At 44.2% G+C, this 144,179-nt stretch overlaps 1 pseudogene across 1 annotated transcript; it reads left to right on the plus strand.

Moving 5' to 3' along the window:
* Positions 1-25,795: 25,795 nt before the first annotated feature.
* On the plus strand, positions 25,796-117,574 carry LOC144753877 (keratin, type I cytoskeletal 12-like; annotated as a pseudogene). Its single transcript, XR_013594585.1, has 8 exons — positions 25,796-26,239; positions 62,686-62,768; positions 83,242-83,398; positions 85,179-85,340; positions 85,466-85,591; positions 87,461-87,678; positions 111,992-112,107; positions 117,243-117,574. The product of XR_013594585.1 is annotated as a keratin, type I cytoskeletal 12-like (transcript).
* The last annotated feature ends 26,605 nt before the right edge of the window (positions 117,575-144,179 follow it).

Below are 144,179 nucleotides of genomic sequence, written 5' to 3' on the forward strand. Positions count from 1 at the left end.
CAAGCAGACTAACATTTCAACTGAAAAAATACTTCAGCTGGATGCCCAATCCTGGAACTCTAGCTGTGAACGCCTTTCTCCAACCCTGGAAACACCTGAGAGCCTATGCCTTTCCCCCCTTTGCCATGATCCAAAGGGTTTTACAGAAAGTGAGGATCGAACAATGCTCCCTTGTTCTAGTAACTTCCTTCTGGCCTTCCCAGGCTTGGTTTCCAATGGCTCTGGAACTGGCATGCGACATCCCCTTCCTAATTCCTTTCTTGGATCATCTCCTAACAGACGTAGATGGCGGAATTCACCCTCTGATCCAGACAGGGAGTTTGAGCCTTCTTGCTTGGAGAGTGTCAGGAGATCAAACGAGATCTCAGGACTTTCGTCTACAGCTTCAACTCTCCTCTCAGAGTCATGGTCTCCTGGCACCCACTACAGATACAACAACATTTGGAGAACCTGGGTTCGTTGGTGCGTGGAAAGGAACCTGGATTCCCTTACGGCACCTATTGTTGACATAGTTAATTTCCTCTGAGAACAATTTGACAGGGGTCTTAGCTATAGAACCATCAATTGCTATAGATCAGCTATATCTGCTGGTCATACACTCATGAATGGTAAGGCGGTAGGTAAAAATGTTATGAAGAGCATCCGCCTAAGAAGACCCCCTAAGCCAAAGTAAGATTCTCTTTGGGATGTTAAATAAATTTTAGACCTTTTCACTAATTGGCCCGATAACACTTTCCTTAGCAGAAAATTCCTCTCAATCAAACTTGCTACTCTTTTATGTCTTTTTTCCTGTCGAAGAGTCTCCGACGTAAAAGCCTTGGAGATTTGTAATAGGTCCTATAACATGTTTGGTGGGAAGTTTGAAATTTATAGCAGGACTAAAACTATGTCCGATTCAATTTTCTATCCTCGATTTGACTCCTGCCCTAAACTTTGTGTTCTTGATTGTTTAAGACAGTACGATCACAGAATGTCTCTTCTTTGACCCCCTGATGTCAAATATTTACTTATTTCCTTTGTGAGACCACATAAAGCTATTTCTTCTACTTCCATCGCTAGATGGGTTAAAACAGCCATGAGTTTAGCAGGTATCGATTTATGTAAATATTAGGCTCACTCTCTTAGAGGTGCCATGGCCAGCAAATCCCTCTGGTGTGGTGGTAAGTTGGATGATATTCTTAAAGCTGCTGATTGGTCAAATGCTAGCACATTTGCTTGACATTACTGTAAGCCTATAGATCATATGTCTGACGTAGTATTACAAAGCTACCAACATGCATAATGTAGCCTCCGTTCTTGTAATGAAATTGTGATTCTCCTATTACTATGACTAGAGAATCTGGATTTCATTAAAGACACGGAGGCTCACATTATCCCACCCATCCCTCCCTGGGATATGTTCCTTTATATTTGCTTACTATGTTTACAGCTTTATCTCTATAGTCTGTATTACTCTTTATTATCTGGCTTACAGTTCTAACATGTTGTTTTATAATTATTGTGATATGAATCTTATTGTCTTGTTTACTTGGTTTGGTTTGCTCCAAATTTATGTCTTCTCTTTTATTCAGATAATCCTTCTTAATTTTGATCTGTTTGGATCCTTCTACAGTTTTATCATCTTGGGATATTCCCTCCTGAAGTTCTTGGAATTTTAGATGTTTTCTCCTGAAAGTTCTTCTGATGCTATTTGGATATTTTGAAGTTTATTGTTTCTTTTACGGACTTCTCTGTACTTCCACATTTAAAAGAGGCAGACTCTTGTTGGCTCATGCCCTTTATTTATTCTGAATGTCCTTTTAACAATGATGTATGAGGCTGCTTAGAGACTGCATTAAAAGTCTATGCATAATGTGAGCCTCCGTGTCTTTAATGAAATCCAGATTCTCTAGTCATGGTAATAGGAGAATCGCAATTCCTGAAGAAAACACAAGGGTTTAAATACAATAGGTCAGACCCAAGATATTTTCAAAGACAGCATCTTGGAATAGTTACAACATACAGTGTAGGGAAGCTCTGCCTTGATTGGCTACACAGATCTACACTTAAGGATGTAAAACAACACTTATCTTTACTTAAAGATGGCGCAGACCTTAGGGAATTCTTGCTAGGACCAAGAAAAGTGCGTCAAAAACTTTTTATATATGACGGTATATATGCTGCTTATAATGAAGCATGGAAGATTACGCAAGCAGAGACTGTAGAAAGAATACGAGAAATTGATCATATTAATTTAGAGAAAACTCTCTCTGTAGTTGATAAAAGGTTAATGTCGTCCAGGATATATTCATTGGACAGCATAGTATCTTCTGCCATAAACATCATGGAACAGGTGTGGTTCTGAAAATCTGGACCCTGTTGTTATCCCGATATCGAGGTCCTTTTCCGTGTCACAAAACATCCACCTACCATGACGAATTTGGTATCGACGAACCGATAATGACTAGGACATCATTCCTGTGCATTTGCATCATAATCGAAGTTTGCCAACACCCCTAAATCGTAGTTTCCGTTCCGACCCCTTAGACTCCATTTTGTAAACGGCATCCATCTTACGTCTTGCCCTCATGATAAGTCAATTAAAGGTCGAGCTTGATCCAAATAGACACGTCCACCTTCCTTGACTTCCCCCTGACCTGTCCCAACTGACTCCACTGTCTTCGGCCAGACCTGTTTGGGCGGGTCCTCACCCAGTGGCCGAATACGATAACATCAGTGCATAACATTCCACAAACCATTCACTACATACAGACCATGCTTTCTGCAAACACGCACCTGTCCACATTCATTGTTTATGGCCAGTTTTATGACTAGGAGGTACCCTTCTTTATTGAGGTTTCATCGATATCTGATGGGAGTTCCAGGCCTAACCGGGTAATCTATCAACGAACTGGACATCTAAAATATGGGCTTGCTTACATGACTTCGCTCTTTGTATTATTGTAGAAATATGTGTATAGCCATATCATAAACTCAAGAATTCTTGCTTGGAGCTATATATTTTGTATATAAGGAGACGGCTGGTTCTGTAAAAACGAACAGTCTCCCGAGAACCTACTCTCCGTGTGGTGTACTTCTGGGACACGTGTTACTTGGTAGCTACCAATAAAACTTGATCTTTGACTGCGACTAGAAGACTCCGTGTTTCTGTGGTCCGGAACAAGGGAGAACTCAGAGGTCTTCGGGTGTTATCCCCCGGCACCCCGGGTTCCTAAAAACCCGGTACCTCAGTTGGCGCCCAACTCGGGGCGATATCAAGCGGCGACGGTCCAAGCCAGATGTTCGTGAGGAGCTTTGTGTGAAAATTCCGGAGGACGGCCAGCCACTTCAGCAACCCCTGTATGTCGACATGGTTCCGAAGGTCTTTGCTGCGAGGTTCCCCGCGTCCCGAAGGCTACGAAGGACTGCTGCCCTGACTATCGCCTTGTTTTGGACCCAGTGATCCTTGGTAGAGCGAAACGATAGACGAGTCTTCTAGCGACGTCACAGATCTTCAAATACTTCAGTTAAGTATAAGTGGAGCGTCTCCCAGTCCTTAGTTTGTCCTTAGTTTTTGGTATCCTTGAGATACGCTTTGATTTGGTACTTGCAAGCCCCAAAGCCGAAGGACTTGTGTATTCACGAGACAATATCGTAATAGATAATCCTTTGAAGTTTGAAGCTAGACTAGTGAGCGAAGATGCCTGGTTTTAGCAGACTTGGAAACTTGTTTTGTCTTGGTTGCAGTATGGACTCCCGATTAGAGGATTCTTGTCCTGTTCCTCCGATTGGAACTCCTATGTATGAGCTCTACGTAAAGCACGGCGTAGGTCCTATCGCATATAACGAAGTATGGATAAAATACACCCACAAGGATGGGGTTTTAAAATGGCCCCAATATGGTAGTTTCGACTCAGAAATATTAGATAACTTAGAGGTCAAATTGTTCAAGAAAAAAGCCCGGCCGGCGATGTTTGACTCTTTCCGCCTATGGCGCAAAGAAGCCAAACAGAAAGAAATAAAATTAGCAAAAAGGAATAAAAGAGGTATGTCGATGGTGCAAGCTGCCGTTGCATACAGAGATAACGAGGAAGAGCAGGAAAGAGAACAAATGCTTAGGAGCAAGAAACTAGCAGTAGATAAATGTTACCCGATGTTACCAAATAAGGGACAGGGTCAAGAGAAAGGATCCGAGAAAGATCCATTAATGTCCCATTTATTAAATTCGCCACCACCCTATGCACAAAATGCCACAGCACCTCCACAACCTTTAGTTGCACCTTTGGTAGCTGTTATACAGGCTCCTTTACAGCACTCACCAGCTGCTCTTCAGCTGGCTCCTGTTTCTCTAGTGCAGCCTCATCAAGGCTCACCGATCACATCTACTTCTCCTACTGTTCCTTCTAAAGTTTCGCCTAGCGCACCTTCTAGTCTCTCTGATATTCGTTCTACGAATGTTTCTGTTTCTGCTCTGCGTGACTCTGTTCTACCACCAGTTATTCCTCCACTTTCACCTTCCGTCTGGCATAAAATGGCCAGCATTGTTACTAACTTTCCTTCACCACTTTTTCGGTCGCCTAAAACGACCCCTAATACGGAACGAAGACAATTACGAAGCCAAATGCCCGATTATCAGGAAAGGGAATCATTGAATAAGCTAGCACGGAATTGGGCTATTGACACAGCAAGATATGATGTAGAGGCTGTCATGAACGTTTTCCGTCAATGGGATGAACCAACGCAAAGATACGTGTTTGAACAGATGTGTGTTTTTCTGTGTGAGGATTTGGAAGATAATGGTCAGAAGAGCAACCAGCAAGAGTTGTGTAGTGTACGATTTAAATTTGGGGAGGGTATGATTGTGGGTCACGAAGTTGAAAAAGCAGTTGAGATATTATTATCACATCGAAGTACGGGCGGTAATTCTGGGTCATCCTCTGAAAGTGGTACATCTAGTAGGAAAAGAGCGAGACAGTACCCCATGAGAGAGGTTCCTCCGGTTTGGAGGGAAGGTGACGCAACTGCAGTTCCACCGGTTCTGCCTCATTTCCAGCGCGTATGGGTACATGTCCCCTGGAAGAGATCCGAAGTTTTAGCACTCAAGCAGACACTACCCGATCCCCGTAAAAACCCGACTGGGTATTATAAGGAGTTGTCCCAAACTGCAAGCTCATGTATAATGAATTTAGCGGATATAGACATGTTGTTTGGGAACGTTGTTCCACATCCTTTATGGAGTAAAATTCGTCATACGGATCATGACCAAGAATTAGGTGACTCGTGGGCGAACATTGCGACTACAGATGCTAGACAAGTCGGTGGTTTCAAGCCTGAGCCGTTAATAGCTGAACTTCCCGGTAGAATTATAGCGTACATGAAGACAATTATGCCTGAAGTACGCGTAAACTGGGACAAGCTATCTGCGTGCAAGCAAAAGAAAGATGAGAATGTGTCTGACTTTTTCACGAGATTCGAGGAAACTTTCACCGATCATAGTGGTCAGGATATGGCTACCGAGGGTGGCCAAAGATTGTTCGTAGACAAATTTGTACATAATTTGCTTCCTGAACTGTGTACTAAACTAAAAGACTCTGAGAGTGCTTGGGCTGTCTCTACGTCAGCGCAGATTTTAGCAACAGCTCAGTACTACGAAAACAGGCGCAAAGACGAGCTCGATAAGGCCGACAAAAAGACGAAAGATTTGAAAACTAAAGTTCTTCTCCAGCAGGCCTATCCGCCTCGTATGGCTAGTCAGCCCAATTATCAGCAACAACCGCAGTATTCAAGAAACGCGCAAGGTAACGAGTTTTCCCATCAGCGTCCTACATTTGGCCCGAATCAATGTGCGTATTGCAAGGAAGAGGGTCATTTTAAAGGTAATTGTCCGGCCCTTGCGCGACGTTTGAACGGCGCTCAAAGAGTAAGGGGAAGAGGTGTTCAGCATGCCCCTAGAGGTAGAGGCCGTGGAAATTTCACTCAGAATACAGCTTCTTTCCCGCCTCAGAAGTCCATGAATAGCTTTGACCAACAGAATAATTCATCATCCAGGTCAGCTCAGTACTATGCTGACGACTATTACACCGAACACGACAATAAGGGCAACGATTGCTAGGACAGCCATGGACAAAGAGAGGGAGTTGTTTCAGTTCCAGTAGATCAGGATGGACCTTATGTCGAGGTAATTGCCTCAGGAGTGTCAGAGCCATTTCTGCTGGATACTGGTGCTACAAAAAGTTCTATTCTGCACTCGAAACTTCCTGGCGCACCTTTGTCTGGCGAAATGAACGTCTCAGTAGGCTTCTCTGGCGCCCCTGTTAAGAACCCGATCTCTAGTCCTATATCCCTTTCTGTTGGCCTCTGTGAATTAGAAGCACCGCTCATTCTTACAACGGGTTGCGGTGAAAATCTGTTAGGATTGGATTTACTAAAGAGGTTGTATGCGACTTTGTACTGTTCTCCCTCGGGAGTACAACTTACTTTAGGGAAAAAAGTCATTTCTCCAATGTATTTGTCGAAAGAAGATATTCCAACTGAATTGTCATCACTTCCTGATATACTGTGGGCTAATGGTTCTAATGATGTAGGTCGTTTGGCGATAGCACCGTACGTTATAACTTTGAAAGCCAACGTTAGGTTGCCACGTATTCCCCAATACAAAATATCCAGCGAATGCGAAAGAGCGTTGTTGACGATTGTTTATGATCTGATTGACAAAGATGTCATCGAAGAAACAACAGGAAATGTTTGTAACAGTCCGGTTTTACCAGTCTTAAAGCGTACTGATCCTTCACAGCCCCCTGTGTACAGGTTTGTGATCCACCTTAGAGAAGTGAACAAGGTAGTTATACCACAGTTTCCAGTTGTCCCCGACATTACTGCTTTATTGACAATGGTTCCAGCTTCAGCAGCTTGGTTCTCGGTGATTGATCTGAAAAACGCTTTCTTCAGCATCCCAATTGCTGAAGAGAGTAGAGATATTTTCGGCTTCAATTTGGGAGGACGAAGTTTCCGCTTCAAATGCGCTCCTCAAGGCTACTGCGAAAGCCCATCAATATTCAGTCAGGCTCTGAAAACACAACTAGACACAATTGTGCTGCCAGATGGGTCAACTTTGATTCAGTACGTAGACGATCTGCTGATCGCTGCGGATACTGAAGAGATTTGCAAAGAAGCCACGTTGTCACTATTGCATCACTTATGTGACATGAAGCACAAAGTCTCCCTTTCCAAACTGCAATTTTGTCGACAAGAAGTGACCTACCTAGGTCACATCTTGTCGAAGGAGGGAAGGAGACTGACACCAGAAAGAATACAGGCAATTGCAGAACTAAGTGCCCCAAGGACACAGAGAGAGGTTCGAGCCTTCTTGGGCATTACATCGTACTGTAGACAGTGGATACCGAATTTCTCACTACTAGCCAAACCTCTGCTGGCACTACTCCGTAAAGATACGCCCAATCCTATGCCTTGGTCTGAAGATTGTCAGACGAGTTTCCACGAGTTGCGTGATGCATTATGTTCGGCACCTGTGTTGGGAAACCCCAACTACAGTAAGCCTTTTACATTATATGTCCACGAAAAAGAAGGTTGTGCATTATCAGTCTTAACGCAATACTTTGGGGACAAACAGCGCCCATGCGCGTATTTTGCGGCAACTCTAGATCCTGTGGCTAAAGCCCTACCAAGTTGTCTGAGAGCAACCGCCGCAGCAGCTGTCTGCATTCGACAATCTGCTGGATTAGTCATGAATAACACTCTGATCGTTATGGTTCCGCATGCAGTAGACATTTTGCTAAATAGGACAAAGACACAGCATCTTACTAGCGCTCGACTATCCAGTTACGAACTTACACTGCTAGCAAGTCACATCCACATAAAGAGGTGTGATACACTCAACCCCGCTACGCTACTTCCCATCCCAACAGAAACAGACACAGACAAGATTGATAACCATGACTGCTGTTTTAGGTCAGAAGAAGAGACAAAAGGCAGAGTAGACCTACAGGACACTCCCCTTCCCGAATGCAATGACACTTTATGGGTTGATGGTTCATGTTTCAAGTTGCCGAATCGTGATACGACCACAGCATATGCCGTAACGACATTACACACCATTATAGAGACTGCGCGTATTTCCCACGATTCTGCACAAGCCGCAGAACTTATAGCGCTTACCAGAGCATGCGTGTTGGCGAAAGGAAAGCGAGTGAACGTGTACACTGACAGCCAATATGCCTTTGGTGTGGCTCACAGTTTTGGGAGATTGTGGCGTGAACGTGGGTTCCTTACGTCCCATGGTGCAAAGATACAACATGGTCAGCTAGTTAATGAGCTCCTTGAGTCACTTACCTTGCCACTACAAGTCGCCATCATAAAATGCAGTGCAACCAAAAAGATTCAGGATGATGTTGGCCGCGGAAATGCATTCGCAGACGAGGTTGCGAAAGAAACTGCAAGGAACACAACGAGTCGGATGTATGTTATGGGTCCCGCTAGATGGATTGCTGGTGTGGGAATGTGTGAGGACACCATTGAAAGCGTGAAATTGATACAAGCCGAGGCCACTGAGAACGAGGTGAATGAATGGAGAGAAAGCACAGGTAGATTAGATGCGAATGGTTGTTGGGTCGAACTATCAGAACACCAGCGATGGCTATTACCTAATGCATACGTACTTGCAGTAGTAACGATGGCTCACGGAATTGCGCACATCAGTTCGAAAGGAATATGTAAACTATTGGCCCCAGTATGGCAGAATAGCAATATCCCAAAATATGCAGAGAATGTGGTCAAAAATTGTATGGTGTGTTTGAAGTACAACCCCGGTAGGGGAACCCCAACTCCAGCTGGTCATTTTGCGCCTCCAACGTACCCGTTCGAGGTCTTGCAGCTCGATTTCATCCACATGGAGAGGTGCAACAACCTAAAGTATGTGCTTGTTGTTGTTTGCGCCTTTTTAAGGTGGGTGGAAGCGTACCCCCTTAAGGACAACACCGCCTTATCGACTGCCAAAGCCCTTGTCAAAGAGTTCTTCCCGAGGTTCGGTATGCCTAGAATTGTCTGGAGTGATAACGGAAGTGAATTCGTAGGATGCGTGATGAAGAGAGTGTGTGAGTGTCTGGGCATCCACCAAAAATTCCACGCTGCAAATCAACCCCAATCAGCTGGATTAGTAGAGTGCTACAATGGCACTCTAAAACTCAAACTAGCCAAGATCCAAGCCAGTACGGGTCTTAAATGGCCCGACGCCTTGCCCCTAGCACTCTTGTCAACCAGAGTGACTGCCCATTCCAGATTAGGACTTAGCCCCCATGAGATAGTGTTTGGCCGCCCAGACCAAGGAAACTCAGTGAGATAGAACACCCCGTGCTGCTTGACTATTTGTGCGAATTGACAACTAAATTGCGTGTTTTACACCAACAGGTTCGCAGTTCCTCTCCGCCAGCCTCTGACGATCCAGGTCACCTCATCGAACCCGGCTCGTGGGTTTTGGTGCGGAATTTCCAGCGCACCAGCAACGGACAGCCGAGGTGGACCGGACCGCACCTGGTGCTGCTTTCAACGAGATCAGCAGTTCGGGTGGAAGGCAAGAAGAACTGGGTACATGGGACCCACTGTAAACGGGTCCCTCTACCCCTTCCATACGACCGATGGGTCAATAAAGGACTTGCCGACTCCGAGACCAAATCCGTACCTCGCTTCATCCCTTTCAGTGATGCATGTTTGAAAGAGACTGGTACCGAGAAGGAGAGTGATCATATTCTACAAGGACTTGTGTCACCATCTATGCAATTGGACACTACCGAACCTGAGACATTGTTTGAAGACCACACCGTACCTGGGAATTGACGGTACAACCTACGGTCTAGACAAAGAGACTAATAAAGCTTGATCTAATGTGATTTCCCTTTTCCCCCAAGAACTATTTTTGATTTTTCAGCTCTCTCGTCCCAGGGAACTTGCTCATTTTTGATTTTCGAACCGCCATCCGGTTCTGCTGCTAGGGTCGCGGTTGAAGTCTAGGGAGTGCAACTGGGAAGTTTTAGGTCCACGGTTCTGGTTGGCCCACGGGAGTTACCCCGGACTGAACAGAGTGCACCCCCTGGGAGAATCAATCAACCACCGCGGGCAGCAACTAGAGGATGGAGTTTCCTAGGGTAGAGAGACCTATCAGACTTACGAACTTTGAAAAAGAGTTATGCACGATACTGTCCAAAAGAAGATTCCTGATAATATGTGTTTTAATGTTATGTAGCATAGCCGTGTTTTTTACTGGTTATACACTATTCTTATTTAAAGTTACCTTCTCGAATAACACCCAGCCACCACCTCCTCCCACTATTTCTCCACACTACTTTCACCCTCTACCTGAACACGAGTCTGCCCGAAGACTCGAATTTGTAAATAACTCTTTCATTCAGCTTCTACACCAACACCAGTCCATAATGAACACATCAAACTGTTGGATATGCGGACTCATGCCACACACAACCGATAAGGGAGTACCATACTTCATTTTGCCATTCAGTTACTATGGTTCTCTGTGGGCTTTCCAGACCATGTTCCTCTTCGCCCTAGAACCATACCCGACCCGCTCCACTGAGAGCGATTCCAGTAACAAGGCACTAATTGCAGGGATAAGAAATATGAGTAGGGATATCGACACATACCTGACAATGCCCAAGGATGAACTCAGTCCTTACACCCGTTGGAACGTGACCAAACATGGGGTTTACCTGGTCAAGAGCCAGGCGGCAAAGAAATCCCGCCCAGTTTGGATAGTGCCCCACCGAGGTCACTTATGTTTACAGGGTATTGGTAGGGACCCCACAGCACAGTTAGGAAAGAGCATTTGCACAGAAACATATGTATTCGCTTCCCGAACTTCCCCTATACTCTTAGCAGCCAAAGGCACGTATTTCGTCTGCCACGACCAAGCCTACACCTGGTTGCCCCCTAACTTCGCAGGTACATGTTTCAACTCATTTCTGCTACCTCCCACCTACACGGCCAGAGCAGATTACCATCGGACAAGGACAGCTAGAGGTGTCGTGAGTAAAGACGACACCGCGGGTCAGGAATTCGCTGACTTCGCAAAGGGTTTTCTGCCGTTTTGGGGGCCTATGGTGAACAGGAGGAATATTCGTCAGTTAGCAAGGATAGTTGAATCCGCCGTGATTACGACGGCCGGAGCCCTTGGCAATTTAACAACCGAGCTTCAGTCGGATAGACTCATGACTCTTCAGAACCGAATTGCCCTAGATATCATACTCGCCGATCGTGGTGGTGTGTGTAGAGTCATCCAATCTAGTTGTTGCATTTTCATCCCTGATAATGCGCCGACGGTAAACCAGGCCATCTCTAAGCTACATGAAATATCTGGTTCCCTTCACGTTGAGAAAGGGGATTGGTCCTTGCTGGGGTGGTTCTGGGAGCTGATCACCGCCTGGGGATGGAAGACCTTGATCTTCATTGGGATGATCTTGGCACTCCTGTTCATGTTTTGCCTATGTATACAGTGCGCTCCTGCACTATGTGGCCTCTGTGCTACTTCGTGTGTACGGAAGCCTGTGTCAAGGGACGAACTGAGTAACAGAATGATGCTACAGCAACATCTCCGCGAATTTCTCCATACCGATTTGAACTCAGATTAACATGAGTTATTGCCTTACATAAGGGCAAAAGGAGGGTCTGTGGTTCTGAAAATCTGGACCCTGTTGTTATCCCGATATCGAGGTCCTTTTCCGTGTCACAAAACATCCACCTACCATGACGAATTTGGTATCGACGAACCGATAATGACTAGGACATCATTCCTGTGCATTTGCATCATAATCGAAGTTTGCCAACACCCCTAAATCGTAGTTTCCGTTCCGACCCCTTAGACTCCATTTTGTAAACGGCATCCATCTTACGTCTTGCCCTCATGATACGTCAATTAAAGGTCGAGCTTGATCCAAATAGACACGTCCACCTTCCTTGACTTCCCCCTGTCCTGTCCCAACTGACTCCACTGTCTTCAGCCAGACCTGTTTGGGCGGCTCCTCGCCCAGTGGCCGAATACGATAACATCAGTGCATAACATTCCACAAACCATTCACTACATACAGACCATGCTTTCTGCAAACACGCACCTGTCCACATTCATTGTTTATGGCCAGTTTTATGACTAGGAGGTACCCTTCTTTATTGAGGTTTCATCGATATCTGATGGGAGTTCCAGGCCTAACCGGGTAATCTATCGGACTGGACATCTAAAATATGGGCTTGCTTAAATGACTTTGCTCTTTGTATTATTGTAGAAATATGTGTATAGCCATATCATAAACTCAAGAATTCTTGCTTGGAGCTATATATTTTGTATATAAGGAGACGGCTGGTTCTGTAAAAACGAACAGTCTCCCGAGAACCTACTCTCCGTGTGGTGTACTTCTGGGACACGTGTTACTTGGTAGCTACCAATAAAACTTGATCTTTGACTGCGACTAGAAGACTCCGTGTTTCTGTGGTCCGGAACAAGGGAGAACTCAGAGGTCTTCGGGTGTTATCCCCTGGCACCCCGGGTTCCTAAAAACCCGGTACCTCACAGGACTTGGTCATGCTGCAACATGGTCAGTCACAACTACGTTCTATCATGCTATTAGGCTGGCTGTTGCAAAACCTTCATTCAGGCTATGTGCCACGGCGTTTAATCAATACCAGGTCACTGTTTTCTGAATACAATCTCACTGATAAACAGATCAAATTGGCACAAAGGGGAGAAGACTATATGGTGCTGAGCATTGAAAAACTGGAAAGATTGCCATTTACGGTAGTAGAGAAACCAGTTACTGAATGCATTATACATGGAACGATCACTCTGCCAGTTACAATTTTCCATTTTCATTATTGCCTAAAACACATACCAGCAGGCACATATGAAAGGTTGGGTAAATAATACATCAAGACATCCTGGGAATTACCATACACACACAGATGTTGGAGGGGGGACGTGAACTGTTTCTTAGTGGTAAAAGCTGTAAAAACACACTAAGCGGTTCTCTCCTTTGTCATGGTATTAATTTACATAGGGCTTGCGATGGTTCCTCTAACAATTTATCCTGCCACCTGCAAGGTTCACCGGCTGCCGTGATTGATCCAATATTTGGGCAACTTTCAAATGGGAGTTACCTCATGTTGAACGATCACAGCTGCTGAGGCTTGTTGCCAGGGATACCATATCTAGTGACTGTCAGCCAGGGTCACCTGCTGTATGCAAGTATTGTTTCCTAAAACCATGACAGCCAGGGAGTCACCTTTATGGCCTTCCTCAGAACAACTTTTCTATAATAATTGATACTCTAAGCAGAATGAAAGCCATTCTTTAAAAAAAAAAACTGTGCCACTGACCTCGACCAAAGAGACCTACGATCTACAAGTCACAAGGACTGCTGCCGGGATACATGCCCTTTTAACTACAAACTGCTCTATACATTTCGCGGAAATGTTAAATCGTATCTTAAACATGTCTGATACGAGCGGTATTGTACATCTATTTAAGAACGTATGTTCCGGACTGTTAGCACCTTTTCAAGCAATCCTAGGAATATTTCCAAACTTCATGCACTCTGTGTTTGGCGGACTGCCCCTCCTTTTGGGTCTCATTGCAGTGATACTATTTTTGCTCCTTCTACTACTATATGTCAAGCCAAATCTCGAGCGCCACTCCAAGCACCATAGAGAGAGCTCTATTGGAGATGAAGTGTAGTGAGTACATCGTCCAAATTTTGGGATTAACTCGTCTACGAGAATTATCTACCACATGGTTTCTGTCATTCAGACCAATCTGGCAAGATTGCATCTTACCTGTTCTACGCTACCTGCTATGCGGAGAAGAATGCGTGCTAGACATCTGTCTAACACTCCCATCAGACTTGCCAATGGATGTTGATACTTTGCTGGACCCCGTAACGGCCGATACTCTGTGTTGTCCCCAGCGGCTACCAATTCTGATGACAGCATTCATTGAGATCTCACAGACGCCAATTGCTGATGCTGAGGTTTGAGAGGAAACTTCAGGCGCACAGGAAACATCCGATTCAAACATTGCTAATGCGACCAATGCTGAAAGCGATGTTTCACATCTATGTGCGGTTAATCTTCTAAACGAGGTAATCCAAGTGTCACCTACAATGATAGACGACTTTTTTACAAACTTAGAAGATTTCATGTTTTCTCCAAGCGCTAACACTGCCTTTTGATTTTGGCACACAGTGTTCTGAGAGACTTTGAATATGACCTTCATTTTATGAAAACAAATAACTTTTTCCTATGGTTAATTTTTTTTCTCCAAATTTGTATTTTTCATTTTTTGTCACAAGTAATCTGCTTATAGTAGAACTATTCATAGAGAACAAGAATTCTTTGAATACTTCCAAGAGACAATATATGACTTTGTCCACAGACAAACAGTTTTATGTAATCTGACATGAAATGGTTTCGGCCTTTTTTCTTCTGTATTTACGAGCCATTTCATAGATGTATATTTTAATGCTTCATTCATTTAGCATTGGAATGTAACTATATGTGTAAAATGAAACATTGCTTTAATGTGTACAACACCTATGCATTTTTTTATGCTTACAACCAATTCCAATGCATTTTTTATCTACTTTTGGAGCGGTTTTAGCACTTCATGTGTACATATGTTTTATTTATGTTTAAACATGTTTAGTAACGTCGTACATAAGAAAGTGGAGTGGGTGTTGTGCATCGGTGTTGTGTATCGGTTTAGATTTCGTATGCATTTTCCAGATTCATTGCCCTTATATAGGCATAGAAATCCAGTCCTTATTTAGGCATAGCCCATGCTACCCAAATACAGGCATGGCTACTTCCATCCATTCATCTACGTCACAACGATTTCTTGGAAAACCAGACTCTTAAGCTGAAGGGACTTCCCCTTGCCTGGACATTGATTTCTCCAGGAACTCATTTATTATGCATGAACATCTATTCCTTATGGGTTCATTAATGACTTTCATATGCCCGACTTTTACGTCAATACTGGCTTTCCTAAACACCTTCAAGGTATAAATATACATTCACTTGCTATGGCAAAGCACGATGTGGTTCGGTGCAGTTCAACTACGACGCAGCTCTCTACAGCAAGTGCCGAAGGAAGCCAACTCTCCAGCTGACACACTGACTAGAAGCTGACATCCTCCTGCCGAAAATCCAGCTCCAGTGTTTCTGACTCCCCTTGCGGGGTGTTGGGAAATCGAGTCCCTTGAAAGAGATACTAACCTCTCTCATTCTAAGATATGGAGCTGATTATAACCTAGAGAAACCTTTGGCAATTCTTGGCAGAACTAAACTAAAGCTAAAGACAGCACCTACTTCTTCCCTGGTACTAGACCTAGGTTAGTTACATTGGGGTAGGTGTATTTTAGAAGCACCAGTTGAGTATTTTAGCCTGTGTTATAAATAACACAGGCTAAAATACTCAACTGGTGCTTCTAAAATACATAAGTATGCATTTTTATATATGTTATAGCAACAGACAATGCTATTACAGTATTATTTTATATTACTGTTTATGCTGTACACATTATACTTCGCATTCTGTCTAACGATTGTAGCAGTTCACATCTCTTGCATGAGAAATAAGACTGTTCAATAAACCCCTTTTATTGAAACGCCTTTCTCTCTATTTCTATGCAACTCTGTAGAAACAAAGCATGCACGATTGACTGAGTGAAATGGTTATCTATTGTTTCCACGACTCTGAAGATATTGTTCCGGTTCTAGGGGAAACAAAGTTGTCATGTTTATGTGGTTGTCAGAGACTAATCCCTTCTTGTTTATTCGAGAAAGTTTCTAGTGACCTCTGAGTTAGCTGCCACTCACACAATTAAGTTTAATGTACTCAATACAGACATACTGACCTCAGTCCTATGTCAAATCTATAGTGTATATTATTCCAATGCGCAGAGCCTATTGGGAATATAGGAACTACACTACAAATGTTCCTTGATTAATAGTAATGTCTACCCTGAACATGCATTGTTGGCACATTTAAACAGAATTGGTCACAAGCAACACACATCTTAGTGACTCAATTAATTGTATTTACATGTGCAGTAACTAAGGTAGTAGATTGGCCCAGTTCTTTGTGCAACAACACCCCATTGTGGGAATGGATGGGGTGCCCAGACAGAGTCCAGGGGGGAACATGTGCAGAGACGTGTTGAGGAAGAGGCAGAGTTCAGTCAGCAGGCTGATTGCAGTGTCATTGGGAACAACACAAAAATTGGCAATCCAAATCAAAGTCAATGGTGAGTTTAGCAGAGTCAATAATGGGACAGTGGAAGCTGATGTTCCGGGGCACGAAGAAACAGTCCATTTGACAGATATGAATGCTACCACTGATTACGTCAGAAGATTGTTGATTCATCTACATCTTCCTCCTCTGATGAGTCATGTGCCTCCTTTGTGTGTGATGGAGGGTTAGCTGAGCATTGTAAGGCTGTAAAACTTCAGGGGGGTTAGATGTGGATGTTGAAGGTGCAGCAGCCTTCATCTGTGCCAAAGTTTGAGGCAGCACTGCAGTGCTGATTAGCAGCAGGGCTTGTAAGACTTTAGCAATGTCTCTGTGGTATGCAGCCATGGCTACCAAGTGTGAGGCCTGCATCCCCTCCATGTTCTCCATGATCATTCTCATGTGACGCAACTCCTTGGTGACATCGCTAGAGTCACCTTGACTGGACAGTTGTTCTTGTCTCTGAATCAGTACTCTAGCGATGTCACCCAATTGAATGCTGGAGAGCCTGGAGTGGACTATGGGAGCTTGTGATGGACGCCCATTTAGTTTTGCCGCCAGGCAGTCAAACACCACTGTACCGGACCAGCCATGCTGGACCTCTACTGCACGGCATTGAAATCCTAGAAGTGGGTCCTCAAGGTTCGGGGAGACAGATGTGGTGGTTGCAGCTGTGTGTTTTGTGCAGGGGGTGGAGCTACCATGACGCTGCTGGATGTCCCTGCTTCCGGAGATGGGCTGCCAATGGAGTTGAACAGCCCTTGGAGGGTGTCCTGGTTGATGGTTGACATTTCTTCATCTTCATCATTGAAGAGTGGGACAGGCTGCTGTACAGGAGGTGATGCTTCTCCCTCTGCAATGTAAAGGTGAGATGCTGTTGTATGTGTGTCTCAAGAACGTAGCACGTTATAACGCGTGCTTTTACCACACGGTAGGTAAAAATGTGATTGTTACAACAACCGGGTTGTTACGACGCGTGTCATTACATCGCAAGTCGTTTTTACGACTTGCGCTAGGTGGCGTGCTGGACTTAGGAGTAGTATAAATGACTATTCATACTCCAGTTAGCGCAACAGCAGGGAAGATGTTGGATTTAAAATCCAACACATTCCCTGGTGTTGCACGCCACATAGCGCAAGTCGTTGAAACGTCTTGCGATGTATTGCAACGTGTGGTACCAACGCAGTTGTTTTAACGGCTGTGTTGTTACCTACCTGCTTAGTATTGACAGCGTTGTAAATGCAGTTTCCAGTGTCTCAAGTATGATCATGCATTTGATGAGTTTACAAGCAGACTGCATGCCAATGTCCATTCCAAAATTTTTAGAGAAGATATCTATTACACTGATGTAACAGAGTTCTCAATTCTTTTCTTACAGTTTACAAGTATGCCAAATGTGAGTGTCCAATTTCTACACACATGCTGCACCAGTTGTGTCCTCTGTATAGTAGTGACAGTGGTGCAGGTTGTACCACATTGTTGTCAATGCCGATTGGTTCAGATGTATGTGTCTCTACACTGCATTGTAGTGGAGTCAACCATACTCATTACACTACAAACTGTTTTCAGATTGTCTAGTTTTGGAGGTGTGGATTACATGCTACCACACTTTGAAGTTGGCAATGCCACATGATTGTTATTGTGGCATGAGGAGGGCTATCATGGAGTTGAGTTCAGGGTTGATGTGATGTGACACATGGTACGGGCAGATAAATATGCTTGATTTGCCGTGATTCAAACTGTGTAGATCCATTTTAATGTTGCCAAATCACATGGACAAAAGACATTCTCATTGAGGCATGTTGATAGGCAGGTATTGTATTGCTTTTGTTTTACTGCCCCTTATTCCTTCCACACATTGAACCTTGCACTTGAGATGTTGCAAGCTGGAGGAAATATGGTTCTTGGTCAAGGTTGGGAGACACTTGTGCATTGTTGGACATCAGATGTCTTTCTTACATCAGGGGGTGTATGGATACGATGAAGTGACAGAGTGAGGCCTTCTCTGTACAAGATTGACTCCACACTCATCCACTTCAGTGACAGAGGCATGCACCATGTCTACAGGTTTATGGTGCAGTTATGCGTTTTATCATGCACTGGCACTTGACTTGTCAGTGTGGCACACAGACAGGCACTTAGCAGGGTAGTGCAAGTGTGTCTGTGTTCAGGGAAAGAATGTTTATGTTGAAGGAGGGACTCCTTCAGGAACATTAGCAATGATCGGCATAATGATATTTCTATGTGTGCTGCACAAATGCAGTACACAAGTAAACAGCAAAATTGTGGTAAATTCAGGATATTTTTAGTTTTACATGTTATGGGTCATAGTTTACCATGCATACATTGCTTAATAGCCTCCTACTGGCTTCAACGTCATGAGTATAGGGCAGTGTGTCTTTCTATTGGTGTTGCAAACAACACCCATTACCCTCACCTTTCACACCACCTGAAGTGTGCAAGTGGGCCTAGATTACATGGCTGTGGATTTACATTGGCTTCTTAGTGGTGCTAAGCCCCTATCACTACTCCAACGTCACATCAAGTGAGATTGGCATGGGGATGTGTGCTTGGGAATGTGCCCCTCTGATGGACACATGAATGATACATGCTGTTCTGCTCATAATGATTGGATGCCTTTGTTTGTGTAAGGATGTTTACAAACATGACTGTATATTTGTTCACTGCCACTGTTGATTTTCCCCAAGGACTTGTTTCCTTGCACGTCAATGTGCAATGGCCATCTCACAACAGGACTGTGAAGACTGTACTCTACTATTATCTTTATGGCACATGTGGAGAGTTTGATGTGGGTGAGTGCATTTTGACATATAGGGTGACGGTGACATGTAGCAATGACAAGTAGCAATTTGACATGCATTGGTGCTACATTATTATTCTTGCTCTGTGTCATACTTCAATTGATATGCACCTTGACAGGGACTGTATGGTTCTGTGAGCAAGGCACACAGACGAGACATTAAGATAATTTTTATAGGACACATTCCTGATATGCAGAGTCCTTACACTGTACTTTTTGAAGCACATCCCTTCTGCTCATAGTTAAACATCACATTGGCCCTCCAGTATGCTAAATGTGGGCATTGTGGAATATGCACTTTTCAGACACAAGAGTGAATATTCACTATGTTGTGGCAATGCATGTGTTGATGGTATTGAGACTCACCTCATGCTTTGTCACTTTGGGAACATAGGACTGCATCTCATGAACAAGCAAAGGGACAGATTGACTGGAGATGTGGCATAGTGTTGCATTAGCCTCCTTGCCTCAACACCACACTCATACAAATTGTCTACACAGGGCAGCATCTCATTGACAATATGATGCAGCCCCGTGAACCAGACTGCTCTGGAACTAAAGACAGCAGGCCACCACCGATGACGGCACACATGCACCATTGTGCAGGGGTGTCTGAGTTGTTTGAAGATTGTACATGTACATAAACGGGGACCTTACTGCACATACACATTCTTCTACAAAAGTGACACTGCGCTGATTAGCGTGTAGTTTCTGGCTGCTGACTGGCCGGCTGCCACTTTTGTCATGTTTATGACAAGATTTTTATAGCTGTGATGCAGGTGTTAACGTTGACAAATCCAGCAGCTATGAGAAACTGTCGCCATGTAGTGACGTATTGTAAATACGTTGGTACCATGGCGATAGTTTTTAGCGATACAAGGTGGTAAAAAGAATTGCTGCTAAAGTTAGCGGTAGCTAGCGCCAATACATATGCCCCCAGTGAAGTCAGGTTGTCAGTGAAGCAGCCATTTACGACACATAGAGTGGTATTATGCGACCGCGTGATGACCAACTCTAAAACGGCTGTAACAAACTATATTGTGTTTGGTGTCAAACATGTTGTAATCATACCCCCACACCGGATACCGGTGTGGGAGGTATGATTCCACCCCTCAGAAGCGATTTTCATGGGTCCCAGGTGTTCCCGGTACCAACCTTCTAGTCCTGCACAGTACAAAATGGCTACTGCAGACCAGAGACACATTTCTGCCCTCCTGCTGCTGAGCCAAGCTCGAGCAGGGGAAGGCAGAACAATAGGCATCCTGTCACAGAGAGGTGTGACCAACTACCAGACAGGATTTCGTGTATTAGGGCTCGGTGGGTGCACTAGCAAGCAATAAAGTATTAATTAGGGGCATATTTGGTGTCCCTGTGCATAGGCCAGTTCAAACCGTTGGCTCCCGCTCTGGTGCAAAACTGGACAACCCTCTCCCGTGTATACTTAAAGGCTTACCTGGCTGTAGGACCCTAGATGCGACGTGGACAAGATTCTGAACCAGAAACCACTGAACTTCGACCGTCTGGACACTTTGGACTTCGCTGGACTTCATTTGGGCCAGACTACGTCTCCCACTCAGTCTGCTGCATCGTCTGTGCTCGTGCACCATACAGGACCCCTGCAAGACCTGTAAAGCTTCAAGGACAACCAAAGATATCTCCCTTGGAGTGAAAGGGTCACTCCACTGCATTCGTGGGCATCTCATCACTGCTGACCAGTCTCCTGATCCCAAGCTCATACCGACTCCGAAGAGTCCAGCAACACAGGAGGTGGGGTTCTACGTCCCTCGAGGCCAGAGCTGTCCTCTCACTAAGTTTGAGGTCAGTGTCCCTCGGGGGGGGGGCTGCAATACTCAAACCCCTGTGCACCGCATACATTTGCAAGTGCAGGTGCTTGTTGGCCGTTCCCAAACAAGTGCATTGGGCTACTGATAAACTCAACCTCTGGCACCATTTCCTACCAAGATCTTTGACCTCCTCACACTTAGTGCTCCGTTGCCTGTTTGGTGAAATCGCTCAAGGTCCACTTGCGAATCCTGTACCTTCGGCCTCTGGGTCCATCTGAGGGTTAACTTTGCTTTTCTTGGGCTCCCCATGTTGCTTTAGGCTACCTTCACTCCCCTGTGTTTGGTGAGTCTCCTGGAACTTGCTGCTCCAAACCGTACACCAAGGCTTATTGGTGCTCCCCCGGACACCGACCCCTCAGCACTCGACATCCTTGACAGGACAGCTTGTATCTGTCTCCTGGTCATCCTTGACATCTCCTGGTCCCCGTAGCTGCAGAGTCAAGGATTCCATCAACCAACCTGAATCATCCAACATTGGTGGGCATTATGCACATAGACAGCTAACGAGGATTGATACTTTACCATCCGTAGTTCTTATTGTCCTTTCCAACTGTAAGTAAGGACTTTTCTTCTCCTTTCTCGACTTGCAGAGATCGGTTGGGGTAGCAAAGTAGTCCCGAGATGGCAAATGATATTTAAAGGAGCCTTATGTCCGGGTCGTTGCCTCCCCCTAGACTCAGAAAAGTCTTGAGGCAACTATGGACATGTAGGCAATGAGGTCTGAAACTATATGTCACTTCGCTGTTTTTCTATGCTAATAGTGGTACTTTGGTTGTACTTATGTAAAGGCATGAATAACACTTAAGACAATTATAGTCCGGAATCATGATACTTGGTTATCTTGATGCCAGTGATTGAGAGTGGCTGTAGAGTTGATAACAGACGAACAGACATCCACTATTTATAGATAACAATCTCTTTTTAGATACATATTTGTGTGAGAGTCAGAGATACCTCATTTGTTTTCAATATTGAGAGGTCTGCTGTTGCATACTGGGTGTTTGGTGATAGACCAGTGGCTGTCTTTGATTAACTACCCTCTGGAAAGTAAGAGTTAGGGAATGGGGTCATTGGTTTATGGTTATATGAAGGGACTGATTAGTACACAGCTCTATATTTCTATATCCTTTAGGTCTCCATTCTATCTAACTTTTTACAGAGCGGGCCTCTATATATCCTGAGCACGGTCCAGGTGAGGTGAGGTCCAGTCCCCGGTCAAGCTGGGTGAGCACTTGAATATTTTCAATTTTTTTTACTTTTCTTACTTTAGGAAACAAACAAGGAATTAATGGGTAGATGCATCATTGTTGCCGTTTGCGATTCCTAAATTGCGAAAATTAAGGAATCACAATTTAGGATTCGCAAACGGCAATGCATGAACAATTCGCATTTATTTTTGCGATTCGGTATTTTTCCTTAATTGCGATTCACAATTTGCGAATCGCAATTAAGGAAAACCCTTCCCATTGATTCCTATGGGCCAAAAGGCCCATAGGAATCAATGGGAAGGCAATCACATTTTGCGAATTTCAAATTGCAATTCGCAAAATCTGAATGCAATTTCAAGGGTGCAGGGGGGGGTCCAAAGAACCCCTCCATGCACCCCTGAAATGTAACTTTAAATGCAATTTACACACACACATGCCCCAAGGGCATGTGTGTGTGTGTAAATTTAAACTTCGAAAAATGCAATTTGTGCATATTTGATAGTTTTCTGTAAAATAGCATGAAGTTCAATTTCATGCTATTTTACCCCTTCCAAATTGCGAATTCGTAATTTAAAAATAATCATGCATTGCATTTAAGAAATCTCAAATTGCGATTTTTTAAATGCAATCGCAATTTTAGAAATCGCAACATGGTTGCGATTCCTAAAATTGCGAAATGCATGATGCATTCCAAATTAGTCAATTGCATTCGCAAACGGCCGAAAATTGCAATTTGCACCATTTGCGAATGCAATTCTGTTTGATGCATCTAGGAATAAACGTTTACAATTGTTTATTTGATTTGTTGTAGATGCCATCTGCATTCCTTGATGCGGAGGATCAGATTTCCACGGGTTGTATTTATTCCAACCTATTTGCGTTATTACATTCATGAATAACAGCAAGTATTTTGTTTCATGTTTGTTACATTTTCACCAATTATCATGTGTGTTTGCAGTAGCAATATAGGAGAGCAGAGGCCCTGAAGAAAGCCTAGGGACTTTTTGCCCGACTGGCTGAAACATGTTGGCCCTTTCTTGGCAGTTATTTGTTTAAACTGCATTTTGCACTGTTCTGTATTTAGTTAGGGGATGTGTCCGCATCGTAAATAAAATGTTCTCTATTTTGGGGCACACTACCCTGTTTTAACTCACCACTTCACAGTTTTTTGTGTTTTGCTCTGCTCTTTATCTTCTCGGTGGTCAGCTATTCAGTTGTTCACTGTGTTTCTCAGAGTGAATGAGGGCGCGATCCAGCCCAGCATCTATGGTATGGTGATCTCTATGATCAAGAGATACACCACTTCCTTAGCTGGTTGACCAAATGATAATACTGATCACAACGAGAAGTTGATGGTTATCCAGACACATTAGGGCGGATCCCTACCACACATCACGTGTAGTGTTTTGTTTTCCCCTTTCATTTAACCAATACTATAAGGTTGCATTGTGGTAAAACAAGCTGCTTAACATTCCTTCCAGACTAAGCCTGAAGGCTGATCTCCACAGCTACCACTTGGATAGCTTTCTAAGGTTATCGTTGACCTCTTAAATAACCATAAGGGTTGTTTGGACTGGTGCAAGATGCCCACTTTAATTAGTGGACAGCATATACCCGGGTAACGTCTCACAATAGGGTTACCCGAGCTGAGGCTAAAGCCTTGTACATATGCTTTTGAATTGGCACACTGCCTCTGAGGTCCTTTACTGTAAAGTGGGAGCGTAGCGAAGTAGGACTTGAGAACTGCCCTTTCTGCCCGAACTCTGTTGAATCCGAGGTTCACTTTTTATTGTTTTATCAAAAAAAGTACAAAGCTCCAAGGCCCTTGTGAATCCTCCCCCTCTGTTGAAACACAGGAGTTAATCAATGCGAGGTAGCCTTACGCATAATGAATACCTGGGCTGAGTGCCTGGTCACTTCTTGCTGGTGTATTAAAGGCTTGGACCTGAGGCGAGTGGTCAAATACTAAGGTTCATGAGTCAATGTTCACAACTGATTAGCAGCTATATTCTGGTAACCTCAAATGTGTACTCTCTCCTCTAGTTCATGATATATTTTATGGTAAGTATTATGCACTTTTGTTTGTGTAGCTATATTCCAGCCCAAGGCTTTTGAGCTAACGTTTACAACTTATTAGCATTCATGTCCTGGTAAACTTGAATATGTACTCTTTCCTATGGATATATGTTTTATGGCAAGCATTATTCACGTTCGTTTGTATAACTATATTCCAGGCAATTGTACTTTTAACCCGCCTCTTTTAGACCCAAGATGATTTTAGATGCTGACTTTGTACCTTGTATTTTATATCTATTTTAACTGGAAGTCATATGTATGGGGTTGTTTTAACTGTGCCATCTGTATGCATGTTTGTACTGTACTTTTATTATCGTTTGGACCAAAATAAAATAATATGATGAGGACTCCTCACACACATTCAATTTAGAAATGAATTAAATAAGAGGAGTATAGGGTGCAGGGTAACCACCACACCCCCAGAACACTAGAGACACTCATTGCAGTCATGGACACTGGTGTGATTACCAAATGCATTCTGTGGTATTGTTTTGCTACCATTCAAGTAACTAGACAAAGGCACTTGAAAACGATTTGTAGGTAAAAGGTTCATGACTGGTGGCAGTGTCTACCTTGACCTGCTGGGAGGTGTTCATCTTACTTGGCAGTAACCATTTTGTGGGATTGTCTTATCATACAGGGGTGTAGCTTCCATTGGAGCAGAAGCTGCAGTCGCACCGGGCCCATGCGCCTGAAGGACCCACTGATGAACCCTGAGTTTTGCTGAAATCTTTCATTCAGACAGCAGCCAGGGGTCCATTTTCTTTCTTGCAGTAGGGATTATGACATACTGGCTATGCCACTGAATTTATGGTGGGAGTTTCTCTGCTCTCGTGTTTAAGGCCCTTACTCCAAAGGCTTTATGGTAAGCCCTGGGTTGCCAATGACTGATGAATGTGCACTGCTGGGGCAGTGGACTGAAGGTGAACACCTTCTGGTGCAAACAAGAGTTTGGACTGTCACCACTCAGGAGAAGCATTTACACAACGAGACCCATCTCATAGTTTCCACCTGAGCTACAAGTGTTACATTTCACTAATGCATAACTTTAAACTATATTTTAAAAAGTGTGCTGCAAAAGCAAAGAAAGGAGTTTCACGTGGGTGGTTGTGATGGAACGCAGCCCTACACCCTATCACTATCAGGTGGGCGATCTGCTGTGGGCGGTCGGGCTTGTTCTACTTGTTTCTTGGCAGATCCCTGCTCCCACAAGCTTACCTCAATCTTGCAGAGAGTGGGCCTTCAGCAGTGTTGATAGGGGCCTGTCAACAGCTCTTGTCTTTTTTCAAAGATAAAAACCATTTTCTTGCAAGGTGAGATGCTTCTAGCTCTACCCTAGAGTTTCCAAGACAAATGGTCAGATCAGCGCAGATTGTGGTAAGTGGCAGATGCCTATCTAGATGGACGGGAATGTGGTCCTGGAGAGCGGGGAGTGTGCAAGGACATATTTCAATACAAACCCCTTTTTGGCTATAAAAGGGACAGTCCGGAATGGCGGTGGTGTACTTCTGAGCTCTCGCCAAAGCAGGTACATCTAAAGCTCGGGGCTATCTCACCAACCACTATTATGTCGAAGAGCTTCGGCAGTCAATCCCTGTATAGTTTGCCAGGCAAGGGCAGTGCATTTGGAGGCGAGTCCTTCAGCATCTCCAGAGGCAGGTATAGCTCCGCGGGGGCTGGCTTTGGGGGGGGCTCCTTCGGTAGTGGTGCTGGGGGTGGCTTTGGAGGGACCTCCTTCGGTGGTGGCTTTGGCGGTGGTGCTGGGGGTGGTAGCTCTAGTTTCAGCACAGGGGGTGGCGATGGCGGCCTCTTGGGTAACAGCGGGGAGAAGCAGGTCATGCAGAACCTCAATGACCGCCTGGCTGCCTACCTGGACAAGGTGAGGGCCCTGGAGGCCGCCAACAGCGATCTGGAGACTAAGATCCGTGGCTGGTGTGAGAAGCACCAGAGCACCAGCAGTGTGAAGGACTACAGCAAGTACTACGCCATCATCGACGACCTGCAGAGCAAGGTAAGAGGGTGAGTGGGTACCAGCATCAGCAGCACTAAAGGTAGTATAGTATATTATTGATGTTATACAATTCTGTATACTTTAATTGACACAACAATGGCCATAAAAGAAACATACCAGAGGACTAAAGTGCATCCTACATAGCACCATGGTGAAAAGCAATCTAACAAGTGCAATAAACAGTAAAGTGCATACAGTAAAGCAGCATTGAGATGGGGCAAACCTATCACAATCCAGCCATCGCTACATTCACTTAGGTACCTTTTCGGTCCCGGACCGTTAGACATGTTGTGACTGCTTAAAAAGATGCTTGCCAAGCCATGCTCTAGTACTACATAATCCTATGTTCTAAAAATATTACTCATGGGTTAAACACCTAAAAGGCCGATCGGACTTGCCAACTCATGCTTCAGTGCGGTAGAATAACATATACTAGGAGCTAGAAACATAGCTTTCACCAAAGGCTTGGCCTTCCATCAATTATCTGTACCTTACTGCTGCTTTAAGAAAGGAACAAACTTTTTTAACAGATATCAGGACTACGTAACAGCAGGAGAGAAAGTAGTGGAACCCTGCACTTATGAAACTGTAAACACTTTAAAATAGGCTTTAAAAAAGAACAGAAACAAAGTCTAAAAAAGTACAAAAATACATAAAGTGCATCAGTATTTGCTCTGACAGCCCTAAGAAAAACAGACCACTAGAGACCCCTCAAAGGGAACTACAAGGCTTTGAAAAAGACAAGGGATGCCACACTGTACCAGCTGTGAAAAGAAAAAGAAGAAATCTCTCCCAGAATGTAAGTTCTAAATTTAAGTACACAGCAGCCAGGTACGTAAAGTAATCTATAATACAGCCATAAAGTCTGCTGTCAAGGTTGGTTGTAAAAGGCCCTGAACCCGAGTTGACGTGGGCCTATAACGAGGAAGAGAGCCTTTAACAACCGGTATAGCCCAAGGCAGAAAGGCTATAAGGCTATTAGAACATTCCACCCACTAAGGATAGAAAGTTCTAAATTGTAAGGGGACAACCATGCAGACAAACATTGGAATGTTGGAGCTCCAGGCTTTATTATTATGCATATTTTGTAAAGCGCATGGCTACCAAAAGAAGGTTTCCCACCACTGAGCTCAATACTGAAAGTGGGTCAAGCCAAAGAACAATCTCAAAAACATTATAGCATTTAGGAATGATCAGAGGATGAGCACAGCCACGTTTTTAACAGTTTGCTAAACAGAGAGAGTAAATCGCATTCTCTAACGGTAAGAGGTAGATCATTCCAATATTTCAGACCCAGAAAGGAGAAAGCTCCGTGTCCTTGTTGGGATTTCCTATTTTTAGGAATTACAGCTAGACTGAGGTGACTGGAATTCAACGAGCAGCCAAGTTTATACCAAGACACCAAAAAATCAAAGGTAACCGGGTCCGGTGTCTGCCAGGCATTTTTGCACGTAGCACAGCACCTTAAATTGCCCCCGCCGTTCAATGGACAGCCAGTGTTAGTTCCTTAGCATAATGGCAGTAGAGGTACATTTTGGAGGGTGGAGGAAGAGGCGTGCATCACCATTTTGTACAGTCTGAAGGTGTTTAAGCACTGTTTTTAACACCCCTGGATAAAGAATAAGTCAATAGTCTAGCAGAGAGATAACCAAAGCTTGGACTACAGTTCACTGGGCAGAAGTAGGGAGGTAGTGAAGGATCTTCCTGAGTCATTTTAAAATCCCAAAACACGTAGCTGCAACCCTATTAATCTGTTGACTCATGATAAGTTTTTCATCCAACCAGACTCCTAAGTTCTTTACAACTGGTACAGAGCTAGAGGAGTGGGAGGAAATAATTGTAGGCTACATGTGAGGACCCCAGGTATTATTCGGAAGATTACCCACCAACAAGACCTTCATCTTGTCTTCGTTCAGTTTCAAGAAGTTAGTACACATCCATACTGAGACTTGAAAGAGACAGGAGTTAAGGGCTTTACATTCTGGTTGTCCTTAGTCGAGAGAAATACCACAATTTGAATATAATTTCCAAACAGAAAAAGAGTGAGGCCACAGTTTTCCACTATCTCAGCTAGTGGTCGTACATATAGGTTGAAGAGTAAAGGACTCGATCCCTGAGGCACGCCTGACACGAAGGGGTGGGTTTTTGACATATGTTCTTTAGTGTGCACCTGGAAGGTGCGGCCATGCAAAAAAATTTTAGCCAGGACAGGGCAACATCTTTTATTCCCAGGCCCTCTAATCTTTGAAGGAGCATGGTGTGATTTACAGTGTCAAATGCTGCATTGAGATCTAATAAAATCAGTACAGCGGCTCCACCATTATCCAGTTGATGCCTCAAGAACTCAGTAACACCGAGAAGAGCTGATTCAGTGCTATGGCCTGCTCGAAACAGAGAATGCAAAGAATGAAGCAGGCTATTGATTTCCAGGTAGACAGTGAGTTGTTGGTTTACATGTTTCTCCAACACTTTAGCAAAAACAGAAAGCAGAAATATAGATCTATATTTAGACCAAATAAGCGGGTCCAGATTATTATTTTTTTTTTTTGAGTGATCAAGGCTATTTTCCACCAGCCATTATAAACCCGGAGCTACTCAATTGTCTTCAATGCAGCTCTCAACACTCCAGTGTTCTAATAGAGCTTTTGGTAAGTTCAATGCGCAGCCTCTGGGATTGACAAAGCTCAAGGAAACTTGAATGGACTTTTGGCTTGTCATTCTTATTTAGACTGGTAGGTACTTTTAAAATGTCTAGCAAACTCAATTCATTTAGAGTTTTTAAAACATAGCCCAACCAGGGGAATAATAAACCCATACCTAATTTGACACTATCTGACATGATTTCTCTGTTTAAGCCTCTGAGTTAGCCCAGATGTTGACCAGAGCCTAGCTTTGTCTGATATATACTCAAGGCTTAGCTCTGAGTGAATAATGAAATGAGAACGTGTAGGGGGAGATGAAGGAGCCACCAGTATATATGGTTTTCCTCTAGCTGTCATGTGGTAACATTATGATAGCCCCATTCTCCAGCACCATACAGTCTGAAGTAAATGGGATAGTACTCCTGCTGCTCTACTGAGCTTCAAGTGAGAACTACACATCTGAGGCTGCCATTCCTCCATGGGGTCAAAAACAACCCGAAGTAACGAAAATTGGCCACGCTGCGTAAAGAGCAACAGCTGATAGTTTGGAAATATTTTTCCTTCCAGGGCCACATGCCATGACATGTGACTCCCCAAAGTTAGGGAGCAAATCCAGATTACTCATAAAATTTACAAAACACTCGACTAACATTCAGAGGGGCACATGCATCATTGGTTTTTGCATTCGCAAACGGTGTGAATCGCAAAAATCGGCCGTTTGCGAATGTAAAAACCATTTTTGGGATGCATCATTTTTTTTTCATTTTTCGCAATTTAAGAAATCGCAATTTATAGCGATTTCTTAAATTGCTATGGCATTTAAGAAATCGCAAATTATGCGATTTCTTAAATGCTATGCATGATTTTTTTTAAATTGCGAATTCGCAATTAGGAAGGGGAAAGTTAACATGAAGTCAACCTTCATGGTAATTTGCAAAAAGTTTCAAAAATGCACAAAAGTGCATTTTTTACACTTCTATTTTATGTTATGTTATGTTATTTATATTTTTATAGCGCACAGATGCCCCAGCAAAGGGGCGTCCTGGCGCTCTAGACAGGTACTATAACATAACACACAAAGGGAAGGAAAAAAAACAAGAGGCAGCTACTTGGAAGCAAGAAACAGGAAAGTTTTAATGGCCCGCCTGAAGGTGAATAAATCATTCAGAGCTCGAATGTGTACCGGGAGCGAGTTCCACAGTCCTGCCGCAAGCACCCGGTACGAGCGGCCACCCATTCTGCTAAGTTTAAAACGGGGGCAGACTGCTAGGTGAAGAGCCTCTGATCTTAGTGATCTCGAAGGGATGTAGGGAATGAGCAAATTGGCAAGTGCCGGCGGCGAAGAGAGTTTCATAATTTTAAAGGACAGGCAGAGCACCTTAAACTTGATCCGCTGTCTGACCGTTAGCCAATGTAGGGCCGAGATGGTACCTGACACAGAACAATGTCTGGGAAGACCCACAATGGCTCGTGCCACGGCATTTTGAACCCTTTGAAGCCTAGATGCCTCGGCCTGATTGACCCCTATCATCAGCGAGCTCCCGTAGTCCAGTCGGGATAAAATTGATGCCTGGACCACGAGCTGCCGGGTCGGGGGGGTCAAAGTATTTCAGGACCGGCTTTATGCCACGCAAGATTCCGTAGCAGGTGGCTGCAACCCTCTTCGTGTGGCCTATGAAGGTGAACGCAGGATCCAACCAGATTCCTAGGTTTTTCACTTCGGAAACTGGGATAGGAATAATGCCCAGCTCTGGAGGCCACCACTGGTTTCCCCATAGCTCAACATGTTTCCCCAAGACCAACACCTCAGTTTTGGTGGCGTTCAACTGAAGGCAATTGGTACGAAGCCAACTCGCTACAGCCACAAGACCCGCTCGGAATCTGGGGGCCTCCACTTCAGGGTCTCCACTAAGTGTCACCGCCAGCTGCGTATCGTCCGCATATGAGGTCATTGTCAGACCCCACTGTTTGACGACTGCAGCTAGCGGTTTCACATAGAGGTTGAACAAGGTGGGGCTCAACGAGGATCCCTGTGGGACCCCCAGATCCAAGGGATAGGTGGTGGATTGGCAAGGTGGTATTGCCACTTTAAAGGTTCGCTCCGAGAGAAAGGATCGAAACCACTGGAGGGCAGTACCTGCTACTCCAGCTTCCTCTAAGCGTTGAATCAGTATCTGGTGGGACACAGTATCGAAGGCAGCGCTCTGATCTAATAGCAGGAGCGCTGCCGTACGTCCGGAGTCAAGCACCAGGCGTAAATGCTCGATGATGTAAAGCAAAGCAGTCTCGGTACTGTGTCCTGGCCGGAAGCCATTCTGGCTGGGGTCCAGTATCTGATTACGAGCCAGATGTTCTGACAAGATCGAGTTAACATGGGCTTCGGTAACTTTAGCCATCCAAGGCAATAAAGATATGGGGCGATAATTTTCTGGCAAGAGTGGGTCGGAATTTGCCTTTTTTAAAATAGGGGTCACTACCGCCTGCTTCCATAAAGCGGGAATCGTTCCAGTTGACAACGACATGTTGATAAGATTTAGAATGGGAACTCGACACAGCGGAGAAAGAGTACTAATAAGAGCTGGCTTCAGCGGGTCCAGAGGAGAGCCTGATTTAATGCTGAGGCTAAGTTTATCAAAAGCCTCAGTGGATAGGTCAGGTAAGAAAGTCAAGGTCTCATACCCCAAAAGATTAGGGTTAACTAACTCTGGATCCGGCCGACACAGATCAAAACCTCGGTAAATTTTCTGTACTTTCTCCAGGAAGAAAGTTGCCAGATTCTCACAATGGGAGTCTGTGCAGATCTCTGCCGAGATAGCTCTTTTCTTCATAAGGTCTTTCAATACCTTAAATATTAATTTAGATGGATTGGTGCTGGCTAGAAATTCCCGAGCATAAAATGCGGCACGTGTTCTGCAAATTGCCCTATGATAGAACTTAAGTTTGGCAAAGTACAGGGTTTTCAAGGCAGGATAATAAGATCTTCTCCAATCCCTTTCCGCTTTCCGGCAAGTTTTTTTGAGCTCGGCAAGGGACTCATTATACCACGGGCTGGGTGCCTTCGAGTAACCTTTCGACCAGCGCAAGGGTATAAGGGAGTCAAGAGCGTCTGAAATCCACGTGCAGAACAGCTGGTACCCATGATCCACATTCAAAGAAGCGCTCAGGGGTTTCTGCTCCAGCAACCTGTAGAACTCTTCAAGTTTGAGCTTGTGCCAGTGCCTTTTCAAAGTCGGCCTATCCACAGGATTAAATGGTTTATCGTGAATGGGGCAAAAGGCTTCCACCAGCAGGTGATCCGTCCATCCCATCAACATCGGGTCGGACACCTTCACCCTCGCAAGAGTGGAAAAAAAGGGATCAAGAATATGGCCTCCAATGTGGGTGGGAAGAGTAACAAGCTGAACCAATTGAAGAGCTTCAAGGTCTGCGAGTAAGGTGTTAACAGCTGTGGATGACCTGTTGTCAAAATGGATGTTGAGGTCACCCATGATGTTAAAATTCGCATAATCAAGCACCAAAGAGCTTACCATATCGGCAAGAGCGGACTTAAAGGCTGAATCATTGCCAGGTGGGCGATAAATGAGCATACCGCTGAACGTAAACTGATGACTGAAAGCAACCTTAAAAAGGGCACTTTCACATGCGGGCAGCCCAAGAGCTTTCCATTCAGCAGGAAAGCAAGATTTAACTGCCATGGCAATGCCACCTCCTCTGGTAGTCCGATTTAACGTAAAGATCGTATAGTTAGGAGGGAACGCAAGATTCAGAACAGCGGCATCCGAATCCTGAAGCCAGGTTTCGGTGAGTAGAAAAAGGTCTGGATCATCTCTTTCAATGAGGTCATATATCAACTGGTGATGTTTGCCCAGTGACCTCACATTTAAACTCCAGATCCGGAGGCCCTGTTCTGAATTGGTATTGCGTTTGATCTGGTTGACGCCTTCCAGAGAGCGGATCATAGTCGGGCTTTCTAGCGACCAACCCGTACATGCACAGACATATGGGCCGGACAAGGGGTCCACAGGATAACATGAGCAGACCCTAACCCTATTCCCAATAGATATCAAATCTGCCCGGGAGTATATAGACATTGATGAGGCGTGTCAGATGGAAGTGACAAAGATGAAAAATGTCGAGCCCTGCCACGTCTCGCGCTTCCTCGTCGCTGACGGGCAGGACTCTGGCACGACTCCGGCTAAGCGAGGGCGACCCACCTGCGCGTCCCGCTGCGCGGGAGAGGAGAGCTTTAAATAGGCCAACCAATCCCAGCGCGAGGACGCTCCAAGATGGCGCCCGTAGCTGGAAAACTGAGCCCAAGGCAAGATGGCGCCCACAGATGTCCACCCTCGGGGCCCGGACCCGCCAAACGGCGGTGAAGCTACCTTTTAAGTGCGGTAAGAGGGAGGGGGGCGAAACCTAACCAAGTCCCGCTAAAAGCAGGGGAAAAGTGCGAAAATAGACACTCGAAATTAAATACAAAATCAGGGCAATTTAAAACCAGAAGTGCCAGCAGCAGCGCGTGCGCAGCAGTGCTAGTACCTGTCAAGGCTGCCTGAAGGGTAGATCCGCCTTAAATAGGCCAACCAATCCCAGCGCGAGCGCGAGGACGCTCCAAGATGGCGCCCGTAGCTGGAAAACTGAGCCCAAGGCAAGATGGCGCCCACAGATGTCCACCCTCGGGGCCCGGACCCGCCAAACGGCGGTGAAGCTACCTTTTAAGTGCGGTAAGAGGGAGGGGGGCGAAACCCAACCAAGTCCCGCTAAAAGCAGGGGAAAAGTGCGAAAATAGACACTCGAAATTAAATACAAAATCAGGGCTTGGGACATGTGTGTGAGTAAAATGTCCTTACGTGACATTTCAGGGGTGCAGGGGGGGTCCTTTGGACACCCCCCATGCACCCTTGAAAATGCATTCTCATTTTGCGATTCCTTAATTGCAAATTCGCAAAATGAGAATGCCTTGCATTACATTGATTCCTATAGGCCTCTAGGCCCATAGGAATCAATGTAATGCGATTCCTTAATTGCGATTCGCAATTAAGGAATCGCAAATACAGAAAATTAAGGAATCGCTGAAACTTTTGAAATATATTGATGCATAGGATTTTGCAATTCCTAAATTGCGATTCCTTAATTTTCGCAATTTAGGAATCGCAAATTCCTACAATGATGCATGTGCCCCAGAGAACCTACGGGGTCTGTCTCAAAAGTACTGCATTGTCTTCATATAATAACACTGGTACAGACAGTTTTGCTATCCTCAGAGTATCCCTAGTAGCATTGATCGAAAAAGGGCTCAGGTTCTTAATATAAATGATAAACAGCAACAGAGCCAGAATACAGCCTTGGCACACCCCGCTAGCTAATAGAAAGATTTTGGACATTTCTCCTGCCTGAGAAGAGAGTGGCTGTTCCTCCTCCTCCTCTAGAGGTGGGAGAGCCAACAAATGAACAGGGAGAGCCTAGTCAGAGCTAAGGCAAGGGACTGGTTCAGCTCTTACAGCCTGTGAACGAGCTGAGTTCTGAAAATGAATGCTACATAAATCATGCCACATACCCTGTGAAAAATACGTATAATTCAAAAAAGTATATTTCTTTAACTCGTGAAAGCCTTAACATTAATAAGTCACATTATAGCACTGACACTGAGAAGTACTTATTAAAATTGATAGTTTTTAAACATGAGCTAAACTAAGAGGCACGATAGTTGTCATGTAAACCTTTTACATGGCCCAGATTATAATAGAGCAACGCGCTATATAAAACTCTGCAAAAAAACCACTATAGTCTACTAAATCAAACACAATAGGTTTTTGTACAACTGGTATTCCGAACTCACATATTTGAAAGTGTTTTCATATGTGATGATGAAGTAAAAAGATTTGGTTAAAAAAGAAAACGTTTACCAAAGATCACACAATTCCAGCAGGGAATCCACGATTTATGTAGGTTTTCTGATTTCTTTTGTACAGATCAGCCAGTAAATGGGTATCTGTCATTCCTTATGTTAAGGTTTTGTGTTTACTTCTTTGTCCATTTTCTGCAGTTTTTCATAATAGGCTTTTCATAAGTGGCAGACAGTTACATTTCACACAGTCACATTCAATATTTATAGGCACCAGAAGATTTATTGATTTGCCCAGAAATCTCAGGATGCTGTTGAGCTGACGCCCAGACTCAGACCTGATTCTCCAGTCCAAAGTCGGCAGCTCTGGCCATAATGCCATAATGGTATCATTTTACTCGGGAGACTGTGAGGAACGCTGTGGGAAAGAACATTTTTGCCGGCACTGTGATTCCACCCAAAAATATGTTGCAAATGTGTTTTTTTAATGAAAATTTGAGGTTTACAGGGGATTCTCAGTAGGGAAACATTGGGGAATCCACGCAAGCCATACCTCATTGCACTCCCCAGGGTGTCAAGTTTTCAGAAATGTGTGGGTTTGGTAGGTTTCCTTAGATGGCGGCGAGCCCGGGCCAAAAAACCAGGTGCCTCCACCCCCCCCAAACCAGGTAGTTTTTTATAGGTAATTTTGAAGTCTAGACAGTACGATTTGGGCCATTTCCTGGTGCAGCCACTATGCCTACCCACGTAAGCCATACCTTGTTGGACTCCCTCAGGGATCTAGTTTTTAGAAATGTGTGGGTTTGGTAGGTTTCTCTAGATGGCCGCTGACCCCAGGGCCAAAAACTCATGGGACCCCGTTGCAAAACCAGGTTGTTCTGTGATAGGTAATTTTGATTTCGCCTCAATAGGTTTTGAGCCCTTGCCGGTCGCGGGTACTTCACCCACCCACACAAGTGAGGTACCATTTTTCTCAGAATACTTTGGAAATACGGGGTGGGTTGAATTTTGTGGATCCACACAGATTCCAGAACTTTCCACCACAAAAATGTGAGGAAAGTGTGTTTTATTTGATACATTTTGAGGTTTGCAAGGGATTCTGAGTCACAGAACCTGGTGAGAGCCAGACAAATCACTCCATCCTGGATTTCCCTGGGTGTCTAGTTTTTAAAAATAAATACGTTTTCTAGGTTTCCCTATGTGCCGGCAGAGCTAGAGTTCAAAATCTATAGCTAGACCCTGTAAAAAAAAAGGTGCCGGCAAAGCTAGGGACTTTGCAAAAAAAGTAAGTTTTCACTGTAAAAATAAAGTGTGTCCATGTTGTGCTTTCATCCGTTTCGTGTTGCGGGCATGAAGTCTACCCACACAAGTGAGGTCCCATTTTTATCGGGAGACTTAGGGTAACACAGAATTATAGAGCAACTGTTATTACCTATGGACTTGCAATACATTTCTGCATTCCAAATGAAAGACAATGTGGAAAAAAGAAGTCATTTTGAAAAATGACCTATAATTCTCATGCTAGTATGGTTACTCACAATTTCAGAATTGTGCAAATATCTACTGTTTCTAAACACTATATTTTGTTCCAATTTCAGAAATACATAGGTGTCTTTCATACCGATTTTTCCATGTATTTATTTTCCCAAATTAATTGCTATATACCCGATACATAATTAAAAACCATTTGAAGACACTGCTCAGTTATTGGGTCCGGGTTGATCGGGTTTTTGATGAACCTACAAGTCCTATATATCTCCACAACCAGAAAGGTCCAGCGGATGTAATGGTATATTGCGTCCAAATAGCTGTCATAATTAGAAGAAGTTATAGATGGAAACGTTGACACAAAGGGCTGTTTTTCTCAACTAATTTAAATTTTTTCCTATATTCATCTTTGATGGATCTACACAAATGACCCCTTGCTGAATTCAGAATGTTGTCAACTTTGGTAAAATTGTAGCTTTCCAGGATCCATTACTGCTTTCATACTCATTTCTACCATTAACTGGAAGGAGGTTAAAAGCACAAAAAATAGCAAAAATAGGCTATGTCCCCGAAAAATGCCAAAACTGTGTAAAAAGTTTTGGTTTTCTGACAAAAGTCTGCTTGTCACTGAAAGCTGGGAAAATGGTGATTTCAACACCACAACCCCTTTGTTGATACCATTTGCAGGGAAAAAGCCAGACGCTTTCATATGAAGCCTTTTTTTCAAAGTTTTCCACACACAAAAAAGAAATTAGCTATATTTTGGCTAATTTCTGGGTCTCCTCCAGGGGAATCCACAAACCCTGGGTACCTTTAGAATCCCCATGATGTTGGAAGAAAAGGACGCACATTTGGCGTGGGTACCTTATGTGGTCAAAACAGTACCGGGGGCCTAAGTGCAAACTACCCCAAATAGCCAAAAAAGGCTTATCACGGGGAGGCCCAGCAGCGAAAGAGTAAAAGTGTGGTCCATAAAAATGAAAATATATGTGGCTATTAGTGGAAGAGATATTTTAAGATGACAAGATCTCGGTAAGCTGTATTTTGCTCAAACCAGGATCAGCAGAACCTATAGTGTTAGGTGATATGCTTGTTATTAGTGTGGAACAAAATGTATAGCTGCAGAAACAAAAGTATTAGAACACATTGTAAAGTGTTTTACTACATATCGGTTGTATAAAAGGATTTAACCACCATATCATGCTAAAAGAAAATGCCATACCAGTGTCCCGTAAGGTTTGGCATGAACCATTATCTGTCAGAAAATAATTAAAAGATTTATTTACTGCGCTTTGTAAAGAGATGGCATTATTGAACCTAATGATTCTTCTGAAGGGGTAGCAGCAGTGGTGATCACAAAAAAAGGGATATATTTGGCTTTGTGCAGTCTTATGGTCCAAAACTTAAGGAACAAAACTATAATAATAGATTGCCACCAACGCCCTAAAATACAGGAAATACTTAATTAGGTCATAGGATCCTCATATTTTTCAATAATCAATTTAAGGTCTGAATATCACCAAGTAAGACTATCTGAAGGTTTAGCTACTATTTTTATTAAGCCTTTTGGAGCCTTCTGATATTTACGATTATCTTTCCGTCTGGCATCAACTGCCAGTGTATTGAAAAAAATAATGGATCACCCTTTTCATTACATGCAAGGTGTCCAGACCTTTCAAGATGACACTATGATTCATGCTAAAACTATGAGAGAACATAATGAAATATGGGATATGGTTTTGCAAATTCTTGAAAACAGAGGTATGAGTTAGTAATCCAAATGCATTTTTTCGCAAACTAAAGTAGAATACTTAGGGCATATGGTGTCTGGTGCAGGTATCACACCAAAAGATGACCCATACCTATTAACAAAGATTCTTTGAAATCATTCCTATGCATGAGTTGGTACTATGCCTGTTTCATTCATAGATATGCTTTGTTGCTTTGCTGGTGGAGCCATTAAGGAGATTGTTGAAAAAGAAAACAATATTTGGAGTATAGACCAAGAAAAACTTTTTCAAAGAATTAAACAAGCCATTCTGAAAGCACCAGCACTTAGGACATATGATCGCAAATGTAGGAATAACATTAGGAAACATCCTTTAGAACAAAGCTGGGATCACGTTGTGCTTTCACAAGGCAGGTAATAGAACAAATGCATTGTAAACATGCATTCATTTAGCGTGCAAGTGGCTACAACAACTTGATTTAAAGGGGTGCATTGGTGGAGTGGTGTTGGATTTTAAATCCAACACCTTCCCTACTGTTGCGCAGACTGGAGTTGGAATAGTAAATGATACTATTCTAAAGTTCAGGACCCACCTAAGGCAAGTCGTTGTAATGACTTGCGTGCTAAAGGAAAGCTTCAGAACAACGGGTTTGTTCTAATGCCGGCTTTGTAAAGGCATGCGTGCTAAAAACATGCAGGATATCGTCATACAACCATATCATCACGGTAGATGCCAGCAGCATAGGATTAGGAGCAGTTTTCAGGCAAATATGTATGTATGTATGTATATAGGATTTATTAAGGGCAACAAACACCCCATGGGTACCCTGGCATTACAGTACGTGATTTAGAGGACCAATATTAGTCCGAGAGACAGGGACAGATAATGAGGAAAAACAGTAATCAAAGGACAGAATCAAATTTCTAGGAAACAGCCACGTCTTAATCCTTTTCCTGAACAGCAGCTGGAAATTACACTGTCTAATATCAGGTAGTAGCTCATTCCACAGCCTTGCTGCAGCAATGCTGACGGCACAGCCACCCACTCTGACCCTCTTGAATCTAGAAATGTGCGCCAACCGGGCCAAAGAAGAGCAAAGATGTTGAGTAGGAATGTACCAGCGTAGTTCTTCTTGCAGAGGTTTTGGTCCAAGGCCATGCAAGGCCTTAAACACAATGCACAATGACTTAAACTGTACTCTTTGCAACACTGGTAGCCAACGTAGCTCAGCCAAGCGGACGAGTCTTGCGGTTTGGCTAGAGCTAATCTTGCCGCCATGTTTTAAACCCGTTGCAGACGTTGGATCAAGTATTTAGGAGATTCCAGCAGCAGGGCATTACAATAGTCTAAACGACTTAAAATTGCGCCCTGCACTACTAGAGCTCTGGCCGAGGTATGCAGCAGTGAAATAATCTTTCTTAAGGCTCTAATCAACCCAAAACAGCAACCTGCTGTTTTATTCACCTGTGCCTCCAGGGTCAGATTAGCACTGAACAGAACCCCCAAGTTACGGACCATATTGGCCGGAGCCAAGGGAACGGAGGTACCTAGTGGCCAGAAGTTGTAGGGGAGAGGTAGAGACACCTTCCCTACTGCGCAATGCACTATCTCGTTTTTTTCGGAATTGAATTGTAAAAAATTAAGCCATTGCCATTGCGCAGTATCACGCATACACGCATGAAAATCATCCAGCGCCGAAGGTTGAGAGCTGTCCAGGGAAAGAATGATCTGGATATCGTCCGCATAGTTTATCAGCTTCACCTTATGGGCCTGAGTTATATCAATGAAAGGTCTAAGATAAACATTAAACATAATCGGACTGATAGCAGACCCTTGTGGGACACCATGACCAATATCGGTGAAGATAGATTGAAACGGCGGAAGGGTCACCGCCTGACGTCTACCCGAAAGATAAGACCAGAACCAAGCCAAAGATGCACCTACCACTCCCGCCTCCTCGAGGCGGGCTAGCAGAATACTATGGTTGACCGTTTCGAAGGCGGCAAACAGCCAAGCAATATTAATAGTGCAGATGGCCCCTTGTCTGCCAACAACCAAAGATCATCCATCACGGTCACCAAAGCAGACTCCGTACCGTGCTCTGGGCGGAAGCCAAATTGGACATCCGCCAACTTGTTGTTACTCTCCAGAAACACAGAGAGGGATCTGCTGACCCAGCGTTCCAGGATCTTCACTAGGTAAGGTAGGAGGGAGACAGGTCAATAGCTTTCTGGGCATGCTGGATTGAGAGTAGCCTTCTTAAGAAGAGGTGTAACCACAGCTTGTTTCCAGCTTGAGGGCACCTCCCCACTGGAGAGTGAATAATTACAAATTTGTCTAAGACTAGGAAACAGATCTGAAGCAAATTCCTTCCAGATTGTATGAGGGAGAGGGTCTAGTGGGGAGCCGGAAGAAACCCCCAAAGCCAACCCAATTCAAAATGGTCCAAAATACCCAGAGTCACAGTCCCGGTTTCCGCCTCTAGACATGACGTCTTTCCCACACCCGGAGAAGAGATGGGGATTGGTCTGCTAGTACAGCCGGCTGCTACTGCTGAAGTAGTTGTAAGTCCATTTATGATGGTATTAATCTTTTCCTCAAAAAAGAGAGCCAGTCTATCACAGACATCCCGAGATAGCACAATCTCATTTTGTAAGCATTTAGGATTGGCAATCTCGTTGACCAAACTAAAGACACATTTAGATTTATTAAAGGATTAGCTTACCCGTCGTGCGTTGCTGCGATCTCCGAAGAAAGGAAATTCAAGGAAACTCGTTATGATAACATTCAATTTACATTGTGTCATTTTTATTGAAACTTATTCATTTTAATATGGAAAAAATGTCAAAGTGTCGTTTTAATTATATTTATTTATTCGAGTGCTTGTGGATACACGATTTTTTGTTTTTCCGTCTGGTGCGTACATCAGTATTCGAAAGATTATAAGGGCCCTGGGGCGGCCGATATTTTTAAAAAAAGTATGCCAGAAACCTTCGCGGTAGTGTACTCAACAACTTCCCAAAGTTTCCTGGCGATCGGATGAATGGTGTTTTAATTCTATTTATTTATTCGAGTGCTTGTGAATAAACGATTTTTTGTTTTCCCGTCTTGTGCATACATCAGTATTCAAAAGATTATGAGGGCCCTGGGGGGCCGATATTTAAAAAAAAGTTATGCCAGAAACCTCAGCGGGAGTGTACTCAAAAACTTCCCAAAGTTTCATGGCGATTGGATGAATGGTGTTTTAATTCTATTTAGTTATTCGAGTGCTTGTGGTTACACGATTTTTTGTTTTTCCATCTGGTGCGTACATCAGTATTCGAAAGATTATGAGGGCCTTGGGGGCCGATATTTAAAAAACGTTTATGCCAGAAAACTTTGCGGGAGTGTACTCAACAACTTCCCAAAGTTTCATGGCGATCGGATGAATGGTGTAGTAAGGCATAAAGGACAAATAAACAGACAGACATACAGACAGACATACTTTTGTTTTTATATATAGATTTCAGAATAGTGTCTGCAAAATATTTTGATTTTGTCGAGAAGATTGCTTTTTTGTAGATGGATATAGCTATTTTCCATGCAATCTTATCCTCATCTACATAGTGCTTTCGCCATTTCCGTTCAGCCTGTTTACATTTCAGTTTTAATTCTTTAAGATTTTCATGAAACCATCTGGCTGAAGTTCTGCCTCTAATTTTGCATACTTTCAGAGGAGCAATTTGATTGACAGTCGCCATGATATCACTACAGAATTCTACATAGTTCGCCTTCAATGATTTGGCGATATCCAAAGCCTTATTAATAGTAAATGTAGGGGAGGACGTTATCTTCATTAATGCCCTCTTCCAGTCCCTGTTTAAAAAAATCCTAACTACCCCATTAGCAGGAGTTTCTTTAATAGAACACATGTCAGAAATTTAACCAAAAAATGGTCAGTCCACTCCATCAGAAGTACCTTTATCTGCCCAATGGCATTTTCCTCACTAAAAACTAAATCCAACATCTGCCCCCCTTTATGTGTAGGCTCCGACACCCCTTGACAGAGTCCAAGATTCTCACAAGATTGGAGAAGAGTCGAAAGCCCAGTGTCCAAATTGCCATTAAACCACATGTTAAATCACCAACTATAAGAACTCTTGAGTGCGTAATAGCCAAGTTATCAATCACAGCAATCAACGCCTGCAGATGGAGCATATTAACAAGGCCAGGAGGTCTGTAACATACTATACCATCTAACAAATGTCCCTTGGTGACTTTTAAGGAGAACCCCAGGAGCTCAAATCCCTCCACCATATCAACCTCCAAAGGGGCAAAATTTCAGCTATCTTTAAACATTATACTGACCCCCCCTCCTCTACCAAACTCTCTAGGTTTGTGAAAGACCTTATATCCAGGAGGGCACGCCTGCCCCAGATCAACCTCCGAATCATGATATGTCCAGGTTTCAGTCATGAATACAACATCTAACTGATGTACCTCAATAAGTAGTTGAATCTCTGTACAGTGTTTGGGGATGGAGCGAACATTCAATAGTACACAACTCAAAGCCTCCCTCCTACTAAACTCAACATTCAAATTTATAATTCCCTCAGCCCTCAGTGCTCCTACCTCTTTGTTCAGAGCTTCACCAATCCTCCGCAAGGTCTCACTAGTGTAGCACTGAATTCCTGCATTACGAGCAGCATGGCTGGCGCTGAGCGCAGGCCGAGCGTGGACGGGCGCAGACGGGCTTGCCTTTGGCGCACCGCTGGCACGCCCGGTGCGCATCCACGCCAGCAGGGCGTTTAAATAGGCGGAGGAAAAAGAAGCTAGAGCGCTGTCCGCGCTAACAGCCGGAGAGCGCCGGGTCTCGTGCATGAAAATGTTCCAGGTGCAAAAAATATCAAATCGGAGCCAATGTCCCCACAGGAAAAAAAACATACAATTTATTTAGTCAGTTTTTAAAACACAAAGCCTAGAGCAATTTTTAAAACAAGTTACTATGTCCCCACAGCAACCAACATTGATATCTCAAACTCACATACAGTGAGTTTGAGATCAAGTGGTGGATAGTAGGGAATACACCATAGCTTTCATCTCAGTTAATTAAGGGAATCGTGAAAGCAATACAGGTTATTGAAAGGGAAATTTTGGCCAGCGTTTGGGCGTTGTAAAAGTTGAAAAGCTATTTGCAGGGGAAAAGCTTTGAAATTGTGACTGATCACAAACTGTTGCTGTTTATGTTGGATGGATGGCTGGCGCTGAGCGCAGGCCGAGCGCGGACGGGGCAGACGGGCTTGCCTTTGGCACGCCTTCAGCATGCTGCCGGCGCACCTGCTGCGCGTCCACGCCAGCATGGCGCTTAAATAGGCGGAGGAAAAAGAAACTAGAGCGCTGACACAGGAATCGGGCGTGTCCGCGCTAACAGCCGGAGAGCGCCGGGTCTAGTGCATGAAAAAGTGCCAGGTGCAAAAAAGATAAATTCAGAGCCAAGGTCCCCACAGGAAAAAAAACCATACAATTTATTTAGTTCGTTTTTAAGACACAAAACCTAGTCCAATTTTTAAAACAAGTTACTATACCCCTACAGCAACCTACATTGATATCTCAAATTCACATATAGTGAGTTTGAGATCAAGTGGTGTATAGTAGGGAATACACCATAGCTTTCATCTCAGTGGATTAAGGGAATCGTGAAAGCAATACAGGTCTATTGAAAGGGAAATTTTGGCCAGCGTTTGGGCGTTGTAAAAGTTGAAAATTTATTTGTAAGGGAAAAGCTTTGAAATTGTGACTCATCACAAACTGTTGCTGTTTATGTTGGATGGATGTGCTAGAGGTACTGCAACTGCATCATCAAGGTTGACCAGGTTAATGTTAAAATTGCAAGAGTAAAATTTTGTAGTTCAATTCACTTCTGGAGTATTGAACATAAGAGCAGATTGGTTATCAAGATCGCTAATTGAGGATTCCGAAGAAAACATAAGTGTTTCTGAATAAGAATGTTTAGTGTCTGTGGTAGATACTATTGATTGTTGTGAGGGATGTATATCTGAAGCTAAGTGGGTAGAATCAATAAGAAAGGATTCTGCGTTGAACCAAATTTAAACATATGTTGTGAATGGATGGCCACCGATTAAAAATTTGGGCAAGACTTTATGAAGTTATCTACAAATAGCAGATGAATTAACTATTGAAGGAGAAATGCTTATGAGGCATGATGTATTTGTACCATCTTTTGTCCCAAGGAGGAAATTAGTGAAACCAGCTCATGGAGGACGTCCAGGAGCAATTACCAATAAGGAATCATTGCTGGTGGCCAGGGATGGATTCATAGGTTGATATGAGTATTGACAAATAAATAGTGTGTAAGGTCAGACAAACATTGGAAGACCTCAAAGGAGGAGATGCATTGGGTTGGTATTCGCAATGGACCCTATGCATTATTTGCTAGTACTGACTGTAGGAAGCTGGGTTTCTTTTGCAGTTTCCACCCCATTTCTTGCCAGACTACTGATGCACTATGACTTGATGTGCCCTGGGTCCCTGCCAACCAGGTTCACAGGGCCTGTGTTCTTTATCAAAACTGTACCTTGTACCCCCAATTGGCAACTCTCTGGCCACATGTCAGTTTCTTGTGAATGGTACCATGGGTACCAAGGGCACTATGGCCAGGGAAGGCCTCTAAGGGCTGCATCACTTATTGTGCCACCCTAGGAGGACCTGTACCTGTACACACACACACACACACACACTGCCATTGCAGGCTGCGTGTTTTGGTGCAGAACAAAGTGAATAGTCGATATGGCACACATGCCTGTGTGCCATGTCTACAACCACTTCCCTGGCGTGGGTCAGCCACCCGTACAGTGTTAAGACCAATTCTTAGACATTGTAAGTGCAGTAATGCACCATGTCACACATTCAGGTTTGGATGAGTTGTAACCATCTGAAACTCAACCCAGGCAAGACTGAATTGGTCTTGCCTGGGCAGAGCGTATTAAGTTGGAGCCAATGCTTTTGGCCATCTAGCATGGGGGCTCCACCTTCTAGATCGTCCTCAGTTAAAAGTCTGGGTGTACTAATTAGTGAGGATCTTTCTTTGAAAAGACAGGTAGGCGCGGTAGTGTCTTCCAGTTTCTTTCAGTTAAAAAAAATAAGAAAAATTGCTTGCTTTCCCTCACAGGCTGCCCTCATCCAGGTCATAATTGCCTTGGTCCTGTCCCGACTGGATTTCTCCAATAGTCTCTATTTGGGGCTCCAAACTGGAGAGTTAAAACGTCTCCAGATGGTCCAGAATCAGGCGGCCAGATTGATTCTGGGACTTTCAAAAAGACAATCTATTAGACCTGGGCTGAAACACTTACATTGGCTGCCTGTTGCGCAGCGAGTTGCATTTAAAACAGGGTGTATCCTTTTTAAATCTTTACAAGACTCTGGCCCTAAATTTATAAAAGATCTGTTCCTCAGATACAAACCATCGCGAAATCTACGTTCCGCTCAAAAATCTTTACTGACTGTTCCATCTTAGAAAAGGAAGCGCCTAGGTGGTTGCTGCTTTGACCATCTTGCAGCCACCTTCTGGAATTCCCTTCCTCTTCAATTGAAACTGAGCGGTAACCTTCTCAACTTCAGACACTCCCTCAAAACCTGGCTATTCTCACAGGCTTATTGCTGAGTTTCTCATTATTACCACTTTTAACTGCTGTGTTGTATTCTCTTCTATAGCGCCATGAAGCCCTTGGGCGTACGAGCGCTTAATAAATGCATATTAACATAACATAACATAACAGTAATGCCATTAAGAGTATATGGTGCTGGGATGGGAGTTTGTCATTACGAACTCCACAGCACTATAATGGCTTTACTCAAAACTGGAAAGTTTGGTATCAAACTTCGCAGCACATTAAACCCACACTGATGCCAGTGTGGTATTTAATGTATAATGCACTCAGAGGGCATCTTAGAGATGCCACCTGAAAAATGTCCAGCCTCTGGTCGGTTCCCTGACTGGTACACACCAGCCTGCCACCATGAGACATGTTTCTGGACTCCTGGGGTGGGAGTCTTTACTCCTTAGGCCCAGAAACAAAGGCTGTCCACCTTTGTAATATGGCCCCCATCCTCTCCTGCAGTTAGTCCCTCATCTAGCTCTAGCCCCACCACATGATCCTATCTCCTTGGAGATTAAATCAACCAGGAAGTCCGACTCGCCATTGCTATTGCGGAGTCGACCGTCAAGATGCACGATTGATTCGGCACCCGGTGAGTTTAGTACCAATGCAACTACCACTGGCGTGTAGATGCGAGGCACACACCCCCGCCTTTTTTGAAACACAGGCACCTCCAGTGCCGGTCAAAATGATGTGTAGATGCAGATTTAGTTTATGCGTCCAGCTAAGCACTCACGTGCTATCTTTTCTTCTTTTTATTATTTCAGTACTTGACGCATACTGCGGTACGTTATTCTACCAACCCAATTACCTCCGAGGTAGGCGTCTCGAACGCCTGATCACGGTGAGTTTCGCTCCCAAACGATTGTTTCTCGCCACTTTTACAACATGCTGCCACATGAATATGTGGATAATACGTGTAGAATCATGTCACGGTGCATTGATGATTTTATTATATTATGCTCCTTTTAGATACCAGAACAAGGAAGTTCCATACAAAGATACCGTATCTATTCACGATACAGGTAATGGGTTCTTGTTTATAGTTGCCCTGCCCACCCAGTCCAACTTGCTGCCAGTTTCTTCGCGCCGCTCCCTGTTTCCAGACTCCTTAAATATTAAATATCAATTTTGATTATATGTATATATCCATAAATAACCTATGATATTCGACTCTGCGATACTTAATATATTCCTAGTCATTGCCACGAATTGGCCTGAGTCAATTGTAATTTGGTCGGATACTTTAATACTCCCTTGCTTTCCACGGTCCATATACGCTAATTAATTGTGTCGCTATTCCTTACAGATGATGTTATTATACACATCCTTTGTTAGTTAACTAACTGAACGCATATATCAAATAGGTACCTGCCCCACCACCCGTCCTGATGAAGACCCCACGGCAAGGACAATAACAATTACCTGCATTTCCTGAGGGGTCGAAACGTCGACAACCCGCCTGTTCTTTATGACAACTCCATGTCCTAACTTTTCATTTATTTGAATCTATGTGGAGTATGTTATGTGTAAATACAATGATTTTGAACTTTTAAGTCTTTTATGTACAGAATATGTAACAGTTCTACAGCTTACTCTCTATTCATTGATTATTCTGTCACGATATTCACTTCCTATCACTTTTTCCTCACTTGCTATCACTCACTCCCCCACCCTCCCTAACCGGGGCACTGTTCAATATATTGATTGATTGTCTAATGTATGATGTGCATCTTTTTTCCCCATTGTGATTAAAACAATGTGGACGCATCCAGTGTTTGTGTAAATCAGTAATTGAAATTCTTTTTACAAATTGTCTCATTAAGCTGGAACCCCTTCCTCTTATCGCTTAGTCTACCCAGGTTCCAGTAACTATTGTTGGGTATAACCCGTACATCCATACACCTCCTTGGGCAGACGCCGGTCTGCGAGGTTCTCACTTCCTTTCCAATTTAGTTGGACTTAGCACACAATGGTCGAAAGGGAGCTCCTCTCATATTCTGAGGATTATATCGACAAACTGTTGGACAATCCTGACAATTTTTTCATTTCTTCCGAAATTCCCACTATCGATTTTTCACTGAAGGATAACATTTCTCGGCTGGAGCGCCTTGAGAAGAAACTGGTACGCACTCGTTGGCATGGACATCTGCTGACAAGGTACCTCAAAGAAAACATAATTCCAATTGGACTGCAAATAAAGATTGAACCAGCTATATTCGTTGAAGTGCCCAAATTCAGAGAGGGCTTCAGTCACGTCGCCAACAATTGCTCCCGGCATTGGATGGTGCTGGGGGTGGAGACGGCTACGGAACAAGTCCACCTAATTGCCGCTGAAATCAAGGCTCTTAAAGCAGAGATAGCAGCCGATTCGAACTTTTCAAGTGCTAAAGAAACTTTGACAAACCTTGAGGCAACACTCAAAGACTTTGATTTGACCACCCAGAACCGTAAGCTAGAAAAATTAGCCCGAGACATACGGTTGTACGACAAAAAAAAGACTTATCCGTACTTACAGGAAGATTATTTTCGTCAAGACACCCAAGGGCGTTTTACGAACCGTGGGCGCGGATCCACCAGGGGAAGACGTTATTATCCAACCTTCTCCGATTCATCCTATAGCTCGGAGGGCGAGCAGGAACAACCCGGCCCTAACTACCAATACAACTATCCAGACTACGGACAATACCCACAACAACAGCAATATAATCCTTTTTTGGGCCAGCGCCAGGCACCATGGCGCCCTTCGCGAGGCAGAGGCAACAACTGGCGACGTGGCCAACAACGGGGTCCACAACCTCACACAAGCGGTTGGGATGCTGCACGTGGCCAAGCACCGAAACAGGTCAGTTTCCAACAAGATCAGCACGGAGAACACACGACCCGCAACAAGACCTACAGATGGTAACACCAACAACTGGCCATTTCGAGCTTAAACTACTGGGAGGCGCACCGCCAACTACCACCAGCCCCGTAGTCAATATATCAAAATATAGATTGAATGAAGACGAGATCAATATACTGGGTAAGGGACTATCATACGTCCCCAGCAATCATCCTGATCTATTCACTATTCGTACTGAACTGTATCAATTCTTCCGGAAAATCAGGTTAAAATATTTTTTCCGAAACTCAACACCAAAAACTGACTTATCAATTACAGGTCTCAGACCCCCATCTACATTTGTCCCGTACTCAGGTAGTATGTCTCACAAGATTCTGGCGTACGAATCTGTAGTATGGAGAGATGTGCAAGAAGTGCTAAACACCAAACCCTTTGTGAAGTACAACACGAGCAAAAATGAAAAGATGGCACTACAGTCTCTGTCCCGGAACGACCAGGTTGTGATTAAACCCGCGGACAAAGGCGGGGCCATTGTGGTACAGGATCTAACCTCGTATGAATCTGAGATTCTTCGCCAACTTAACGATGGAACAAGTTATCAACAGCTTCGCTCGGATCCATCCAAAGCCCTGGCAATTGAAATCCAAGAAATAACTCAAGCTGGGCTAGATCTAGGGTTCCTGTCGCCAAGCGAATTCCAATTTTTGAATCAACAACATCCTCGACTAGCGACAATCTACACGATACCCAAGATCCACAAGGATATGGCAAAGCCCCCAGGCCGACCTATAGTGTCCGGGTGTGGCTCGATCCTTGAGCCCTTGGGTAAATACATCGATTTTTTCTTGAAGCCTTTGGCTGAAGCCACACCGACGTATTTACGGGATACGATGCATACAATCAACATCATAGACAATCTGACCTATGATCCTCAACAACAGAGACTGGCCACTTGTGATGTAGTCTCACTATATACATCTATTCCGCAACAGGAAGCACTTACAGTTATTACACGATGTCTACAACAACGACCAGCACCAGTGCAGGTGCCCACCGAATTCATCGTGGCCCTGCTACGAATAGCGATGACCAAAAACTTCTTCGTCTTCAGGAATAAATTCTATATCCAGACATCGGGAGTGGCGATGGGAGCTCCCTTTGCACCGGATGTGGCCATTCTATATATGGCGGCTTTTGAGGCAGAAACCATTTTGAATCACGTCAATCCATTCAGAGACCATCTCAGTCTCTGGATGAGATATATTGACGACATCCTCATCGTCTGGCATGGACTTCTAGAAGAACTTGATGCTTTCTTCGTCTGGCTGAATGGGCAATCAGAATTTCTTAAATTTACCATCGAATCTGATACCAACATGGTCAACTTTCTGGATCTCAGTATATATGAAGAATCGGGGAAACTATCCACTAAACTTTATCGAAAACCGGCCGAGAGGAATTCGCTCCTTCACTATCAGAGCCACCATCCCAGAGCCCTCCGGGACAATCTGCCGTTCGGGCAGTTCCTGCGGATCCGCAGGAACTGCTCTAACAAGGATGATTACTTCACTGAATCTGAAGAACTTTCCAACCGCCTGACACAAAGAGGCTACCCCAGACGCCTAATCAAGCGATCACGAAAAAGAGCTTGGTTTTACCCACGTGAGGAACTTTTGACTCCAAAAAGCAACAAGGATCCATCCGACAACAGGATAGTATGTGTTACCACGTTTAACACAAAAAGCAACAAAATCAGAAAGATAATTAATCATCATTGTGACTTAATATCTGATGACATTGAACAACCATCCAAACCTTTACACGCATTCAGAAAAGCGAAAAGTGTCAAAGATCAGGTGGTGCGCTCCTTCCTAACCACCCCGGAGGACCCCACTGTAACGACTTTATGGAATCTACCACCCGTAGTTGGACATTTCAGATGTGGCAGCTGCAAGGCTTGCGAAACAACAATCCAAACTAAAGTATTCTCTTTCCACAACAAGCAAATACATCTGAAAACACATACAAACTGTAATTCAACCAATGTTGTGTACGCCATAGTCTGTCCCTGTCAACTCATTTACATAGGACAGACCCAACAAAAAATCAAAACATGAATGTTGCAACATATGAGTAGAATCAGGTGTCAAGTACAAGGGGCTCCCCTGGTTGAGCACTTCATTACAGCATCTCACTTGCCAGACAGTTTCAAATGGGTTGTGATTGAGAGAATAGTCCTAGGTCCACGTGGAGGGAACATTTCGAACATCCTCAACATCCGCGAGTTAAAATGGATGTTTTTCTTTAACTCCATTGAAAGGGGACTTAATGAGTACGACAGTTCCTTCTCGCAACTGGCCACCTTGCATTGAGTAGCCTTCCCCGTAATTTAGACTGATATGACCCATACACTTACGTGAGAGGTACGTCTCATTTAATCAGATGTCAATAGCTCAATTCCAATTCAATGTACATACATGCTCGTTTACTGTATCCCCCTCTGGTAGCCATAATTCCTAAACTTGTGCAATGTGTGGACCCGAGTGCTGTCCAACTACATAGGGGTCCTACGTGAGAGGCCTATACCCTCATGAGAGAGGTACACCCCCACTCACTTCCATCTCCATGCGGTTGAAATTAGCGATGTATTTTATTTTGCCTTGATCATTGCAATCATGCTGGATATCTTAGGCCTATACCCTCTTGTGAGAGGTACGCCTCCACCCGATTCCGCAATTTCTCTAAATGATTGTAATCTTTCTAAACTTATGATACCTATTCATGTAATATGTGTATGCTTCTGCCCTTTTTCCAATGATCACACTTTTCTAGGTGTTTGGACGCCAATATGTGGAATAATGTACTGGGCTCATATATTGTTACTAAAATGATTGTACTTTACTAGGTGGTTGGAACAATGTCCTGGGCAATTTGATAATATATTTTTGCTTGAAAGTTCGTATTTTCCTTTCATGCATCGATAATGTAGAGTGTGAATATGTCTCTTGCTAATTGACAAAATATATATAGAATTCTCTATTGCCAATTGCAAATCAAGCCATCACATAAGTTTTTTTCAGAGTCCATATGTTACTCTACTCTTCCGGTAATAATTGCGTGAATAACCGCTCTGCTACGTGCGTTTCAGTCACCCTGACGTCGCTGAAACGCATGGTCAGTTAGTCCCTCATCTAGCTCTAGCCCCACCACGTGATCCTATCTCCTTGGAGATTAAATCAACCAGGAAATCCGACTCGCCATTGCTATTGCGGAGTCGACCGTCAAGATGCACGATTGATTCGGCACCCGGTGAGTTTAGTACCAATGCAACTACCACTGGCGTGTAGATGCGAGGCACACACCCCCGCCTTTTTTGAAACACAGGCACCTCCAGTGCCGGTCAAAATGATGTGTAGATGCAGATTTAGTTTATGCGTCCAGCTAAGCACTCACGTGCTATCTTTTCTTCTTTTTATTATTTCAGTACTTGACGCATACTGCGGTACGTTATTCTACCAACCCAATTACCTCCGAGGTAGGCGTCTCGAACGCCTGATCACGGTGAGTTTCGCTCCCAAACGATTGTTTCTCGCCACTTTTACAACATGCTGCCACATGAATATGTGGATAATACGTGTAGAATCATGTCACGGTGCATTGATGATTTTATTATATTATACTCCTTTTAGATACCAGAACAAGGAAGTTCCATACAAAGATACCGTATCTATTCACGATACAGGTAATGGGTTCTTGTTTATAGTTGCCCTGCCCACCCAGTCCAACTTGCTGCCAGTTTCTTCGCGCCGCTCCCTGTTTCCAGACTCCTTAAATATTAAATATCAATTTTGATTATATGTATATATCCATAAATAACCTATGATATTCGACTCTGCGATACTTAATATATTCCTAGTCATTGCCACGAATTGGCCTGAGTCAATTGTAATTTGGTTGGATACTTTAATACTCCCTTGCTTTCCACGGTCCATATACGCTAATTAATTGTGTCGCTATTCCTTACAGATGATGTTATTATACACATCCTTTGTTAGTTAACTAACTGAACGCATATATCAAATAGGTACCTGCCCCACCACCCGTCCTGATGAAGACCCCACGGCAAGGACAATAACAATTACCTGCATTTCCTGAGGGGTCGAAACGTCGACAACCCGCCTGTTCTTTATGACAACTCCATGTCCTAACTTTTCATTTATTTGAATCTATGTGGAGTATGTTATGTGTAAATACAATGATTTTGAACTTTTAAGTCTTTTATGTACAGAATATGTAACAGTTCTACAGCTTACTCTCTATTCATTGATTATTCTGTCACGATATTCACTTCCTATCACTTTTTCCTCACTTGCTATCACTCACTCCCCCACCCTCCCTAACCGGGGCACTGTTCAATATATTGATTGATTGTCTAATGTATGATGTGCATCTTTTTTCCCCATTGTGATTAAAACAATGTGGACGCATCCAGTGTTTGTGTAAATCAGTAATTGAAATTCTTTTTACAAATTGTCTCATTAAGCTGGAACCCCTTCCTCTTATCGCTTAGTCTACCCAGGTTCCAGTAACTATTGTTGGGTATAACCCGTACATCCATACACCTCCTGCTATGAGGAGCAGGCCCCCCTCCTGTCTCCCCCCTCCTTTTCAGTGGGAAAACAGGTAGGAAAAACAAGAGCAGCCCAGAAGGTGTGCCCACCCCTGCCAACCCCACCCCTCAGATGGGGGAGGCGAGGTGAAGCCCACTCTTCAGTACCCGCCATCTTGCAGATGGCAGGTACTCTACAATCAGGATTAGGGATTGTGCCCACTTTCCCACATGGGGTGAGCATACCAAGGGTGTAGTCACCCAAAGGTCAGTAGCCAACACCTCGACACCCCTAAAATGCCCCTAAATACAGTATTTAGGGTCCAGCCCTGACCCAAAAAGACATATCCCTGCAACCTACAAAGAAGAAGGACAAAAGAAGACACCCAGCAAAGGAGACTGCAGAGAAGAACTGACCTGGCCCCAACCCTACCGGCCCGTCTGCAGTATCCAGACATCATGCGCCAAAAGTCGCCTTGCCCTGCAGCCAGTGACTTCCAGAACCCCTGGGAGGACTGACTGCCTTCAACAAAGACTTGATCAAACAATCAGATATTTGTAGAGCACGCTACTCACCCGTTAGGGTCTCAAGGCGCTGGGGGTGCGGGGAGCTGCTACTGCTCGAAGAGCCAGGTCTTGAGGTGCCTCCTGAAGCTGAGGTGGTCCTGGGACAGTCGTAGGTGGGTGGGGATAGAGGTCCAGGTCTTAGCCGCCAGGTAGGAGAACGACCTTCCTCCGGTGGTGGCTCTGCGGATCCGTGGGATGGTGGCGAGGGCGATGTTGGATGAGCGAAGCTGGCGGGCGGGGGTGTAGAATGTGAGTCGTTTGTTGAGGTATTCCGGGCCCAGGTTGTGGATTGCTTTGTGAGCGTGGGTGAGCAGTCTGAACGTGATTCTCTTGCTGACGGGGAGCCAGTGGAGATTTCTCAGGTGGGATGAGATGTGGCTGTGTTGGGGGATGTTGAGGATTAGTCGTGTGGAGGTGTTCTGTATGCGCTGGAGACAGTTCTGGAGTTTGGTGGTTGTCCCAGCGTAGAGGGCGTTCCCGTAGTTCAGTCGGCTGGTGACGAGGGCCTGGGTGGCTGTTCTTCTGGTTTCGGTGGGGATCCATCGGAAGATCTTCCGGAGCATGGGCAGGGTGTTGAAGCATGAGGAAGAGACGGCGTTGACTTGTTTGGTCATTGTGAGCGAGGAGTCCCGGATGAAGCCCGGGTTGCGTGCGTTGTCTGTGGGTGTCGGTGCGGTGCCCAGTGCCGAGGGCCACCAGGAATCGTCCCATGCTGAGGGGGTTTGTCTGAGTATGAGGACCTCTGTCTTATCTGAGTTGAGTTTGAGACGGCTGTGCTTCATCCAGTCTGCTACCTCTTTCATTCCTTCCTGGAAGTTCGGTTTGGCGGTTGCTAGGTCCTTGGTGAGGGAGAGTATCAGCTGGGTGTCGTCGGCGTAGGAGATGATGTTGATGTTGTATTTTCGTGTGATGGTGGCGAGGGGGCTCATGTAGAAGTTGAAGAGTGTTGGGCTGAGAGAGGATCCTTGGGGTACGCCGCAGATGATTTTGGTTGCCGAGGATCGGAAGGGGGGGCGGACTCTCTGGGTTCTGCCGGTGAGGAACGAGGTGATCCATTCCAGGGCCTTCCCCTGGATGCCCTTGTTGTAGAGGCGGTGTGCTAGGGTGCGGTGGCATAGGGTGTCAAAGGCTGCGGAGAGGTCCAGGAGGATGAGGGCGGCTGTTTCTTTGTTGTCCGTCAAGGTTCTGATGTCGTCAGTGGCTGCGATGAGGGTGGTCTCGGTGCTGTGATTTGCTCGATATCCGGACTGGGAGGGGTTGAGCAAGTTGTTGTCCTCAAGGAAGGCGGTCAGCTGTTTGTTGAAGGTCTTATCGATGACTTTGGCTGGGAAGGGGAGGAGCGAGATGGGCCGGAAGTTCTTGAGGTCCCTGGGGTCTGTGGTGGGTTTTTTCAGTAGTGCATTGATCTCAGCGTGCTTCCAGCTCTCCAGGAAGGTGGCTGACGTGAAGGAGCTGTTAATGACGTTCCGTAGGTGGGGTGCGATGATGGTGTCGGCTTTGTTGAAGATGTGATGGGGGCACGGGTCTGCGGGGGAGCCGGAGTGGATGGTGTTCATGATGTGGATGGTGTCTTCACTGCTGATGGGGGTCCAGGAGTTGATGATGGTGGTGGGGATCGTTGGACTGTTATCTGGGGGTGGCGGTTGGGATCTGAAGCTGTCGTGTATGTCTGTGATCTTGCGGTGGAAGAACGTGGCGAGGGAGTTGCAGAGGTCTTGCGAAGGGGTGATGTCGTTGCTGCTGGCGTCAGGGTTCGAAAACTCTTTGATGATGCAGAAGAGTTCCTTGCTGTTGTGGGTGTAGTTGTCTAGTCGTTCCTTGAGCGATGTCCTCTTGGTGTTCCGTATCTGCTGGTGGTATTTGCGGATGGCGGTTTTGAGGGCTGTCCTGTTCTCCGCTGTCCGTTCTTTGCGCCAGGTCTTTTCGAGGGTGTGGCAGGATTTCTTTGCGACTTTGAGGGCGTCTGTGAACCATGAGGGTTTTCTGGTGGTGGTCTTGCTGTGGGTGTTTTTTAGTGGAGCGAGGACGTCGGCGCAGTTGGTGATCCAGTGTGCGAGGTTGAGTGCTGCGGTGTTGGCGTCAGGTGTGTTGGTGTCGGCGGGTGGGTTCTGGCCCAGCGATGTGGTAAGCTGGTCCGTGGTGACTTTGCTCCAGCATCTGTGGGGACTCCGAAGCGTGTGGTGGTGAGATGTGGTCCTTTTGAATGTGAAGTGTACGCAACTGTGGTCGGTCCAGTGCAGTCCTGTGGCGTGGTTGAAAGCGATGAGATTGCTGGCGAGAAGATGGCGTCGAGGGTGTGGCCGGCGAGGTGAGTGGGGGAATCCACTAGTTGCTTGAGTTTGAGGCAGGCGAGGTTGTCGAGCAGTGTGGCGGTGGTGTTGTCGTTGTTGTTTTCTAGGCGAAAGTTCAGGTCTCCGAGGAGGATGTAGTCTGGTGAAGCTAGGGCGTGACGGTTTCAATGAATTGTGTGCACGGGCCCGGGGGTCTGTAGATGAGTGTTCCTCTGAGGGTGGTCTGGGGGTCGGTGTGGATCTGGAAGTGTGGGTGTTCGGCGGTGGACATGGTGTCTTCGGTGTTGGTTGTGACGCTGATGGTGTTCTTGTAGATGATGGCGATTCCTCCTCCGGTTATGTTGATGCGGTCCCTCCTGGTGCTTTTGTAGCCGTCCGGGATGGCGATGGCGAAGTCGGGGGCTGAGGAGGCGTTCATCCAGGTTTCGGTGAGGAAGGCGACGTCAGGAGCTGTTGTGTCGAGGAGGTCCCAGAGGTCGATGGCGTGCTTGTGTACGGAGCGGGTGTTGGTGAGGAGGATGCACTTGAGGTGGTTGTTGGTGCTGGGTTTGGCGAGAGTGGAGCGGTTATGGAGGCAGGTAAATTTGCAGGCTTGGCAGGTGAAGGGTCCGTGGGTGCGCCTGGGGGTGGCTTGGTAGGAGGCGGGCGGTCGTCCGGTGTTGAGTGCGGTGAGGGCAGCAGCGTCGTATCTTAGTCGGTTGGTCTGGGTCCGGCGGGGACCAGGGGTTCTTGCACTGGGCGCGGTCCAGGCGTGGACGGGCGTAGATGGGCTTGCCTTTGGCGCGGCTTCGGCGCGCAATCGGCGCGCCCGCTCTGCGTGACAGCTGCGCGTTCGTGTGGTCTCCGCTATAAATGGCGAGGAGGGAGGTAGGAGCAGCTGGGAGGCAGGAGCGGGGCGGCGAATGGGAAGGGGAGAGGGTACAGAAGAGAAAAGGGCGGGCCGCAGGGGGAGCAGCGGTGGGGCGTGGGGGGGAGCGAAGAGGGGGAAACGGTCCCGAGAACGGGCGGCAGGGGGCAAAAACACAATCAGGAAACCAGTGGCACAGAACAAAAACACAGTCTAAAAATAACAGAGGCACAGGAACAAATCACAGGGCACAGTATACAGTGAAGTGCAGGATACTTAGCAGCAGGGGCAGCGGCTAACTCGTGGCAGCAACGGTGGAAGGCTGGGCACACCTACAGGGAGCCGTGCGGTGCGTGGAGCGACCGGCCCTGAACCAGGGTCAGAGGTCGCTGCTCACCACAGCGCGGAATCGCCCTAAATGTCCAAGAGGGAGGGAGGAGCAGCTGGGAGGCGGGAGCGGGGCGGCGAATGGGAAGGGTAGAAGGTACAGAAGAGAAAAGGGCAGGGCCGCAGGGGGAGCAGTGGCGGGGGGAGGAGGGGAGCGAAGAGCGGGAAAACGGTCCAGAGAACGGGCGGCAGGGGGCAAAAACACAATCAGGAAACCAGTGGCACAGAACAAAAACACAGTCTAAAAATAACAGAGGCACAGGAACAAATCACAGGGCACAGTATACAGTGAAGTGTAGGGATACTTAGCAGCAGGGGCAGCGGCTAACTCGCGGCAGCAACGGTGGAAGGCTGGGCACACCTACGGGGAGCCGTGCGGTGTGTGGAGCGACCGGCCCTGAACCAGGGTCAGAGGTCTCCTGTGAACAGCAGCTCTTTTCAAAAGAAACTCCCAAGAGAGACTCTGAGCCTGCTGAGGAAAAAGATACCCCATGCCTGGAATCACCACTGCATAAAGGGCCAGATGCATCAAGCTAAAAACCGGTCGCAAAGGGTCAGATTCTCAGAATCCGCCCCTTTGCTACCGGTATTTTTGCATTTGGGATGCATCATCCCAAATGCAAAAATCGCAAATAGAGAATTCGCTAAATTGCGATTGTTTACATTTAAGGAATCTCAAATTGAGATTCCTTAAATGCAATGCATGAAAGTTTCAAAGATAGCGAATTCGCTAATAGGGCACGCAAATTACCACAAAGTACAACTTCATGGTAATTTGCAAAAACTTAGAAAAATGCACTTTTGTGCATATTTCAAAGTTTCATGTTGCGCACACACATGCCCCGAGGGCATGTGTGTGCGCAACATATGTGCACAGATCAAAATCAGGGATGCAACAGGGTGTCCTTTGGACACCCCTGCACCCTTGAACTCGCAATCTCAATTTGCGAATCGCTAATTGCGATTCGCAAATTGAGATTGTCTTCCCATTCATTCCTATGGGCCTCTGGGGCCATAGGAATGAATGGGGAGGTATTCATTAATTGCGACTCGCAATTTGCGAGTCGCAATTAAGGAATTCTAAGGAATCGCTATTTTTGTAGTGATTGCCTAATGCATTCCATTTTGCTATTCCTTATTAGCGATTCCTTATTTTTCGCTAATAAGGAATCGCAAAATGGATGCTTGATGCATCTGGCCCCAGATGCCTACGGCCCGAATACAGGTGGCCCACCGGTCCCAGCAAGGTCCCCAGCACTCCAGAGTCCAAATCCACTGTGGGTTGACCCCTTCAGGACTCCCCAATGTCACCTGCAGCCTCTGCACGGAGACCCCCCGCAACCATGAGTGGCCCGGTAAGGTGAAATCCGACCTCAAACATCTCCCCTGCATCCAGTTGCAGCTGCGCCCTGGAGAAGAGAACCTGAGGTGCACCTGAGGTGCACCTTTGCCTCGAGCCCTCTAAAAACTTACCTGCCCAGCTGTTTGGAAGTCATCCTGGACTGAGCCTGCAGCCAAAATCCAAACCGGCAACTCCCATTGAAAACAACACCCATATCCCCCATTGAATAACAATAGGCCTTAGCACTCTGCACCCAGCCGCCCTTGTGCCGCTGAGGATGTTCTGAGAGTGTATCCTTGACTCTGGAGTGACCCTGGTTTTAGCCCCAGAATACCAACTCCCACAAAGAGTACTTACCTGCAAAACGTTAACTTACTTTCCTTCTATAAGACTGCATTGACTGTTTTCCCTGAAAATTCTTCTAAGTGTTGTGTTGGTTTGTATGAAACATTCAAAAACTGCAAATGTACTAAAAGTTAATTACTTACCTTTTGTCTAAGAAATGTCTTAATGTGATATCTAGGCATCTCACACTGATTAGCAAAAGCAACAGGCACATTATTCTGTAAAGTAACTAAAAAGTAATTTTGAACTGTTGACTTACCTGTAATTCAACCAACTGCATTTGAACCTACATTCAACTGTAAATCATTGCTTTAGATTTTGCAGAGCATTTATTTCACTTACCTGCACCAGGCTTGGCTTGGTTCTAGAAACAGAATAACTTAATAATATTTTTGATACAAACAAATTGGTCTGAGTTCAGTCTTTGAGCGAGTGGCATCATTTATTGCCTAAGTATGTACAACAAATGCTTAACACTGCCCTATGATAAAGCCTTACTGCTCACCCACACTACCACAAATAGAGAGTAAGGTGCTGTCTACTTTTACCTCTGCCTACCTTTGGGTTTCCACTGGACTCTGTGCACACTATACCTCATTTTGATATAGCCTATACAGAGCCAGCTTCCTACACTGACTGATTACTACTCAAATTGTGCATACTATGTGTTCAATGCTAACATCACCACAGATGTGATTAATGATTCTTTACCGAAAATCGTTTTTTGTGGAAGGTATTCAATGCATCTTAGTATCTGAAAATGGTCCACAATTAACTTCAAGAACAAATGTTAGGTTTTCTGGACAAATGTGGCATACAGCAAGTAAAAATACACTTGCACAGTCCTTCCTCTAATAGTTTAGCAGAAAGAGTCAATACATATTTAAAGACGGGAGTTTAAATGGCACTGGCATCTGATTTGCCTGTCTCTAATGTTTTAAGACAAAAGATTGCTAGTTATAACAATGCTCCGCAATCAATTACAGGATTTTCACAATTTTTTATTGGAGTGAGAGATGGTCCTACTTTGTTCACACCACAAATGGAAGATTGTGATAAACAAACTAATGTATCTGAGATAAGGGATGACAAACTACAAGTTAAGGGTAAAATAGTGCAACAACAACTTAAGGACAAATGTTATCATGACAAGATACATAGAAACAAATGTAAACAATTTTCGTTAGAAGATTGGGTTTAGTTAGGAATGAGGGTTCAAAAAGAGAAATCTGTATATTCTATCCCAAAGCAGATGTTGCAAGTGTCCGATAGTGCATTCTTATTGAAGGAAAGAGGGTGGTGGAATAAAAGTGCTCTGGTATTACTTAAACCTGAGCAAGAAAAGCTTTTTTCATGATTTGGAAAATGATTTTGTGAAAGTACGTGATGAACAAGGAAAGAGTTGAATTGAAAATGATTTTGTTGTTGAAAGTACTAATGTTGATGATACATTTCATTCATTCATTCTTAACTTTATTTCGACTTTTTGAGTCATAAAAGTACATAATTTAAAATACAACAATTTAAGTTAAACGCCCGTGCTTTGGTTTACGATTGTGGCAATAAAGAACAACAAAGAACAGCAGAGTCCAAAACATTCAGAGCATTCGTACAGAGTAGCATTGAGGCCCAATTATTTAAAAAAATAAATTAATATAAAAGTCATTAAAAAATCTATTAAACATTTATGTTGGGGCCGATTAAGAACGAGCACAACTTCAGATGAAAAATACAAAATAATCCTAATATCTATACATCAATTTCTAAAAGTCGCCCTCTCTTTATCCACATTTCCTGCAAAAATGTGGACACTGCAATAACAAATAGTGGTTTCATATCAGATTTTAAGATTCTAAGTGTAACTGAATAGTTCCTTATGCCTAGGCTCCTACATACTTGTGTGATCCATTTTTTCCTAGCCTTCTCATAGGCCGGGCAAAAAAAGACCACATGGACCTCTGTTTCTTCTTCCATGTGACACCCGGGGAAAAGATAGCAGGAATCATCTGACCACTTGTTTGTTAGTGAAAATAGCGGAAGGTTGCCATATCTGAATTGAAGGTAGAGCCTCCTTGTCGACAAAGGATATATAATATCCAGGGCTCGTTCAAAGGAATAGCTAAGTTTATGATTCAGGAACACCCAAGTCAAGCGTGTGGTTGAGTAAGCTTGGCATAAAGATGACAAATTGTGATCTTTCAGGAGTTTGGATAAAAAAAAAATTGAAGTAATTGCACATGCTTCTTCCGGGGTTGCCCAAAGATCCTCTCTCCCAATTGCCTTGCAGGAGTCCCTTACAAAGGACAGCCAAGATATACATCTGACTGCTCCTGGTGACTGTAGGAGCGACCTGAGCTCCTCCCTGTAGTGGCTTAGCCCCTCAGTACTCAAAGCCGACGCCAATATAACAATGGTCGGCTTGAGATAAGATCCGCCACAGGAGAGACACCCAGGTCCATCCTTAGTGGTACCAATGGGGTATTAATTGGCAATGCTGTGATACTTCAGAGGAATTTGTTTTCAGTTATCGTTAGTATTTTAGTTTTACTGTGCCCCCAAAGTTCCGCCCCATACAAAGCTGCGGAGCGGGCTTGCACTTTGTAAATCTCCAATAGCGAGCTTATTGCCTTTGATGAACAACCATTGTTAATTTTCCTTATCCCACCATTCCTTATATCATCTGTGTAAGCCTCAAATGTGCCTTTTCGATTTGGAGGGTCCAGGCCATTTTGTCGTTCAGAGTCAGTCCAAGATATTCAAAGACCCTGACGCGCTCCAATGGGATCATTCATGGTTGGTTCCGGGTAGGAAGACGGTTTGGCGCTAAACACCATATATTTCGTTTTGTTGATATTAACTTGGAGTTTCCTCTTTTTACAAAAGTCAGTAAATTCCCTTAATACTCTCTGTATCCCCATAGGTGACTTTGATAGGAGCAGGGTATCATCCGCAAACATTAATGCAGGAAGTTTGCCGGACCCCAATTTTGGGGAATCCAGATCTTTAGCTTGGTATAGATCTTCCATTAGACCATTGAGGAAAAGCGAGAAAAGGGTTGGCGCCAATACACAGCCCTGGCGGTCCCCCTTATTAACCCAAAATGGGGCCGTCAGCTGTGCATCTTTTCCATACCTCACTCTGGCAAAAGTGCCTTCATTAAGAAACATTTTAGTACGACAAACACATACATACAGACGAACAAACACAGAGTATGATAATTCACAAAATGAAATTATAACCGGAAAAAAAAATATTGTTATTCCTGCAAAACTGTTTGACTTAAATCTATATTGAAATGGTAAAAAAGAGGTCATAATTGTATATTTGCTTCAAGGTAGAACGTCTATATACATGTGTGTGTGTGTGTGTGTGTGTGTGTGTCCCTGGGACCTTGTTCACGGGATATATCTTGTGTAAAGAAAAGGTGTTGCATTGGTAATTCAAGTATTGTAAAAGTAATAGAACTTAATAGTACAGAACTAATAGAATATGTAATGCCTTAGGTTTGGAATGTTAATGAGGTATTAATTGAGAGTGGTAGAATGTTCATGTCCACTATGCTGTTGGAGACAACTTTATTGCAATTGCCTGTATCTGTCTTGTGGGCCTATTTGATATTGGAGTATGAATTATAGGAAGGCTTTATTGGATCCTGATTGATTGTTTCTTCAATAAAACAAATTGGATGTGCACACGATGTCTTTTGTGATACGTTGCACTTGTAAGTGCATGACGTCACGAGGCACTTCCTGCATCCTCTGTACTACTATTTGTTGCTAGTAAAGGAACCTCCGTTCAAAAGGCGTTAGTGTATACATATCAATTATTGATCTAAACCTGTCTTCCCTTCCAGATCGCTGCCGCCACCAAGAACAAAGGCAGCTTTTTCCTTGAGGTCGAAAACTCCAATTTGGCAGCGGATGACTTCAAGCTGAAGTGAGTCTAAGCTCTGTGTGAGGTCTGGGAATAATAGTGGCCTTCCTCTAGGACTTTCTACTATTCCTGAACGTACTACTCCTGCTGAGAGCACCACCTCCAAAACAGCTCACTCGAAAGTTTCACACAGCCAGGGTTACAATTTGTCACTCTCTCCCCAAACCTGGTAATTATAGACATTGTTTCCAGTCCTGGACCATTATGTCCCAATAGCCTAATGCAATCTAGGGGTTTTAGTCTTGTTTTGTTACCATTTAACTAGTTAGGCGAGAAGCCCTGAGATCACTGACTTTTTGGTACCTGGAGACAGTTTGTGAACTGACTTGAGTGAGGTCACGCTACACACAACTGGCACCTCACAGCACAGACTCTTATTGAGTCTCTGGGACGGATAGTATTTATTTTATTTGGACACACTAGAGATTCAGCAAGTAGTCATAGTTTTAACAGTACGATTTGCTCCATCCTTAGCACCCGTTTCCATAAACGAGTGTAAAATTAGCCTCACCCCTATGTTAGATAATATACACCCTTGAAAAAACCTGCAGAGCTGGCCCGTTGATGCAAAATAATAATGCAATGCATTATATTTATAAAGGTCAACATGCCTACACACGTATATTTGTGTGTGTGTACACATGTACATGGTATCCTTGTGTACCCTTTTAATCAGATTCTAACTTTCGTTAAGTGTAATAGATCTTCCTTACATACAGTGGCGGCCAGGGCCAGACTGAGAACCAAAACCGGCCCTGGCAAAGTGCTCGGCCGGCCCCCTGGGGGTGCGATCGAGCTCTTTGCCAGGGCCGGTTTTCAGCTATGCTGCAAAAACGGACCTGTAACAAAAACGGCCCCTAGGGCCCAAAACAGGCCCCTACCCTTGCGGCACACCGGGGGATTGCCCGGTGCCGGCAACGGCTGCCACAAATTGGGGGTGGGAAGGCAGGGGGCAGCAAAAAAAGAGAAAATTAAACTTATCTCCTCACTGCGCCTCTCCTCGTCCTCCCTCCTCATCATCCCTCTGCTCGGTCCGGAAGCACCCAGGCTCCCCTTGGTCTGAGCGCCGTGGTTCAGTGCTCAGACGGGGACTATGGGTCTTGGCATTACAGCCACCCTGGCTGTAATGCTGCCTGGGTGGAGAACCTGCAAAGTGCGCAAGACTGTTTGGCCGGCCCGAGACGGTAGGCAAAACATTCATGCACACTAACAGAGTGCCTACAACTCCTCCCCCTGCTCTGAGACCAGAGTAGCCCCGCCCCACCGCAAAGCTGCCACATCAGGAACAAGGATAATAAAATTTAGTTATTATGATCTTATTTTTCCTTTATTTACACTGCAAAACGCAGTGAGGTGATGCTCCTCCGTCTTAGCGGAGGAGCCACCCTTACTTATATGACATCTACGACCGACTAGTGCCACTTACAGCTATTACAGAGGTGGTAAATGTAAATCTGTGGAAAAAATATTCCTAAAAAGCTATCTATAAAAAAACGTAAAACATTGCTAGTTTTTGTCTATATATTTATTTCCCTTGTTTCACTGTCATCTAAGGAGACAGAGGGCACCATGTCATTAGCATAATACATAATTCAGATCAACAAATTATTTGTAAATCGATTTGTAAAAATATATTTGCAGGAACCCAAAGAGTTTCTTAGAAGCCAACAAATGGTGCTGTTGAGTGCCATAGTCACCAAACACAAAGGCTGCCTAGTCTTGATTGTAACACATTTACACAGCCTTTACTTGCTATCTCACTTTTTCAGATTCTTTTTCATCCCTACTCTCTCCGTTTGTCACTTATTCTCTACCTTTCTCTTCCTTCCATTTCTCATTTCTGCCTTCTTTCTCTTGCTCTGGATCAAATTCTGATGATAGAAATTAAGTCCAAGGCCCCAAAAATGAGTACCGGTACCCACCACTGGCACAAATTAAGCAATTATTACTATTATTATTATTACAGATATGTATATAAAGCACATGGCTATCCAAAAAGGGTTTCGCAGCTCTATGCTCCTCGCAGTACTAAAAGTCATGCTAGGCCTACACGCGGAATCAGAAGAACCTAGGGGCATATTATCAAGACAGACGATAAAATTATTGCTGTTTTAGCGGTAGAAAACTGCCGCTAAAACGGCGATGATGGGCTTGATAATATGCTCTATGGAATTCCAATTGAAGCCCATGTTAGATGTTGTAGTGATCTGTTAGGTTTGCTGTCTAGTCTTTCTAGAATCATCTATTCTCTGTGTTCTTCCCCTTCCATCCCTGTATTCGATTTAGAATATAGTTTAAACGACCAACTGTTTATTGATGATCTGCTGGCTGTGTGAGCTGCTGCGCAGCACTTGTTCCAATAAATATACTTAACAATCAACCCACCTACGAGCTGATTACTACAAAAAACGTGGCGACGATATCTGAACAAGTGTCTGCTCTCCACGCGTGCAACCCCGGAGTGAGATTCGGCGAATTCGTGAAGACCAGAAGACGTTGTGTACTTTGGAGAACCAGTTCAACCCTCGAGAAGACGTCGAGGACATTGGAGAACCGGTATACCCACCCTGCTTTTCCTCAACCTCACAGGAAAAAGCAAAAAGGTACTGTACCTAATTTTTGGTCTTCCAACTGGAAGCGGCAGCAGTCTCCCTTCACCGCGGGCAACGGCCTGCTCACCTACGAAAGATGCGCTCCAAGCGTATCTGAACTGCGTTATTAGCGTACAGAATAACGCTCAGCCATAGGTGCCTATCGTTTCCTAACGCAACCAGCGTAATTTGCGTAATGTAGTGAAACGTCACTGGAACACACCGTCCTGACGTTGAAACGCAACGTTGGGAACCATTTTGCGTATCGTTTTCGTTTTTTTTTTCAATATCTCTTTATTATCGCACTACTAACGTACAATAGGAGAAAAGTAAATTTTCGACGCACTATTCATTGCGCTTTTCAGTTACCTGCGAAGCTGTTCACGAAGTCACCAGAATTACGAGGTGAGTGGCGAAAAAAAAAAAGTCACTTTGTCTGGAGGTTCTTGTTATCACGAAGCAAGAGACAGTTTTTGTTTCTCCAACTGAGTCACTTTGTCTGAAGGTTCTTGTTATCACGAAGCAGGAGGCAGTGTTTATTTCTCCAACGTTTACCAGCAATAACTCTGTTATATTCCTTGACTGTGCAACCCTCCAACATTTTGGGTAAAATCTTAACATCTCTACAAATATGAGTCTACAAGCTGTTTCTCCCCCACCACCATTCCTTGATCTTCCTGGCGAACCTCCCATCGTCTGGAAAAAGTGTTTTGACGCTTTTACCACTTATTTGGGGGCTATTGGCGCATCCAGGTACAGGGCAGAAAGGAAGAAATACCTCCTGTTGAACAGTCTGGGATTTGAAGGACGTTCAATTTTTAAACATTTACCCCCCCTGGTACTTGCTCCTGAACAAGAAGATTTAGATGACTACAATCAAACTGTAAAACTTCTTGAACTACGTTTTGATGTTAAACCTAGTTTAGTTGTCGTCAGGCATAAATTCTTCAAATCTGAACAGAAACTTGGAGAAAAAGTAGAAGATTTTATTTCTACTCTCAGAATATTGAGTGCAGAGTGCGAGTTTGAAAATTTTAGGGACCAAATGATAAGAGATCAGTACATTTGCAAATGTTTAGATAAAAATATCCAACAGAAGTTGCTTTCACTAGATAATCCCTCTCTCGAAGAGACTGTGCGAGTAGCAAAAAGTATTGAATTTTCCAAACTTTCTGTCAAGGAATTAGATATTAGACCTTCCTCATCTATTACTAAAGATGAAACAGTAGTCAGTTCTGTAAAGATTGTTGATAATAAGATGAGTATTTTGGGTCGTACTGACAACAAATTCTTCAAACAAACCAATGTATGTTTTAAATGTGGCAATTTTCCTCATTCAAAGTCTGGTCGTCCTTGCCCAGCCAGAAGTGTCACATGTAGACTCTGTGGCAGAGTGGGCCATTTTGCAAAAGTGTGCCAAAGTGTAAAAAGGAACTCCTCTTTCTCTCAGTCTGGCAAACCGTGGAACAGTAATTATACTCCCACCTCAGTTGCTTATGTGTCTGATTTCCCTCAGGACGACAATAGCATACAGGATGATCTGAGAGACATGGTTGCTGTGGTTAGCATTGAAGATCCTGAGTCAGAGTGTGTGGATCCTTACTCCGATTTTGGTATCGGAGATAAGATTGTTTGCCTGTTAGTAGATTCCGGGGCCAGGATAACTATGCTAACTCAGGAACTTTTCGAGGAGGTTCTCTGTGTTCTTCCCCTTCCATCCCTGTATTCGATTTAGAATATAGTTTAAACGACCAACTGTTTATTGATGATCTGCTGGCTGTGTGAGCTGCTGCGCAGCACTTGTTCCAATAAATATACTTAACAATCAACCCACCTACGAGCTGATTACTACAGATGTCCTTCACATTTAACATGGGCTTCAATTGGAATTCCATAGAGCTTATTATCAAGCCCATTATCGCCATTGTAGCGGCAGTTTTCTGCCGCTAAAACGGCGATAATTTTATGGCCTTTCTTGATAATATGCCCCCACATTTTTAACAGTTTGAGAAAGACTGAGAGAGCGCAACAAGGGGCCTTATTTTGAGTTTAGCAGTGCGGAACCGCTCAGTTCCTGCACCGCCAAACCAGTGTAGGTAACACCCGGCAGAATAGGAGTTTTCTCCTGCTTTGATGGGTGGTTCTTTGGCATTTCCAGGGCGAATGCTATGAAATAGGCACCACAATGGGAACCTCAAAGGCATGGGTACCTGCATGGCATGGATTGCTGCAGTCCATGCTGTGCTGAGACTGGTGTGCATGCACACGGGGGCACATGTTGTGCCCCCATGTGTGCATCCACATGGCGTAAGGCATTAGGGGGGCCCTGTAGAGCCCCCATTGTTTCCTCAATGCCACACATTCCAAGGTGGTCACACTGCTCTGAAAGGTGTGGTGGTGAAGAAACTCGCAATATGCTTGGTGGGACAGCAGCAGCCCAGCCAATCATATTGCGGCCTTATGACCGCCGCTCCACAGCAAGGGAATGGTGGTTCCCTGGCGGTTGCAGTGGTCCCAGAGCGGCCCGACTGCCCTAGTCGTAATAGGACAGTCGGGAGGCCGCATCGGGAGTCTGGCAGTCCATGGACCGCCGGACTCCTAATAAGGACCAACATCTCTTTGAAGATGATAAGGAGTTCCACTGCTTAGGGTATGAGAAACCCCAACCCCTTGCTGGATCTCCTCGCTCAGGGAACTGCGACAAGATTGGAGCTGCTGGAACGAAGAGATCGATTTGGCTTGAAGGGCGACACCAAAGATTTGAGATAGTGGGGACCAGTGTCTGACATACATGTAGGCAAGTAACGCAGTGCTCTAATTTGAATTAGCCCCTCAATAGATAGCCAGTGAAGAAGTCTGACTGTAGACGTAAATTTAGGGGCATGCAGTGAAAAAGTCTTGTGGCTGCATTTTGCACTATCTGAAGCTGCTGGAGCATGACATTAGGGACGCCTAAGTAAAGAATATTGCAATAGTCCAGCCTGGTAATAATTAAGGGCTGAATCACTATTATGGTGTTTCAATGTGACAGCTGAAACGAAGGTCTAGGGGCCAGATGTATAAACATTGTATTTTGCGAGTGCTTAATAGCAGATTTGACTGATTCGCTATTATGGAAAATGCAATGTATGTAGGATTCGCAAATAAAATTGCGATTCCTACAAATTCCTTATTTGCGACTCACAAATAAGGAATTGTATTGTATTGTATTGTATTGTGATTTGTAAAGCGCGATTGCTGCCCAATGGGCGTCCAAGCGCTAAAGCATAAAAACAGGGCTGATGAGTGATGGAGAACGAGCTTTAGGTGGGCCTAGAAAACAAGTAAGTTTTCAGCTGCTTGCGAAATGAGAGTAGGTTGGGATTGGACCTGATTTGTAACGGGAGTGTGTTCCACATCTTCGCGACGTTTAAGGAGAACATCCTTCCTCCGGTCCTGGCTCTCCGCACTCTTGGGACCACGGCCAGGAAGGCTTCCGTAGATCGGAGGGTTCTGTTAGGATGGTATTGAGTGACCAGATTGTTAAGGATCCTTGGACCAGACCCCCAGAAAGCTCGATGGGCGATGCATAGTGCCTTAAATGCCACTCTCTGCTTTACTGGGAGCCAGTGTAGGGTGACCAGGGCGGGTTTTGCAGATTGCGTCCTCGGAATTTGCAGCAACGCGCGGGCTGCGCAGTTCTGGACGACCTGAAGTTTTCGCATGGACAGCTCTGGGGCCCCCACATACAGAGCGTTATTTGAGTCCAGCCGGGACTGGATCAGGCCCTGAACTGCCACTTGTTTGGCTTCCATTGGGAGGAGGGGGAGGACCTTCCTTAATGTTCTAAGTAAGCCAAAACAGATGGCAGATAGTTTAGTGGCCTGGGTGGAAAAGGAGAGGTTTTTATCCAGCCAAACTCCCAGGCTTTTTACACTCTCTTTTGGGGTGGGTGGTGTGCCCAAACATCCAGGCCACATGGAGGGGGGTAAAGTGGGTGGAGCAGAGCCTAGGAGCATGAGCTCCGTTTTGTCTCCATTCAGTTTTAATGAAGAGCCTGTCATCCAGTCAGTCAGCCTGACTTCCCATTCATTTCTAAGGGCCTAGATGGGAATTGCATGCGCAATTTGCGAGTACCCAATAGGTACTCGCAAATTGCGCATTCAATTTCAATTGTGCTATGGGGCCAAAAGGACACTCTGTTGCACCCCTGAAATATGCATGTGTGCACATGTGGCACACATACATGCCTTAAGGGCATGTATGTACGCCGGATGACACTTAGAATTTTTTTTTTTTAAGTGCATTTTCCTAGGAATTTGCTAATTACCACCAACTCCAAGTTGGTGGTAATTTGTGATTCCTTAAAGTCAGGTTGCAATATTTTTTTTTGCTTCCAGCATTGTATTTAAGGAATTGCAAATCGCGATTCCCTAAAGGCATTCGGAAAATAGGTAATTGCAAAAATTGCGAGGCCCTATTTTGCGAAGGCTTTTTGAGATGATACACCCCAAAAGGCTTTTTACTGTTCGCAAATGGGCCAATGATGCGAATTGGCCCGTTTGCGAACGATAAAACGCTTGATGCATCTGGCCCCAGGCCTCTTGTTCTGCCTCATTGGCTAGACTTGCAATGCTCTTAAAAGCCTTAACTTGACTTGTGGGACCCATCCAAGTACCAACTAGGCACCACCCTGCTTAGTTTCAGAGACTGGACGAGGGGAAGTATGGCCATACATACATTTCTGAGCAGTAGGTTCCACATACAGATGAGACTGCTGTAAGAAAAATATTCTAATCGACACATGGAGATTATTCAACCTGAATGGTAGGGATTACACATTTTATTCCCCAACACATCACACCTTCACAAGAATTGATTATGGGGCAGATGTATCAATCATTTTACCGTTCGCAAACGGGCCAATTCACAGAATTGGCCCGTTTGCGAACGGTAAAAAGCCTTTTGGGATGTATCATCTCAAAAAGCCTTCTCAAAACAGGGAATCTCAATTTTTGCGATTAGCTATTTTGCGATTTTCACGTTTCCACCGAAAGACGAGAATGCAAAAATCCGCAAACTCTACCAGCGTAGCAGGGATCATGGCCCAGGGTTGGAAATAACTTGGGCTACACAGTAACCTCCCCTCATGAGATCCTGGACTTGTTCCACAACTTCTACTCCAACCATTACACCCCAAACAACAAAATTAACCTACATAACTACATATTGTCTTTGAACTCATGCTCTCCCCCTTCAGCCTCAGCAGAAGACAGATCCCTACTCAATGCCATGATCACCACTTAGAAATCCAATCAGCGATCAGATCCTTAACCCAAGCAAGGCCCTTGGCCCTGATGGGTACACTGTGTCCTTCTACAAAACATGCCCTGATATCCTTACTGAACCCTTTCTTGCCTTGTTCCAATCATTTGCCTCTGCTGGCGTACCTCTGGCTCAGCTTCTGAGGCCACAATAGAGATCATCCCAAAAGAAGGGAAAGATACACTAGAGGTAAAAAACTACAGGCCAATATTGCTAATTAACACTGACTGTAAAATATATGCCAAAACACTGGCACAAAGATTGGAGAAAGTACTACAAAAACTCATTGCCCCAACTCAAATGGGAATTTTTAAAGGCAGGCTATCTGCCGACAACATATGTGTCTTCTGCAAAGCCCTTTAAACATCACAATCAACATCCTCACCCACCATGGTGATGGCAGTGGAGGCTGAAAAAGCCTTTGATGGGGTCTCTTGGATCTTCTTATATGAGACACTATGCAACTAGGTGAGTACTTCATCCGATTGGCAATGGCAATCAATGCTGCCCCAATAGTGAATGTCAGGATAAACAGCAGATTATCCAACTCACAAGGCACAAGGCAAGGCTTTCCTCTCTCCCCCTCCTATTCTTATTAGCTATCGAACCACTCTTATGCTGCCTTAAAGCAAATAACAACATTGGTGGCATTCAATTCCTATCAGGCAGACAACTTGTTGCAACCAACGCTGACGACGTTCTGATATTCACTGAAGATGTAGACAAAGCCATACCACACATCGTGACCAAAATTAACAGCTAATCAAAAGTATCTGGCTACACCCTCAGCCGCTCTAAAACAGAAATCGTTCCCCTGGCTACATATTGAATCACACCTAATCCTCCCTATCTCACTAAAATCCATCCTAACGATCTGCACTCTTACCCCTTAATAACAGACACGATTGCAGCACTCCTACGCACTAACAAAACACTGTCTAAATGGCTCATTGACTCTCTCTTAGCTTCCTTATGGTATAATTATAAATTCAAGCTAGATGGCAGATCCCTATTTTGGAAAGTATGGTCAGAAAAAGGTATTAACTGAACGGGCGATCTGGGCTCTATGCTAAATCCTATCACCGTTGACTAACTTGAGCTTATGTTACACCTCCCCCAATCGAAATTTTACAATTTATTAAAACTTAAAATATCAATCAGGACTCTTCCAAAACCTCACAAGCCAGACCTACCTGACCTTTCTGGGGAAAAGAACAGATCTTGCTGCATCTCACATCTATAAACGTTTAGAACCTCAAAGACCACACCTCATCAAAAAACTAAAGAAGAAATGGTTAGCCCAAATTCCAGAAACTCTGACCTCACATTTCTCAGAATCTACTTGGCAAAGATACTGGCAATTCCCCTTCCAAGCAACAATTGCCCCAACGTTTGCATAATCTAGATTTGGGTTGATTCACAGATCAAAACATGGCTAAATGATTATTCGGCACCGGATATTTTAGGTGCGGTCGGGTAAGGTTATGGGATATGAAGACAGGACCAACCAGTAAAAAGAGGAGATGGGGTAGCAATAATTCATTAACTGTCCCTGAAATGTATCATTAAGGCTGCTAACCTTGAAAATTGCGAGGCCATTTCTGTCTCCCTCGCCTTACTAGAAGACTACTCCCTAGCGGGCTATTTAATTTACCGTCTGCAGGGGCCTACAACACTTTTCATATCGAGTCTTGTAGAGAACATTGTTCAGCCAGCACTACACTATAATAACATGATAATTCTAGAGGACCTTAATATACAGTTTGACAATAACTCCAATTTAGAGGCACAATGTTTATGTAAGGAGCTCAAAATCCTAAATCTAATCCATAAAGTGAGCGCTCCCACCCATCAATTAGGACATATTTTAGTCCCGATATTTGCCAATTTCTCTAGGATTAAGGTTGATGCTCTGTTAATAGTTCCCTGGTCAGACCACCACCTAGTGGCTTTCACTGTGCCTTTTCACAGGTCTCTTACCGTTACCAAGTCTAATCAGATGATTACCAGAAGGAAATGTTTAATTCTGAAACCTTTTCTAATACCCTCTCGAGCACTGATCTTCAGTTTGGGGAGGACTGTAATCTGGTAAACATGAAAGTTGAAAAATAGATATCAGAAGCCCCAGATGAGATAGCTCTTTGGACTACTAAGAATACATCTAGGTTACAAAATATCGGCACCGTGTTTTAATAGTGGCATAACTACAGACAAAAAAACTTGTTAACGCCTAGAGCGAATCTGGAGGAAGGACTATTGCCCAATTAGTAGAGCCAGATATAAAAATGAGCTTAAACAGTAACATGCATTCCTTAGGAAAAAGCGGTGCAATTCCTAAACTGAAAAAATAGAAAAGCGAATATTTCTTCAAATAAACTTTTCTCCATTCTTAAATCTTTGTCCTCGCTGGAACGCACAACAGCCTCAGCAACATCGTTTCATGAGAACTGCATTAAGATTGCCTATTTCTTAGCTTCTAAAGTAGCTAAGATTTATGACACCTTCCCATTAGAACCTCGTAGCTGTGTCAATCTAGATACCTCTTTTGAAGAAACCTTTAGGGAGAATGGTCTTGAATGAATTTAGGACCCCTGTGTTGGAAGATCTATAGGGCCTGACTATGGGCATCAAGTCAGGAATCAACCTTTTATCTAGCTCCGCCTAAAATCTTGATGTAAGGAATGGAGATCATTTTCCCTTACGTATAACAGCTAATAGTTCTATCCTTTTGCCTACACGAAATTCCATAGAAATGAAAGCAAGCAATGGTACTTCCTTTGCAGAGAAAACCTTCTGCTGACCCTATGCTACTAGAAAAGTTATGTCCTATCTCACTGTAATCATTCTTCGCTAAAATTGCGGGGAAAGGTGTGAATAAAAAAAAATGACTTACATATACACTGTGGTTCTCCAGTACTGATATCTTTTATAGATTCACATGCTTGAATTTTCCCTGTCGCCATGGTGGTAGTCCCACTGTAACAGAAGAAATAGCAGTCGAAAGACATCACCCATAGACCTCGATAGAACAGAAAACTCACTTAAGTAACCTTGAAGCCTCATTTGATAACATCCAAATTTCAGCCAATCACAGTAGAGACCTCAGAGTTTCCTTCTCCTACAGACCCACCATACCTCGGATTTCAAGCTCAAGTGTATAGGTATACAAAACTCTGAGGTACCCGGTGAGCCTAATCGGGGAGGAGAGAGGGTTGCATGTGAATCTATAAAATATATCAATACTGGAGAACCACAGTGTATAGGTTAGTAACTTGTTTTTTTCTCTAGTATTGTATCTTTTATAGATTCACATGGTTGAATCCGACTAGTAAGCAGTATAAGCACAATAAGAAAAAAGAAATGTGGTGGGTAGGCAAACCATCCCACCATGACATAAACTTGTAGCATCAGAAATCAAGAAGAAGAGAAATAATATGCATACAAATTTATAACCAGTATTAAAGGAACAAAGAAGGCTACAAACCGCCTACCTTAGGCAAAGAGACGTTGAAGTGCAGCTTGTTCAACAGCAATATCTGCCTTCTTCCAACCATCAAAGCAGTAATGATTTGTGAATGTGTGAGCGTTCGCCCACGTTGCTGCACTGCATATGTCAGGAAGAGGAAATTGACACTTTCCTAGTTGAGTGAGCTTGCGTTTTCACAGGAAGCGGGCAACCAGCCTTTTAATGACAGAAGGTAATTGTTGAGGTGACCCAACGAGCAATGCTGGCCCATGTCAAGGCTTGTCCTTTCCTAGGAGCCGATAAAGATATCAAAAGCTTTCCACTGCTGCGGATAGATTAGGAAAGAATGTTAGTAAGATAATCGTCTCAATGAGGTGGTAAGTCGAAGGCACCTTAGATATAAAAGAAGGGTTAGTGCGAAGGATGACCCTGTCTGGCAAAAATTGAAGACATGGTTCTTTTATAGTGAAAGCTTGGATTTCACTAATAACTTTGTCTGACAAATGGGCAAGAGAAAAGCCACTTTCCAAGAAAGGAACTTTAATTCGCATTTGTGTACTGGCTCAAAGTGAGAATGCATTAGCTGTGACAGGACAGTATTTAGTTACCACAGAACTAGAAGAGGTTTAACAGGCAGAAAAGCTCTAAAAAGTCCCTTAACAAATTCCTTGATGGGACGATTAGACCACAGGGAAGTTTGATCTGAGCGTCTTCTATACCTAGAAATTGAAGCCAGGTGAACTCTTATGGAAGAGTGAGAAAGTCCTGATTTAGCTAAGTAAAAGAGATGAGGAAGCACCTTCTCCGGGGATGATGAGAACGAATGCAATGCTTGTGAGACACACCAAGCACAGAATATCTTCCATTTAAATGTTTAACATTTTAATGTGGAAGGAGCAAGAGGCTTTTGTAGTATCGTAGAACAGTCCTCAGACAGCCTTAAATCCCCAAATATAGAGTGATGAGGAGCCAAGCCCAGAAATGAAGAGAGGGAATTTGTGGATGAACCACTTGGCCCTGGTTCATGTAGAGAACATCCTCCCTTGGAGAGAAGAGAATCGGAGCCCACGCTGATAGGCGATGCAGCTCGGTGTACCACAATTGTTGCACACAACCTGGAGGAATGAGATTGAGCAGGCATGGCTCTTGCTTCATTTTCTGAAGTACTCGCGGAATGAGTGGAAACGGGGGAATACGTAGGCGAACAACCCCATCCAATGAAACTGTAAGGCATCTCCCCACAATTTTGTATGAGGAATCCTGCTTGCGAAAAGAGGACACTTTTTGTTGAGGAACGTAGCGAACAGATCTAATGTTGGATAACCAAAAAAATTTCCCTGTGTTTGGTAGCAGCCTTAGATTACTGAGAGAAATAGTTCCTGAGGGGTTTCTATGGGGAATGTTATTAAGGGGCAAAATCATCAATAAACCAATCAACCACTAAAGCAATAATAGTAAGCAACAACATTTCACTGTGTTAAAATAATAAGCATGTACAAGTAAGTAAAAAAATCAATTCGTGATTTATTTCAACCTCCCAAATGGGTTACAATCTAGAAAAAACTAAAATTATGTTAAAAAAACCTTTTGTGAAAAAAAGGTAACCATACAATATATATTACACTGTAAAATTATCAAAACAAATCCATATGCAAAACAAGTCGACGCGGCGTTTCGGTGTCTACTCAATCCTTACACCTTCATCAGGACAAACATATGAAATTCACAGTATCTGTAGTTTGATTACAGAATTGAGTTTAGTCACTCTCTTCAAGGTTTAATGGCTTGGCGTAGACTGGCTTATGACGATTTAGTCACGCTTGGGAGCTTTTAAATATGCCTCCACGTTTTCACCTTGCACGGAGGAACCACCGACACGAAGGCGAACGCACGGAGGAACAGGGAGGCCGGTCTGTAACTCACAGATATCCTTGAACTGAAATTACCAAGCGGAGGTGCAATAAATCAAAAAGCACACCGGCAAATCCAACCATTTTAAGTTGGACATCTATCATATCACCAGACCTAGGAGATCCTAATTATACACGGTGGTTCCTCCGTGCAAGGTGAAAACGTGGAGGCATATTTAAAAGCTCCCAAGCGTGACTAAATCGTCATAAGCCAGTCTACGCCAAGCCATTAAAACTTGAAGAGAGTGACTAAACTCAATTCTGTAATCAAACTACAGATACTGTGAATTTCATATGTTTGTCCTGATGAAGGTGTAAGGATTGAGTAGACACCGAAACGCCGCGTCGACTTGTTTTGCATATGGATTTGTTTTGATAATTTTACAGTGTAATATATATTGTATGGTTACCTTTTTTTCACAAAAAGGTTTTTTTAACATAATTTTAATTTTTTCTAGATTGTAACCCATTTGGGAGGTTGAAATAAATCACGAATTGATTTTTTTACTTACTTGTACATGCTTATTATTTTAACACAGTGAAATTTTGTTGCTTACTATTATTGCTTTAGTGGTTGATTGGTTTATTGATGATTTTGCCCCTTAATAACATTCCCCATAGAAACCCCTCAGGAACTATTTCTCTCAGTAATCTAAGGCTGCTACCAAACACAGGGAAATTTTTGGGGTAATTCTAAATCCCCCTCCCTGACATCCGTCACTAGGGGACCCTCCATTTGTTTGAGCATGCTAATGTTGGATAACCCCAGGACTGAAAAAACACCTTCAAGTGTTAATCGTTGAGCTCCCATTCATCGCATTGTTTGGATACACTGCCAAGAAAGTCGGCCTTCTCGTTGTGAACATCAGGCACGTACTCCACTCGCAAGGAGATGTGGTTGACAAGGAGCCATTCCCATATATTTTGAGCAAGAAAGGAAAGCGCTGGAGATCTCTTGCCGTCTTGCTTTTGGAGGTAAAATATTGTTGTTGTATTATCGGTCCTGACTAGCACCGACGTACCCTTGATATGAGGCAGGAAGGCTTTCAGACCCAGGAATAAGTGGTCCTGTTTGGACCACTTGTTGTGCACCCGTAATTCTTGAAGGTGAGCCCCACCATTTGTCAATTGACACATCCATGGTTTTCACCAGCTGTATCACAGTGTAAATGAAAGAGAGGCCTTGCGAAAGGTTTTCCTTGACCATCCACCATCCTATTGCGGCTCTCATTGCAGCTGAAATGTGAACTTTATCATTGAATGAAGCTTAAGACAGAGTCCATTGTGCATCGAGCTGCTTCTACAGCGGTCGCATGCGGTATGAGCGGGATGCAAGAAGACATCATCCCCAGCATGGACTTGTACTGCCTCACAGAAACAAACTTTTTTGTTGAAAGAAGCTTTGTTGTACCCAGAATACCCAATATCCTTTCTTGAGTGGAAAAGGCCTTGCCGAGATTTGTGTTGAGACGTGAACTGAGAAAGATCAACGATGTGGCTGGAAAAATTGACGATTGTTCCAGGTTGATGCGGAGACCTAGAGACTGGAAGAGAACTAGACAGGCTCTTGTTGATATTTCTGCCACTTGAAAAGACTGAGCCTTTAGGAGCCAATCCTCCAGGTATGGGAACACCTGGTGACCTGATTGTCTTAAAAAGGCTGCTATCTGTGCCATGCACTTGGTGAACACCCTGGGAGCGGATTTCAAACTGAATGGAAGCACTTTGAATTGGTAATGGTGCCCTGCCACCTCGAACCCTAGAAATTGTAGATGCTTTTTGCGGTAGAACATTTGGACGATCCTCAATGAATTCCAGAGTGTGGCCATGCTGGAAATTGTCTTGAACCCATTTGTCTGAAGAACTGTAGTTCCATTTCAGAAAGGATGCAGAGAAGAAAATATCGTGGTGTGGGACTCTGGTGGCAGGGGCCTGATGAACTTCACTGCCTCCTATTGGAGTCTTGGGACTTTCCAGCAGATTGTTACCACTTGCGTTCTGCCAGACTCAAGTAATACTGAGCCGTGCTGGATTGAAAAGACTGGTCGTACGGCTGCTAGGTACTCTGCAGATATGGCTGGTACTTCTATTGTAATTGTGGCTGGGATAAGAATTGCACTTGCAATCTAACCCGAAAGGACGGAAAGCGACACTGCTGGAGACTGCCTAAGGCTTTGGCCGTGTCCTTGTCTGTCTTTATGGATTGAAGCGCCTCGTCTATGTGCTTACTAAACAAGCACTCTCCATCGAAAGGCAAGAAATTGGCTTGGACCTCTGAATGAAAAGTCTTTAGCCACCTTGGCGAGCAGAACCACCCCTCCTGCCATCTTGCGAAACGCAGTGGATGAAACTTCCACGGCTATTTCAATGAGCTCCAAAGACACACTTTCTCCCTCCAATAGAATGCCCTTAGACTCTTTCTTTTATCTTCCGGGAGATACTCAAACAGAACAGAGATGCCAGACCACATCTGCGGGTCAGTTCTCCCAAGAAAGGCCATGGCATTAGAGGCTCGAATGCATGTGGCTGCCAATGCCGAGAACCTCTTTCCAATATTGTCGAGGCGATGCCCCTCCTTGTTTGGTGGGGCTGTACATGCAGACGCTGGATTCTTGCCTCTTCTCTGCACTGCCTACATGACAGTCTGGCCTTGGGTGACCAATGAGGCTTGCAGACGATTCGTCAGGGGCCAGGTATTTTTTATTCAACTTTGGAATGACAGATGGAATGGAGGCTGGTGTTTTCATTAGCTTCAGTCCTTCTTGCCATAGAAAGTCAACGTTGAGTGCCTGGTTTAAAATCATATAGAAAACATTCAGTATGATTAGCTAGCATTGGAAAGTCAAAATGCTTAGAAGCACACTCCAGAAGATCAGGAAATCCCCCAATAACTGCAGGAGGGGTATCCGCATCAGTAGGGATGGGAGATGGTGGCATAGAGGCTATGTAGTCATCCCATTCATCATGGGTGTCTATGTTGTTTGTATCTGAGTATCCTCTGTAATGACTATGGGGCCGATTCACAGAACTAATCAGGGACAAAATCCTAAACTCACTACTTTTGGTATTCACAGAAGACATTTAGTAGTAGCAAAGTTAGGATTTTGTCTTAAGTTAGGATATTGTCTTAAGTTAGGATTTTGCCTTAAGTTAGGATTTTGTCTTCAGTTAAACTTAAGTTTGTCTTAGGTTTTGGTCTTAACCTGTTGCCTGCGTGTGTCAGCCAACGGCTGTCGTGAGCACTACCTCGGTAGTGCTGCACACATCCGTTGGCCGACGACGCAATGGAACGCCCGCACTGCAGCGTATTTTGCGCCGCATTTAAAGAGTTAAGACAAAATCCTAACTTAAGACAAAATTCTAACTTTACTACTACTAAACGCCTTCTGTGAATACCAAAAGTAGTAAGTTTAGGATTTTGTTTAAGATTAGTTCTGTGAAGAGGCCCCTATAGGAGGAGGGATGGACTTTTCTCTGGTGACTTTGAGAGTGCTTTGTCTCAGATGAATAGTGGGAACTTCTTGAGGAGGTAAAGGCCTTCGATGAGCATTTCTGTCCTGAAAACGTTAACAGTGGTCAATCATTTGACAGAGATCAGATACCAGAGACACACGAACGTTCATTGACAGTTCCCTAAAATGATGACACTCCTCCTCCCTATCATCATAAGGGTACCTTACCTGGAAGGAATCTGGCCGCTGCATAGCAGACGTGTCTCCCTTCGCAAAAGGACTGTGATGGACTGTATGTGGGGGCAAGCATGCTCTGATTCTTGGAAGTCTAAAAGGTGAGCAGGAGGTAAAGGGGATATCTTGGAGAAATCCTGAATCTGTCTGGGTTGAAGAAGACAGATTTTTCCTCCGTTGACGGGCTTGATGATGGTGCAACAGCCGATGTGATCATCTACGACACAGTCGACGGTGCGTGGATGGCTTTTATCTGCGTGGCTGTCATCGTTGGAGTCGTCAGAGGACCGGTGGTTGACTCTGAAATTCTCAATGGCGGTGAAGGCCTCTTCGCCGACATCGTTATCGGCGTCAATGCTCCTGCCACCTTAGCTGCCGTCGATGTCTTGACTGTTGTCATCGTAGTCGTCAATGAGGAAGATGTTGATGGTGCCGGAACCTCAGATTTTCTTGAGAAGAGTGGAATCTTCGACAACGAGGCCGTCGACGGTCGAGAAGACAGGTCTCTGAGAGGAGTCAGAGAAGCAGAAGCTGGAGTTGAGAAAGGCCTTGAAGCCTCTGTCTGAGGTTTCTTGTGGTGTTTCCCTTCAGATGTGTCCTGGAACTTGGATCTCTTAGAGTACCCATGATGCAAGGAGCAACTGTCCTCCTTTCTTTTCCTTGAAGAAGAAGGGGCCTTTTCCTCAGGTTCCGACTCTGAGTCTGAAGCAGCCTTCCTTTTCTGAAGCCTGAATAGCAGCCTACCCTCCCTGTCTTTTAGAGTTTTAGCTGAAACAATGCAGCAATATTTGCCTTCCCTGGGATCGTGACTAGGCACTGTTTTTGGGGGTCTTCAGAGAATAGTCTACATTTCCCACAGGTCTTACAAGGCCTAAACAGACCTTTTTTAGGCTCTGTAATCTCAACAATAAGGAAGGGCAAAAGTATATAGTCCAAAATACCGTGAGAGTTCCAGAGGCTGACACTGGGGGTCAAAAATTGAAGATGAAATACTGTAACTGAGCAGAGCTGAGGGAGACTCCCTATCACATGATATGCAGTAAGAAATCTGAGGTATGGTGGCTCTGTAGGGGAAGGGAACTCTGAGGTCCCTACTGTGATTGGCTGACATTTGGATGATATAAATGAGGCTGAATGGTTACATAAGTGAGTTTTCTGTTCTATGGAGGTCTATGGTGATGTTTTATAACTGCTAATTCTTCTATTACCGTGGGACTCCCACCATGACAACAGGGATGATTCAATCATGTGAATCTATAACAGATACAATACTGGAGAACCAACTTATCAATCGTGTCAACTCAAATGATATACTCCACCCCACGCAATTGGGCTTTAGAGCCCTCTATGGAGTCAGCCCTACTTCTTGCAACTGAAATCTTGATAAGGCGTGCTAATGAAGGACAAACAGCTGCTTTGGTGTTACTTGAACTAAGCACAGCTTTTGACACAGTATTGTATAACCTATAACCTACTTCTTCAGAGGTTAAGTCCATGCGGAATTAGGGGTACAGCTTTATGCTGGATGCCCTCTTTCCTTCTATCGCGTAGCTTTCAAGTAGCCCAGCACCTGCATATGTCAGATAGCATTCCTCTCATGCAAGGGCCTATATTTAGCCCTACCCTATTCAATCTATATATTGGCCCTTGCAAAAATTGTGGTAAAACACAATGTAACAATTTTGTCCTATGTTTTTGATACACAGCTCATTGTCCCTCTAACTCAGGACACTGAGGTGGCTGCCACTCAATTTTCTTTATGCCTAGAGGAGCCTCCTGGATGTCCAACAATTGCCTAAAACTTAATGGCAATAGAACAGAAGTAACGATAATCGGGAAAGCGCCTTCTATCTGGTCATCGGCCTGGTGGCCTGAGGCCCTGGGAGAAACCTCTGTCCTAAACAACAGAAATGAAAATCTAGGGGTGTGGTCGGATCCTAAACTCTTGTTTGAGAGGCAAATTAGGAAGGTAACTGTAAGTGCTTAGGGACTCCCAAAGTCCTAAGGAAACTCCTCGACCTACTACCTATAGCGGCCGAAAAACTATTGTTCCTGCCCTAGTTACATCTCAAATAGACTATGGTATTATCCTCTATCTGGGAGCTTCTAAAGGAAGTTTATTCAAACTCCAACGCATCCAAAACGCTGCTGCGCGGTTGGTCCTTAATCTCTCTAAAGCTCAGTCGGCTCTTCACTGGTTGCCAGTGGAGAACAGAATAACCTACAGACCTTGTGCTACTGCCACCAAAATTTGTGGAACAAAGGCCCGAGCTACCCGCAATCTATGTTAACAGCCTACATACCTGCATGCAATCTAAGATCTGTAGGGTCTCATTTGGTCACATGCCAAGAGTGCAAAGGGCCAGATGGGAGCCCGGTCCTTCAGTTATCTTTCAGCCAAAAGGTGGAACACTTTGCCACTGAATTGGAGAACTGAACCTACGGAAAGGACCTTCCACAAGGGACTAAAACGTGGCTGTTTCTCCCTCAAATATACAGAATATCTAGTGGTCTTCCTTTAGTGCTCCTGCTCTTGTTAGCTTAGGCATAGTTCTTCTTCTACCCTTCTCTTTCCTTCCTCATAGGGGGTTAGAATCCTAGCGCGGGTACACAATGTTGTGTGTAACCAGGCGCTTTACAAATGGTAAATAAATAAATGCTAGCCCTTGGCACTAAAACAATCCTAGTGGACTAGAATCAACTACAGAAACTCCCTACAAGAGGAGGTGGACCATTTAATGTAATACTAGGGGTGCCAACAATATAATGTACGAAAAAGCACACAACACCTCTTTCTCACCGAGCTTATGGGACTCACTTGACCTTTACCTCCAAAGAGTGGACCCGCCATAGCCTTCACATATCAGGGCAAATACCACAAACACACATCCTAGGCCTTGCAGACCTGTGGCCACCAAAACCCCTATAGTTCTGACTACAAATCAAGTGATCAAAGCTCCCCTCCCCCTTTCTTTCGCCACTCTCATCCCCTCTCTTCTCTCACTCTCCTCTAGCTCTTCTTCTCTTGCACACTTTGACAATTTATCCTACATCTAATTAGTGTATGCCAGTTTTCGCTCAGCTCTTGCATACGGACCACTCATTCTTGTTGTTACTCCATGTTCTACCTATAGTAAGCCCGTAACCACCACCTCTATAATTATTAAAGCGACCTGTAATGTAATGTCATTCCACGATGAACGAATGTAATGTACAGTGGCACTAATTAATGTAAGGAACTGGAATGTATTGTCGTCCTACAATGAAATTGTATATTGCTATATATCTTACCTTGTAGTGTGCTAGCATATTTCACTATGTATCTGCCCTTTGCTTATCTGCTTCTCTCTTATATATATACCTTGATAATAAAATGTTTGAACCCAAGAAAGTTGACTTGTGTGACTGGGAGTTTGTCGGTGCTCCACAGAGAAGGCACAGTAGTGTTCTGGGGTAATGCCTGTGGCATGCATGCTCTTGTAACCTAATCCACCTCCTCCTTTATCTGGCCTTCTTCAGATATGAAAATGAGCTGGCCATGCGCCAGAATGTGGAGGCTGACAACCATGGGCTGCGCAGAATTCTAGATGACCTGACCATGTCCAGATCTGAAATGGAGATGCAATTCGAGAACCTGACAGAGGAGTTGGCCTACCTCAAGAAGAATCACCAAGAGGTAGAGGTCTAATCATGACCCATTAATGATAGCTTTCACTTGGATGGTGCCTGCTTCTCATTTTGGAAGTGTGAATGGCCTTCAGTTCTGTTTTTAGGATTCCTGAATCTATTTTACAACTGCAACTTTTCTCCAAAAGGCTAGTAATGAAGGTATAGTGTCTGCGCAGGGGTGATTTACTGGGGAAATAGGTGACCTTCTAGAGGGGAGTGAGCTAATGAGAAAAGCCTGATCTGGTTGTTAGAGGGTGTGGGGTCTGTTCGGCACTACGTTCTAAAGGGAGGGAGAGTTGCCATATGTGTGTGGTTTAAGAGATAATATGTTATTTTTTAAGCAGTATGCTCTCCTGGCTGAGGCACCATTTTTGGGAAACGGCATTTAGTGGGTGAGAATGTGATCAGATATGAAGATGTTCTCTATTGCAACATGGCTTCTAGAGGCCAAGGCAGCTGTCTATGTAGTTGTCTCTTGCAATGGCTGGGGTGCAGTAGTTTATGATAGTGTGTTCTATTGGCATACAGTGTGATTTTAATGTGTAATATGTTTTGGTGGCAAAAGCTTGATCCAATCTGCCATGGAATTTCACAGGCTACCATGTTGTCTATTTAAGTTTTCAATTATACTTACCTAGTGAATTGCCTATTGAGGTCTATATTCTCCTGGATGAGGGTGTGATCTACACATTTATAAGTTCTTCTGGCGCATGATGTGATCTTTTGGGTGTTGTACAACACCAGCTAAGGGCATGGTGTCTTGGTAACTAGTTGTACCAGAAGCAAGTTCCGGGTATTGAATTGCACTGGAATAGTGTCTAACCCATAAGCTTATAATATGCTCTGTTGGACTCAATTTTGATAAACAGGGCACACATTTGTGTTATTTAGTGTTTTACCTTGTGAAGTTCATGTAGTATGAATACAAGAATGAGGTGTAAACAGGAGGCTGCTGGAATGGTGTGAGCGTTGTATAGTTGTACCTCTATGGTCTGTTAAGCTGAAGAGTTAGTAGCAGGATCAGGATTCTGCAGGTGGCATGTGGTCTGGTGGGAAGATGCTTGTTATAAAGATAAAGTATGTGGTTTTATTTAAGGGGAGTGGTATTTATTAAATAGTAAGGTGAAGTGCAAGGGGTTATAATGTGGGTTGGATCTAGGTGAAGGTGGGTCTAATGAAAGGGGGTCTTATGTAGGATGCAGTGTTATAGGGAGAGAAGGTGTGAGCCAATGAAGGGCGTGTTGTAGAGTGTACAGTGACGGGTTGTAGTCTCTTCGCAGGGGTGTGCACTTGTGGGAGATGGTGTTATTTAATAGGAGAGGTGTGGCGCAGAGGCCAGAGCAACGTACTCCGGAGCGCGGGGCTCACAGTTCAATCCCCAAAGCCTATGGAAGCTCAACATCAGGTGACTATGGGCAATAGCTCACTTAATCTCCTCAATGGCCCCCCAATGCCTTGATACCCTTAGGGTGATCATTTGCGCTATACAAATGTGGAATTATTATTTTATTATTAGGACGAGCTGTGAGGTCACGGATGTCGACTTGTGAGAGGAGGCATGATCTAACGAAAGGCAGTGTCTTCAAAGATCTGAGACAGTGTTCCCCAGGGTTTAATTATGAATTTCTTAAGGGTGGATTTAGGTTTTCAATAGATTTATGATCCCAATGCCCTCTAGTCAATTCCCACGGCATTCATTTGAAATCTAGTGTTCCCCAAATCTTTTACATGTATATTTATTCCTGTTCATATGATCTGCAAGCCAATGGTCTTCTTGCTCTGCACAGGAAATGCTGAATGTGTCTGGAAATGTGTGTGGCCAAGTAAATGTCGAGATGGACGCTGCTCCTGGACAAGACCTCACCGAAGTCCTGAATAGAATGAGAGGCGACTATGAGGCGCTGGCGGAGAAGAACCGCAGGGAAGCCCAGGCCCAGTTCTTGAAGGCGGTAAGAAGCTTGTTACAAAGGCACATTGTGCAATGTAATATGGTGAGCAGCCAAATATGCAGGCGTATTTCACACTTGTTGGAACCTAACAATGCTCTCCTCTCTCTTTCAATCTGTTGTCTCAGTCTGAAGAATTGAAAGTACAGCTCACTGAGAACGTGCAGGCGGTGCAGTCATCGAAGAGCGAGGTGTCAGATTCTCGTCGCACTCTCCAGAGCTTGCAGATCGAGCTTCAGTCTCAGTTGGCCATGGTACGTATGTCTCAGATACCGTGTGATTAATAAGCATGGGCGTAAAATCCATTCCGCTTGCGGATTTTCGGCAAATTCGCAATCCGCGAACTCTCGCGAACTTGCCAAAAATTCGTAAATCCGTGCGAAGCGGATTTTTTGCTTGGTCGCACTTGCCAACTAGAATACTATACAATTTCGCGGGAGTAAACACTTGCGAACACGTAGATGCGGCGGGCAGCGACAATCTCGCAATTGCGAGATTGCAAAATTTACAATTTCGCACAAGAAATCCACCAGCAGGCAGCATAAACCTTGAAAATTATGATTTTTATCAGAATAACTCCTCAGGTTGACATTTGCCTGCACTTTTTTTTTGCAAGGAGTTCATTTTGGGGGGGGGGGGAGGAAGGAAGTGCCCCGCAGTCTCCAACTTCCTGTTCCTGTCCAGCAGGCTCCTCCCAGTGCTTTCTTCATGTGCTGGTCACTTTGATTTGGATCTTGACCTGGAAGGATTACTTTTTGTGGATGCTGCTGGATATTTGGATTTTTGCAAAACTGAAAGCACTCAGCAGGTGCAAAAGTTAAATCTTATCATTAGTAACCATTCCCTGTAGTGCCTGGAAGGATTACTTTTTGTGGATGCTGCTGGATATTTGGATTTTTGCAAAACTGAAAGCACTCAGCAGGTGCAAAAGTTCAATCTTATCATTAGTAACCATTCCCTGTAGTGCTTCCTGAGGGGCCCCTTCAGAGTTCAGTTGCCTACTTGCAACTATTCTATGACCCTGCTCTGACCCTCACAGCAGGCTCAGAGAATGGCTACAAGTATACAACAAAGGTCCTGTTAAAAAAATTACACTGCAACAGAAAGAAATTACAGATAAGGAAGCAGGTGCCAGCCAGGAAGTTCAAATTCAGTGACACATTAATCAGCCCCTAATTCATTCATGTCAGTTGAGGCAGGGCAGGTGTGCTTTTCCCCCCATAATCTACAGTGATGAACTAGAGGGTGGCATGGGTGAGCCAGAGGGTGGCATGGGTGAGCCAGAGGGTGCCAGTGGTGAAACAAAGGGTGGCAGTGGTGAAACAGAGGGTGCTGTGATGAACCAGACGTAGAAACAACATGGTCGCGACCGTTGCTACCCGACAAGTAAGTTTGCGTTTGCGAACTGGTAAAAAACCCTTGCGAAATGGCAGAAACACTTGCGAACACAAAAAAAAAAGGAATCCGCAAAATTTGCGAGAGTTCGCGGATTTTGCGGATTGCGAATCCGTAAATACGCAATTTTGCGAATTGCCAATTCGCAAAATCCGCCCATTCTTAGTGATTATCAGAAGTAGAGGAATACACTTTTACTCACGTGAGTGTATACTTTTTTTAAAAATTCTCTGTTGATACCTAGATGTAGGCTTTTTAAGTAATCTAGACATATTTGCAAAAATATTCTTCAAATATCAGTAGAATTACATAGAATGAATAAACCTCATGTCAGCAGCAGCTTCTCCCAAAATATAAACCTGCCTATTTAAAATTCTTAAAAATAGACAATGCATGATATAGTGATATGTTAATGGACAGCATACGGATGGCCACCTTCAAAAATTGCAACATCTTGAGTTTTCATTTCTTTACTGACATTACAGCCTACCCCACTAAGTGGCACAAGAAATGGGGCAGCTTTGTGGGCATAGTGTTTCACAGTGAGAGGTGAAGGGTGTTCAGCCATTAGTATAGTGCATATAAACCAAACACAAAAGGATGCTCTCAACATGAGGTGCCAATAAACATGCACTTTATCAAACTGCTCTTGGTTCTCTGCCAGCCTACTTGACATGTTTGTAGTGCTCCTGTCTGTTCTGTAACATGCTGGGGTCATCTCTTGACAGAAAAGCTCCTTTGAAGCAACCTTGGCAGAGACAGAAGGAAGGTACGTGGACCAGCTCACGCAGATGCAGCAGAGGATCAGCGGCCTGGAGCAGCAGCTGATGCAGCTCCGCAGCGACATGGAGCAGCAGAGCTTCGAGTACCAGCAGCTCCTGGACATCAAGGCCCGGCTAGAGATGGAGATCGAGACCTTCCGGCACCTGCTGGAGGGAGGGTTTGTGTAAGGAAAGCTTTCATAGCTATCTCAACTCTCTTATAAGGGGCAAGAATTGTCTACTGGAAGGATATCATTCATAGTTAACAATGTCCCCTTAGACCTTAATAGAGTGACGTTGATACACATTCTTGCGTTGACCCCATGGATAGTAACTCATAATCCTTTCCCAAAAACTCTATAGGTTTAATGGGCTATATGTCAGACTAGCGAGGATAAAAATATAGACCTGTCAAAATACTGTGGCCAAAATATGGAATAGCAGAATATTTTGAGGCCCAGCACAAAAACAATATGGGAAGGGGGACTGCACAGCCCCCTTCCAGGCCGATTTTGTCCCCAGGGATCCCATTCCCGTGGCCAAGCCATTAAAAAACAAGGGGAAGTGGGTTGCGTGCCTCCCCCTCCCCAGACAGTGCTCAGCCTCGGGACCCCATACCCCTGGACCTAGCTGTGCAATCCAAAGGAAGGGGGGTGCGCAGCCCCTCTTTTGGAGCCAATAATGGCCCTGGGAACCCCATCCCCGTGGGCTGGGCTACTGCTCTGTCCAGGGGTGCCTACCCTTGGGACCTAGCGTGTTTGTTCTTGCTTGGCTGGAGTATTTGTAACGATGCCAGCTGTCAAATTGGCCTGGGGAGGGGGTCACATGTCCCCCTCCCCCTAATTTTTTATGGCCAGACCCAGGGAGATGGGGTCCTAGGGCCGTCACCAGCCCGGGGAGGGAGTCCCTTTCCTTTCACCGTAATCAGCCCGGGGAGGGGGGCTGTGTGCCCCCTCCCGCATTATCTGACTGTGGGAGGCTGGCCGCAGGCAGGCGCTGCGGGAAACACATGCGTGGTGGGGGTTGGATTAACATAAGGTAATTAAATATTACTTAATGTTAAAAAAGCCCTAGAAATTCAATGAAAAAAACAAAGGTTACTGTGATGTTATAGTTAGAAAACAGAATTAAAAAAAAAACTTTAGATATTCATCACTAAAAACCAAAGGTTACAAGGACATTATAGTTAGGTTCAGATTTTACGAGCACAAAACCATAGAAATTCCGCAGTTCTAGTTATACTTATTTGAAGGAACCATAACTTGTACCGTAAGGTAACTATAACTTGCGCCCTTGCCATGCACTGCTAATTACGCCACAAATTATGTCAGTCCTGACATCTTTAATAACATCATTGATTATATCAGTGCAACGTTTGCTGTGAAATTACAGAGGAGAAAAATATGCCTTGTGATGGCGCAAGTTATAGTTATCTTAGGGCAAGAGTTATAGTTTTTTTAAGAAAAGATCATCGTCGTTGTCATTCTATGTGTTAGCCAAAGTGCACAAAAGTGTTACCAATACCCCGGGAAGACCATTTGTCTCCTCGAATTATGGCTTTCTTGGGAATACAGTGATCTATATAGACGTCTTCCTTTCCCCCTTTGAGAAGGCTTTACCAGCATATTGTAGGGGTAGTGAGGATTTCCTGACTAAGGGCTTATTAAGAGCGCTGGTGACCGCCAAGAAAAGTGTGGCAGTGAGGAAACAAAGGGAGCCCTACAGGGCCCCTTTGTGCCTTACGCCATGTGGATCCAAACAGGGGCGCAAAACATGTGCCCCCATGTGTGCATGCACACCAGTACCTGCACGACATGGACTGCAGCAGTGCAGGCCGTGCAGGTAATGCCTTTGACGTTCCCATTGCAGTGTCTATTCCATAGGCACCACCATGGGAATGCCAAAGAACCACCCACCAGACAGGAGAAAACCACTGATCTGGCAGGCAGTTAATACATGGGTCTGGTGGTACAGGAGCAGGGCGATCACATTCCCACACCGCCAAAATCTTAATAAGGCCTTAAAATACATAATGTGGAATGCGATGAATCCTTCCTTAGGATCACAATGGACATTACGTCTTTGTACACTTGTATTGATCCTTCATTCAGGGTGCATGCTCTATCTCAGGACTAGATCTTTATGTTTTCTTGAACATAACAAAATCAGCTCCGTATGATTCAATAGCGTTTGAGAGAAAATATTTTCCTGCATGATCAGGTCTTTTATCATCAGAAGACGGGAACTGCAATGGGCACCTGCTTCCCCCCCTGCTTCACGAATCTTGAGATGGCCTGGTGGGAGGAGTAGGTGGCCTTGGCGGAGGGTTATCATGAGGATATGCAGCATGTGTTCATATGGACTCGCTATATTGATGATTTATTTTTTCTTTGGAATGGCCCCATGTATATAAGCATGTATTTATACTATAGATATGTACCTATACATGTGCATTGCTTTGTATAGGGAGAGCCAGGCACTTCCGCTTTGACCAGTTAGCGGTCTAGATGCAGGGATCTCTCACTCATAAAGGGCGCAAGGCTTGCGGTGCGGTGAGTTGGGCAGTGGCAGTGTCCTCGAACCGCTTGGCGCTGCAGAGTGTGTAGGCAACTTGTTTTAAAAATCTCTTTTAATGTTTAATTTCCGTTGGCCTCTGGTTTTCTTTTAACAGTGTACAACATTTGTTTGCGGCGGAGTGCTAGGGGCGTTTGTTATCCTCACCTCAGCGGAAGCCTGGGCTCAGTCTCCACTCCTTCCCGCCTCGGTCCGACGCGGTTACTAGTACCGTTGCACGGAGGGCGGGGAAGGGAGAGCCAGGCACCTCCGCTTCGACCAGTTAGCGGTCTAGCTGCAGGGATCTCTGACTCATAAAGGGCGCAGGGCTCGCGGCTGCAGTGCGGTGAGTTGGGCAGTGGCAGTGTCCTCGAACCGCTTGGCGCTGCAAAGTGTGTAGGCAACTTGTTTTAAAAATCTCTTTTAATGTTTAATTTCTGTTGGCCTCAGGTTTTCTTTTAACAGTGTACAACATTTGTTTGCGGGGGAGTGCTAGGGGCGTTTGTTATCCTCACCTCAGCGGAAGCCTGGGCTCAGTCTCCACTCCTTCCCGCCTCGGTCGGACGCGGTAACTAGTACCGTTGCACCTAGGGCGGGGAAGAAAGAGCCAGGCACTACAGCTTCGACCGGTTAGCGGTCTAGCTGCAGGGATCTCTCACTCATAAAAGCCACATGCCTCAGCGACCGCGCAGTGTGGGCGCGCCACCGACGCGCCGAAGGCACGCCAAAGACAAGCCTGTCTGCGCCCGTTCGTGGCAGTCCGGGGCCTGGGGCCAGAACCCCTGGTGGTTTCGGAGTAGGATTAGAGTATAGCTCCCTAGAACTTCATGCACTCTTCCCCGCTATTGATGACTCATGTAGGCACAGTATTGAGGGAGGGAGCAAGAGTTGGGAGTGTAGGTATTATTCTTTCAGGTTGAGCGCCTGGAGGGAGGTTCAGGAGGCGAGCTCGTCTTTGAACCTCTGCCTACTGAACTGTAGATCACTTAGAAAACACAGGATGGAGATCTATGACCTTCTTTTAGATGGTCAGGTAGTTTGATGTTCCTTAGCGAGACTTGGCTGGATGAGGATTCAGTGCCTGAAATCCTCAAGGCATTGCCTAGCGGCTATGCGATCACCAGTGTAGATAGGCTTTCCTGCAGAGGAGGGGCGGTGGTGATCATTTTTAAGCACATCATCCATTGCTCTATCGAGACAGTCGTTATAGCAGATAGTGAGGCTGGTCTTTTTACGATCAGGGCTGCCTCGAACTACATCCTGAAAGGGCGCCTGGTCTATAGACCCCCTGGACCTCTCACTCGCTTTTCATCTCGCTTGATAGAATGCCTCATACAACCAGCACTTCGATAAGAGAAACTCTTATTGCTCAGTGATCTAAATTTGCACTTTGATGACGCAACGAATACTGGGGCTTGAGAGTGATGTCAGGAATTGGCTACTACACAACTTACGTTAAAATCTGATTTCCCCACTCATCAACTGGGTCATTTACTTGACCCTATTTTTGCCAACTGGGGTGCTATAGTTGTGAGGTCACTGCTTCCTGTTTTATGGTCTGATCACTTCTTGGTTCCTTTAGCGGTGAGGTTGCCCGGGTTAAAGATACAGGAGAAATCCAAGATGAAAATAGCACACCGGAAGTGGGCCGGCTTCTCTCAAAAGAAGTTTAACAATGCCCTCGCTCAGGGTGGGCTGCCGGGGGGATTAGATGCTGAAGGTGCATGCAAATCCTTGGATAGGCGCATTACGGAGGCACTGGACAGCACCACTCCCTGTACACTAAAAATGCCGGGAAGAGTACAAAAATCATCTCCCTGGTATAACACCGCCTTGAGAACTGCTAAAGCAGATTGTAAACACCTAGAAAGGTGGTGGAGGAAAGACTTCTCTGCCCAGGTGAAGAGGGAGTATAAAGTCACCCTGAAGAGATATCATGTGCTCATCAGAAGGGCTAAGGCATCCTATTATCAGGATAGAATTGGGGCGGCTGAAAATTCAGCGAAGGAACTGTTTAGGGTCTATAAAGAAATATCCTCCCTAGCGGAAACGGTAGCACCAGTGGTTGACTCAGAGGAGTCATGCAATTGTGTGTCGGATTTTTTTGCAGATAAGGTGGAGAAGATTTACTCCACCTTCCCTGCCTCGGCTCGAGTAGGCCACGGGACCTCTGGGGAAGCTGGTCACATTCTAGAGATAGATAGTATTAATAAATTAATTGTTCCCACCCCCCAGAGATTTTAACAAAAGTTAGCATCAGTAATAAGTCAGGTTCTCCCAGACCCTGCCTCCCCCAAGCTGCTTAGAGGGGGTATTGAAACTCTTGAGCCTTGTATCAGACACCTCTTGGAGTTATCCTTTAAGTCAGGAACGGTGCCGTTAAGATGGAAGGAAGCAGTGGTCCTTCCACTACCTAAGAAACCCCACATTAGTCTAGACCAACTTGATAATTTGCATTAAATTTCCTTGCTTCCTTACTTCGCAAAAGTTGTGGAGAAGGTTGTACGCCACAAGACCGTAGCGTGAGTCTTGTGGCGTGTTTATCTGGAGACAAGCATGTATTGTTTGTTTTTAACTGAGGCAACATTTTTCAAATAGATACTTCGTAATTTGCTTACTTTGCACTATCGTACCTCCTTCGTATTGTTTCCTGGGGCCTTTGTATCTAGAGTGCTAACGCAGTGCCAGGAACGTTATCCTGACCCGCCTGAAGATTAGCGCTCTAGTGGTTAGGGTGGTTGGTAATTTCTGGCTCCCCCTCCACTTCCTGTCCCTTATTTAATCCAGAATGTAGCGACCGCGCAGATCGTAGCGTGAGTCTTGTGGCGTGTTTATAACTTTTTAACTGGAGACAAGCATAGCTGAGCGTTTAAATTGTATTGTTTGTTTTTAACTGAGGCAACATTTTTTAAATAGATACTTCGTAATTTGCTTACTTTGCACTATCGTACCTCCTTCGTATTGGTTCCTGGGGCCTTTGTGTCTAGAGTGCTAACGCGGTGCCAGGAACGTTATCCTGACCCGCCTGAAGATTAGCTCTCTAGTGGTTAGGGTGGTTGGTGATTTCTGGCTCCCCCCCTCCACTTCCTGTCCCTTATTTATTCCAGAATGTGGCGACCGCGCAGATCGTAGCGTGAGTCTTGTGGCATGTTTGTAACTTTTTAACTGGAGACAAGCAGCTGAGCGTTTAAATTGTATTGTTTGTTTTTAACTGAGGCAACATTTTTTAAATAGATACTTCATAATTTGCTTACTTTGCACTATCGTACCTCCTTCATATTGTTTCCTGGGGCCTTTGTATCTAGAGCGCTAACGCGGTGCCAGGAACGTTATCCTGATCCGCCTGAAGATTAGCGCTCTAGTGGTTAGGGTGGTTGGTGATTTCTGGCTCCCCCGCTCCACTTCTTGTCCCTTATTTAATCCAGAATGTGGCGACTGCGCAGCGGGCGAGTGCAGCGGGCGCACCGGCGGCACGCCAAAGGCAAGCCCGTCTGCACCCGTCCGCGCCAAGACCGCGACAGGCGCAGGCCTTCCTGGCCTTAATCTCCCTCACATTGTCTACCAAACCAATGACCTTAGAAAGCTTGACTTCCAAAACAAGTGTACCTGTCAAATCCCTATGGAGCATATTTGGGGTCCTATTTCTTGTCGAACCTGCTCCTGGACTATGTCCATGCTTTCATCTGACGCCTCGACACAGATATCTATCACCCCTATCATTCAATCTAGCCTCAAAGGAGGGCTTATTAATGAGCGGTCAATGTGCAGTCATAGCCAGGATATTAAGGAACTAATTCTTGAATTCAAATTAGATTTCCTTTTTATAACCGAAACTTGGCTAAATGACTGGAGCAACCCTGATCTGTCGATCGCTCTGTCACCTGACTATATCATATTCAGGGTGGACAGGTTGAGTGGCAGAGGAGGAGGTGTTGCTATAATTATAAGAAACACTCTGAAGTGCCACACGTTTAGTCTTAGCCACCTTAAATGTGCTGAAAGCATTGGCTTTTCCATCATGCTTAATGCCTCGCTGTCTTTCACAGGAGGCTTAATATACCGTCCCCCAGGTAGCTCTACCGTGTTTCTTGAATCTCTGGGCGAATCCCTAGGTCAGCTGCTACTTTGTTATCCTCATTTCACGCTACTTGGAGACTTCAATTTACAGCTGGAATCGATTCATAAACTTTTATTCGATTGACATAACATTCAATCATAAAAAGTACAATTTAACAATCAAAATAAATTTTCATGGATACACAATTAAAACTGTAAAAAAAAAAAAAAAAAATACAAATTAAGTGCAACACTAAAGGAAAAACAATAGTTACGATAGAGTAAACAAAGTGTGAAGAATGTCAATTCATGTAATAGAAGACCCAATCATAAAACGTGTTTTTAAACAGGATTTCAGGAAAAGTGCCACACATTTAGCAGCATGGGGGGTGTCCAGCATCTGGAGAGCCAGAAAAGCTGGCCGACACGTTCTCAACCCCATGCTACGTAAGAGGGGAATTATCCATTTTTTACGTTGTTGAACAAAGAAAAAGCAGAAAAAAATGGTGTGTATGTTTGATTGAACCGAAACACCATCGCACGGACAGCAAGCCATTTCGTGCGACCAATTATGCACATTAGGGAAAGTAACAAGACGAAAAAATAAATTAAAACGAAATCTTGTTAACACATACTTTTCAAAATTAGATAGGAAAAAGGATAAATAGGGCTGGGTACCATGGGTAGATTGTATGGATAAAATGTGCACATTACTTGGCTTCAGTATCTCTGTATAGAGGCGGAGATGCCTCAGATGGTTCATACAGAGAATTTTCAGGGCCTTTTTACTGATGTCAGACAAAGACAGTGGGTCAGAAAAATAGGTATCACAATTCATATCCCTAAAAAAGTTTGAGACATACAGTAACCAGGGAATTTTTTGCCAATTTGCTAAGGTAAGGCAATCCTGGAGAAGGGAGCGGGTAAGATGACATTGAGGTGTTGTCCAAATACGGCGCCATAAAAGAATCGGCTGGCATCTGATGGAATCTATTATATAATCGATGCCCAGCTCGATATGGGAGCCGTATATTGGAGCGCTCCTGGGTAGAGCCAGGATATATTTAATAAACTTAGTGTGGACTAATTGTAGGCTATCAACCTGGACATGGCCCCAAACGGGAGCGCCGTAGGTGGCTACGCTGTGGCATTTTGCTTGATAGATCTTAAGCAGCTCTTTAGGAGCAGGTTTACCCAATTTTCGAGAAAAGGAAACCAAGGCTGAAGTTGCTCTTTGGAAGTGCATTTTTCTGCAAGCCACAGCCTGTTTCCAGGCTAATTGGTCGTCCATTAGGATGCCTAGGTAAGGATATTCCCTGGCACGCTCCAGTCTAACCTGTTCTAGGTAGATAGATTTGGGGTGTTTTACTTTGGGACCAAAGTGCATTACGAAAGTCTTGCTCTTGTTGACTTTTAGTCCCAAGGAGGACATGAACTGGTTATACTTGTCTACTTGTTTCTGCAACTGGATGAGGGTCCTAGCTAGAATGACGGAATCGTCAGCGTACAGTAAGGCAGGGATTGAACGGTGGTCGATAGTAGGAAGGTCCTGGCTACCCTTTAACAAAGCCTTTTCAACCCCGTTGGTATAGAGGTTGAAAAGGAAAGGGGCCAGGACACAGACCTGCCTTACTCCTCTCGTAACAGGAAAAGAAGGTGTTAGTTCTCCGGCTAGCCCAAAGCTCACACACGCGGTAGCGTCGGAGTAGAGCTCGCGCAGGAAGTTAACGAGAGGGGGATCCACTCCAAGGTCGCTCAGAATAGACCAGAGCCTGGAGTGGATCACACAGTCGAAGGCGGAACTGAGGTCAATATAAACTGCGTACAAGTTACCGCGCTTCGCTCCTACATACTTGCCGATCAGTAAGGTTAGGTTTAATGCCTGCTCTATCGTACCAAGGCCCTCCTGGAACCCATACTGGAGATCGGTTAAGATGTTATTTTCCGTCGCCCAGTCCTGGAGTCGTTCCAGGAGAAGGCGCCCAGCGACTTTCCCCAATGAGTCCAGGAGGGAAATTGGTCTGTAACAGGCAGGGTTGCTGCAGTCTCCCTTTTTAAAGATCGGCAATAGTATGGAGGAGGACCAGGAATCCAAGAGGCCATTTGATGAGACTGCCGCCATCACCTGGGTGACAACTGGGGCCCACAATTCTAAGTTGCTAGAGAAGATGTCCAGGGGAACACCGTCTGGGCCGGGCGCTTTTCCTGTTTTTGAACGCGCTAAGGCATGCAAAACCTCACCCAAGCTAAAGTGCAAGTCAATGGGGTAAGTTGAAACACCAGCGGGATCAACGAGTGGGGAGTCTACTGATAGAGCAGGGTCAGAGGGTCCCCCAAATATTTTCGAAAAATGAGACACCCAAAGCTCTGCAGAAATTGCCACCTCTAAGTGCTGCGGTCTATTATCCTCAGCTAAAAAGGGTGATTTAATGACACGCCAAAACTGGGCGCTATCTTTGGATAGACAGCACTCGTGTAATTGGTCCCAAAGGTTTTTCCTTAGAGCCTTTTTACGGATCTGTTGGGCCACCTTATAGTCCTTTCTTAATTTAGCTATCAGAGAAGGAATTCTGTTGGTGCTATTTGTGGCCTGTTTTAAGGCTGATAAGGCTTTGCGACATGTTTTGTCGAACCATCCCATAGAACCTTTCATAGGGGGATTATGTTTGCGAGATAGCACTGAACGCATTACTGAAAGGATCTCTTGAAAACTAGTTAAAATGAACTGGGGTGAAGAATCTACAGCAAGACAGTTGTTTATCCATGGGAGGGAATTGGATATAACTTTGGCAGAGGTAACTAGAGGGTCAATTTTTGACCATTTAACAGAAAAGCCATTCACTTTGTCCATGGCCAATGACTGTTGGATTAGGTGGCTAATCTTATTAGGTTGGGAGCCGCCGCATGGGATGGACAGGATGATACTGTTGGGGTAGTGATCGCTTGAGATGTCAGAACCCGTGCTAAACCGTTGGAGATTACCTTTTAGCAATGATGAACATAGAATAAAATCAATGGTGGACAGCCTACCCCTACCATGAAAGGTAGGCTTAAAATCAATAGGGGGATCTACCAAAACGTTAGCAAAGTCAAGTTCCATTTCAGCCAGGCTATCATTCAAAGCGTTACCAGCACAGGAATGAATAAAATGAGTTAATGGACAGTCATTTTCGTCCTGTCAACCACAAATTCCTTAGCTATAATTAGGGCACAATGAAACATTAAAATCACCCCCCCAAATTGTGTGACATAGAAATGTTGGGTGATTATTACGATAGTCGTTAATTAGAAAAGAAATTTCTTTCACACATTTAATACAATCAGATACACTAAAGTTGTTATAAAAATTAATACAAAGATAAACAGTACTTTTGCTAAATTCAAGCGAAATAATTTGGAAATTCGGGGTGTTATGTAAGACAGATGATTTCAGCAAAGGTAAGGTATTACACAGATAAACAACTAAACCCCCCTTGGATCTGCCATGAGTGGTAGGGCTGGCAGGTGAGTGGAACGTAATATAGCCCTGCAGATGTATCGGAGCTATAGCCCACGTTTCCTGGAGGCAGACTATTTTAAAAGACGAAACGAGGTCCAGCCATGATTTAATTTTTAGTTTAGAGCGGAGACCCGCTATGTTCCAAAATAAGACGGGGAGATGGAACGGTGAAGGAGAGCTCCTGGTGGTAATCGGTTTAGGTGAGGTGACGTGTGTGGAATGACAGTGTTTTAAAGGGAGAAGAGAAGCAAGTGAATTGGTGGGTAGGAGATCGAAAGTAGTAGGTACATGTTTGATAAGGAATGAAGACCGAGAAGGGATGGATGGGGCAATTGACAGATCTGGGATAGGTGCATCTGAGTTGGGTGTAGCAGAGAGAGATGTTGTGCTCGGCAGCAAGACCGAGGTCTGCACCGTAACGCAGTGACCGGGGGAAGGAGATGGAAAATTAGCATAAAGGCTAACAGATGATGGTCAATCAACCATTTCCAAACAGTCATATCTGTTGGACAATGGGATTCCGCCCCAGCCAAATGAGGGAGCTACATCACTCTCCCCATACCTTGACCTGCTGTTCCAGTCCCGTCTAGGATTCCAGTTTCCGACTTGGGTCCAGTTCCACTCTGGCCCGGTGTTATAGTGCTGGACTGGAGGATAAAAGAAGGAAAGTCTTCTAGTACTAATGCCATCGGATGTGTATTGAGGACCCCAGGAGCAAATATGCTCTACTGTGTGCGGATCTTCGAAGTTCACAATTACACAATCTCCCTGGAGTGTTTTATGTGCTTTACCTAACCAGGGAACTCGCCGTACTGAAGTAACTTTATTATTTGCGTAAGGGGGAAGGGGCCTATTACTAGATAACCAATGTAGAACCTTATTTCTAAGGGACCAACTAGGTTCGTCCGAGCTTGGGTTCAGCTCTGGAACCCCCGTCATAATAACGACGAAGGGAGCTGCTTCGGGAGGAAGATGGATTGGAGGGGTCCCCTTCCTCCTAGTCCTATGAGTGGTGATATGTTGGTCACGTGTATTAGAATGTTTGGAGAGTGGAATAGTCGGCTGAACTGGCAAAAGGACAGGGGTAGGAAGAGAAGTAACTGCTGGGGTGGGAACATTTACTATCTTTGGTGGAGGGGGATTGGATCTAGTTAATGTTGCTGTAGTAGAACTATTAACTGCTGTGGCCGGGCGACTGTTTGCCGGGGCCCTATTACTAGAATTTTTCAGAGTAGGTTTGGTGACTAGGGTTTGGGCAGTTGGAAGCGCTGGGGTAGATTTTAGTGAAGACGATAGCACGTCTAACTGCTTCGCTATGTTGGTAAGAATATGTTCGAACGGCTGGAGATAGGATTTAAATAGTGCCCCAATGCTATCGAGAAGTTCATTATTAAACTCAGAGGGACAACTACTTGAATCTGCAATAGAACTGGTACTTGGATGGGGGCTAAAAATGAGTGGTGAAGGGGAAGTATTTTGGGTGACAATAGGGGTACGGGCCCCTGGACTGCTTGATTAAGAGAGTGGGGAACAGAAATTAGATGTGGATTAGGATGCGGAGTTATTGGAGACCCGATTTGAGAGTGGTTATTGAGCTGCGGACTCCTAATATGGCGGGGGATCTTTTTCGTCTTTTTATTCTTGGGAATCGCGCCCTCCCTAATTCCCCGTATGACAGTGGAGATAGGGTCAGCCCTGCTCGGACTATTAAAAAGAGCCGGAGTTTGCTCCAGTGACGGGGATAATTGGGATTGCTGGAGGGCTGAAAATTCAAGAGAGACTGATAAGTCCACTGTAGCTGGAACTAAAAAAGGATCGGCGTGCTTAGCTAAAAGTGTAACTGGAGCTGGAGGGTTACCCGGGGATTTGACCGTCGCCAATAAGCCCAGTGAGGAACGCTTAGCAGCGTTCAAATCCTGAGAAACCCTTTGCTCCAAAAGAAGTACGCCCTGATTAATGGCATCATTTGCCTTGGCGATAAATTGGTCAATTGGGCCGGTGGTTTGGGCCGTTCGGAGGGCTTTGTTACTTCTGGTGCCCCTCGGGGACATACTTCAACTAAAAAGCAGTACAATATAGAGAGTCGATTGAGTAATTAAAACCAAAAACCAAATAGGGTGGCCCAGTCCAGTCTTGCCCAGTCTTGAACGAGCTTAAACGGGCCCGCCCTTGGCCCGGGCTTCGCCCCGTGCTCCGACCCGCGCGCGTCCCGCGTCGCGGAGACGAGCCTGACACTAATAACCGTGAAGGTGGTGGGCGTGGCCGCCGGGGGAAGAGGCACCAGCTGCGCTAGTTCAGGGATTGCTGGTCCTCGCAGTCCCCCGGACGGAGTAGTTCCAATTATTACCCCCTCAAGCCTCAACCCACAGCGCACTCCGCTGGGAGCAGTGTGTGCTTCTGCCGACTGCAGAGAGTGCTCCCACCAGCGAGTGCGAGCGAGTGGGGAGGCGAGCTGGTCCGGTGAGCAAGGGGGAGAATAAAACGACAGATCCACAGGTCAGTTCAAGAATGCTATGTGAGCGGCACCCACGGAGCGGGTGTCGCGAAAAGTAAATAGGCTGGAAGTGAGGGGCGTGGCCGCCGGGGGAAGAGGCACCAGCTGCGCTAGTTCAGGGATTGCTGGTCCTCGCAGTCCCCCGGACGGAGTAGTTCCAATTATTACCCCCTCAACCCTCAACCCACAGCGCACTCCGCTGGGAGCAGTGTGTGCTTCTGCCGACTGCAGAGAGCGCTCCCACCAGCGAGTGCGAGCGAGTGGGGAGGCAAGCTGGTCCGGTGAGCAAGGGGGAGAATAAAACGACAGATCCACAGGTCAGTTCAAGAATGCTATGTGAGCGGCACCTGCGGAGCGGGTGTCGCGAAAAGTAAATAGGCTGGAAGTGAGGGGCGTGGCCGCCGGGGGAAGAGGCACCAGCTGCGCTAGTTCAGGGATTGCTGGTCCTCGCAGTCCCCCGGACGGAGTAGTTCCAATTATTACCCCCTCAAGCCTCAACCCACAGCGCACTCCGCTGGGAGCAGTGTGTGCTTCTGCCGACTGCAGAGAGCGCTCCCACCAGCGAGTGCGAGCGAGTGGGGAGGCGAGCTGGTCCGGTGAGCAAGGGGGAGAATAAAACGACAGATCCACAGGTCAGTTCAAGAATGCTATGTGAGCGGCACCCGCGGAGCGGGTGTCGCGAAAAGTAAATAGGCTGGAAGTGAGGGGCGTGGCCGCCGGGGGAAGAGGCACCAGCTGCGCTAGTTCAGGGATTGCTGGTCCTCGCAGTCCCCTGGACGGAGTAGTTCCAATTATTACCCCCTCAAGCCTCAACCCACAGCGCACTTCGCTGGGAGCAGTGTGTGCTTCTGCCGACTGCAGAGAGCGCTCCCACCAGCGAGTGCGAGCGAGTGGGGAGGCGAGCTGGTCCGGTGATCAAGGGGGAGAATAAAACGACAGATCCACAGGTCAGTTCAAGAATGCTATGTGAGCGGCACCCGCGGAGCGGGTGTCGCGAAAAGTAAATAGGCTGGAAGTGAGGGGCGTGGCCGCCGGGGGAAGAGGCACCAGCTGCGCTAGTTCAGGGATTGCTGGTCCTCGCAGTCCCCCGGACGGAGTAGTTCCAATTATTACCCCCTCAAGCCTCAACCCACAGCGCACTCCGCTGGGAGCAGTGTGTGCTTCTGCCGACTGCAGAGAGCGCTCCCACCAGCGAGTGCGAGCGAGTGGGAAGGCGAGCTGGTCCGGTGAGCAAGGGGGAGAATAAAATGACAGATCCACAGGTCAGTTCAAGAATGCTATGTGAGCGGCACCCGCGGAGCGGGTGTCGCGAAAAGTAAATAGGCTGGAAGTGAGGGGCGTGGCCGCCGGGGGAAGAGGCACCAGCTGCGCTAGTTCAGGGATTGCTGGTCCTCGCAGTCCCCCGGACGGAGTAGTTCCAATTATTACCCCCTCAAGCCTCAACCCACAGCGCACTCCGCTGGGAGCAGTGTGTGCTTCTGCCGACTGCAGAGAGCGCTCCCACCAGCGAGTGCGAGCGAGTGGGGAGGCGAGCTGGTCCGGAGAGCAAGGGGGAGAATAAAACGACAGATCCACAGGTCAGTTCAAGAATGCTATGTGAGCGGCCAATCAAATCAGCTGGAATCAAAAACAGACTCACTGGTCTCTAATTTTTAACAGACACTTGAAATATTTGGTCTCTCTCAAAAAGTAACAAATGTAACTCATCAAACGGGACATACACTTGATAGGATCTGCTCCAACTTTCCCCTTCTAGTGACCCATTTGCCGATCCCTAAAATATGGATGGTTCACTGTTTCATCCTATTTAGTGTAAATATGCATCGCTCCCCCAAAATGGCAAAATCTACTTTGCAATCCTCCTCCAGTCAAAACTGGGCACTTATTGCTCTCAGCCCAGTCACAGGTTCCTAGCCTCTCCGGCGATGTCGAACAAGATTCCAACATTTTTCACACTTGGATGCAGCCAGTAAATAATGACCTTGCCCCTTTTAAACGTGCTGCAAAAAATAACAAAACTAAAAGGATAAGTGCCCCTTGGTATATGCAGTCTTTAGCCGAAGCTCATCTTCAGTGTAAAAAAGGCAAAAGAAAATGGAGGAAAGATTATGACCCGTCTGCGAAAGTCCTTTTCATAAAATACAGGAATATATACTTTGCAAATATTAAAACTGCCAAAAAGGATTACTATACAAAAATAATTAAGGAAGCCCAACAAAGACAAAAAGCTGTCTTTTCCATATTAAAATCCTTCACCCACCCGAAAATCCTGCAACGAGTTATCCCTTCGTCCCAAAGTTTCTGAGACCAAATCGCTGACTACTTTGATGACAAAATAAAACGTATACCAAACGAATTTCCACCCATTGTTCAATTCACCACAAAGGACACAAATGATTCCGCTTCATTTGCACCAAATACTCTCAGAATGTTCAAGCATGTAACCCTTGTACAAACCCGTGAAGTCATTATATCCTGTAAATCAGGATGCCCCTCTGATGCCTGTACCCCTCTCATCCTTCATCAGATAATAGATATCGTGAATCCCATTATAAACCAAATAGTCAATGAATCACTCAGCTCTGGCATTGTCCCTGTGGACTGGAAAAAAGCTATAGTGAAACCTCTGATGAAAAAGCAAAATAAAAATACCACAGACCTTTCTAACTTACACCCCATATCTCTTCTCCCAGTCCTTGGGAAAATAACCGAACACATGGTTCATCAAGAGCTGACAAACTTCGTGGAAACACACAATATCTTACATTCCCAACAATCAGGTTTTCGCCCTAAACATTCCACCGAAACAGCTCTCATCAAACTAACTGATGCTATCAAACATTTACAGGATGAGGCGAAAAACGCCGTCCTGATATTACTCGATTTATCGGCGGCGTTCGATACTATCTCCCACAAAATTATTATTGATAGACTGAGAACAAGCGGAATAACAGATGGGGCCCTTGACTGGATAAGCTTTTTCCTGTCAGAGAGAACTCAAATTATATCACTGGGGCCTTTTCTCTCGAAGGAGAAAAGCATTACCTCAGGAGTACCCCAAGGCTCCATCCTGAGACCCCTACTCTTCAATATTTATATGGCGCCCCTTATTTATCTTATCGAATCCTATGGGATACTGGTAACATCATATGCTGATGATACCCAACTGATTGTATCACTCGACAAAAATTCCACAATGGGCAAACAAAATTTTCAGAATTGCCTTACTGATGTCTTCCAATGGATGAATAACAACCATCCTAAATGCAATTCAAGTAAAACTGAAATACTGCCCATTGGGAAAAATGTTACTTTCAGCCCCAGCAAATGGTGGCCAAAGGGTGCCACTCCGCCACCCAGTTCGGTAGAGGTGGCCAGAAATCTGGGAATTCTCTTCGACTCGTCATTGTCCTTTGAACACAATGTTAGGAGTGTTGCAGGAAGTTGTTTTAACATCATAAAATCATTGAAGAAATTCTTTGACTTTCTCCCCACTGAACCAAGAAAATATGTGGCGGTTGCCCTCATACTTTCCCGCCTCTATTATTGCAATGGCCTGATGGCAAGGATAAAAAAGCAGACGCTAAAAAAACTACAAAGCGTTCAACACGCAGCTGCACGACTGGTATTAAAACTGCCCAGAAAATCCTCAGCCTCTGCGGCCCTCAGGACATTGCATTGGCTCCCTCTCCATAAAATAATTCTCTTTAAAATCTTATTGACCTCCTTCAGAGCACTAAACAACGTTGGCCCTAAATATCTCTCAAAAAGATATACGCGTTACAATCCCACCAGAGTTTTGAGATCAGCAGGCTCTAACTTAATCAATACTCCCACCTTTCACTATAAAACCAAAGGTGGTAAAACTCTCAGTGTCCTGGATTCCAGGGCATGGAATGCTATGCCAAAGGAGCTAAGACTATTAGATCGAGAAGCCCCTTTTCGAAAACAACTTAAAACTTGGCTATTCAACTTGTCAGATGCATTTGTATTGGCCGCCATCTAGTTCCCTCCTTCATTGACTTCCTCGCTTTTTAGCGCCAGGATGATCCTTTCGGAGCGACAGTTCGCGCTTTATAAATACCGAATAACAATAACAATGACATCGCATATCGGAAAACACAATCTCCTTCACCCTACTCAGTCCGGTTTTCGGGCCCTCCATTCTACGGAATCGGCCCTGCTACTTTCCACTGAAACCATTAGAGAATATGTGGATGTGGGACAGACAGAGGCCTTAATTCTGTTAGATTTAAGTGCCGCTTTTGACACTGTTGCCCATCATACTCTGCTGCACTGTTTGAGGAAAGGAGGTGTGTCCTGCAGTGCTATGAGCTGGAGGGAGTCTTTCTTGTCGGAGCGCAGTTTTCAGGTGACGCAGGGCTCCTACTATTCCAAAGTTATCAAACTTAAACAGGGGGCGCCTCAGGGATCCACGCTGAGCCCGACTCTGTTAAATCTCTATGTCACTCCTTTAGCAGAGATTGCAGAAAAATTCAGAATTATGGTTGTGTCCGATGCCGATGACACTCAACTGGTGGTTTCCCTTACTCAGACACAGGACACGGCAACTTCCAACTTTGTGGCATGCATGGAAAAACTAGCACTGTGGATGGCTAATAACTGCCTGAAATTGAATGGCAATAAGACCGAGGTGCTTGTGATAGGGAAAGCTCTGTCAGTGTGGTCATCGGTATGGTGGCCCCAGAGTTTTGGGCCCACCCCCACGCCCTGCGCTCAGGCTAAGAACCTGGGTGTATGGCTGGATACCAAGCTCTCCTTCGAGTACCATACCTGCGGGTGGCAGGCGCATGTTTTGGAGTCCTACGGGCCTTCGGAAAACCTTGGATGTGTTTCCTACTGCAGCCAGGAAGACCATGGTGCATGCCCTGGTGACATCGTGCTTTGTTTATGGTAATATACCTGGGTGCTTCCGCTACATGCGTGCATAGACTCCAAGGCATCCAGAACGCAGCAGCTCATTTGGTTCCTATGCTTCCGAGTCCTGTTCAAGGCTCTGAGCATCTGCCATCGGATCATTCAAAGGACAGGCCCCTCCTATTTGTTTGATCTACTCACTCTCCATTCACCAATCCGGCAACTTAGATCTAGCGGGACGGGTAAGGTGTGTGTCCTTCCATGAAGAGAGCAAGGATGGGTGGCCGATCCTTTTGCTGGGGTAAACAAGGATGAGGAATTTGAAGTGCATGTGGGGTAATTAATATGTGCATGTGGGGTAATTAATATGTATCTTGATTTGTCCTCTCCTTTTATGTCCTTGTTCACTCTATCCTATATCCACCAATGGCCTCCGATGTTCCCTGCTTCTTTTACTATCTATATACCTTTGACATTGCAGAAAAATGGAAATTAACATTGTACTCTGATTCTGCATTTACTTTTGCTGCTGGTTATGCTATTATGGGTTGATATGCCTGATTTTAATGATAATCTGCTGACTATGCCAACAGTTGGCACCTGTAAATGGTATAAGAACTATATTGTATTGTAATTGCATTTATATAGCGCTTATTAACCCTGACGAGGCGTTTACGTTTTTTTTTCAGCAAGTAGCACGTACTCCAGAACCCATAAAGGATTAGTATTGAATTAGATAGTGAAATATGAAAGTCATTTGAGTGGTGGATAGGTTAGTCAGGTATTTGGATTCGGAAGGATAGCGGAGGGATAGAAGAGGGAAAAAGGTTTGCATTTATATAGCGCTTGTTACTCCTGATGGGGTGTTGAAGCACTTTTTTGGCAAGTAGCACGCTACTCTGGACCCCATAAGGATTAGTGGTGAATTAGTATAGTGAAATATGAAAATTGATATGTTAGTCTGTTATTTTGATTGAAAGGATAGTGGAGGGATAGAAGAGTGAAGGGTTTAGACTTTTTTTGGCGGAGGTCTGAGCAGCAGTAGGAGGCTTGGGATGAGTGAAAAGGGATGTGGAGGGGAAGAGTCAGAGGGAAGAGTTTAGAAAGCCTTGTTTTGGGGGATCAGTATAGTAAAACAGGTGTCAGATGGTGCAAGGAGGGGTAGAGTAGGGGAGAGTCTAGAAAGGGCTATTTTGGGGGTCATACTTGTGGTATCAGGTTTGAGATGAATGAGAGAGTGGATGTAGAGGATATATTGATCGAGGCATAGGGTGAGAAATAGGGTAGTGCATTGGAAAGAGTAGTAGAAAGAGGTTTGAGATGAGTCAGAGAGTTGAGGTAGAAGATATATTGAGGGAGGTATAGGGTTAGAAATAGGGTAGTGCATTGATATGCTGAATTGGAAGAAAGTAATAAATATATAGATCCATACATACATGGAACGTTTACAGATGTATAAAGGAAGGAAGTATATGTATATTAAAGATATTGATAGAGGTATAGGGTGAGAAATAGGGTAGTGCACTGGATATGCTGAATTAGAAGAAAGAAATATATAGATCCAAGTATACGGAAGGTATATAGATGCATAAAGGAAATAAGTATATGTAAATTAAAGATGCATTCGATAAACTCTGGTTTTCAAGTGTTGTACTTAAAAAAATATTTTATTTATTTATTTTTAAAAACATAATTATTCTACATGTTTATACAAAGCAACACATATATATGGGTACATATCTATAGTACAAATAAATGCTTATATACAGAGGGATATGCTATATATTTCTGGGGAAGAGCCAATTCTTGAATACTTTTCTGAAGCTAAGGTGGTTGTCGGTGAATCTTATGTTGGGGGGGTAAAGAGCTCCGTATTTTGGCTGCTTGAGCAGCGAAGGATGTGCCACCCATGTTTTTTTTCTTGTATCTTGGGATTTTGAGGCGAGGTGCCACTCTAGAGCGGATGTTTCTATGTTGAATGTGTTTGGTGATTTTATTCCTGTTGAAGAGCGCTTCCATTCCATGTATCGCTTTGCGGGTGATACAAAGCAGCTTGAACGTGGATCTTCTGGCAACTGGTAACCAGTGCAGGGCTTTCAAGGCAGGGGAGATGTGGTCTCATGGTTTGATATGCAAGAGTAGTCTGGCAGCCGAGTTCTGAATACGTTGTAGTCTTTTTATAGTCGTTTAAGGTGATCCGTGGTAGAGGCTATTGGCGTAATCGAGTTCGGACAGAACAAGGGAGATGGTAGCTTGGACCCTGTGTGGAAATCCCAAATGGGGGAAGATTCGTCACATAGTTTTTATAGTAACAAAGCTTGATCTTGCTAGTTTGTTCACTTGCTTTACAAAAAGAAAGACCCACACTTTACGGTATTTCAAGAAGTCTTATTCTGAATGAAATGATAAACAAAACCTAATATGTTTATCTCGGCAATTAATTGCGCCTTTTATTCATACTTTTTTTGGAAAGAGAAATACTATTTTTAGCAAGAGAAGACAATTGTTCTTCACATACATGGCCAAACAATCTTGTTGCCTTTGTTATACAAAAACATAAATCAAACATACACGAAAAGTGAAAACATAAAATTATTACAAGTCATTATATTCAAAAAGAAAAAGGTGAAAGATGTCAAATTATTTCAAATAACATCATCAAAATATTCAAGGATAAATACAATTCATTCCTAGATTCTAAAATGTCATCAATAAGTGTAAATACTTGATATGGGAATAAATGCCAAAAAGCGTTTTCAAAGAATAGGACTTAATCCCCTTTGCCGACGCGTTTCGAGTGTGGGTTCCTTGTCCCCAAACTCTCATCAGGGCCAAATAAATCCTTTTCCCAACCTTTATCCTAATAATAAAAGACAAAACAAATTGTACAAGCTCGTTAAAACCACTTCCCTCAACCTTCTCAGGCTCTGTGTTTTGTACATACTTAGCAAAAAAGTGCCGTACCTCAAAGGTGTTGAGGTGAAGGTCACTCTCCCAACTTGTGAATAAAGCTGTGTGCACGCTTCTGGAACAAGAAGTGTTTTTTGTTTGTTAGCTAAGAAAATTCCACGTTCGTGTCTGTTTTAATATTGACAAATAACGGGACATTCATACCTATAGCTGAGTCTCATAAAAACCGGCTACGTGGGCTGTTCCTCGCATCGATTTTAAAACGGGAGCACTCGTGTTTTCAAGTCTCCTTCTTTCTGCAAAAAGAGTAACCAAGCCGCCCTGATATGGCTATTTTTACATGTTTACTGGTTAATGAACATTTGTTTCAAGAGTCCGCAGCCGCACTACTCACTGTGAACTTCTTCGCATTAGTCACGGTGTCTCGCACAGTCGGGGCTTCCGCTGCCCGATCACTATCGCTACGAATCTGCAATGTGAATTAAACCTGTTAGGGCCGCTCCGCCGATAGCAAGGAATCTGAGCGTTCGAATCCATAACAAGGGATCGACGCTTACCTCTATCTTTTTCTGAAGCTCCTCTCAGTGCACTCCTTGATTTGGTTCACCAGTCTTGGTCAAACAGGCAGCCGCCTGTTAGTTATTTCAAACTTTCTTGACCAATCCAAATCAAGTATTTTGATGAAACCCAGGTAGTGCATTCTGGGGGTTGTAGTGAAACTAGGCAACTCGTAATGACCTAGCCTTAGAGTTTATTCAATTCACTCATAGAGTTGAGTCCTTTATTGATGCTGTCAAATCTCATTATTAGATACGCTTCCTTGCGCAGCAGAGCTTGTTCCACATTGGGTGATCTGTGTTTGGGATCTATACTCGCCAGCACAGTCTATGTAAACTCAGTTTCATTATGATTTAAAGCCACAAAATGGTCGACCATTGGTGCATTGGGTACTCTTTTCTTTAATCTCGACCGATGTTGTGAAATTGGAATGTTCACCTGCTGGCATGTTTTGCCGATGTATATTTTATTGCATGCACACAGCACTGCATAGATAACATTCTTACTTTTGCAATTAGTATGCATATCATGCCTCCATTTAATGCCATTATGGCTGAATTTATTTCCCTCTACAGCACTGTTGCAGGCTACACACATACCACATTTGTGGTGTCCAGTGATGGGTTTAAGTTTCCACTTCGATATAAGATCACTCTTAGGTTTTGGAACATGACTGTCTGCCCGAATGATTTGCTGACCAATGCTGGGATTTTTCTTCATAGCGAAAATTGGTCTTTGCAAAGGGTACTCAAGCCCTTCTAGCAAATGCCAATTTCGCAAGATAATCTGCCTGAACTTGTTAGTATGGACCCCATAGGTGGTCACACAGACCAGTTTGTTTAGCTCCCTTTTTGGTTTAATTTTTAACAGTTCCTCTCTAGGAGTGAATCTCGCTCTTTTCTTTGAGTGCTTCAAAAGCTTTTTGGGATATCCTCTCATGTCCATTTCTTCACAGAATGAATTTGCATGTGTGTCAAAGTCTTTTATTTCAGAACAGTTTCTTCTTATTCTCAGTAACTGACTGTTAAAAATTAATGTAATGACTTGTAATAATTTTATGTTTTCACTTTTCGTGTATGTTTGATTTATGTTTTTGTATAACAAAGGCAACAAGATTGTTTGGCCATGTATGTGAAGAACAATTGTCTTCTCTTGCTAAAAATAGTATTTCTCTTTCCAAAAAAAGTATGAATAAAAGGCGCAATTAATTGCCGAGATAATCATATTAGGTTTTGTTTATCATTTCATTTAGAATAAGACTTCTTGAAATACCGTGAAGTGTGGGTCTTTCTTTTTGTAAAGCATTTCTGGGCCCTACCCCCACTTCTGTCCACAGGGCCACACTCCTCTGTTTTTGAGAAAGTTTGTTCACTTGGGCATTCATCAATAGCTTGGAGTCCATGGTCATTCCAAGGTTTCTTACTTCCTTCGATACTTTAGGCAGTGATCCCAGTTCATCAAGCCATGTGGCAAGTGGGTCATAATGTTTCCAATCACCACACGTGAGGATTTATATGATGTATATGAAATGGAAACAATGCTTGAGTGTGCCTTCCCCACTATTCCACGCCATCATATCTTAATCCTGATATACAAATGCATCAATGAAGCATGTAAGTGAGGATATAAGGGCACTTGGGGACATTGACATCTGTTCATGGTTAGAACATAAAGATGGATTTATGTATTATACTATGCTATGTAATCAAGATGCATTATCGATGCTCGCAAGTGAGTCAGGACACTTGATCAGTACTCTGAAATCTGTTTATGATTAGAACATATGAATTAATTTTAGTATTGGAGAGCATTTGAGCCTCGGAACAAGATACATTAATATTGAGATGTTTTCCATAGTTAAAACTTGTTTGACTGTGCTGACGGTGAATATGAAAGATGAGCTTGTTATTTTTTAAAATAAGCTGTCATGGGCCATTACCATTAAGCCCTTTTATGTGGAAGGCTAATTAATGAAGATTTTGTTCTATGCTCATGATTCACTCTTTTGGAAACAAAGTCAATATTATGATATTTTATTGGGAATATTGAATTGATGCACTGAAATTATGTTTGCTTGATTTTTGGATTACACAAAATGAACTGTAGTGGGTTACTGCTTGTTGATGCACTGAGGTTGATGAAGCTGTATCGACTTGTGGGAACACATAGTTATTTCCTCAGTGCTCATTACCTCGGTTTACTTATTTTCTACGGGAAATGGGGCTTGGAATGGCTGAGTTCCGTGTAACTAATCAATTCGTATTTTTGCACACGCATTCTGGGGTGCCTGCTTTTTTTCGGTGTCGGCTGGACTTGGAGAGAAATTTATGTATAGTGTATATATATATACATATATACACACACATGAACATAGATACATACAAATACATACATAAACATAAATGAAACATACATATACCTGGAGTTAAAAATATTAAACCTATATACACATACCTTGACAATTTTCTGGTAGTCGATTTTTTAAACCTGACTATTCTGTTAGCAAACCCTTTGAGTGCCACTCATGCGGACTTCCGATTCCATCAACTCTAATGACACTCATTCTTAATTCAAATGTACCTCTAGACTTTAAAGCAATGCACCCCATACACATTCTCAGTAACTGCACAGATGTTATTTGAGCTTACCTCTCAGCCAGCAGCTGTGGTCCGCTATATTTTGATAGATTTGTACCCATAGGGAAAGTCCTTTGAGTATTTCTCAAAAGTATCTTCAATGGCCCATAGACTTTACTGAAGTGGAACGTATGCTAACATAACATAACATGTGTATTTGTAAAGCGCATGATTACTCGAAGGTGTCCTGGCGCTGAATAACAGATGTTTATTGTTACCCAACTCAATGGTACTCATTTTATCGACCTCAAACCGATGAAAGGCTGAGTGGAACCGCTGGGATTTGAACCTGTTACCATGAGGTCGAACACAGGCCCCTGCAGTGGCTGCTTTAGTCCACTGAGCCACCAGATCCAGCTATGCATCAATATCCTGTACCTCGTGTGATGGTTTAAACATGGCAGCATGAAAACCCTGTACCCTTTGTGGTGTTTTAATCATAGCAGCAACAATTTATCTTAGCTTTTAGTGAAGTCTTGTCTATAAGATGTATTTCAGGTCTAGGACGCTGCATTCATTCTGCTCATATTCAGCATAAAGGAAATTTCCCTCAGCAAAATCATGTTCCTCAATAAAAGCATGATGCAATGGAGTCTTACTCATCCTCATGTATCCCATACTTATAATTATATCTCAGCAGTAGCCTAACTCCTATAGAGGTATGTTTTAGAAAATAGATGGACTGTGCTCTTTGCATGAGCTCTTTCATGATTTCTTTAATACTGCCATCTTACGAGCCATTCAGCCACTTGGGGTAAAACATGTTTTCCCTATAATTGGTTCACAAACTCTGATTGTGTCTTAAAATGGTAATGTATAGCATGCTAGCAGCAGGAAACCATGACATCTGCTAACTTGCCATTTTGTAAAGAAGGTTCACAGTTACTAAAACAAAATCTATGTTTTTTCAACAGCAGCACGAGCAAATCATCTTTTCAGATGGCGTCTAGTAAAAGTTCTACAGTAGCCTCGTCCCAAAGCACCAACACAGAAGTGAAATCATAGATCTCGTCGGTGGATTCCAAGAAAGGTGTGCAAGCATTTCCACATCACTAGGTTGCTTTGTTTCTCCATGTTCAGCTATGAACGCAGTCATAGCTTAGTTGACATGAGCTGTGGATGGCAGTTCATGCCTTCATATGAAGGCAGAACTATGGGAATGTCATAGCAAGCACTTTCTTCAATCTAAAGTGTTGATTGTAAATCCTATTTGATGCTTGGTGCAGGTATGTGTTAAAAGAAAGTGCGCCTCCCTATCAAATGGGGACCAGTACAGAGTAAACCTGATAATATATAAGAACAGGTTTGAAGTAGTATGTTTTTCTATTTTAATACACACAACAACGTAGCGTAAATCTAGGAAAGGGGGAAACAGTTGGTAAGAAGAAACTGGACAGGTTGGGGAGGACAGAGTACAGAAGATCCGATGTCAAAGGAAAGTGCACCCTTTCCTAAATAAAAGGATGAGGGGAAAACAGAGGTGTCAGTGTGTTAGAAATAAAGGTGCAGAGTACAGGGTGAGAAAGTCCCTGCCAACAAATGAGAAAGAAACCCAAAAACAAGAAATTACACTAGGAGCTCCATCAAATAAAAAAACTTGTGGAAATATTTTAAAAAGCCATGTAGCAAGTTTGAATGCATCAACCCACTGAATGCAATTCCTTTTTGTGGAGAAGGGTACCCGGATAGAGGTTCATCAGAACAGGCATCTTCAAGTGTGTTATTCCTCAAGACGACACAGAACTTGAGTCTGCACAACCTATGAGTGAAAAGGAGATGCCAAATGTTAGCGTCATCTCCATTAGACATTTCACTAGTCTTCAGGCAGCCCCTTCTTGTCTCTTCTCTGCTGCACAATGTGACCCTCTTCAGCTTTGCATGGTCACCATAGGAGAGATTAATTATCTGCGTCATCTAGGTGGTCAAAGTCAATGCAGACTGCTAATCTATCCAGTAATATTTTAGGATATGCTTTAGTGTAAGCAGGTCCATATAACTGGCAGATTATTCTTCCACAGTGCTGACTTTAAAAATATCAATTCAGGAAAGGACTCTCCTTGAGCGCCTTGAGACCCTACGGGTATGTAGCGCGCTTTATAAGTGTCACTGATTGAAAGGACTCCCCAGACTGTCTTATACTTCATACCTGAAAGAAATTAATGCAGTGTTATCTTGTACATAGCAGGTAGTGTCACTTTGGTCCAAATCCCATGGGCCTTCCTCAGGTACCAGGAAGATTCCCCAAAATCTATTATTACGACAATGTTTAGAAGGGGTAAGTAAGGTCATGATGGAAGAGGAGTCTCAAAGGGTAAAATGAGGTACATTTTAACGATAGGCTCAAGCACATCTATTGGTAGAGTTAGGCATGCTTCAAGTCCTCACATGCATTTTTGTACTTTCATTTGTAGGAGTACAAGAAGAATGTACCTCTAAACCAATGGACCAACATTCCATTATATCTGCTTCCCATGTTGTTCAACTTTTGACTCAAATCTGTCAGTAGACGGGATAAGTGCTTTGTAGATTGTGGAGGCTTTGGGGTTACTAATTAGTAAGGAAATTAGTGAACCTGATTCTGTGAGGGGAGAAGGTAGTCGAGACATTAGAGATGAGATGTATTAAGGATTTGTAAAGGAGCTCATAGTGTTTCTTAAATAAGGAAGGTAGGGAGAAAATATTTCTAAGCTCTGAGAAGGATAAAGTTTGACAATTAGTAAAAAGTTGATTCACCCAGCCTTTGTTTCTCCAAGATTTCCAATAGATGGACCGATTATTAATTTGGATATTATGATTGTGCCAAATAGATTGCTGAAGAAGTTGGGGAAGAGATGTGTGATTGACAGAATGTAGGGATGAACAATGTGAGTGAGTGACGGCAGGCGTGAGCAATCGAGGATTGCGAGTAGTAAACAACAATATTTCTTGAAAATTAAAAGGTTCTATAAGAGGTTTTTCCAACAGAAGCCTTCATGGAGTATAGGAGGAGTAAGTAGGATTAAGCCAATGAGCAGATTATTTTAAGGAGAAGGCATAATGATAGTGTTTAAAATTAGGGGAATTGAGGTCTCCTTGAGATTTGATTTTCTTTAAGTAAATAAAGGTATCTGAGATTTCTTAGCTTTCCATATTAATTTGGAGAGTATCGAATCTATTTTTTAAAAATATGAAATTAGGATTTGAGTTGGAATCACTAAGATGGTGTAAAAAATAATAGGAGATAACATAAACTAAACAGAAATCAATCTACCTCACCAAGAGAGAAATAACGGACTGTCGTGTGTTTCCTGCATGGCCAATGGTCGTTTTCCCCATGTTAGCCTAATTGCGTACATTGTAGGCTGCATTTCGTTTTGCACATGTTACTGTATAAGCATGCCCACTTTTGTGCCACATTGTATTTTCACATAGAACCTGCATATGTTTTTGTGTTCTGCTCTTTTCCTGTGATATAGTCTGAACACCACAGACACGGTCAAACAACAAGGCCTCTTTTTATAGTCTCTCTAGTCAGGCACTAGCACCTAGACACAACACAAGAATGCAGCTGCTGTTTGTGAGTAAGCATGTCTTGTCATATAACTGAGGAAAGGAGTTCTAAAAACACACACAGAGTGAAGATCCTGAGGCAAGATTACTGCATCAGCTGAGATGTAGAACGTCCATCTGTGGGTCTGATTACGATGGGAGTTGGACAATTGTCCAAATGCCATCAACGCAAGAATGGAACAGCCTGACATGTAGTCAGCAGTTCCACCTGCCAAATTACTATCAAACCACCATGTAGGTGGTCGGAAAAAAAGCTTTTTCCATTGCGGCATGTGCTGCGGCCTGGAAAAGGACAGCAGCACAAGCTGCAATGGAAAAAGTAACTTTGTAACCATCCATGCACCGTGTGCCAGGCACCATGTGATGCCTAGCACTCAGTGCATGAATGTTTGAGGGGATTCCACATATGCCCCATAGCGGAAGCCCACGAGGGACGGGGGCCCTGTTAGGGGCACCCAAAGTCCCTTACTGTTTGTCTTTACATGGCAGTTGGACCGCCAGGTAAAGGCAGAGGGAAGGAGACATCATAATCCCTACTGCGGTGCCTCTGCAGCCACCACCCCTGTTGTAGGATATTATGGTCCCACTGACGCCCCGCAGGCTCCTTTAGCCTGTCGGAAGTATTGGCCGGTCTCTCTGACCACTGCGCTCTGACCGACCGCATCATAATGCGGCGCTTGGACTGCTATGCTGGTTGTCGGGCAGGCCACCACCGATGGCCTGTTGGTGGCAGTCCACCCGACATTTGAATTGAGCCCTAAGTTTGCTAAGGTACAGGGTCCGCCACCAATCCCAAAGATCTTCGATACATAATCATTTAGCGTCAGTAGGATGGGGGTTTTAGGCTACTCTGTTATATAACATGACAAGTCTTTTATGGCATATGGTTTGTTAACAATGCTAACGTTATTTTTGGCATGCATTTGCTTTCTAATTGTGGCGCAAATACTGCATCTTGGAGCACGATAGTTTATACAAATATTCTAAACTTCCCTTGTGTGTCTTGTTTTTCTTATTATGGACAAGTACGAGTGAGAGAGCCAAAGAGTGTGTTCTGTTACCGTGATTGAATGTTGTGTTCTGGGTGCCAATTCATCTGTTTCTCTGGAGAGGTTAGGAGGGCAAGTGAGGCACTATAGCTAATCGGACTCTGGCACATAGATAGTGGAGTAGTATGCTGACTCAGTCTCTACATGCAGATGTTCTATGGTCCCAGGCATAGTTCTATTCCTGAGCAGAATCCCTGCCACAGGAGTCCATCTGGTAATAGGGTTGTTTAAAGTTTTAGTGATGCGTTCAACATTTAATTTAATATTGTATTCTATGCTAATTGTGAACCATAATCCCAAATACTTTATTTTTAAAGACTGCCATGTGAAATTAACAGAATCAAATTGATGTTTGGTACAATAGATATTAAAGGAAGTATTTCCGATTGGTCAGTATTTAACTTGTAACCTGACACATTAGAGAAAGCTGAAACCTGTTCCATAACAGAGGAAATAGAGAAAGATGGGTTGGAGCAATGCAAAAGAATGTTGTCTGCGTTTACAGAGCTGAACGCCAAAAATGTTGGGGTACAGTTAAATTTAGGTGAGGAATAGTTCCAGTGCTTTGATGAATAAAAGGGGATAAGGGGCAACATTGACGTACTCCTCTAAATAAAGGGAAATAATAAGAGGTTTATACCACTAGCAAAAATGACAGCTTTAGAACTTGTGTAGAGTAAGGAAATTAAGCGACATAATTCCGGGGGGAAACTAATCCATTTTAAAGCTGCAAACAAGAAGTACCATCCAATCCTGTTGAGAGTTTTCTCTCCGTCCAAGGTAATAGCAGCCAAAGGAAAATCTAATGTAGATGCATGACCAAGGACATTAAAGAAGAGACAGGCATTATCAGAAAGTACTCTGTCTTTCATAAAGCCAGATTGTTCCGGGCCAATAAGGTCTGGGAATATCGGGTCGATATGCATGGCTAATATTTTCGCAAGAATCTTAAAATCAGAGTTAACTAAGGTAATGGGTCGCTTGTTTTTGCAATATTTATGATATCTGTTTTCTTTGAGAATTAAACAAATCTTTGCTTCTTGAAAGGTACCTTGAGATGAATTTTGTGTGATGAAAAAGTTAAATAAAAGGAGAAGAGTCTTTCCAAAATGGACATAGAATTCAATAGTGAAACCACCTTTTTTTATGAGAGTTACTGCGTTAATGATGTCAGTTAAAGTGGTATCACTCTCTAAAGATTTGATGCTATGGGGAGATGCTTGTGGAGAATAAATCATTTGAAAAAAGTCAAAATGTCTGTTGGAGAGGGATTTAGGTCTGGGATAGATGTATCCCAGACATATATGCATGTATATGGGGAAAGCGAGTAAAGGTTTAGTACTCTTTAATACTCTGGTATTTAAAATACACACATCTAGTGCCAGAGAAGAAGAGATGGCTTGAGAAGGGATCCACTTGGCACTGTTGGTCTACATCCTCTCAAAGGGATACCTGTAATGTGCTTTTGATTGCCACGAAAATGTTAGTGATCAGTACCGTTTATCACATTCCTACATTGTACAGTGTAGTTCTAATGTGCATTTATTGTTTCTTGCCAATCCTTCAGACCCCAACAAAACCAGGAAGGAGAAGACCATCGGTGAGGAAGTTGTTGATGACATAGTTGTGTCTTCCAGCATTGAGAAAATCCAGCAGGACGTGACAAATAAAAAATAAGCACATATTACAGAAGAGCAGCCTTTCTAAAGGAAACCGAACAGCACTACAGAGAGAAAGGAACCAAAGGAGATTTTTCTTGACATGCCGCTATGATAAATATGGGGCAATGCAGCAGACTAAAGGAGTAGCAATGTGCACAAATATGTTGCCTCCCAGCAGAGGTTAATAACATTTCCACAGCTGTAATGCCTGTACCACAGATTTTACAAGAACATTTTGAAAATAGGAAAAAGGATAAAACTCTAGGAGCAATGTCACTTTCCCTCGATTAGAGCCAAATGGAAAGCAAGATAACACGGATTATTTTTGTAGTTGTAGATTAAATACTTGTTGTAAATAGTCGAAGTGACAGTGAAACCAAGGGAAAGCACTGTATTTGAATGCATTGGTTACAAAGTGAAAAAGGAGTTATACCTGTATGTGGATTCACATGGTAGGGAAGCAGAAGATTGGAATGATTTGAGTCCCTTGATTCATGAATAAACTTCTTTCTATAAATAAGCGACTCAATTGCAAATAAAATAAGAAAGAAATAAGGGTAAATGTGAACTTTTTACATTTTATTAGATGAAAAAAGTTCTACTTTGAAGTCCTTACTTTATAAAATTTTTGAGAGCTACAAGAAAGAAATATTATCAGCTTCCAGAACTACACACCTGTTCTTAACTGTAATATTGTGCCCAGGATTTCTTTCTCCCTTAAGACATAGTGCATTGCATCTAAACTGTTCAAGATCACATGTCTCAGAAGTAAATCCCACCTTTAAATACCTAAATATGTAATGTTTTTTTAACATTTCGGCATAGAAGGTGACCCTCAGAGCCCTTCTGGTTCAATTTAAAATCCCTGTTTCTCTTTGTGATTGAATAAATGCTCTTTCAAGTAGCACACGCTGTTCTTATGCCTCTTTTGTGTGTCGGGAAGTTAGCACAACCATCTGCCTGCACTCCTATTAGGAATGACATCCAGTTGTCAGAGAGTATCTCCTGCTGCTATGCCTCTGTAACATAGGAATCCCCATTGCTGCTATACATCTCATACAGGAATCACTTCTGCTGCTGTGCCTCTCATACAGAAATCCAGTCTGCTGCTATACAACTTCTGTTGCTATGCCGCTCTCATAAAGGAATCACCTCCGCAGCTATACCACTTCTGCTGCGATGCCTCTCTCACACAGGAATCCCTTCTGCTGCTATGCCTCTCTCATAAAGGACTCACCTCTGCTGCCATACCACTTCTGCTGCTATGCCTCTCTCATGCAGAAATCCCCTCTGCTGCTATACCTCAGTCATACGGGAATCACTTATGCTGCTAAACCTTGCTCGTACAGGAATTCCCTCTTCTGCTATACCTCCATCATACAGGAATCACTTCTGCTGCTATCCCCTCTCATATAGGAATCCCCTCTGATGCTATACCTCTGTCATACGGGAGTCACTTATGCTGCTAAACCTTTCTCATACAGGGATACCCTCTGATGCTATACCTCTGTTATATATAAATCACTTATGCTGCTATACATCTCATATACAGAAATCACTTCTGCTGCTGTAAATCTCTCATATAGGAATCCCATCTGCTGCTAAGGATATGTCAAAAAGCAATCAATTCTGCTGCTATACCGGTCATACAGTACAGGAATCCCCATCTGCCTCTATACCTCTCTCCTACAGGAATCACTTGTGATGCTATACCTCTCTCATATAGGAATCACCTCTGCTGCTATACCCCTTTCATACAGGAATCCCCTCTGCTGCTATACCTCTGTCACAAAGGAATACATTCGGATGCTATATCTCCGTCATAAGGGAATCCCCGCTGCTGTTATGCTTCTCTCGTACAGGAATCACTTCTGCTGCTGTACCTCTTATAAAGGAACCCACGCTGCTGCTATACATTTATCATACAGGAATAACTTCTGCTGCTATACCTCTCATGCAGAAATAATTTCTGCTGCCATATATCTCTCATACAGGATTCACCTCTAATGTTATAACTCTGTCATATAGGAATCACTTCTGCTGGCATATCAAATACAGGAAGTACTTCCGCTGCTATACATCTCTTATGCCAGATTTATCTCTTCTTCTATACCTTTCTCATACAAGAATAACTTATGCCACTATGGCTCTCGCCTACAGGAATCAGGTCTGCTGATATGCTTACCTCATCCTCGAATCCACACGAATCCCCACTGCTGCTATACCTATGTCATACAGGAATCATTTCTGCTGCTATACGCCTCTAACACAGTTGTCACCTCTTATGCGATACCTCCCTCATACAAGAAACATTTCTGCTGCTATGCCTCTTTCATACAGGAATACATTCTGCTGCTATGCCTGTCTCATACAGGATTTCACTTCTACTGCTATACCTTTCTCATATAGGAATCACCTCTGCTACTATACATCTCTCATACAGTTATCATAGGTTGCCCTCTGCTGCTATATCTCTGTCATACAAAAATACTGGTGTGTTCTGTGCTGCTATACCTCTATCACATATGGATTCCAGTGTGTTCTGAGCTGCTATATGTCCCCCATACAGGAAATACTTCTGCTGCTATATCCCATACAGGGATCACCTCTGCTCCTATACCTTACTCATAGTGTCCTCAGCTGTTATACATCCATCACAAAATGTTCTCTGCTGCTATACCTCTCCCATACAAGTATTTCAGAGTGGTCTCTGCTGCTACTCCGGTCTTATGCAATTACTACATCAGCTTATCACAGTGCATTCTCTGCAGCTGTACCTCTCATGTACAGGATTCACACCTAGTTTCAGAGTGGGTTCTTTACGGGTATACTTCTCACACACAGAAATCCTGATGTGTCCTCTGTTGTTTTACCTCTCTCATTGAGGAAACACAGTGTATCCTGGTCTATCATACCTCTGTCAAAAGGAATGACATTTAGGGCCCGATTCACAGAACTAACTTAAGACAAAATCCTCAACTTACTACCATTTTGGTATTCACAGACGGCACTTACTCATTTTGGTATTCACAGAGGTTAGGAGTCTAAACTTTAGGACTCCTAAATGCCTTCTGTGATTACTGAAAGTCTTAAAGTTAGGATTTTTCTCAGTTTAAGAGTAGTAAAGTTAGGATTCCTAACTTTAGGACTCCTAAACTGAGAACAATCCTAACTTTAAGGCTTTGGGTATTCACAGAAGGCATTTAGGAGTCCTAAAATTAGGAGTCCTAACTTTACTACTCCTAAACTGAGCAAAATCCTAACTTTAAGACTTTCGGTATTCACAGAAGGCATTTAGGAGTCCTAAAGTTAGGAGAAGCCTGCTGAACAGGAACAGGAGGTGGTTGAAGACTTTGGGACACTTCCTTCCTGTTGGAAAAACAAGTTTTTTTTTAAACGACCCCTCGCACAAAACACCAACTTGAACGGTCCATTTGAGAAGGTTTTTTACTGCAAATTGTAATTCGAGAAATTTAGATGCTTCTCGAGGAGAGAATCTTCCCCATGTTGGAGCCACTGTAGATGGTGCGCATTTGTCACAAAACACCCGCCAGAAGTCGCTTGTGGGGCCTAAAAACGTGTTAGCGGACGCAAAATCTCACGGAAACTTGCGGGCACCTAGCAAATCTAAGGCCTAAAGAAGAGCAATGCTATCAAGAACTAAGAATGGAGTAATCTCTTAGTCGGAGTGGCCCAAAACTTTGCAAACACATCAAAAGAATGAACAACATACTACAATTTAAAGTTAAACTACCCATAAATAACAAAAGACTATGGGGTAGATGTACAAACCGTTACCGAATTGGTAACCAGGTGCGAACTGGTTACTGAACGCAAAAAAATTATTTTTGTACAAACCAAAAGCATTTGTTGCACTATTTTTCGGAACCGACAAATTATCGAATAGATATTGTAGTGATCAGAGTTTGCAAGCTGCTGTTACCGATTCCCAAAAACAAATAGTATGTATCAACCATTCGCAAATACAGACTAGTAGCAACGCCTGGATTTTGCACAGGCAAATTACCATAAAATCGGATCAGGTGGTAACCAGGTGCAACTTATATAACAAGGCCCAAAATGCATCAGGGTGTCCCACAATGGCAGAGCTGTACGTGATAGTGAGGAGGATGAGGATTCTCAATGACCTTCAGACAGAAAACGATATTCAGAGTGAGGGTGACACTCTTCCAACAAACAGAGGAGGAAATATTTGTTTTAAAGTACAGGCTGAGTAGTCCAGTTATTTTAGACCTAATAGCAGAAATAAGGCCTCAGCTTGAGAGAAACACTCTCAGAAGCAATACCCATGCCCACCCATGTTACAATCCTATGCTCACGCCAAAGTTTGGCCTCTGGGAGTGACCAAGTTGTCATTGCTGCTGCAGGTGGGGTATCACAGAGTTCCCTTTTTGGGGTTTTAAGGATTTGGTGGATGTGACGATACAGAGAATACATCACATAACTTTCCCCAGTGCAGCACAGGTGTTGCAGTTAGCAAAATTGAGCTTTTACTGCATCGCTTAATTTCTGCATGTAATTGGATGCATTGATTGCACCCATGTTCCCATATGTCCTCCGTCATACAATGAGTACATATTTAGAAACAGAAAAAACTGTCATTCACTCAATATACAAGCGGTATGTGATGCAAAATATATCATAACATATCTCATATCAAAGCACCCTGGTGGAAGCACACATGACTTTAATGTTCAGGCATAGCAGCATTTGCTCACATCCTAAATGTTTAGATTGTATATATTGTAACCTAATTCCCCAAATGTTTGTAGGTGACACTCTATATGCCGAGATCATGTATATTAACACCAAATCTACATCCATGAAACCAAAGTGAAACAGTCTGTCATTTAGAGGGCATTTGGTCTACTGAAGAGTAGATTTCTCTGTCTCAACAAAAGTGAGGATGCCCTACAATATTCTCCAGAGACAAGGTGCAAGATAATTGCTTCTTGTGCAATTCTCCATAATGTTGCAATGCGGAAAGCATAGCCAGAAATCATGTCTGATCCAGAATCTGATGAAGATGAACCTCAAAACCCACCAGAACAGGCAACACAGGAAGGTACATTAGCAGCAAAATGAAGAGCCAGACGTACAGCCATGCCAATTAATTACTTTTAAGGTCTGTAAATGATGCTGTGTGTTACATTTTGCATAGAGATAAGAACAAGGAGTGCAGTGTTTTAAATAAATTAACCTTTATTTCCAGGTTGTAAAGGGAGTTGTAAAACCCTTTTCACTCCCAGAATGTTCAAATTAAAGTCAAACTTCAGTCCACATTTTACTGAAAGAGCAAAAATTATAAAACAATATGTGGTAAGATTATTACTCTTTGGGTCGACGACAAACTGAACTGTCGCACAAGTGTAGAGGAGCCTTCTGTACCAACATCATCACCTCATGATCTACTGGGAATCAGATTTACTGCCTCATTCACAGAGGTACTGCTAATACTAGAAAGGTCCTCACTTTCAGCATGCACAGCTGCTCCACTTTATGCTATTTGAGTGGTCTGTAAGTTTTCTACTGCAGTGGTTACTTGCATAAGGCCCCAGGTGAAATTGCCACCACACAACTATATCAGCCCCCTGAGCATCAGGCCAGAAGGGAGAGGTATCATTGGAAAGGGGAGAATCTCTTCTTTCCAATGGTACCCTCTCCCCTTGCCAGCACAACTTTCCTACCATTCAGCGTTCTCCTTGTAAAATTATACCTCACTTGTTCGGGTGGGCCAAGGCCCTACGACTGAGAAGGGTAAAAAAAGTAGAGATTGAGGGGATAGCATAGCGAGCTCTAAGCGCTATATATTTTGTAATATACATTTTAAGCTGGGTCTGCATTGGACAGCCACACAAGTGAGGCATAAGTTTTATCGGTAGACCGAGGGGAACGCTGGATGGTAGGAAATGTGTGCCGGTGTGGTGATGCCGCACAGAAAGGTGACAAAAAATGTGATTTGTTTTTTGTCACTAAATTTGAGGTTGCAGGGGATTCTGAGTAGGAAAATGTTGGGAGATCCACACCTCCCTGGTGCCTAGCTTTCAGAAATGTTTGGGTTTGGTAGGTTTCCCTAGATAGCCACTGAGCCTGGGACCAAAAACGCAGATGACTCCCTCACAAAACCAGGTAGATTTACGATCGATAATTTTGATGACAGTACGTTTTTTGATGTTTCCTGTAGCGGGCACACGGCCTACCCACACCAGTGAGGTACCATTTTTATCAAGAGACTTGATGGAATGGTGGAAGTGTGGAAGTTTGTGGCTTCCCGCAGTTTCCAGAACTTTCCGTCACAGAAAAGTGAGGAATGTTTGTTTTTTTTTTACAAAGTTTAAGGTTTGCAAGGGATTCTGAGTAACATAACCTGGTGAGAGCCATACAAGTCACCCCATCCTGGATTCCCCTGGGTGTCTAGTTTAAAACAATGTACAGGTTTCCCTAGGTGCCGGCTGAGCGTGGGTCCAAAATCCATAGCTAGGCACATTGCGAAAAAAGTGTTTTTTTCACTAGAAAAATATGTTATGTCCATGTTGCTTTTCAGGCCGTTCCCAGTTGCAGGCACTAGGCCTACCCACACAAGTGAGGTACCATTTGTATCGGGAGACTAAGGGGAATACAGAATTTTAGAACAACTGTTATTACCTATTGCTTTTCTATGCATTTCTGCCTTCCAAATGTAAAACAATGTGTAAAAAAGAAGTGACTGTGAAAAATGCCCTCTAATCCACATGCTAGTATGGGTACCCACAATTTCAGAGATGTTCAAATAACTACTGCTTCTAAACTCTATATTTTGTTCTGATTTCAGAAATACATAGGTGTCATTGATACCTATTTTTCACTCCTTATATTTTACCAAATGAATTGCTATATACCCGGTACACAATGAACACCCATTGCAAGGCGCAGCTCAGTTATTGGCTCTGGGTACCTCATGTTCTTGGTAAACCTACAAGTCCTATACATCACCACAACCAGAAGGGTGCAGTGAACTTAACAGTATATTGTTTTAAAAAATCTGCCATAGTTAGAAGTTACAGGTGAAAATGTTGGCACAAATGGTTGTTTTTTTCAACTCAATTTCAATGTTTTTTTATTTCAACTGTAAGTGTCTATAGGAGCTTTGAAGGGTCTACACAAATGACCCCTTGCTAAATTTAGAATGTTGTCTACTATTCTGTAATGTATAGATTTCCGGGATGCATTATTGTTTTCACACCCATTTCTACCACCAACTGGAAGGAGGTTTAAAGCACACACAAAAATAAACAAATAGGCATTGTCCCAGTAAAATGCCAAAACTGTGTGGAAAATGTTCGTTTTATGACAAAAGTCTGCCTGTCTGTGACAGCTGGGAAGATGGAGATTTCAGCACCACAAACCCTTTGTTGATACCTTTGCAGGCAAAACAACAGACACTCTCTTCTGCAGCACTTTTTCCCAATTTTCCCCCAAAACAAAATGTTTCTGTTTGGTGGTTAATTTCTGTGTCCTCTCCAAGGGAATCGACAAACCCTGGGTACTTTTAAAATCCTCCGAATAATGGAAGAAAAGGATGCAAATGTGGTGTGGATATCTTATGCGGACAAAAAGTTACAGGGGCATAAGCGCGCACTACCCCAATAGCCCAAAAATGGCTTCGCCCGGGGGAAAGACCTAGCAGCTAAAGGGTTAACATGGAGGCTTCAAGACCACCAAACACAAGAGGTATCACCCATATCTTCTGTGGACCTTGATCTGGGATTAGGCTCCCAGACAACACTGACATGTCAGACAAGAGTACCCCTGTGCAGTTGTTTGCGGCTCCCTGCAGGTTCTTCTGTGACATTTGCACTCCCTGCATCATCCCCTTCATCAATGGGCAGTATCTGACTGCCATATTCAGGACTGCTACTTTAACTCAGTGGTGATGTATGTGTCATAATGGAGGTATTGCCTTCTTGACTGTACATCTGTGTATCTTCCAGACCCTCTGCTTCGGACTCATGTTCTGTTTGTGCTAACAGCTGTATAGAGATGCAATGTGTAAATATTTGTAAATAAATGTTATGTACACTTTTGGTTTTATCATTTACAGTATGATAGGTTTGGTTTGTGCTGTAGGTGTTCATAAAAGAGTATGACATATCCCATAATGTACTACTAGGGTAAGCCTAACATTTCTAATGCTGTTTTCTTGTATTCTATTGTAGCTAAACATTTCCTAGCTTAAAATGGTTACATTGTTGCCTCACACATTTCTGCAAACTTGTTATTGTGACACTAAGTGCATGTAACACTCTTACCTTTTGAAATACATGGAGCCTCTGAAGTGTCGTTGTTGCTGAGTCCAGATAGTTTCTGGCTCCAGGGTGGACTTGATCATTTCCTCAAGGGAGTTGATAGTGGCTTGGTTGGAGGTCCTCCTCTTGTTGCACGGGCCTCAGTTCTATGGGTTGCAAACTTCTCTTTGGTCCTGGCTCAGAGGCTGTACCACATTTTGCAAATTTGTTCTATGGATCTCTGTGTGGAAATGGGGTGTGTGGGAAAATCCTGCACCATGTCGCAGGCACCCCATGGTGCCTGCCACACAGTGCAGGGTCTTACGGGGGGGTCCCTTAGGTACCCCCTCGGTCACCAACCGTAGGCCGTAGTGGCTAGGGAGCCCTGCCAGGGGCCCCAAAAGTCACTTTCCGACAACCTTTCTATGTCGGACAGGCGGAGGTGGAAATTTTGTTGTAAATCGACATCGTAAACCTGACGGCGGAAACGCTGTCCATAGGGGTGTACAATGCGGTTCCGACCGACATGAATACTCCGCGAGTCGGCCGGTTCGCGTTCCGACCACGAACATTGCTATTGGGCTGCCAGACTGCAAACCGACCGAGTCAGTCGGAAGAGCTTCGACGTGGTCAGGAAGATTCCGACTGTCGGGCGGAGGCTTTCTTCCCGACATCGCATTGAGCCTCTACATACTATTTAATACTTACAAACAATAGTACATACAATGATATTTCAATTCGATATTTTTTACAACACTAATAAAAATAATATGTTTACCTTCGATATTCCGGTAGACAATATTGTTGATCTCCCGATATTCTTGACACAATATTTATGTATCACAATATTTTTCTTCGATATTCCCTCCAAACACCCCAGATATTACAACATCTTCTTAACAATCCTTCCAAATTCATAAAAACGGCAACCTCTTGATCTAGCTAGTTTCCAGTGCCGCTGAGAGAGAGATAGTATACATAATGGGTAACCATACATTATAGCCCAGCATTACATTGCCATAGATTTATTCTGGTTATATAATAAAGCATGAGGCCAAAAGCAATATCAAAACATATTCCACAACCTGTGTATTTTACCATTGATTTAGAAATTGCACAAGGTAGAGATAGATATCCACTTATTTCAGAAAGTCTGTATCCATACCGCACAGAACCAATCCAAATGTAGAAACAGTCTGCGTTTGAAGTTCCTACAAACTCTATGAGGTCAGGCTTCACAACATCTTCACTTCTTGTGGAGGATTCTGTGATATGAGTGTGAGGAGAGAGCTAACAACCCAGCGGGGGCCGAAGGGACTTCAAATCCCGGCAGCCAAAGCGGGCGAGTGCTGCCAACGAAGTGTTCCTGTGCCCGGAGGTGCACAAAAAGCCAGAAAGACTCCCCCAGCTCGGGAGGGAGCTAACAACTTAGCGGGGCGGGAGTGATTTCAAATCCCGGCAGCCAAAGCGGCCGAGTACCGCCAACAACGTGTTCCTGCGCCCGAAAGCACACAAAAGGCCCGACAGACTCCCACAGCGCGGGAGAGAGCTAACAACTCAGCGGGGGCCGGAGGGACTTTAAATCCCAGCAGCCAAAGAGACCGAATGCCGCCAACAACGTGTTCCTGTGCCCAGAGGCGCACAAAAGCCACGACCGACTCCTGTAGCGCAGGACGGGCGTGGGCATGCCCGGGCCACACCCTGGCAAAGCCATGGCAAAGGGTGTGCCTGTGTGGGCCAGTCCCCGACCGACCGAGGCAAGGCCGGCCCACCTCCCTTTCTTCTCCAAACTCAGGTACATTTAAGGTTTTTCTTCCGTAAAAGTCCAGGAAATTTTTATAGGCAACAACAAGGAGAGGGCCATATGTGATCAGCCGGAAAAAGCAGAGAAGGAAAAAACTACATTTAAGTAAGCCTGAATTACTACCTCCAAAATACATGTTACTGCATGAGCATTAAGGAGGCCTTGGACTGAACAGGATTTGCACTTTTTAATCTGAGTTTTTAACCAGTTTTTTTTATAGAAATCTGCTTAAATAACGGTATTATACTGTGTAAAAACTCGTAAGGATTAATATAATTCATTTATTTTAATACTGTGTTGTATTTACATTGATCTCGATTTACTCCATTTTTTTACTAGCATTTACTTAGTATTTAGCACTTTGCACCTTGTATCCAGCGCCTTGTATTTATGCACTTTGCACTCTAAAGTTAAATTCCATATACCTTGCACTTGCTATTCTATATCTCCGTCCCTCCTAACTTTATTCTGAATAATTTACCTGGAATAATTTACCTGGTTATTACCCTATTCTAAGATACATCTGGGCTAGACCATATATATCTATAAAGGGGTGAAAATGGTTAAGTGCAAAATGCAAAAATCTGATACCAACACCCCATGCACCTCACGCACTAACATTGACTGTTTTTTAGTAAGAGCGGTTAGTGCAATTACAGAGGAAATAGAACAGAACACCGTCTATCTCGGGGGCCCAGGCATGGTGGCTGAAGGGGTAATTTGTGAGGCTAGTGGATTTGTGCTGGAAGGTGGTGCACAGCCACAGTAAAGGGAAAAAGCAACTCATACTGAGCAACAAGGCACTTCTAGGATTACTGACACTATATTAGAACCTTACCTAGAATTGAATATTCCAACTGACACCCCCTCGCATGCATTCACCTAGTGGATCACCCTCCCCGAAAATGAAGAGAATATGCAAAACGAGCCAAGTTAAGGTGGGGAGTAATAAAAGCAGTATTAGCGCAAGAAAAGGACCTACACAGATTTCAATAGATCAAATCTGTGTTAGCCAAAATGAACAAGGCAATGTATAGCTAATTCACACACTACAGAAATTGTAGATCATATAGTAAGTAAGGTTGAAGAGTTATTAAAACCACTTTGTGATAAATTTGATAATTTGGCGAGCGAGGTGTCCAGGATTAGCGGTTTGTTAGTGAACACAAACGCCGGCAACGAAGCAAGGATGGATGCTGTAATGAGAGGCCCAATTGAACGCCAGCCCTAGGCAACAACCACCCTAGATAAGGCAAATAGCAAGGAGCCAGATAGAGCTCTACTTAGGGGAACCAATTATGTAGCAAATATAGGGGGTATAAATGGAAGCAGCGAGCCAGTAAACTCTATCCCCCTAGACAACAACCTTGCTAAATCAACTCCACCAAACTAGAGGGAAGGGGCTTGAGACAGGCCAATTGACTGCTAAGCATATTAAACCAAGAGCCAACGTGGTAAAAGAGGAAAAAGATGATGTAATGATAAACTTGCCACATGAATGTGCCAGTATGTTGCAGTCCTAGCTAATGTACATGTGCCTTGGAGCAGGGGTGATTTGGCAGCGTTTATGAACAACTTTCCTCAGCTGAGGGAGAAACCTGCTGAATGGTACAAACAAGTTGATTGTTTTGTGAAGATGTTTAAGGTGTTGTGGATTGATTTGAACACTCTATTTGACATAGTTACCTATGTTATTTGGGGTCTGTTTGTAAAGAGACTGTGGATTGGCCGACTGCGGAACCAGAACGAGACCCTATATAACACGGTCCAAGGTTTGAGCAAGTAATCACATGGTTGCAGTCTAAGATCTCGACACAAGATATTGATTGGGTTAAAGTAGATCAAACCACTCAAGACCCCGAGGAAACCGTACATGCTTACTATAAAAGGTTCATGCAAGCCTTCAAGCAGTACAGCAGGTTGGATACTCTAGATTACAAAGATATGGAACCATTTGTTTTCAAGTTTGTTCTGGGTTTGAGACCAGAAATTAGCTTTATGATCTAGCAACATTTGATTTGTTGGCAGAATGTGACATAGCTTCAGGATGACCATTGTAGCCGGACTGCTGCAGTTTAAACCTGTAGTGCACCCAGTTAATAAAGGCTTTTTGGAAGGTAAAAACCTCCCTTCATAACTTTAGTATGTCTCTATGTAGGCTTTGCAGCCCACAAGGCTGGGTGCATGGTATTTAAATTAGAAACATGTAGAAAATTAATGCACTCACGAAATGTATACAACTTTGCTTGAAAACACTTCGCACAGACCTGCCAGAACCCAACAATGAGGCAAAACCAAACCTGCTAGTGAGTTAGAAATGAAGGGGGGCAGTGACGAGGAGGACAGACTCAGTAAAGTATAAGGTGAGACAAGTAGAGGGAGTGGGGCTTTCAACTGGCACAGAAAATCTTCAAGATGAAAAAGGACCATACAGAGAGTTAGGAAAAGGGAGTGAAAAATCAAGGGTGCAGCAATGAGAACAGGGACCTGCATAAACTTAAATTTCAAAAACAGAAACAACAAGTTGATGGATGAAATGCTTGGATTAATACACAGCCACTGCCCATTGCTCAGGCCGCTTCCCAGCCATTGTTTATCGTCCACCACGCCACCTCACTATGGAACCAGCCATTTGTAAATCAGTCTTGACCCTGCTCCTCTTGGGAATAGTCTGCCCCAAACTTCCAGCCAACGTCCTCCCTGAACCAAAAAACAAGCAACCCAGGACTGGTGTCCCCCTTATTAGGGCTTTTCAGTCAGGTACAGCTTGGTTCCAGTGGCACAATGAGTCTTGATCCCAAGTCCGGTCATCTCTGGTGAGCTTTGATTATCAAATGCAAAAAAAAAAGAAGATGGATGGAATGCATGAATTAATCACAGCCACTGTCAATCGCTCTAGAATTCATTGTTTCTCACGTTCCAGACCACCCTAGTTTGTACCCAGCCGTATGCAAATCAGTCTTGACCCTGCTCCTCATGGAAACCCATAAACCGGTTTCACCCTTCTTAGGGCTCTTCAGACAGGTATAGCTTAGTTCCAGTGGCACACTGTGCCTGGTACCCAAGTCTGAGCACACACCGCACACCTCAAAGTACTTTGCACCTATTAAAAATGTATATTTTCACCAGTGAGTTACAGTTACCTTGCAAACCATTTTGAGAATTGAGCCCTAACCACGGAGTATATATTATGCAGAACTATTTTGTTAATGTGAGGGATGTATGCCAACAAATTATAGCAAAAGTAACCATTTTCACTCAAATGTAGCAAAGGAAATAAATTAACAACCTGGATAAAGCTCTCCATTTTTTCTAGACCTTCATGAAAGTTCTCAACTTCACACTCCACTAAGCAGAATAAGTATTATGTGTCACAGTGTGTAAGTGAGAGATGGTCTGAGATCAGTCATTCTGTTATGTTATGTTAAAAGTTACTTGGGGTGGAAGTAATGCAGCATCAGAGGGAAAGCCTAATCGTTATATGCCTGGGAGAGCAGCCATGTCTTCAGTTGGTCCTGAAAAGTACATAGGAGGTGAGCGACCTCAGCTCTGCAGGGAGCGAGTTCCAGAACTGAGGAGCCAAGACAGCAAAACGGGAGCCACCATGTTTTTTGCGTTTAAAAGTAGGAGTGACTAATAGGTTCAGTTGGGAAGATCATATATTACGAGTAGGGACATAGCATAGAATCTTGGACTAGATAGAAGCTGGGCTGTTGCAGTGAAGAGCCTTGAAAATCGTGCAACCCATCTTAAACAAACCACGCTTAGCCACAGGGAGCTAATGAAGGCTTTTCATCAATGGTCTAACCCGGTGCCATTTTGGTTGATAAAAGATTAATCTAGCTGCCTGATTCTGGACTAGCTGGAGGCGTCTCAGTTGATAAGCCGGGGATGCCTACATAGAGTGAATTAGCATAGTCCAGCCGGGAACTAACCAAGGCCAAGATCACCAAGATCAGAGCATTCTGGGACAGGAATATACTGATCTTCTTGAATGTACGCAATTGGAAAAACGCAGCAGAAACCACCAAACTAATCTGGGCCTTCATTGATAGGTCATTGCTAACCACTATACCCAAACTCTTGGCTGAGCTGACAGGAAGAGGAGGATTGCCCAGAGTAGAAGGCCAAAAGTTGGAGTTCTAAGGATTAGCGAGTCCTCCAGTGAGGATAAGCTCGGTTTTATCAGGGTTGAGCTTCAATTGATTTTTGTTCATCCACTCACTGATAAAGGTCGTAGTGTCTTGAAAATGACACACAGAAGATGGAAGGAGATCAATTCTGGGGTACTCAATCTCTTTTTTTCCACCAAGAAGTTGATCGACTAAATAACAGGATGCTCCGACCAAAAAATGATTCGCCTTCTTAAATATAACCAGTGAACTCAATATGTACTCTTGAAGTTTGGATAAGAAGCTTCAATGTCCATCTTGAGATCCTAAATTTTAAATCAATATAAAGTTCTCAGAAATATACCCATCTATGAATCAAATCTCGATTGAGACTCAGGGCTGTAATTATCACATAGCAGCTTCTACAGGTCACCCCCATGGTAAGTGAAGGTGCTTTTTATGTTCCACTTCTTGGAAGGGCTCACATTACCTGTAGTAGAAAGTTAGGAGTCTGCAGTGCCGCTGGGGGGCTTCATGTTCCCGCCTCCCTCATTGAGAGTGCTTAAGCATTGGGTGAAACTGTCACGCTAGAGTGAATTAAAGAAGAAGGAGTGGTAAAACTGGCACATGTTTGTGTGACAGGTGAGCTGTAATGCTTTGTCAAAGCCTTATGTTGTAGAAACTCTGTGGGAACAAAGGAGTCATGTTTGAGAACCGAGGGCAGAAAAAACTGCCTTGTGTGCAGAAGGTCTAAGTTTTATATCCAATGCAGACTCTGATGAGGAGGGGGTTGGCTGGAAGAAGAGGGTTGGGAAACTTCAACTTCCTGTGTGAACAGGAGCTGATTATGTCAATAGACAGTGAAACACTGCACATTCGATTTTCAAAGTAAACAAAGAACAGAAATTCTCAAGTAGTCACCAAGGTTGCGATGCCTATAAACCTTCATCCGCGTTTGTAAATTAACAGGTCAGCCAATCAAAGGTGTGATTTTAAAAGGGGATGTGGCGTAGCGGCCAGAGCAACTGACGTTGGACGCTGGGGATCACCGTTCGATCACAGGCGGCAGGACGGCAGGACAGCCCAGAACCATGTGACTCTGGACAATAGTTTGCTTAATCTTTCCGAAGGCCCCCAGCGCCGGGATGCCTACGGGTAGCTGTGCGCTTTACAAATACTGGATTTACATTTACATTTGATTGAAATAAAATGTGAAATAGACATATTAAAAGGATTCTCAAGGTTCAATAGTATACTCTTTTGCCAATGAAGGCAGGAAAGCCCACTAGCACAGGGGGCAAAGACCACCAACTACGCCTGACTTCTCCAAGGTGAAGTTTAACTTGCCCGACCCCTTACACTAAACTGATTCGCAGCCATCTTGCAAATGGAATAACCATGAAAGCTTTAGTGGGGGTCGGGCGGTACTGATGTACTGGAAACGAAAATCAGCCGAGTTAAAAATAATCAAACCAGCATCACGCTGCGGGAGACAGTGACTAGAATTCGGAGACCGGTAAGACTGTGTTATGGAAGTTTATCCTACTTTGGAAGGAGCCACGACTTGCTACCCTAACAGGAAAATGCCATAAAGGGCCTGCCCAGCTCTAGGGATGGTGCAGTGGCTGAAGGCTGAGAGGTAGCTTGAGCTTTAGGGACCAGTGCATGGGTTCAGATAACAGGACGTTCTGAAAGATCTTTTGCCTTCACAAGACACTTCTTGAAATAATATCACTTTATACATTTTAGATTGAAGCATAAAAAGTGAGTGAACATCAGATGCAATGAGGATGTAACCTCTTTTGTACCCAGGGTAATTTTTGCATTGCTATTGGGGCTTCCCCTTGTCCCGTGTAAGTCTGGGTACTCTAATGGGACCTGCAGAGCTGATCAAATCTGCCAGCTTACTGAAAACCATAAACTATGCGTCTATCTCTCACACTTCATCATCCAGCGGACTGCATCCCATACCACGATAACCGCACCATGGTGATCACATTCGACATGGAAAGACTTCTGACAAAGAATTAAATTAAGACAACACACTACAAAACACACATCCTACACGGTGTACTATGCTACCCATGTAGGCAAGGGACTCCGCACCCTACATAGAGGTAGTAAGTGCTTTAGAAATGTTACAATACAGTATTCTTTCAAGATAGCCCCAAAGGACCACTTTGTACAATGGCCTCTATCACACAAATGTATCCTCAGGATGCAAGTCACTGAATGACAGATTTGATGGGTTGCTTTCGTTTAAGGTGAGCATTGTTCTACTTACATTGTATCTTTTTCTCTTCCTGTGATACCCAAGAAACAACCCCTTCACCTTTCACTGAGATATGTTCACAGAAGTCAGAGGTTCCTGCTGCAGTTCTGTTATAGGCACAATAGTGCAGCCTATTGGGTTGCATGGCTAGCAACATGGATGAATAAAACGTACTTGCTATAAGCTCGGACACCAGAGTTAAATCCGTACAAAATCATGCCCTTCCAGAGGCAATCTGCACGCCAACTTCTGCTACATTGCTGCTGACCTGACCTTGCTACCTGGTAGGCATCCTCTAGGAGCCTGCGGCGTCTATAATGGTGTATAGGAGTTTGGGAGGCGGGACTCCAGAGATGGGGTGGTGAGTGGCTGCCCCTCGCTGCTGTCACCCTGGTGCCAAGGGCTTTAGACACTACTGACCAGGTTGTTCCCTTCCCCCGTACCGACCATGGGTCCTCAGGCCATTGGCTGCAGTTGCACGGAGCAGCAGAGAGATGCCGATCTTTGGGCTTTGTCTTTTCCCCAGGCGGCCGTTAATTGATCTCGGAGGCCCACAGTAGAGGGCGCGACTGTGCTGCACCCCAGGGGGGCTGTGAGACCTGCAGGGGATGCCCTGGCAACCATTCATGGGGCTGAGTGTGAGGCGGCTCTCCCCTGCTGAATCTTTCCAGCCAGAAGACCTCCTGAGTGGCCTACCTCCCTGCTGAGGGCCGGCACAGTGATCCCCGCAGGGTCAAGGCTGCTGCCGGGAAGACCCAAGGAGCTGCACACTTGAGGTGGGTGACCGTGATTCAGGGGGGTCATTGGGCTCATGTTCTTGGATCCAGTGCTCTGCACCCTCCCCACCCTGCACGCGAACTTAGGCCTCTTGAGGTGGGCTGTATCGCCTTGTTCCTCCATCCCCTGCCTGCGGCCTCCAGCCCTGGGGGACTGGTCAATCTCGGCTCCTGGGGAGGATAGTTCATGGCGCCAGCGGTCATATCCCACAGGAGCAGCCGCTACCAACAAAGAGACTATTCAGCACCCCGGCCTTGCCCCGTGGGAGATGTCCTCTGCCCGGTACTCTTATTAATGGGGCCTGTACAACAAATGACTGTCAGCCGGGATCCCACGGCCTTCTTTCTGCCAGAACTGAGAAGCCCATTGCACCTTTATGAAAAGATCCCATCTGCCCAGCGGACAAAATCGCTGGTGGGTGGCACTGACAACACTGATCGAACAGGAGATCGGTGGTGGGCGGTTGCTACGGCTCCCTGAACTTGGCACCCAGTATCATTTGACCATGAACACCTTTGGCCTGTCTTGCTGAAGTAGCTAGGGGCTAGAGTTCACATATGATCTCACTCATCGAAGACATTGAACTGAGAGTCGGCCCACATTAGCCGAAGAGGAGACCCTTTACCGTCCCCCCCTTCATCTGCTACATAATTACAATGGATAGGGCATGCCTCCACTTTGACAGAAGAGGATCCCCATTTACCCGATTGAAAGTATAGGGGACTTGCAGCAAACATGGTAAAAGATAAAGAACCCAAACAATCACGGCAGGGCAAACTAGACCATTATGCGAGAATAGTTACACCTACGGCGTACCAAGAAGAGGGCAATGCCCCTGGCCCAAGCAACGCAGACCTACTGTAAGCCATTAAATCCTCCAAAATGGCCCTGCAATGAGAGAAGTATGTTCTGAAGTATCCCTTCTACGACAGAATCTCCATGACGTTTCTGACAGAGTAACGGCAGCGAAGACGAGACTCTTAAGAAAGGAGCTGAGGAGCAATGGAAGCTCAACCCATGAGGAGGTCCAAAATGCCATCCTCCGCTTAAACCCCAGAAAGACCCACAGCCCCAATGGCCTCCCAGCAAAAATTTTCAAGAGACAAATCAATATACTAGTGCCCCACGTACTCCACTTCTATCACAAAGCATGGGAAGATGGCATCATACCGCCAGATGTCCGTAGGGCCACAATAATAGTCATACATAATCCAGGGAAACCTACCACGTCCTGAGGCTCCTACTGCCCTATTTCCTTGGTCCTGGCTACCATCTTAGCCACTAGACTTCTAAAAGTGATCACCTCTGTCTACAGTGATCAATCCAGAATTATGCCAAAATGATCCACCAGAAGAAACTTGCGTAGAATCCATATTTGGATTGCACAGGCTTAACATAGACAAGACCCCCACCTTTTCATCTCACTCGGCGCGGAGTAGGCCTATGATGCGACTGACTCACCTTTCGTTAATCAAACTCTGCAGAAACTGGGCTTTGGACCACATTTCCAAGAGTGGATAAACTGATGGCCATAGTCAGGTTAATAATATGATGTCTCCCAAATTCCCCATCATGAGAGGTACCTGGCAGGGCTGACCACTTTCCCCGTTACTCTTTGCCCTAACTTTGGAAACTCTGGCTTGTCTGATTCACACTCACCCAGACATTAAAGGTTTCCAAATTGTGGTCTCTCCCACCTCTGAAGGAAAAATTCTCCCTGTACGCAGATGGCAATCTACTTTATTTAACTCGACCCACAGACTCGATCCCAGACGTCTTCCATTTCTTCAAATGCCACCGTTCTATTCTGCTTATATGATAAACTGGGAAAAATCCATACTTTTTCCTGTTGGTGGGCTCTTTGACCCGGAAGACACCCCCCTACAACTTAAAATATCTAGAGAAGGTTTCCAAAATGTAGGGAACTATACCACGACAGACCCCGAGCAATGTATCTATCAGAATGTTAAAACAATATTAAATGCAGCCCGCTAGAAACAACTTCCTCTGAAACTCTTGGGAAGGGTGGCAATATTTAAAATTATCAATCTGCCAAAATTCATCTACGCTCTACAAAATACAAATTATAGACTCTCAGATTTATTTTTATTTTTTATTGAAGTCCAAAATTACAATACATTAAAACCATACATCCATAAAAAGAATTTACCTTTAGATTTACAAGAATTAATAATTAATAAATAGTACAAAAAGCACTAAAAAGTCAGGAACAGATACAAAAGGAACAGACAAAGATACTGTAAGCTTTTTTACAACATGCATAAGACAGTGACCATTTTCAATCCTAATCAAAGTGTGTAGCCCAGATTTTTTCAAAGTTCCCAAGACCCCCCACATGTAATTCATAAGTGCGTTCACTTCTTTTAACCGCTTTCATCTTATGGGCCCACTCATGGACAGAAGGAATCAAATCAGTACGCCACCTTTGCAACAAAGGTGATCTGGCTACTGCCATTGCAATGTATAAAAATTTAACAAATTTATCAGGAAGGAGAATATCTGGATCAAAACCAATAATTATTAACAGATCATTCACTTCTAATCGAATACTGCATTCAGTTTCCAAGTGACAGAAAATATCCTCTCAGAACCTCTGAATCCTAGGACATTGCAACATAACATGTGACCAATTAGCTGTAGGATGATTAATACAGCTAAAGCAGTGCGCCGATTGATTGGTATACATTTTAGAAAGGGAAAGAGGGTTTCGGTAAAGTTGCCATTTACTAAAAAACAGCATCCTTCGCCAATTCGCACCTCTTAGCGTGCTGAAATCAAGTTTATTAATAACTGACCACATATTTGCAGAAATTTCTAAATCTTTGTGCTTCATCCATTTTTTAAATGCCTTCTGTCCAAGATCCAGGCCCCTAACTTAGGGTAAGCGATTTTTCCATGCCCCAGGTTTTCTGACAGACGTATCCTCTAAAAGTTCAAGAACTAGTTGATGTTGTTCACCAATTTGGGATATGTCTAATTCAGTAGGGAATTTATGAAAGGTGTTATATGACCCCAAAAGAATAAAATCATTAACAATCAATTGCGACATTTTGGTCATAGTCAACCATCTTCCATTCCTCAGGAAATCTGAGACTTTACGAAATCCAGCCAAGGTCCACTTTAATGTAAATTCTGAGGATTATTTAATCCCTGCTAATGGCAGAAGACCAGATAGTGAAGTGACGGAGTTAATTACAGGGATGGAGTATCTTTTATAGAGAGCCTGTCGTTTTTAAAAAAACCATTGAAGACACTTATAACGAACCAGTTTCGGGGATTTGAAAATTGACAAGGGGGAGTGGATCTGACTTTCCTTACACATTAGATTCATAAAACTATTAATAAAAATATTTAATTGTTGTTGAGGCTTGAATCTGGATAAATATTGTGCAAAATAGTAATAGTCCCTGAGATTCGGAAGAGCTAAGCCTCCCTGTTCCGACTCTTCATATAAAGTGCAATTTGCGGTGATTTTTTTGCCCAAAGAAAGGCTGTAAACATAGACTCTACTTGGATAAAAAAGGAGCCTGATAAAACAAAGGAAGGACAGACATTTTAATCAAGGCCACCAGGCCCAAAATAGATAATGGAAGAGAGTTCCAACGCAAAAACAAGGCCTGGGATTTTCGTAGCAGCGGTGCAAAATTCAGGTGATATAGGTCACTGACACTTTCAGAAAAATATACCCCCAGATATCTCTTAGGTTTAGTGTTAACACAAGAAAGAATATCGGGGTGCAAATCCAAGCAATTTCAGTTTTCTTTTTATTAATACGATACCCACCTAAAACCTCAAAATCCTATTAGACCTGGAATACTTTAGCCTGAACCTTTATCTCTGGTTTAATAATCAGCATAATGTCGGCGTATAATTTCAATTTTGCCAGAGCTGGAATTGGGGGACGAATATCAGCACAGTTCCTTATTGCTATCGCCAATGGTTCGATAAAGAAAGCAAATAAGACCGGTGATAAAGGGCACCCTTGCCTTGTGCCTCGTTTTAATTTAACCTGCCTGGCCACCGAAGTATTAATAATTACTTTTGCTTCGGCATTAAGTTATAAATTATGGATCAGGGCCGTGATCTTTGAGGAAATACCAAAATGACATAAAATCAAAAACAAGGTCTCCCAAACAACAAGGTCAAAAGCCTTCTCGGCATATAAAAGAAGGACTCAGTTAAATAATGTGTATTAGTGGCGAGCTGCCTACCAGCGATAAAACCATTCTGGTCTGGACGGATCAAGTGCGCGGCATATTGATTAAGCCGAATAGATAACAGTTTAGTGACGATTTTATAATCTTAATTCAATAACGTTATCGGGCGATAAGATTTCAGGTCCTCGCTATTCTTGCCTTTTTTCAGGAACCTAGCTATGTTGCCTTGTCTAAAGGACTCTGGTATCGCCCCCCCCTCCAACATAGAGTTTACTAAACATAGGAAAAAATACGCAAGTGAGCTATAAAAAAAAGTAAAAAACTCCTCAGGCGGAAACCCATCTGGGCCACAGGCCTTACCATTTGGCAGATTCTTTTTTTTTTTTTAAAAACATTTTTATTGTTTTGGGCTGTACAGGAAAAACATATAACAAGCATGTCAGTATCGAGCAATACCCATACATCCCCCTCCCCACCCTATCCACCTCCCTCGTAGTTCAGGATCCACACATCATCATTCAAGTGTTCAGTTATTACAGTCCTCTGAGTCCATTTCGGTAACATTTCCTGATCCTGCAGGCCCATCCCCTCCATGGCCATCATACAGTCAAGTGTTCGCAAACTTTTAGAGCCCCCATCCAATCCATGGTACTGTCGCCATTTGCCCCACACCCTGCGGAACTTCCTAGGGCATCCTCTTGCTTTGTACGTCACCCTTTCGCTGCCATGTATAGGTCCATCCCCCTCCTCCATTCCTCTAGCTGTGGTATGTCTGCCGCCCCCCATTTCCTGGCTACATCCCGTTTGCAAAAACAACAATTGATGGACAGAATGCAGATCAATGTCATACATTCACCCCAGTCAGAGAGAAATCCCTGGGTAAACACTATCGTAGAGATTCACTGCCTTTTCATACACTGTCAGTTTATGCATTCATACATTCCTGCTTCTGCAGGCCTGTCACTCACGGTACCAGTAAATAGTTAATTTCCACACTAAAATTGAACGTTCAAGAAAGAAAGACGAGTTAAAGTAGAAAGACAGTGAGACCCAGTAACTTTGTGTAAGGGAGGGGGGACACAGTTTTCCCATCTGTCAATACTTAATAGAGTCAACTCTTCATTCAAATAGCTACATAGAGAAACCAGCAAGAAGAGTGGAAGCGCCTCAAAACAACCACAGAGAAGTGGAAAGGCCCCCAACACCTATGATTTACTCTAGTAATAAGGTAATTATCCGCAACATTCTGAATACAATAGAGGGTGGAAAAAGGATACAGTACACATAGGTACTCACAGGGCCTCATACTATCATGTTATTATATTAGGAAGAACTCCACCTTGAGTGAGAAGTAACGTATCGTGGGGATAACCCAAAGAATCACCAGTGGGTGTCTGTTTGCCAACATCCAATAGGTAAGAGTATGCCTGATGTGGGAGTACTATACATAGGACCCAATATTATGTATAAATAAGTTGATATACATGGTCTATTTTCCACACTAAAAAGCAACGCAGGAATGAAATAATCAAAATATGTTTGAACTTTCTTCCTATGCAAAATAGTCTACACTGTGCAACAAATATTGACTTTTCATCATGAGTCCGGGGGAATAAGGTCCTCTTACCATATAAAGTTGCTGGGATAAAATGACCAATGACATCTGATCATTACCTGAAATAGATGTTAGAGGCACACATAAGTATTGTGATTAATTTTAACATAAGTCCCTTGAATCTAGAATGTCTTAGGAATATATCAAATTACTGTGACTAGAGAATTGATGTTGGAGACAAACACAAATGGTGCTACCAACTTAAATATAAGTTTCTGAAAATAGAATGTCAATGGAATGCACCAATGCACTGTGATAAGTTTGGTCGTAAAAAGAATTGCATCACGCATTATTGTACAGAAGTGATACCTTGCTTCTCTCCCCTTATCTACAGCGAGGGTGCTAAGCAATATTCTCTGATGCCGGTGACCCCAAAGAAATGGCAGTCCTGAAGAAGGTGCTACAATATCATATGTCAACAGCACCGAAACGCGTCGACGCACTTATGTTTTTTTGCAGAATCCAAGCAAGGTCTGGGGAGCAGTAGATATTCATATATATATGATACTATTGACTATACCTTGGTGATACATAGAGAGGACCATTGGATCTAGTTATTATTGTGGCAAGGAAATTCAAAGGCCACAGGGTATAGGGGTTTTTCTTGTGTTATATCTCTGATTGTTATATTTGTTTTAATGTCCTAGCTTTACATGTACTAAGTTAGATAATGGAATTTGTACTTGTCTAAATGTCTATAATGAAAATGTTTAATGAATTTTTATGATTATTTGTGTTTTATGGTATATATTCAAAGATTTTTCTTTGAAATTTTAAGTCATTATTGTGTAAGCTCTTATTTTTATTAAAAAGATTGTGAACGTTCAATTTTAGTGTGGAAATTAACTATTTACTGGTACCGTGAGTGACAGGCCTGCAGAAGCAGGAATGTATGAATGCATAAACTGACAGTGGATGAAAAGGCAGTGAATCTCTACGATAGTGTTTACCCAGGGATTTCTCTCTGACTGGTGTCACTGTACCCTGTTCCCTGGTGATAGTGGGGTACTCTCTCTCTTGATATATACATTCACCCCAGTACAGAGATCTGGGCCTAAATCCATCGTTTGTTTGCACTCCACACCACCCTAGTTCAGACATGGCCATATGCTAATCAGCCTTGACCCTGTGCCTCATGGGAACAGTCCAGCCCGAACTGCCAAGCCATGTCTTTCCTGGACCGGAATCAAGCATCCTAGGACCGGTTTCTGGCTATCAGCCGTCTTCAGCCAGGATAGCTTGATTCCAGTGGTGTGGAGAGCATGGGACTCACGTCTGAGCATACCCATCCCACTCGGGGTGACAAATGCAAAAACAACAATTGATGGACAGAATCCAGATCAATGTCATACATTCACCCCAGTACAGAGATCTGTGCCTAAATCCATAGTTTTTTTGCACTCCACACCACCGCAGTTCAGACATGCCATGTGCAAATCAGCCTTGACCCTGTGCCTCATGGGAACAGTCCAGCCCGAACTGCCAAGCCCTGTCTTTTCTGGACCGGAATCAAGCATCCTAATCTGCATATGGCCATGTCTGACCTGGGGTGGTGTGGAGTGCAAAAAAACGATGGATTTAGGCCCAGATCTCTGTACTGGGGTGAATGTATGACATTGCTCTGCATTCTGTCCATCAATTGCTGTTTTTGCATACATCCCGTTTGGCCACTACCAAGGCCAGCCCTAGAAAAATCAGCTATGGGCGTGCCAAGTCCACATCATTGGTCATCCCCAGCAGTATTAGCTTCGGGTCCGAGGGGATGTCCGTCTCTAGCACCTCTCCCAGTTCAGCAAGGACTGCCCCCCAGTACTTTTGAATGCGGAGACAGGACCAAACCGTGTGGAAGAAATCTCCTCTATCGTGGCTGCAGCGTAGGCAGCAGGGGTCGGGTACTCTCCCCATTTTATGCAACCTCACTCTATCGAAGTAAGACCTATGTAAGATCTTGAACTGGATCAAACGGAGGCGTGCTTTAATCGCTACCTCCCTATGGTGCATCAGTACCACACCCCTGTCCACCTCATCCATCTCCCCGACTTCCTGCTCCCAGGCGGCCCTGAGGCCCTCTAATTTGTTCGGTCTATTATTCATGATAGTTTTATATGTTAGGGAGACTGCCTTCCCTGGGATCCGTTCCTGTAGAAGGCGGCCTTCCAATGGAGCGTATTCAGGGAGTGCCTCCATCAACGCCCCTTCTGCCCTCCACATATGTCGCAGCAGCATATATTTAAAGAATTGGGAGCGGTGGAGGCCAAATTCCCTCTGTAGTGACGGAAAGGATTGCAGCGCCCCTTTTTTAATTATGTCTCCCAATGTGGAGATGCCTATGGCGTCCCATCCCTGGAACCCTTTCAGCTTACTAAGTTCCTTCAGCCAAGTGCAGTTCCATAGCGGAGTTTGCTTCATTGGTATGTGTTCCCACTGAATTGCCTTTGTCGCCCTTTTCCATGCTCCCAGTGTGATCTTAGTAGCCGGCAGCAATCTAGCCTGCTCCTTTCCTCCGTAGATGTAGTATATGCATGTGTGAGTACCCATATTGTGTCTTTCTAGTGCATAGGTGGGGTGTGTGGCAGGTGCATGTATCCATTCATTAATGGGTGCCAAGTGTTCCGCCCAGTAGTAGGCCTCCAGGTCGGGCAATGAAATGCCCCATCATATTGGTGTCTCTGTAGGGTCGATAGCGCTATTCTAGGTTGTTTACCCAGCCATAAGTAGGACCTCAGTTCCGCAAGAATATCTAGGAAGACCTTACATTTCAGTGGGAAGTATTCATTCTGAAATGCATATAAGAATCTTGGAAGTGAGATCATTTTAAACATGGCTGCCCGCCCAAGTATCGTCAGGGGAAGCGATTGCCATCTGCTTGCGTCTTCAGTAAAACTGCGCATGACGCGATGAATGTTGTGTTCATAGGATAGATTGCGGTCTGTTGTGACAAATATCCCCAGATACATAAATCTCTGTCTAGTTGTCTGCAGTCTCTCAGGCAACTTGGGCCACTCATCCCTCCCTTGGGGGTCATAGAGCGTTGATTGGTGCCAATTGATCTGGTACCCAGACTTGGCTCCGTACCTATCCAGTTCGGCAAATAGGGCCGGTATAGTACTGTTTGGCTGCGTAATATAAAGCAGGACATCATCAGCGTATAGGGACAGTTTTTCTTCGCTTTCATCTGCTTGCCCTATCCGAAATCCCGTAATCCCTACGTTCTGTCTAACTGCACAAGCCATCACTTCAATAGAAAGGGCAAACAAGAGGGGAGATAGGGGGCATCCCTGCCTGGTGCCCCGTTGTATAGGGAAGGCCTCCGAAAGTGTGCCGTTAACCCTGACTCTAGCACTACGGCCGGTGTATAGTAGACCAATTTTACGCCTGTACTCGGGCCCAAATCCCATGCACTCTAGTAGTCCCTTCAGAAAAGGCCAGTGGACAGCATCGAACGCCTTTTCTGCGTCCAAAGATAAAAACCAATGCGGCTCCGTCCTGTTCTCCACCTCCTTGAGCCAGTTATGAATCCGCCTCAGGTTATATCTAGTTGCCCTTTCCGGGATGAACCCCGTTTGGTCCAGGTGGACCAGCCCCGGTATAACCCGTCTCAGACGGAGAGCCAGAATTGTTGCATATAATTTCGCCTCCACATTTAGCAGGGAAATGGGGCGGTAGGACAAGCAATCATCAGCCGGCTTCCCCTGCTTATGGATTGGGACAATTGTGGCCTGTCTGAGGTCCAGCGGGAACTGTCCCTCCATCTCAGCGTCTAGGAAGAGGCCCAGTAAGTGATGGGTCAAGAGATCCGC

The sequence above is a fragment of the Lissotriton helveticus genome, chromosome 5_1 (assembly GCF_964261635.1).
Source record: "Lissotriton helveticus chromosome 5_1, aLisHel1.1, whole genome shotgun sequence".
NCBI classification, from domain to species: Eukaryota; Metazoa; Chordata; class Amphibia; order Caudata; family Salamandridae; genus Lissotriton; species Lissotriton helveticus.